Source organism: Equus quagga, chromosome 12, assembly GCF_021613505.1.
Source record: "Equus quagga isolate Etosha38 chromosome 12, UCLA_HA_Equagga_1.0, whole genome shotgun sequence".
Taxonomy (NCBI): Eukaryota; Metazoa; Chordata; class Mammalia; order Perissodactyla; family Equidae; genus Equus; species Equus quagga.
Window position 1 is genome coordinate 31,178,514 of NC_060278.1, and position 122,190 is coordinate 31,300,703.

Below are 122,190 nucleotides of genomic sequence, written 5' to 3' on the forward strand. Positions count from 1 at the left end.
TCTCTTCTCTCCCTCCATCTGTCTCTGTCTCTCTGTATTTCTCTGTTTCTCTCTAGCACTCTCTCTCTCCAACATACACATTTTCCTTGCACACACTCTTGGGCCTCAAAAGTCAAGTCACTGCCCTGGTTTCTTCCACTCAAGACCACCCTTGAGTGGTCAGCATCATGAAGACACAGCTGCCCTTCAACGGCTTCCCTCTGCGATTCACCTGTGCTCCCATCCTTATGAGACAAGTGAGAAGAAGTTAAAAAAGGTCAACGGAATGGTAATCTCTTAGGATCTCCGTTTAAGGCACAGTGCTGTTCACTTCGATATGTGTATTGACAGATAACAGAGGGGATTTTGTCTCCAGAAGGCGTCGCATATGGGCAGCCAGTCTGTATCCAGACAATGGTGTTCTGCTCCTTGCAGGATGAGACCCACCCCAACACAGAAAGCTGCTAATGCCACATGTGAGACAGGAAAGCGGCATGAATCAGCGTCTTGTGGAAGGACACCCTTTCTCCATGACCCTGCCTGGAACAGTACGCGTTACACGGCACATCATAAAAATAATGTCATGTTTACCAAAGAAAATCGTCAGATACAGAAGCAAAAGCACTTTTCAAGGCTCAAAACAAAAATCAAGCTAATGTTTGGATGAATTCCTCTGTGCTTCTAAATGCTCTGTGGAAAGGTTAATGAAGGAGGCCAGGTGGACCTGAGGGGCTGTCTTCAAATCAGCGCATCAGAAGTCAGGGCGGTGTTCCCAGCGGTTTTCAGAGAAGTTGTTGATGGGCATATTTCAAACACCACCCCTGCCCTGACAGGCCAATTACACTCTCACAGAGCCCGCAGCAACAAATCACACACTCCTCGCTCAGCGGCTCGGCTCCTCGCCTCTCTCAGGGCCGCTGGCCCTGCCCTAGCGAGCTGGGAAGGAAATGACACTCTCCCAGACAACCAGGAGGAGCTGGGGACCGACAGATGAGCCCAAACACAAGACGGAAGCGCACAGAAGCAACACGATAAGCGCCACATCTGTCTCCATCAGGTAGAGGACAAAGTGGCCACAATGACGGGAAGCCAAGCCGCTTACAGAGAATTTGCAAGGAGGGTGACAGTGGCACAGTCAAGGGGAGGAGACAGCCACTCGGGAGGGACTCGTGCCTGCTGGAACCAGGGAGTTTCCGAGTGATAAGGAGCATTCGATCTGGGAGAGCAAACAGAAAGACATGGAAGCGAGAGCCGACATTCATCAGAAAACCAGATAAATGAGTGTTTCAAGGCCCAGAAGACATCTTGTTTGTTTGCAGTATTTTAAACAACAAGTAAAGAGCCATTCGTTTCTCCTTCTTTCCGCTCTTTTTCCAACACATGGCTTGCCTGGTGCCCAAACGTCACACTGTGGGGGTGAGACCAGGAATTCGATAAAATGCCTCAGGGAGAATTAGAAACTAGGAAACTTCCGATAATCGAACCAGCGGTTCTGTTCTCCCCAATGACTGAGAATTGCAGCAAATGTGTGAACACGCTACGAGGGAGCCCCGCCACCACCCCCACTCCACCTGCCCCTCCTCCACCTGTTCCACTCCTGCAGCTGAATTCATCTCATCCATGGCTGAGGCGTTTCCTAAAAGTGCAGGTCCTTTATTTAGACTCATATTCCCAGGTGAATTCTTTATTATCACATGAACCACACCCCCTTGAAAACTGGTACTTCAGTAAAGAGAAAGTTGAATAACATTATAATATTTAAGCAATCTTGCAAAAGTCTTCAACATTTGGAGAGATATCTGAGCTCCCCACATATATTGCAAATTTCCTTAGAACAAACACCATATTTTAGGACTCGGATGATCACAATAAATTGATAACAAATCTCATTTTACAGATATGGAAATTGAGACCAAGAGAACCATTTGCTCCTGTTAAAACTTTAATTTGGAGAGAAAAAGAGAGATAATACAGGTCAGTAAATACATTTTTAGAGAATGGTTAAAGATTAACAAGTGTAAAACAAGAAGCTTATTACGAAGCCTGGCAGATGTTAACATGCTATAAACACATGGAGGAGCTCAGAACTACACTGATATTTTAATACATTATGTAATTAATTTTGATCATATTGTGGTCATGGAAAGGAAATTAAGGAGTAACCTAAAATTTACACCAGCTGAGACAGGCAGAATGATGGCTCCCCAAAATAGCCACGTGCTACTCCTCAGATCCTGTGAATGTTAAATTGCACGGCAAAGTGGAGTCAAAGTTGAAGATGGAAGTAAGGTTGCCTTAAATATATACCGTTTTTATTTGTGAAGTGTACCTGAATGAAGCTGGGAAAAAAACCCAAAAAACAACGAAGAAAGGAGCAGGGATAGAGACACGTGCAGCTGGAGCAGAGGGAGCCGAGGGACGCCTCCACAGTGTGCACGTCCGTGCATGTGTGTGGCGTGTGTGTGAGGGAGGGGAGCTGGGGGGGTGCCATACCCCAGGGTGGATCAGGAAAGGCACCGGAAGGAGCCCAAGGTCAAAGACAGCCACTGAACCGCCTCTGCGGACCCTGCAGCTCTGCCCAGCAGCTCGACACCCAACTGATGCAGAACATGGGCCGGAAAATGTTTCTCCCGTCAGTCAGGATCAGCGGTCTCCAAATGGTCGAGATGGTGGGAGAGATTCCTCTTCCTTATCTCTCCTCCTTCCACAAAGAGACTGCCAGAGCCAATCAATTGAACAAAAGATCAGCTATCCCGGCCAGACACTGATTTGCAGAAGGAACTAATGTGCAGATTAAAAACGGACACTGCTGAGGGAGGCATTTTCCACCTGTGATATTTGACGACACTGATAACTACCATAGTAACCCACACCTGCCTTCCGCCTCCCTCGCACCGGTCTTTACAGCTGGTTACTGAGGCCAGGAGGGGAGGACGGGGCCTGCTTTCTGAGGCTCCACAGAAGCATGGTTCCCACACTCCACAGGAAGTCAGCGCTTCCACATTTAAAGTTAAATTGATTTAAGAGATGCTACTCACTATCTAGGAGTGGGAAAATGGTTGCTGTCTTATTTATTAAAAACCATTTTTCAAGGGCCAGCCCAGGGGCTTAGTGCTTAAGTTCCTAAACTCTGCTTTGGCAGCCCAGGGTTTGCCGGTTCGGATCCTGGATGCGGACCTAGCACCACTCATCAAGCCATGCTGTGGCAGTGTCCCACATAAATCAGAGAAAGATGGGCACAGATGTTAGCTCAGGGCCAGTCTTCCTCAGCAAAAAAGAGGAAGATTGGTAACAGATGTTAGCTCAGGGACAGTCTTCCTCACCAAAAAAAACATTGTTTTTCAGGACTTAGATAAATTTACTGAGGAGATGAAACAGCCTCTCACACAGTAAGCAGAAAACCACCAAGTTGGGTGAGTGCTGCTCTTCAGGTCAGGATAAGGGGAGAGCCTCAGTGGGAAATCACAGAGCTGTGTGCACTTGCATCGGGCATGAGCAGGGGTCCCAGGATGGCGGGTGGAGGGGAGGAGGGCAGGGGATGGTGCCCAGAATCTTCTACATGAGTGTATTAAATGCGTGAGGTCAGCACACTGCAGGTGCAGTCGCTTTGTCAAATCGTTTCACTTTCCTAATAGCCCTTCATGACCTCCTTCCCAGCAAGCATCTGAGGGCACCCATGAGCTAGGCCGGATGCTCTGGTTCCTGACAGGTCTCACAAGCTACATGACAGTACAAAATATACCAAATACAGTAAAGTGTTACCGATATGATGATGGAGGTTTGGAGGGACTGTCGATGTTATTACTACAGATTCCACAGATGACAAGGGAATAATATCAGCAACGTTCTGCCAATAAATTTAACAGTTCAGGTGATGTGAACACATTCTTGAAAAACAAAAACTACCGAAGCTTACTCAAGTAGAAATAGATAACCTGAATAACCTTACATCTGTTAAATAAATTTAATTTATAGTTAAAATTCTTCCCACAAAGAAAACTCCAGGCCCATATGACAACTTTAGTGAATTCTACCAAACCTTTAAGGGAGAAATAATAGCAATTCTACACAAACTCCTCCAGAAAATTGAAAAAGAAGGTGGCTTCCAAACTCATTCTCTAAGGCCTGCGTTACGTTAATAGTAAAACGAGACAGAGACAGTACAAGAAAACTACAGACCAATGTCTCTCATGAACACGGACACAAAAATCCTTAAAGTAATAGCAAACCAAACCCAGCAGTGTAAAAAATGACAAAACGCAAAACTGAGTTTAACATTCATAAATCATTAACATAAATCATCATACTAACAAACTACAAAAGAAAAATCACATGATTATCTCAACAAACACTAAAAAAATGCTTGAAGAAAGTCCTACATTCATTCCCGATAAAAACTCTTCGGCACAATTAGCAGAAGGGAAGTTCATCTACTTGATAAAGAACATCTGTGAAACCACAGCTCCCGTCATCATGACACTGAAAGCTCTCTCCTCTCCTTGCTCTGGCCAGTGCAATAAGACAAGGAGATAAATGGCAAGTGACACGATTGCCTTTGCAAAAATCTGACAATCTATTTAAAAAGCTGTTGGAATTAAGATGTGAATTTAGAAAACCTTCAGGATACAAGATAAACGTACTATTCTCTCAGTTTTTATTTGTCTGAGAAAGTCTTTCTGTCTTCTTCACCTCTGCAGGATACATGCCCCAGAAACGAAATTCTAGGTTGGTGGCCTTTCAAGACTTTAAATATTCCACTCTGCTGGCGTCTGGCTTGCACGATTTCTGTGGAAAAGTCTGACGCAACTCTTATCATTGTTGCTCTGTAAAGAAGGGGTATTTTCTCTGGCTTCTGTCAAGACTTTGCCTGTCTTTAGTGCTCTGCAGTTTGAATAGGATGTGCCCATGTGTTGACTTACTAGCATTATCTACTTGGTATTCCCTGAGCTTCCTTGATCTGTGGTTTGGTTTATGTCATTAATTTTGGAAAATTCTCAACTATTATTTCAAATCTCTTTCCTGCTCCATTCTCTCTTCACCTACTGTTCCCATGTGTGTTACACCTTTTTGTAATCATCCCAGAACACTCAAATATTCTGTTCTGCTTTTTTCATCCTTTTTGCTGTTCGCTCCTCAGTTTGAGAAGTATCTGTTGACTTACCTTGAAGCTGTCTTGAGGGATTTGTTCCTTGGCCATGTCCACTCTGCTAAAAGGCTCATCAAAGGGATCCTTCATTTCTGTTATGGTGTTTTGTATTTCTAGTATTTTTTTCTTAGCGTTTCCATCTCTCTGCTTACATTACCCATCGGCTCTTGCGTATTATGCACTTTTTCCATTAGAGTGCTTACCATGTTAATCATAGTTGGTTTACAATCCTGGCGTGATAACCCCAACATCTCTGCCATGTCTGAGTCTATTGTATATTTCAGGAGCCTGTCGATGTGGTGGTCCGGTGAGGGGACAGGAAGTGTCCTGCAGTCCTGTGATTAGGTCTCAGTCCTTCTGTGAGCCTGGGCCCTTGGGCTGGAACCTCCACAAGTGCCTCCCAGTCATTTTTCCCCTTTAGTGAGACAGGAAGGCTCAAGGAGCTGGGGCTGCGTCCCTGCCCTTCCCCACGTCAGAGACGGCTCTGGTGAAGCTTTTCCCTTGGTGAGGAGGTGTCTGTGGTGGAGACAGCTGTGGGCTTAATTCGGAATGGCTACTCTTCCCCTCCCCCAGAACAAACATGAGGGGATTTTCCTCTGGTCTTCATGATGGGAATTCGGTGCTCTAGGAAACACAAGCTACGGAAGTGTGGCGGCCCCTCAGCCTGTGCCTCAATGGGTTTTACTCTCAAGCACACCCACACTCGGCCTCCAGAAGTTCATCAAGTTTCCATCTAAGCGCCCCACGATCCCCGGCCCAGCAGCTTCTGTCTCTCATGAGCTGTTTCTCTGGCTCCACCCGTCTGTGTCCAGCTCTCAGGGCAGCAGTTTGCCCTCTGACCTCAATCCTCTAACAGATCTAAGAAAAGTCATTGATTTCAATTGGTTCATCTTTTTTCAAGTTATGAGGGAAGGAGAAACAACTTCTAAGCTCTTTACAAGTCAGAGCAGAAACGAGAAGTCTCCAGTACAACCACTTTGGAAAACTCCATGGCAGACTCTCAAAAAGTGAAAAATATTCCAACCATATGGTCCAGCCATTCTACTCCTGCGTATGTACCCAAGAGAAACAAAAGTATGTGGATACAAAGACTTATACACAAATGTTCATACCAGCTTTCTTCGTAATAGCCAAAAACTGGAAACAATCTAAATCCCCATCAACAGGGAAAAGGACAAATGTGATATATCCATACAATGAAATACTGCTCAGCAATAAAAAAATGAGTTGTTGATACATGCAAAAAACATGAATTAATCTCGACAATTTTCCTGAGTGAAAGAAGACAAAAATAAGTACATACTGTATAATTGCATCTATATAAAATTCTAGAAAATGCAAATTAATCTCTAGTGACAGAAAGGAGACCAGCGGTTACTGAGGATGCACGGTGTGGAGGGGCGCAGAAAGGGAATGCGAAGAGGCATGAGTAAACTTTTTTGGGTGATAATTGCATTATCTTGATTGTGGTGATAATTTCATGGGTGAATATGTCAAAACTTACCAAATTTTACACTTTATATATGTTCAGTATATTTTATGTCAATTTTATCACAATAAAGCTGTTTTTAAAAAGAGAAAAAAATAAAATGAGCTTCATATAACACTAGAGAAGAATTGGTGATAGAATATATATAATTAATTTTATCAATGAAAAAAAGAATGAAGTTTACCAGTAGGATATTTTTAAACTATTTATTGAGAATCAATCCAGAGCTAGAAGACATCTGTAATGCATACACATTGTAGAAAACACTTTCAGCAAATACCCCAGAAATTATCCACCTAGCCAAATAAATGCTGTTTTCTCCAAAACACAGACTGAGAGAATGAAAACTCTTTTTCTCGTACGTGGCCACTGCTCAACATAATTTTTGGACTGGCTCCTGGATTTGAAATTATCTTCAGTCCCAGTTTATGAGCAACGTAAGAAAACAACTTTTATTGTTTTATGATCACACCTGGTAAGTGAAATCCTTATTACATTTCCCATTTTAAAGCTACGATCTCCAAAATGTATTTGAAAACAACCCAATTTTGACACAGGGAAACACAGTCTTTTTATAGTTTCCTTAGTGACTTTTTTTCAAGAACATTATCTTGGAACAAAATTGGCTTTGAGTTTCTTTCTATGGAGTGTACACACTGACTGAAAATTGAACATTTTTAGAATAATAAAATGACATGTTTATAAGTGGAAAAAATATCTGAAATGAATAAAATATGGTTATGCAATGATAAGCTTGAAACTGATACAATCAAAAGTATTACTATAAATGCCCCCATGTTACCAGCATTCACTTTATCCACCTTAGGAAAAGCATGAACTTTCTCTTTAGAATTTTTTCTAGGACTCTTTTAATTATATAATGTTGGATACACTAAAGGAGTATTGGTAAATGTATTTAAGTTATGAAGTATGAAAATAAGAACACAGACTTCATCCACCATCCAAATTGGGATCTGGACATTGCCAATTCTAGGCTTTCATTGACCCCACCCTCTGCCTCTCACTCCACTCACCACTCCTGGCCCAGAGAACATCATGCTGAATGTGGGGTTTTCATTCCCATGTCCCAAAATATGTGCCCATAATTATATAAGCACAGACTACGATTTATTTACTAGTCCCGGTCGATGTGCGGTTGGGTTGTTTCTGGTTTGGTGCTGTGACCTTGCACATATCCCCAGGCACACATGTGCTAAAAGTTCTTCAGGACAGTGGCTCTCACACAGGACAGCACAATCACACGTGGGAGCTTGTTGAATGCTGATTCTTGCGTCCTATCCTGAGAGATTCCGAGTTAGCAGCTCCAAGGTTGGACTCAGGCGTCTTCATTTTAACAGACACATCAGGTCTCCAGAATCACACTTTAACAAACTATGTTCTAAATATATGCCTAGTAATCGCTGGAGTGGAGGGTATGCACACACCCAGACCTACAAGATTTCCAATTTGCTGTATTATTTTACATTCAAACTAAGTGTTTGTAAAAGTTCCAACAGCTTATATGCCTGACAGACTTTTTCCCAGTCTAATGGTTGCAAAATGCCATTTCATTTTGGCCTTAATTTTCATCTTCTTGATTTCTATATTTACTTAATTATTGGCTACTCAAGTTTTCTCTTTTGTGACATACCTTTTCACATCTGCTGCCCAATCCCCAATTCTCCCACAGACATGTAGAATGTTGTTTTCTCTACTCTCCTGGATAGTAACCCTTTGTGGGTTACACATGTTGCAACTTCAACTTGTGGTTCATCACTTCACCCTTTCTACGGGATTCTATGATGCACATCCTTTAATTTTAATACGGTTGAATGTATCCATCTTTTCTAAGATGGTTAACGCATTTTTGGATAGTTGTTTAATAAACCCAAAGCCATAAAAATATTCTTTTTTAAAAATGTTACTGTTTTTCCTGTAACATTCAAAGCTGGAATTGATTTTCTTTTGGTGTGAGGTAGGGATTCAAATTCATTTTCTTCCATATGGATAAGCAGTAGTCCTAGAACCACTAATAGGCCACTTTCTCCCCACTGGTCTATGATTATATGAGCTGAAATATTTCAAGTTTTCACACGTGTATGAATGTGCCCCACTGATCAATGTGTCCATCCCTGTACCACCCTTGATTTACTACAGCCCTGCCAGGCTTAAGGTGAATCTCTCTCTCCTTTTTCTCCTCTTTTCTCTTCTTGGGCATCTTGTTAACTCTGGCCTGTGCCCTTCCAAATAAACTTAGGAACCAGATTCTCAAGTTTCTCAAAAAATTCTAGGGTGATTTGGATTAGAACTGCATTGAATCTACTTGCCAATATGGGGAGAACTGACATTTTTACAATATTTACTATTCCTTTTAATGAACATAATGGTCTCTCATTTTGTCTTTCTTAATGTCTTTGTTAAAGTTTAAAGTATTTCCATGGATGATTTCAAGCCTCTTTTTATTTTTGTCATATTTTCCTCACTAACTACCTTGTGTGTTTTTATTGCCAGCATAAAATGAGAACTTTTCAGATACTGGGTGATCTATTTCAATGGTTCTCAAATTTAAAAACTATAGAAAGAAATACACCAAAAAGTCACTTCTGCCCAGTTCTTATTTACCACATTTCCCAAACCCCTTACAGTAACCACTTTTAATCGTTTATCTTTCCAAGGTGTTTTTGTGTGTATGTGGTTACCCTCAAAATTTTACTATATATATTTAATAACTTAAAGACTAAAGTTAATCATATTTCAATCCCCTAGCCAAACAAAAATAGAATTTAAACCACTAACTACAATCAGACATAATTTTACAGGGATGTCTGCTGGCACGTTGGCTAGGGGATTGAAACCCTTCTTCGTGACTTTTTCTTCTTACAGTATCTCCTCAAGAAGTTCCATTAGGGAAGGTACACTGGTGAAAACCATTTTTGTTTATACCAAGCTATGTTTATTTCACACTCATTTCTGAAAGAAAGTTTTGCTGAGCACACAATTCTCAAGGGAAGATCCTGACAGCCCAGTGTGGGTAGGTGGAGCCTAAATGACCCCTCACACAGAACCCACACGGGCAAGGGGTGGACACTGCGCTCAGAGTGTGAGAAGAAGTGCTCAGTGGTGGTGACTAAATGCCCAGCAATACAGGGAACAGACGAATTCAGGTACTGAAACCTAATAACTCTAAATTGTGACTGAAATTTCCTAACACATCCAGTTACCTTTTTTTTTTTCAGGGAAAAGTCCTTCTCAGCAGTTTAGGTTGTGCTTGAAACATCCTTTGGGTAACTAAGCCTGCAGTCACAGCTCCACGCTCGCAGTAACAGCATTTTCCATAAGTGCATCCTGAACTTCGGAGTGAAGAGCCTTTCTCCCAGTAAGAACCACCTGTTCAACTTCCAAGTCAGACCTCAGCCACACGTTCTCCACCCTGCTGCCCTGGAACCTCCCTGCAGCCGTCTTCCCCCTGGAAGACTCCGGGCCCCTCGGTTGGTCCCAAGGCAGCCGGTGCACATGGAGAAAACCCGCTAGTGAAACATTCCTCGCCCTGGCACGCTCCCCTCCCACTACGCTCAGTCACGCTGTGTGCGTGGCGTTCCCCTCACTTCTCTTGTCGCCATTTCCTGACGCCTTCAGCAACCTTCAGCCTTCGGATTAGATCTCCTCTCTTTACAGATGCCTCCTCCACCAAACTGTCTGAAGCAGCTCCCCATTACTCTACCACAGCCCATAACCATCAACGGGCACCACCTGTCGAGCAGCGCTCTCAAAGCTCCAAAAAGCTGCTTACTCTACTTTCATTTTGACCAAAGGCTGTGTAAAGAGTTTTAACAAGGGGCCGGCCCCAGGGCCTAGAGGTTAAGTTCGTGCACTCCGCTTCCACAGCCCAGGGTTTCGTTGTTCAGATCCTGGGTGTGGACATGGCACCGCTCATCAGGCCACACTGAGGCAGCGACCCACATGCCACAACTAGAAGGACCTACAGCTAGAATACACAACTATGTACTGGGGGGCTTTGGAGAGAAGAAAAAAGAAGATTGGTAACAGATGTTAGCTCAGGTGCCAATCTAAAAAAATAAAAAAGCTGTTTTAATAAAGTTAATTTGAAACTATACAACACTTACCCGATTTCATTTTCAGCTTCTTCCCACCATACTATGGACTATATACTGTGTTGCACATAGCAACTGAGGTGTTCCCAATTTTTGGAATAATTTCTTTAACCTCTTATTAACGGAAAACAGAAAACCTATGGATAGTAATATGGGAGACACGTCTCAGCAGCATTTTGATGAAATCATAGCAAACAAGTCTTGCCTGCTTGATTCTTTATACCAATTTGTGAACTTTTAAACTTAACTGAGGATTAATTATGAAATTTGCACAACAATATCATGTTTTCGAGGAGTCAGGAAAGGAAGTCAAGTAACCAGTGAAGACTTCCTACCCTCTGGGGACTGAATGTGGCCCCAGTGCCTGTGCAATGCAGGCTGTGACCGCGCAGGCAAGGGACTCCCAGGTGGAGCTTTGATCCCCGATGTGCCCACATCCACCACCACACTCCGTGCATGTGTGTAAGAACACACAGGAAATAAGCAGCTACCACCAACCCTGGTTTGCATCCTCCCATAGAAAATAGAGCCTTACTTTCTGTAACTGCAATTTTTTTTACGTTTCAAACAAGCTTAACTATAATAAGAACAGAATAAGTGTCTTATGAAACTCTGAGGAACTCTGACAAATGCCTGTATTATGTCAAATTGTTAATGCCCTTCAGAAATTCTTCAGCTGGTGATTCAGGAATGGAGAAGCATAATTATGTATCATTTAATTTTAGCATGACAGACAGAAAATACAACACAATTGATCTTTTAAGTCTAAAACAAATTTTTCAGGTGGGCAATGCTATAATTAATTTGTTCAGTTTCTACATCATTGTGATGTTTAGCGGCCATTAACAATGTTTCACAAAGCAAAACAAAAAAAACAAAATAAAACAATAAAAAAGAGACTCCTAATAACATAAAACTTTTACAATAGTAATTACGGAACATGGATTTTTAATGAATTTCATATTGCAATGAAGACATTGAACACTTAAAAACAATTACATCAACACAATAAAAACACTTGCTTCTACACAACACTTATAAATGCATATTTTCCCCCCAAAGAAACTTGTTTTTCACAGATTTAAGCAACAAATCATTTACATAAGATTCTTCAGATTCCAAAATATGTACAGAATTTTTGACTCTACAGAAACTGATGTGCAGTCGCTGAGAAAAAGAGTGTTGCCTTGTCCAACTCAGTGTTGTCGTCTATGAAATTCTCCATCAATACATGTTTTTCAGTAACCACCCATTTTCCTTCCATTATCAAATGAAATTCTGGACATGTCAGCATATAGGACAAAACCACTCCCATCTCCAAATACTATTTCAGATGAGATGACATGTGGCTGATAACGTGACAATGTCAGTCACACATGCGCACAGATGCACATTCACGCAGGCACACACATCCATGCACACGCACACACTCACTATCCCCATCTCCTTCATGACTCCTGAAAACACCACCACCATGGCCACAGCAGCAGCTGGATGGAATCACGTCAGAGGACACGGTAGTCAGCTGTAGCATGTCCTGCTCCTGAGAAGCTATTGGAGCACCACGCAGCCTTCCGTCCTGGTGCAGATGAGTGAGGAGGGTGGCCCCTCCACTTAGCGAGAAAAGGAGAGCAGCTGCTGGCCATGAAGGGCGCTAGTCTGCACAGAACTAAAAGGCCATCACAAACATAGACCTAAAAGCTTCAAATTTTTTTAATCTGGCAGAGATCTGGTTCTTAAGTTTGACTTAGCTATCTGTATACGTTTTTCAATGTTCCTAACAATGATTCTAAGACACCCAGACATTCAAATCACATCACAAAAGGAACCCAAGCCTGTGGCCGTGCAGCTTATCACTCCAAGTCGTCTGTGCTCACGCCTTCAGGGTGTGGGGCAGTAAAGGAGACGTGGCCACCAACAACTGCCCTGAGAACACTCAGGAGAGCAGGGCCTGCCACCTGACGTCCTAACCCGCCTCAGTGACAGGCCTGACTTCGTTCTCAAACAGTGTGGTCGCAGGACTGTCAGACTTTAAAAATACAACAAATTCTTGAGTTTTGAAAATAAAGTTCCTCTAAAACATCTGTTGTTTGTCCCTTAGCTAGCAACCTCAATAGTGCACTATGTCATTACTGGTTTCTCCTGGTCCCGTCTTCCCTTCCAGGCTGTGGAAAGCGTTTCAGAATCATTCTGAACAATTCGGGGTGGAGTTCCTAAGATCAGCTACTGCAGGACCTGAGCAAAAGGAGCTGCTAAGGAGTCACATCCACTAGGGACGCCCCAGCGAAGGAGGGCCTGACACTCTGCTTATACCACCTCTCACTGAATGACACTCCACCAGCTGCCAGCTCCAGCTCCCGTGTCACCCCAGAACAGGAAACACAGAACGGGGGTCGCCCATGATGCTTTTCAACGTTAGCTTCTCGTGCCTCTCTCCAAGAAGCCAGTCTCCAAGCAGACACATTTAAAGAGTAAAACTACGAGGCACAGAGCACTGAGATGCTTTTATCAAAACCCTAACTCAACAAGAAGCATGAACTCACAAACACCAGAAAACAGTGGCTCCTAGGAAGGCGGGAGTGATGGCCCACTCAGACAGTGAGAGGTGTCCCGCTACTGAGACAATAGGTCTTGAAAAGCTCATGGAAGAGCCTTTCACCTTCAGGACACATCTGCTGTGACTGTCTTTCCTGCCTTCTGAATTGAATTCTGTGTTCCAGCTGTTAAGTCAAAGTGCTTTCACTAGGCAAGAGTGAGACTCCCACTCCCAAGTTTTCCAAGTACATTTCTGAGGTAGTACTCATTTACTTGCATTGTTGGCTCTCAAATACCACCTAGGAAGTGAACCCATTTAGAAATATACAAACCAAAGGTGTAGAAAATACATAAGGATTTGTTTTCAGGTAGCAGGGCTTTCTTAAAAAGGTCGAGTCACATTCAATGGATAAATCATTTGAAACTTCTAAAAACTGTTTATAACTATAGCTCTAAACTAAAGTGCTTTAAATTTTGCTTAATATCTTAAATCAGTGATTAGAATAATTATATTTTTTAGAATTTGCTAGTATGAGACCTCAGGAGATTGAAATGATTTTCTATAAAAAGAGCAGAAACTTTTTCTTTTCAAAAGAAACTCTCTGAATGTTGCAAACTCAACATTCCATGCTATTTTTTTTAATTTCTGAAATCCAGGTTAATCTTACGGAACTGTAACAGAACATAGAGTTGAAGTTGAATTACAAGATAGCATGTCCCAAAACTTCATGTGGAAGTAAACATGACATCTTTGACCACTCCTACCTTCAGGAGCCAATGCAAATGCAGCTCTGCAGTCTTCCCAGGCCAAGGTAGACATGTATAATTACTCCAGAAACCAACAGACTACTTACACCTCACAGTAAGTACACAGGTTCACATTTAACTCACACGAATGTAATGCCCTCTGTCATCTGTCAAATGCCAGTAAACATAACACGTGACGTGCTCCAGGGAGGGGCTGCATTTCTACTGACCAGAGGATGCCAACACACACAGGACAACAATAAAAACACGACCACACATTTTTCTTTACATTTCATGCAAGCTGGGTACAATGTGAAAAGAACATATACAAATCACCCTTTTCAGGGTCCAAGTCTCACAAAAATGGCTGATCAATATGAGAAAAGCCTGCACCAGTCACAGGTCCATGGCAAACTACAAGACCTAGGAGCGCCGGCGACGTTACTTCTCTTGTAACAGCGCAGGGATGTTTATGTTCCAGCCAATGGCTTGCCTGTCAAACCCACACGTGAACAGGTTGCACACGGGGTGGTCCTCGCTCCATGCTGAGCAGCACACCATTCTTCTGTGGCCCTATTACCAATCACACAAACCAGAATTAGTGTATTATTCCTGAAGCATGAGAGCTACAAAACCTCAGCCAAATTAACAACTACATCACTCACAGGGACTCAATTGAAAAAAAAATTTAACACACAGTATTAGTCAAAGTGAGCCCAAAATACTAAGCACGGCAAAGGGCTTTCAGGGATGTGCTGGGGGTGGAAAGGCCAGGATGAAGTGAGCAAGGTCAGACCACACAAGGAACTCAGGGAGATCCCACCAAAAGGACTGTATGAGTCTCTGTTTAGAAAATGACCAAGCTTACAGTAAGACAGAAATAATAAGTAACCAACTTGAAATTTCTTAATGAACAAATGAGGCTAGATGATAATGGAGAATAAATTAAATGAAATTCACTCAAAGACCTTGAATATCATTTTAACAAATAGGTTCAAGTAATAAAGGAGACAGAAAAATACATTTGGTGACAAAAAAAGGAGGATAAAATAAATGGCCTTTCAAGTAGATCTCGGCCACCTTCACGGCTTTCAATCAAATCTCAGAATGTTGGAAAAAAGTATTGCAAAAATATTTGCAAAGTTTCTCGTGTGATCTATTTGGCGTAGCCGTGCAGAGATGTAAGCAACTCCTTAGGACACATTCTTATGTTCTAAATCAACATGAGAGCTCTAACACGCTTTCACTGTAGCATCACATAGGAAAGCACGAGGAGCAGGACTAAGACCTGACAGGAATTCAGTAAGTCGAAGAAACACCCAATGTGCTCTGTGCAAACCCTCCCATGAAAAGTGCTGCCCGCACGCCCAAGACAACAGGACAGGCCGCTCACGAGCATGTCGATGGAAGCCCACAACCAAGGCTACACGAGCTATCTTTATCACTTCTTTGTGAAGAACCTAAGAAAAAGAACGAACAACACAGCCACAAAACGCCAGCGAAATCCAGACTCATACAAGAGCTAAAGCTGATGCACACTGAGACAGGGAAAGACCACACGGCACCCAGAAGGTGGGTCAGAACCAGGAGCCAAATGGTGAGGGAGCCGGAAGCCAACTCCAGGCCTGCATGGGCCTTCACCTCATGGAGATTCCCCTGGAGCACAAAGGACGTGGTGCCCTGGGGCACCCACCGGAGAGAGGCTGGTGAACATATCGACTGCCCTCCCGCAGTCACAACATGCACATGGGGAACCTCTGCACTCCTACGAGACAGAGCCCGTACTTTCTGTAAACCCACATCTCACAAACATGCCACACCAAGAACCCCGCTCCCTGCCAGTCCTCTTCACACAAGTCAGAGCTCGCCTCACTCCAACACTTCCGGAAAACGTCACTGACACTTTCCCCAAAGTAAAACCCTTTCCTCCAGCTACTAAGTTTAAAAATAAGTGTGGTTTTCTCTTTTCAAAATCTGGGAAAGAAGTTGAAAGAAGCTAGGACAATACAAAGGGATTTCTAGCTGCGCTTCTGTGACACTGAAAACCATATTTATCTATCTGAGGATATATTACAAGTTCAGAATTAAGTGAAATGTTATTCACTGATCTTAAAAATAAATTTATTTCATGTACCACTTTAGGAGGGAATAAATCCAAGTACAAAATTCTACAATTCCAACAAGCCTGAACGTTTGTAGATTAATTTAAAAAAAAACTGTCTCCATGGAATTAGTGCCACCAAGAACTGCTTACAACTCCCTATTTTCTTGAGGGAAAATATCCTCAAAGTAATGAAGTCATATACACTTGTTCACTTGTTTCAAAATGCACACTTTACACGCTGCCCAGCAACTCTGCCTGACACAAGCAGGCACAACGGAAGAGAGAAGATGTGGCTCAGCTGACGCATGAGGGAAACTCGGCAGTTACCAAACGAAAACATCCCCTGGACACACCGTCACAGCTTTGTGGGGGGGCTGTGGAGCTTTTCTTAGCTACTCTAGTTTCACAAGTAGTTTTCCTATGGTATGAACGAGAATAAAAAGCTCAGCGACTTCCAACAGCACACATGTGAGCCAGGAGAGGGAGGACACAGCCTTGCCCTGAGGACAGGCGCTTTCAGAAAGCTGGTGTTGCTATGCTGGCAGCAAATCCCCGCTACAATCTACCTCCGACACCACCCTGGGCCTGCAGTTCCTGAAGCCCCATCTCCCGCAGAGCCAGCCCATGGCTCATGACCTGCGCCATGAGGCTTTGCAGATGAGATGAGATGGACGCCTACACCAGGGCCAGCAGAGCAGCTGCCACCAGGCAGCAGGGGCAGAGAACACTGGAGGAGTACACTCACTCCTGAAGGGTCGGGGACGGGCTCCTCTAGAAAGGACAGACCGGCCTATCCCTGGCACAGGTGTCACGGTGACACCCAGACAAAGCACAAGGAGGCAAAGGAGAGATTGATAGTGTGGGGGCTCAACTAAGCACAAAGTCTGGAGCACATCGCGTACTCCGAGACTCTCCCTTGGACTTCGATTCACCCAGGGAACCCATCTCACTGGAGGTTCACAGGAGCCCCTCAGAGATCTGATTCAGCAGGTGTGAGCTGGTGCTATGGAGCCCCAATCTTATCAAGTGTCAGGTAACTGACGGGCGGTCCAAACACCACAGAAACACCAACCCAACTCCCCTGCACTGCATCACCTGAGCTGAATGAGGAACAATGCCTAACTCACGAGAAAGCACATCTAACACGGCCTTTTGTTGTCTGGTGACCAGCTGTGGAAAGGTGTCTTTTGGTTGTGGGTGGAGGGCAGTCCCTTCCTTAAGAGCTCCCACAATCCACGACCACGGCGGTCACGTGGCTACCTCACATACTTGTCGTTTGATAAATTCCAGCTTGGACATGTTCAACTGCAAATACCTCAGACTTTGCTTCCCAATATGGCAGCCACCGCACCCATGCAAACGAGCTCCTGAGAAGTGCTAGTGCAACTGAGACGCTGACCACTTGCTTCACGTACGTTTAAACTTAAAAATTGATACTCAGTACAGGTATTGGGAAACGTTTTCAACTTCAAATTCTATGAACTCTAAATACAGATCCAGTATTTCCAATGAAAATCTAGCATCCAAAGACTTAGTAACAAAATGAGAACGTTAAATTGCTAATATTTTTATACCAATTACATGTTGCAATTATATTATTTCGGATATATATGGTTAAATAAAATATACTGTTAAAATTAATTTTTCTCTTTTTTGAAAGTGGCTATTAGAAAACTTAAAACACACAAGTGGCTCACACTGTACTTCAATTAGACAGTGATGACTGAGAAGTGAATTCCAAGCTCTTCCTAAGGCTCTTTGTGAACACACACGTCAACAGCCAGTTACCTGTCGACTGCTGCGGGGTAGCCGTGCTAGCCGCACGCCCGACATATCGAACAATCTCACTTGTCGGTTGTCGTGTGGGAGGGCAATGATTTTTTGGCCAACACATACATTGATCCTGCAAAGTAGAGAGAAAAGTAGGTTATGTACAAAACAGCAAAAAGACGAATTTTTGAGTTTATAGACTATGATGCAGTAGGATATTTCATACTATTCACATTTCATGTCAAACCACATTAGCAAACCATAGGTATTATCTGTCTATGACACTAGAATACAGAGACCAAGTCACTAACACATAACTTACACGTCTCACCTGGTAACTAAAACAGATGCCCTACACCGTTTGGCCATAAATGGCTCCTTCTTATTCTTACAAAGCTCACTACGCCAACCTGATTTTATACTTAAGTTTCAGCATTTACGGAATACTGAACTTGCATTAGAGGATCGGTAAGAAAATATTTTCCCAGGCGTCTAAACCACTTTTCCCAAGGCAATATCAATTAACCACTAAATTTACATGAACAAGACATTAAATCACAATCTACCCTTCCAGATCATGCTGAATGTTTATGTAAGGAGCAGCTTTCTTCACCTGTTGATGGCAGAGTCTGTACGAATTGTGGCAATGGGGGATCTCATGTTCTTTAAATCCCAGACCTTCACAGTGCGGTCATCACTGCCCGAAACGACGTTATCCCCGACGGTGAACACAGCAGAAGTCACGGTGCTACAAGTAAAGGGCACAGGGTCAGAACCTCATCAGCAAGTTCTAGGATATGGACATGAGTCCTCTCCACACTGCATGATGAACGCACGATCTTGTTGCCAGAGACGGACCAGGTGAGTGGAAAGGATGCTGGAGGCGTGGGAACTGACAACTGTCTTCTGGTCTGCTTGCACCTCTCCATGAGTGTGGAGACAAACACACCTAAGTCCCCCAGTAGATTAGAAAATTAGTCTATCCTACCCTATTCTACCTCCGCCAGGCAATGGAGCAAAGAGAAGTTACCAGAATGCATGAATCAGATAGAACCTGCCAAAATTTCTATATATTCGTGCCTGATAGCAGAGAATTTTTTAAAAATCCATCCTGAATGCACCTTTCAATCAGTTTTATCTTAACACTGGAGAAAAGCTTATTCCTACAACTCAACAACAAAAATACAATTAAAAAGCGGGGGGAAGAACTTGAATAGACCATGGCCAACAAACCCATGAAAAGATGTTCAACATTACTAATTATTAGGGAAATGCAAATCAAAACCACATCTCATACCCTCCCACCAATTAGGATGGCTATTATCCAAAAAAGAACAAAAAAAAAACCAAAAAACAAAAAACAAATAACAAGTATTGGTCAGGATATGGAGAAAAGGGACCCTGTGTGCATCGCTGGTGGGAATGCAAATTGGTGTAGCCACTATGGAAAACAGTATGGAGGTTCCTCGACAAATTAAAAATAGAACTACCATATCATCCTGCAACCCCACTTCTGGGTATTTATCCAAAGAAAACAAAAACACTAACTGAAAATACACATGTACCCTCATGTTCATCGCAGCATTATTTGAAACAGCCAAGATATGGAAATAATCTAAGTGTCTGTCAACAGATGAATGAATAAAGATGTGCTGTCTATATATGTGTGCATATATATATACACACACATATAATAAAATATATTTTTCAGCCATAAAAAGAATGAAATCCTGCCATTTGTGACAACATGGATGGACCTGGAGGACAGTATGCTAAACCAGACAGTGTCCCACGAGACACAAAGAGGGACCTAGAGAAAATCGAACCCTACTCGAGGCCATGTGTGACACAGGGAGAAGGGGGAGATGAAGGTAAACCCGGAATGCCAACCCAATGAACTCCCTATTTAAAAAATAAAGAACACATGGAAGAAGGGAACAGTTTAGTGGGTACCAGAGGGGAAGGGGGTTGGGGGGTGGCCATAAGGGGTAAAGGGGCACATTTATATGGTGCCTGACAAATAATAATGCACAACTAAAATTTCACAATGTGACAAACTATCATGACATCAATAAAAAGAAAGGAAGGAAGAACAATGCAAGCTTGACTGGAGGTGAGGTGCCTCAGCAGCCATAACAAGGCGTGAGGAATTTGGCCCTGGGCAAAGCCCCGAGAGTGGAATCATGGCACCCGTGACTCCTCTGTGGACTCTCCTCTTCTGGAGCCAAATTTCAGTTAACATTCTGCTAAATTAATGAAAAGAAGTCTCCAAAAAAGACTGTCTAAGCCTATGTTAATGAAGTGCTGAGAGACATTAGGTTTTTAATAAATCACAATCCTGACAGGTATTGTAGGGCGTCAAAGGGAAGGGCTGGCAGAGGCAGTCCCTCTAAGGGCCCTCCAACTCGGGTCCCACGGGGAAGCGGGTGCAGCACAACCGCTCACTGGAAAAGCTCAGACTCTGCCAAACTCCAGCCAACTCATTTATCTTGTCGCCGAGAGCAGCCAAGCATGTGCTTCCAGCTGACAGTGCGGTACCTTCTCGTCGCACACCACTGCCTGATCTCGAACATTCCACTCCCTCCGTGGGTCTCAATCAACAGAAAGACTGTAATGCTAGCACTCCTCATTAGGACGAACAGCTGTCTACCCAGTCACACAGAGACACAAAACTGTTTTGCATGACAATCTGCAGGAATTTCATGGCTAAGAAAAAAAATATATGATGTGGAAAATGCTGGCCCATGAAATGCTGAAGTCGTGTGCTTTTCTGGCTCCACGTCAGAAACCGGCTGCAGTGCTCCCATTTCCTATTTTCAAGATGCAGCTTCCTACAAAGCAAAGTAATACTTTTACACCTGAAGAACAGGCAGGAAGAGCAAGCCCTCCAGAAGTAGAAACGACAGGAGAGGGGGGCATCCCTTTCCTAAGAACACAGGCTCCATCTTTTCATCTTTCCAGGTACACACGAGTCCACCTTTGGAAAGTCTCCAGGAAGGTATCAGCGTGGCTTCCTCACTCTGGCCACGCACTGCTCAGGGAGGCTGCAGTGTTCAAAGAAAAGCACAAGTTCAACACCTCTGTGGTCCACTGATGCTGACGTGACAAACGGACCAAAGGACTTCCCCACCAGCCAAACCAGAACTCACTCACACGCCTGCACAGAGAACGCTGCACAAGCCTCGTAACACCTGTGTGACTGTGCCCTTTGTGTACAAAGCGATCAGATCGCCGCACTCCTTCCCAACCAACATTGTCAAAACTGATTTTTAAAAACTGAACTTCTAACAGATGAACCAGTCTTCAGGTGCCCAAACAAACTGACAGTCAAGGGTCTGGAGAACAAGTCCTCCACTTGCCTTTCCTATCATGAGCTTTTCAGAATTTAAAGAACTCAGGGCCAGCCTGGTAGCGCAGCAGTTAAGTGCCCACGTTCCGCTTTGGCAGCCCAGGGTTCGCTGGTTCGAATCCCGGGTGCAGACACGGCACCACTTGGCATGCCATGCTGTGGTAGGAGTCCCACATATAAAGTAGAGGGAAGATGGGCACAGATGTTAGCTCAGGGCTAGTCTTCCTCAGCAAAAAGATGAGGGTTGGCAGCAGATGTTAGCTCAGGGCTAATCCTCAAAAACAAAAAAAAAAAGAATTTAAAGAACTCACATCAGCCTGTATTTTAAGATGTCAGATACCTAAATGAGAAACAAAAAAATCATCTCCAAATGAAAGATGTTTCTGAATATTCCTTGATGGCTACTACCCAAAAAGTGGACCCTAAGATAAAGAACACTCAAAGGAAAAGTCAACCTTGTATCACACATGATGCTTTTCCAAGATTTAAAATTCAACTGTTCCCTGGAAAAAAGAGGTTACATACCCTCATATGCAGGGATAAATACTGTTGCCTAGTTACACTACTCTCTAACCTCTCTCTTCAGGAATAACTGAGGGATTTACAGTCTAAATTAGTGACAGGACTGAACCACAGAACTGTTCATTCAACAAAAATTTACTGAGCACCCCCTATGTGCACGTGCGGCTTTGTGTGAGAGAATACGCAACAGAGAGGGTGAAATTGCTCTGTGACGCTCACATTCTCGTGGAGCAGGCAGCAACAGTCCTGGCTCTAAGGAAACGTGGTGCAGTTTTAGGGCACATGGCATAATTCTAACAGCTCAAATGTGCTGACAGTACTTTTACCAAAGCTTCAGAAAAACTACTACAATAACCAGGTTTATTATCGGCCAAAGAGAAGGGTTCCAAAAGTAGCTTTAAGAGTGTATCCAAACAGTACTTTAGTTAACTTGGTTAAATTCTCCTCCTTAGCATTTTATTAACTGAATTAATAAGGATCTTTCCCACAGATCACTCAAAGACGACAGTTCCACACAACCTGAGCTAAAATGAGCAGAGAAGTTCAAATTAAGATTTATACAGTAACTTCATGCTTGCAGAGGGTCAAGACTCTGACTTCCTTTTTGTGAAATCTGGTCACTGTTTCATTCTTATTAAATGATGTAACAGTCACTATAATTAAGTTTTGAATAACTGTAATTACACCAATAACTTTAAAGACATCTAAAAGGAATGAACTCCATTTAAATTAGGTGAGGAATGACCTCCCTCAGGTTTTAATAACCTCACTTTCCAGTCCCTTACCACCTGAGCCCGGGACCATGCCTCGTACATGCTCATCAATTCCACAACAGCCAAAGTCTCAATATCACCACTTGATGAATTTGTGTACAAAAACTGGGAAGTAAGGAATTTCAAAGGTTTCATTTATTTTTTTTAATCTCCCAAAAGGAAAAACTTTTTACATCAGCTTTGAAGGTAACATGGTTCAGATAAGCCCTATTCATGAAAATAATTAGGAAAATTAAAGTCAGAAATCTATCAGGAATTACAAGATTTTTACGTTAGCCAAGTTGAAGAAAGATCGCTGCTGCTTTACCGGATAAGAGAAGATGAGCCACCCCCAGATGCCCCTGGAGCCAGCACACCAGCCCTGGGTCTGCAGCGACCTGTCAAAGGGCCTGGAGGGCAGCTTTTCTTCCCTGGTGAGAGGAGGGAACCTGACGTGTTCCTCGCTCTAGGGTCTGGCTGACTCCACCTGAATGAGGGACAACGAACGAGGGACAACAGGTGCCGCAGGGCGCTTCCAGCCCAAGACTGTGTGCCAATGTGCTTCAGAACCACCTGAGTGTGAGCACACCCATCAGATATGGAACAGGCTACACATAACATGACACGTGTGCAGATATGTATATACATGTGTGAGCGTCCCCAACAGAAGTGGAACAGGCTACACAGAACACGACACGTGCAGATACATATATACGTGTGAGCACGCCCATTGGAAGTGGAACAGGCTACACAGAACACGACACATGTGCTCATACATATACACGTGTGTGAGCGCACCCGTCAGAAGTAGAACAGGCTACAAAGAACAGAACATGTGTGCAGGTATGTATATACATGTGTGAGCATGCCCAACAGAAGTGGAACAGGCTACACAGAACATGACGCTCGTGCACATACATATATACATGAGTGTGCCTGTCAGAAGTGACACAGGCCACACAGAACATGATACATGTACATGCATGTATACATGTGTAAGCATACCCTTCAGAAGTGACATGGGCTACACAGAACATGGCACATGTACATATGTATATAAGTGTGTGAGCACCGTCAGAAGTGACAAGAGCTACACAAAACATGACACGTGCACATACATACATATGTGAGCACACCCTTCAGAAGTTACATGGGCTACACAGAACATGACATGTGTGTGCATATGTACACGTGTGTGAGGGCGCCCATCAGAAATGACATGGGTGCACATACATATATATGTGAGTATGCCCATCAGAAGTGACAGGGGCTACACAGAACATGACATGTGTGCACATACGTATATATGTGTGTGAGGGCACCTGTCAGAAGTGACATGGGCTACAGAGAACATGACACGTGTGCACATAACAAATATATGTATGAGATTGCCCATCAGAAGTGACATGGGCTACAGGACACATGAGGTATGTGCACATACGTACATGTGTGTATAAAATAAAATGATAACCCCTCCCACTGATACAGAAGAGGCTGCTACCTGAGGAATGCTAATTTAAATCAAGTATCTGATTTCCTCAATGAAAGAGACCGAAAAGGGAGGAATCACTGGCACCAGGATGCATCCATGGCATCCACACCTAAGCAGGGAAGACATCTGAAAGTCAAATTTCACTTTCAAAAGTCCAAAATAAATTACTACCACAGCCCTCCAAAACTTTGCATTTCCTTACTCATTTAGGAGAGCCAGCCAAATGAGAGCTTCCTGGTGTTTTCTGGCATGTGTGGAATTCACACGTTCTGTGTGTCTGGTCGTCCGGGGATTGACTTTCAAGGGGCCCCAAGTGGTGCCTCCTGGGCAGGAGCCCCACAGTGCCCGTGGGTGGTGCTCCCCAGTGGGAGCCAGGGCCCAGCAGAAGACCCAACCACAGCAGAGCTGCCCTGGACTGGGGACCACGGGTGCCTCGGCACAGGCAGGCACCTCTCTTTAGCAGACACACGCAGGAGGTTGGCTGTTATGGTAATGGGAGGAGGACATAAGTGCAAAATGCTACAACGGGAAAAGACTTTTCTTTCTTAAGTTTATGAAGCTTTGGCCAGAATATACTTCTTTATGTGTTCTTTAGACTAAGTACAAGCACTCAGCTCTGGTTCTCTGCACTAAGTAACAGCACTCAGCTCTGTGTTCTCTTGATATATTCTGCTTTATGCCCTGGTCCCAAGAAGTTCAAGGCTACTTAGGCACACAGACCATTCTCATAACTATCCGCTTTCACAGGGCCCTATATATATATTCCTGAAATGTATGCTCTTGACTAATTTTGCAAAATGGCCTCTCAGAATACAGAAGAAAATTTCTGAAGTCCACACATTCATGTACTTATAGTTATTGGAACGGCCCTTAGGTTTTCATTCAGGGTTAATTTTTACAGTTATATCAGTTAAAAAGTGTTAGGAGTAATAAATGAGAAGAGGATCTGGTAATTGAAAGCAAAGAGAAACAATCGAAAGCAAAGAGAAACACCAGCACGAAAATAGCAAAAAGAAACAACTGACTTCCAGGGAAGCAAAAACCAACTAAATACCCAGGGCAGAGACAGAGAACTCAAATGCACAGCGTGAGGAGCCACCAGGTGTGGGGGAAACAGCAAGCACCAGGATGCTGAAGGCTTCCATAGCTCCCTCTCTGTACACACACACTTAAAATAGTTCAAGTCTTTTTTTAAAAACTGTCGATCACTGAGAGGCTCTGGAGAAACCACTATGTGGAACATCTTGCTCCCAAGGATGGCAGGGAAATGAAGTGTTCCTCTGCTCTGTCAGCAGCATCAGAACCCTACAGCTCAGATGCCGTGGCTGAGTGCCAGCAAGTGCAGATGCCCATCAGGTGGCACAAGGCCCACCTGGGCTCGGCATGTGCAGGGACCAAGGCACAGACCATGATCACCACCACCTCTCCAAAAACAAGCTCCACCTCTGGCAGCTGCTCCCTTCTCCACCCTGCTCACTGCAGACTGTCATTCAGTGGTTTCTGACAACACCTTGAATCTGGTCCAGACACACCTCCCGTCTGTCTTAACGAGTCTGTAACAATGCAGCTAGGAAGGAAGTTTTTAGTCTGTGTTAATAACCTGATGATTCTTTTTTAGGTCATCTCAATGAACAGTGAAGCAATCGGAGAGCTTGCAACAAAGCTGTTAAGTAGAGTGATTTACACACTGACTTCCTTGAAGTTCTTATTTTTATTAGTTACTGAGCAGTCCTTCTTAAATGAGAAATTTTAAAATGGTAAATGCAGAAATAATAAATCTCCTCTTGCTTTTAAAAATTATACTCTGAATTGGAAACAACTTTAAAACGTATCCTAAGGGAACTGGTTAAGTAGATTACTGTATATCTGAACCACAGGCTAGAAGCAGGGGGAAAGGGAACAGGAAGGCGCTGACACAGGAAGACCTTCAAGACCCCTCTCAGCAAAATGCAACAATACTTGCAGAATGACCTCGCTCAGAGAAAAACCACAACCATGTCTAAGTACATGAGTGTGCAAACGTACACTGTTGTTACTAATGTCTCCTTGCTCATTTCCACGATGACAGGATAAACATCCACTCACTGAGAGAAAAGAAACTTCCAAAACACACCTTAACACAACCACACAGATAGATCACCTCTCTGCCAACTGCTGCCGCCATCCCATTTCTCTGTGAGTCGGGCAGTGCATTAGGCTAACAAAGCTGAGAAAAACCTGAAATGGGCACCATTCTCGGAGCTTACCCTGTTAGTCCATGAGTCCTTAGTGCCTCCCAGCCTTGTTTTATGACAACTTTAGGTATCAACCAACTGTCACCAGGAATTAAAGAAGTCTCTGAACTTTCTCAAAATTGTTTTCAATCCATCTAATTAAAAAGACAGAACCCGACGTCCAGGCTTGTGGGTAAGAGCTGCACAGCTGAGTGGGAGTTTCAAGCTCAGAGGGGGAATCACAGTCTGAGGACACTGAGATGCTACAGCTCCCCTTCTTTCTCCAGCAGAAGTCTCCACCCTGGAAGCACTTCTAGAGACGTCCTCCAGTCCCTGGAAGAAACCAGGCAGTGCAATACCTTTCTCCTCCTCACGGACGAGGGCTTAAAAGCCATCACCGAGAACAACAGATTCACATACCAGAATGTCGGCCTCCGAGGCAGTTTGCTGACAGACTGCTACCACCCTACCACTGGGCATACGCACAGCCGAGGCACCAACCAAGCACAGAATTCAATGCGCCAAATCAACCACCCCCCAGGTAGAAATATCATGATGGCAAAACATTTTTTCCTATTTAAAAACATAAAGAAAGCTTAATGTCATGACAAAATTCAAAGCTATTTTCACCTTCGTTAAGTATATGATCTAGAATTTAGTATTTAGTACTAAATATCTCCTCTGGGTAGTTGGCAATAAAGGCACACGAAAATATCATAACTTTAAGGCAATCATTATAATTTTTAAACTGACTTTTTAAAATTTTGTTTTGGAAGAAAGCATTCAAGTTCACATTTTGGGGGTAAAGTTACAATCATACGAAAAGAATTAAAACAAAAAAGTAAGAAAAAACTTTGCATTCTCCGATATTTTCTCTGTGTTGAGCTAATTTCAGATTTTTCAATACTGGAGTTTATTCATACTTGTAAATACTGTCAGCCGGGCAAGGACTGGAGTCATCAGCTGCCCACAGAGGAAGCTTAATGACCAGTGACAGCCTCAACTGTCAGCCCCTCTTCATAGTAACTCAACCAAAACTAAACTAAACCAAAACAGAACTCCAGGCACTCCACAGGGAAGGCAGTGGTGCTCCGGGGAGGAGTCTGGGACCCTTCCTGAGAGAACCTGAACAGGGGCATCTCTCGTGTCCTTCTCAAAGGACAGTAGTGGAGATTTAACCTAAAAGTTTTGTTACACTGAGAGGCTCTTGCAAACATGTCCCTGTATCCACATCCCAGGCGGCAAGAGCCCAGCTGCAACGAGCCGTGTGCTGAGTCCAACCCCACAGGGTGCGCAGCAATGTGCAGCATGCAGGGAGGGGCACAGTACCACCCAGCAAGACGTCTCCAAAGAGTCAGCTTGCTCATTGAATTGAATGCCAGGTGGAAAACACACAAATGTATAAGGATGTAGCTCACCTCAGATAAAAAGCACTGGATTTCACTTCCAGCTCTGAACAATGAGGACAGAAATACACGAAAAATAAACTGTCAACAGCAGAAAATTCCTGTGACATTCCAAAGTTTTCCAATTAAGCATTTGTTATTTCCAAGAACAGTACACACTACAATTTCTCATTTCTGCTATTAAGAAAAAAATGTATTATATAAAGTACCTAAAATTATTTTTCATATAAATTGGTACACACTGTGGGCCACTAACATCTAATCAAATAACAGCCCCATAGCTATACTGAGTAAATCGTATTATGGTAAAATCCCTACTATAATGAAGAGATTTCATAATACAGAGTGAAAATAAATGTAATACATCAAAGAAGAAATAGGCATATTTGTCCTTTCTAAAAATTTACACTGAAAGCCTTCACAGGAGCTTGCTCTCTGTCCAGAAAAAATAATGGCAGCACAAATTTCAAGGGGATCCATTTCGCTATAGATTTTTATCTTACAGTTAAGCGTTACATGTAAAACTCTACTTTTTCAAAAGAGCATAGAATCCACATAAAAGTACCAGGATAACAGTAAGAGAAAATGAAAAGGGAAAAATACTCTCTCCCAGCTCCTAGAAAAACTGGATTATCAAACCAGGTCAGTAATCTTGAAGCCTATATGGCTACGTCTTGCCTTAAGAAAACCTAACGTACAGAAACTCAAATTAACTGGACAGTTAAGTGAATTACTCACATTATAAAAGATGTTAGATTCTAACATCCTTTACTAACGAATCTGTACTGAGTTCCTGTAAATGAAAACATGCCCTAAAAAAAAAGTTTTCCAAAGTGTGTTTCACATGATGTTCATAGAAAATATGTGGTCACGTCTATTTAAGAAACACTGCCTCTGTGTATAGCAACAATCCACTGAAAAAACACTCCACGTGACTTTTTAGGGTGACACGTGAGTAAAGAATAGCAAAGCTCTTAAGAAGTGCATGCCTGCCTTCTGCTTTTAATGCTAAGAAAAGAATCAGGTTAAAAGGACTCAAGAAAACCACTCTGGAAAACCAAGACCAGGTAACAGTGATGCAGGCAGAGAAAAGAGCTCCCTTCCTCGGTTAGCAGACACTGCACATGACGCTGGAAAGGCAGCCAGGACAGCTCACCCCCGGGCACTGATGGCAGCCCCAGCCCGGGGTGGACGCAGATGGGAGCGCAGCAGCAGGCTTCCTGACGTCCCCAAGGACACCGGTCTGTCAGAGCGACAAGTCTGAAGGGAGGCGGGAGATCCTGGGTCAGTTTTGAGAAACCATACTCAGAACATCACCGCTGAGAGATGAGACTGAACACATACTCAAGACCAGCCACTGCTCCGCTCTCACCGGGAATCAGCTCATGGGTTTGGTTTAATAAACGAGCACCCTTGTGTGGATACACACTTATATCCACTTGCAAAGGGAATGCACTCCATAGGTCTGTCGCATGGGCTCAAATCTATAGAACCCAAGCCAGAGACAAAAAGCAGGAATTACTGACTAAGCAGAGTCCTGAGCTGAAACCCTGTAAAATGTCGCACTTCCTGCTTGTCCAAACTGCAGCAATTTCCAGCAGCTTGCTGCAGATGTGACCCAGACAGACTGCATGGTACTGACAGAGCAGCCTGCAGCACCCCCTGCTGGCCACACAGGGGCCTCTCCACAGCTGTGGCGACAGAGGCTGCCCACAGGCGGTGCTGTGCAGCCATGGCCGTAGGAGTGAGCGAAGGACTCGTGCGTCCAGACACAGCAAGCCAGGCCCAGCCAAGCCCTACTCATGCCCAAAGGCTTAAAAAGAGGTAAAACTTCCTTTCTCTGATACTTACCACAGGAAATTACTCCCAAAGAGAGAACTTTCTGAAACTTATCAACAAAATATGCCAGTTCATCCTAACTCAAGTAAGAAAAGAGAAAACATCAATACAGTGCACAAGAACGTACTTGCACATACCCTGTTTTCATTCAAACGTCACGTGCCCCCACTGTTACTGTGAACACAGCAGGACTCACATCTTAGGAGATCAAATGTGAGAAGTCCCTGGGGACAGACATAACTCCAGGTGACTCCAAGTCACTCCTGGTGCCATCAGAAAAAAGCAAACCTAAGAAACGGCTTCACAGGCCCACATGAGAAATAACAACTCCTTCGTAACAACCAGTTACATTCCTCATAAGTCTCTCTCTCCAAAAAACCACGTTTATGTCTTGTATCCACCAGCTACAAAAATATACCATAAATTAAGCAGATGTTTTAAACACGACACCAGAGTTTCCTACATTTCACAATCAGAGGGAGACAGACGAGAACAACCTATTGCTAAACACTCTTAAAGCTAAAACAGGCACTTCCATCAACTCCCAGTAACATAGAAGAACTCTTATACAAAACAAAAAAATCTTACAATCAAATATGGCAACTGAAAACAGAACGTGACTAACAAGTTCTTTAAATAACCCTAAGAGAGACCACCGTGGAATCACACTAAAGAGCCTAGCCCCACCTAAGACCCAGGCAACCTTCGGGAAGTGACATGATCTCCCTGGGCCTCAGTTTACCTCCACACAACAGGCATGAGGCCATCTGGATTCACTGTGAGGATTAAATGGGCCAGACCGTGTTGTCACTGTGCCTATGCACACCAAGAACTCCATAAAAGTAGCTGTGACAATTCTCTCCTCACTCGGCCTCCCTTTCCAGACATGGCCCCCAGTCCTCCTTGGTTCTCCACCCACAGGTCTTTCCATCCTCCCTCGGTACTTCGGAGGAAGTTCAAGTCAGCACAGCAGAGAGCTTTTTACATCCTGCCTCCTAGAGGCACGTCACGAGGACAGACTGCTCTACTCTCCACGTGAAATCCATCAGTGAGCCAGTTTAGTGAGAAGACAGCTGGCACCTTCTAGGCTGGGGTAGGGAAAGTGCAGGGTGAGTCTGAGACCGACTCCCACGGTGCCAGAAGACAGTGAGCACCCAAAGACGAGAGGGTCATGTCCAAAGAGAGAAGTCCGTGGGGACAGCACACTTGCAGCTGAATCTAGAAACACTTAAGCATCAAAAATAACTATGATGACAAAGGCTTATAACCATCGAAATGAGAAAAGTCTTTGCATTTGTACTAATCCTCAACAATACTAATGAATAAAGTGCCAGCTGATGAGTATAGAAAAATGACAGAATTAGGAAGATCACCCATCTGCAACACTCCACATAATGACTGACTCAGCCAAGGACCATCGATGACGTCAGACCCTTTGCTGGAGGATAGGCTGCTGGAGAATAAGATCTTCACATGTCTCAACGTGTCACTTCACTGATTCCAAAGTGGAAACACACCTCGCCACAGGGAGACCTAGAGACACCACCTGTGGTTCAGGTCAGCCATCCCCAGTAATGGACACCTGCCAGTATGTCTGCTCCACTGGGATGCAAAGCACACAGTGGTGGCTATGAAAGACTTTTGGCAAAAAGGAAACCATGAGAAAAATACAGAATGTCGGATTTTCCACAAGAGACTGCTTTGGATTCTCTACAAAAAAACTGAATGTCATAAAAAATAAAAACAACAAAATGGGTAAAGGACTGTCCTAGATAAAAAGAGACCAAAGAACAAAGTATCTAAATGTACTGAATGAATCCTGATTAAATCCCAGATCTAAAACAAGTATCAAAGACATTTTGTGGACAAGGATAAATTTGAATATGAGCTGGATACCAGATAACATTACACAATTATTAAAAATTTTCTTAGGTGGAAAACGTACCATAGTTATTTAAGAGAATGTCCTTATTCTCAAAAGATGCATGCTAAAGTGTTTAGGGGTGAAGGGTCATGACAAGGGCAACTTCCTTTCAAAGTGCTCAGGCAAAGAGAGCACGTGTGTACAGTGTATACACACAATACATGTGTACATGTATCTATAAAGAGACAAAAGACAAATGTGAAATAAAAACGACTGGTGAGTCTAGGAGAGGGGGAAACGGGGAGTCACTGCACTATTCTGTCAACTTTTACATACTCCTGAAACTTTTCAAAATGAAGAACTTGGGAGAAAAGATGCACAGGCTCAGGAGTAAGGCTGTGCGCGTCGGCATCCTGGCTTGCCTTGAGTATTGGTGACCACAGACAGTTCCCTCCATCCTCTGGGCCCAGACTGACCTCGCCCTAAAAACAGACAAAGAAGAGCTGCTCTCGGCCCACCCACAGCTCCACCCCTGCACAGTGCGCTCTGTCGTCCTCTCTGCACCGTCTAGGCTAGCCTGGTTGGAAGTTGTCCCCTCCACAGCCTCGAGCAGAACAAAGAGGACGAGGCCCACACAGGGGTGGGGCCAGCGGGAGAGCATGAGCCCCCACTGCCCTGTGCTCAGGGAAAACACTGTCGTCACGAACCGCTGGAATCAGGGCTTCTCTGTGATAGGGCTCTGGTTGCCCAAGCTGGTAGAAGAAATGTTCCCTTACGTCGGGATGAAATCATTTCCTACACAGAAGCTCTCAGAGCAGAGCCAGCCGGACACAGAGATCTCAATAGATCTCAATATGTGTCGGCTGCCTCGCACTGTAAACATTTCAGCGGACCGCAGATGCAAGATACTCACTCATTTTCCAATCTCAACCTACTTAAAAACTTTGTCCTAGTTTCATTTTCAGCATTAAATCTAAAACTTAGTATCTAATGCTAAAGAAAAAACAGATGTTTACTACATCACGTGATGGAATGAAGGAAATCCGTATTTTAGAGCAGCCAAATGAGTAAGCATTAAAGTGTTTAGGGAGCACGACTGCATGCAACGCCCTCTCCGGACCTGCAGGAGCTCAAGTAGGACATGTACTGCCGTGTGGGAGGGACAGGGATGGTCTGGAGGGGCAACATGCGGTGACAGTGGTGGCATGAGGAGCAGGTGACAAGATATATTCAGGAGGTATGACTGGCAGGAGTCCTGCTGGTGGGCTAGATGGAGCACAGCAGGAGAGCAGAGAAGTCTGTGGGTCAAGTAACTGGAAAGACAATCAGGTAATTTATCAGGAAGGGCTAGACTGGAAGAACAAGTTTGCGAAAAGAAACAAAGTTCTATTAAGACATGATTATGCCTAAGCTTCCCAAAAGACGGCTAGGCAGATGGAGGTTTAGGGTCAGTGTGTGTTTGTGTGTCTTCTCCCCAAACAGACCCTGCAAATACTTGTACAGTCGGCCCTCTGTATCCACAAATTCCTCATCATCAGATTCAACAGATCATGGATGGAAAATCCACATTTTTGTATTTTCGATCCAAAGTTGACTGAATCTTCGGATGTGGAACCTGCAGACAGGAGGGCCAACTACAATGACTTGCACATCCTTGGATTTTGGTATCTGTGGGGGGTCCTGGACCCCATGCCCCACAGATACTGAGGGACGACTATAATATCAAAACTAGACAAAAACAATCCCAGTGAGAGGACTTGGAAATGGCTACAAACAGCTCCAATCTGGCTCCCTCCACAGATGACATTCACATTACCAGCTCTGCAGTATTTTTCTGGATTCTTCTCTGATTCCTCCTCCCCAACTGCCCCATTCTGTCCCCATCCAATTTCTTGAGAGGACATCAATGACTTCTCTTAATCTCCTCAATTCTTTGAAATCTCCAAAATGAAGCTAAATGTTTAGAAAAGAGTAGCCATTTTCGAAGATAGTAGAGTTGGAAATTAATACTGAAAAGTAAGATAAAAATTAAGTTTTAATATCAACTCACAAAATCTTTTTCATGAATAGTTAAAAAGAGATCACTAAATGACTGCAACTCACTCCGTGTGGCCCTGGAAAACATTCACAGAGTGGATGGAAGGGTCCCTGAAATCCCAGAGACGGAAAGTCGTGTCACGGGAGGAAGTCACCACGAGCCGCTGGGTGGGGTGTGTGCAACAGTGCGTGAGCTCCTGGTCATGCCCTACAACCAAGACGACAAAAACGCAAGATCATCCACCTGCAGATGCACAGTTATAGTGAAGCTTTCTTAAAAACACAAGAATCAAAAAACAGTCTTTATGGGATCCAACGCTGTATTCATTGTAAAGCAAACACAAGGAATCACTTAATAAGAGTATGTGGGGTTCACAGTGGGATGAGTTTTCTCTCAGGAGGAAAGTCCTCTCACTCATGTATTTAAAGGGAGCAGGACAATGAGTATTGAGGGTAACCCACTGCCTGATCCTAACAATTAGAAGCTCGGGCAAATCTCTTTAACAGGCTGCATGTGTGAACAAATTAATTCTCAATTCTTCACTCCCAAAGTAATCTCTAATAATGTAATCGGTGGAGCCCTCAGTAAAATACAATCTTTAACACTCAAAGAGGAAATGCACTTACTGATGATTTGCAAAAACACCTGTGGTGGGCAGAATTCTAAGATGGCCTGGAGACCCCCATCCCTGGTGTACACACCCCGTATGATACCTTCCCTTGACTTTGGGCAGAACCTGCAAATGTGATGAGACATCACTCTGGTAATTACAGTACATTATAACCAAAACAGATTTTGCAAATGTAATTAAAGACCCTAAATCAGATGGCTTTGAGTTAATCAAAAGAGACTGTCCTAACCAGGTGGGCCCTCTGAAAGGGCCCAGGCCTTCCCAGGGGATGGGTTCAAAGCTGCAGAGATGCTCTGCTGCTGGCCTGGAAGAAAGCAAACCAGATGGAGAACTGCCCCTGGAGGGGCCAAGAGGGACTGAGGGCAGCCTCTGGATGCTAAGAGCGCCCCCAGCTGACAGCTGGGAAGAAAATGGGGGACTCAGTCGCACATAAGGAAATGAATCCTCCCAACAATAGTAAGGTAGAGCACTCCACACCTCAGATGAGATGACAGCCCTGGGCAATACTTCATTTCACCTGTGAGACCCTAAGCAGAGGGCCAGAGAGCATGTGCCCGAAACTCCCGACCCACGGAAACCATGAGGTTATAAATTTACGTTATTTAAGATGCTAAGTTCGTGGAAATTTGTTATAAAGCAACGGAAAACTAATATAGCAACCATATTCCAAATAACTACATACTGTATGCTACAATCAAATCCCCTGAAGATAAAATAAAGTTAGCTAACCACAGTTCTATTAATCAGAAAGGATCTCTGAAAATCACAACCTGAGCGCCAGGAGAACTAAAACTAATTCTGGACGAGAGGCAACCTGCAAGGTGAGATACAAGCACATGCACGTAAATCGAAAGCAAACAGCTGGAGGCGCGGATGGCTGAAGTACCTGTCAGCGAGTGGACAAGCTCCGCCGTCTGCACGTCGTACAAGTTCGCCGCTCTGTCCCAGGAGGCTGTCACCACCTGCTGCCCCCCAACCAGCCAGTCAGCAGCTATAACCACTCCCTGGTGGCTCTTAAGGGACGTGAGTGGCACCCGGATGGTAGGACAGTCACTGGACACGTCTCCATCAACATCAGGCTCATCTTTATCTGAGCACTCTACTTCGTCTTCACCACATATCTGCTGCTGAAAGTGAGAGCAAAGGAGAAATTCTCTGGGAATCTGAGTCTTTCTGACACAGCTACACAATCAGACTGTTGTCACTTGTCTTCCTAGGACTTGATCATCATTATGACCAATAGCAGCTCAGTATCTGGCTGATACTCAATGGCTGATACACGACTGATGCTCAATGAATGTTTATCAACTTCATGATGATCTACTTGGCTAAAACCCAGGTCCAAATATAAGAAGAAAAAATTAAGGTCACTATGACATTAAATGAGCTACAGTCCACTTCCACTAACCAATAGAATGGCAAATAAAATGATTTTCAACATTTTAAGCTTTTACCAATTAGTAAATATATAATAAAACTAAACAAATACAACTGAAAAATCAATATTTTAATACAATAAAAAAGATACATTTCAATTCTCAGGAACCTGTTTAAGATATACTTAGAATTCTATTGTTATGAATAATAGGTATGAAAGGTCACTTCATTTTCCTACAATACCAATGAAGCCAAGGATAAAAGAAAAACATAATAGTCAGCCTAGGCTTCAGGTCTTTAAGAAAATACGTTTACCTATTCCTTCAACAAATATTTTATCAGGTGCTTACACAGTGCCAGGCCAGTCACAGAGCATGAAGGAGTGAGACGATCTCTGTCTGACATGTATATACCATGTACAGGCCAGGGGATGAGGGCCCTACTGGGGCCAAAGTCCCCACCTCACGGAGGTTACATGCTAGCAAGGAAGACAGTCCCCAGACATGATCACACACAGACACACAGGCACACATATAAGATGTGTGAGAATATATGCCACATGTACACACACGGTATAGGAATACAGGCCACCCATACACACACACAGTATAGGAATATATGCCACATATACACACACACAGTACAGGAATATGCCACATGCACACACACACATAGTACAGGGATATACATCTCATGTACACACACAAACAGTGTAGGGATATGCCAGATATACACAAAGACACACAGAGTATAGGGATATGCCACATATATACTCATAGTATAGCGATATACATCATATAAATACAAACAGTACAGGAATACACATCACGTGTACACACACATAGTATAGGGACATATGTCACATGTATACACACGTGGTATAGGGATACACGCCACATGTACACACAGTACAGTTGTGTATCAATGACAGCGATACGTTCTGAGAAATGCATCATTAGGTGATCGTGTTGTTGTGTGAACACCATAGAGCGCACTTACACAAAGGTAGATGGTATAACCTACTACATACCTGGGCCATATGGTACTAATCTTATGGGACCACTGTCGTACATGTGGTCCGTTGCTGACAAACACCGTTATGTGGTACATGACTGTATTTCAAATTACACTAAGCACTACAAAGTTAAGTGCAGGGTGCTGAGAGTAACTTGGGTGGTGTGCGACACTGCACAGCATCCACAGGAAAAGCGGTGCGGGGTGGTGTGGAGGGAAGAGGGTCTAGGACAAAGTCTGAGCAGGGACCCTGCAGGGAGGGAGAAGGTGGCAAGGTCAGGGCAGCAAGTGCATGCAGTTTGGGCTGCTGTGGGGAAGTGACACAAACTGAGGCCAGAGGGTCAGCAAAGGGTGCAAGTTTAGAAAGATTAGTCCTGATGTTACATAGAGAAGAGATTGGAGGTGAGCAGCCAGACCTGCGACATGGACACTGGTTAGGAGACTAGTTAGTGACCCGGACTAGAGACAACGGCTAGTGGTTAACAGAACTCTGCCCTTCAGCATGAGGATGGGATCTCTGTTCCCGTGGAGCTAAAAGGCCGCTCAAGGTGAAAGAATCCCTGGCTGCCAACCTGCATCCAGAGGAGAGGAGCAACCCACCCACTAGAAATTCCCGAGGTGGACACCGCAGCTCAGGGCTTTCCTTCAGACAATGCTGGTCCGTGGGCCACGGGGCTTCCCAGCCCCCAAGGCCACTCCTGAGGAGCCTCCTACACCTTTGCTGCCCCTTGGGTGGGCGAGGGGGTCTGCATGACTCCGTGGACAGGTGGAGAAGAGGGGTGCCAGGTGGGGCTGCAGCTCCTGTCCTCCCTCCTCCTAGGGGACTCTCAGCAGAGACCCCCTGGGTGGGTGTTGCAAAAGGGATTATCACACAGACAGAGAAGAGTGGACCCAAGAACTATTTAGGAAGCAGAATCAGCAAGATTTCCTGAAGCAGGTGGAAATGTGGGAGGGGGAGGGTGATAGAAGAAATGTCAAAGATAATCTCAAACTTTCTCACACTTTTGTTCAGTTCCACCCCAGACCTACAACAGTGAACCTAATCAGCTATTTGCAAAGTATCTGGAAGGAAGGAACAAGTGGGCATGCTAAAGAGCGATCTCCTCAGAGGGGAAGCTGGAGGAGGGTTAGGGGAGACCACGTGTGTGGTTTGCGTTTTGGGAACAGTCCAGTGGAGAGACCTTGGGTGCCGGGAGCACGGAAGAGTGGCCTGGAACTCCCATTTTAAAAAGCCCTAGGGGGCCGGCCTGGTGGTATAGCGGTTAAGTTTGCATGCTCCACATCAGCAGCCCAGGGTTTGCCAGTTCACATCATGAGCACAGACCTACACACCACTCATCAAGTCACGCTGTGGCAGGTGTCCCACATATAAAATAGAGGAAGATGGGCACAGATATTAGCTCAGGGCCAATCTTCCTCGGCAAAAAAAGAACAGCAAAAAAAGGAGGATTGGCAGCAAATATTAGCTCAGGGCTAATCTTCAAAAAAAGAGAAAAAGCCCTGGTAATCAGGATCCACGCTGGAAAGGTCAGAATCAGAACATTTACAGCACTCATCTGTCCAAACTACACAAGAATTAAAAGACATTTTAAAATGCAAATGTAGTAAGTCATATTAAAGAATAATTATAAGCTCTTTCAACCCTAATTCAGCAAAGGACAAAGGTGGAAAAGTGAGATTTGTTTATGTATGTTTCTGCCAACAACTTAGTGATAATTAATCTATTTAACTTTAATCATTCTAGTGCCAGAAACATTTTAAGAGAGTGTCCAATAATTGTCAACTTAACCCTCACTAAATATTGACTGAGCACCAGCAGTCCACAGAACCAACAAGCCACTGCATCAGTGTTCTGACGTAGGAAGGGTCACTGGAAGCCACACAGGTAACAATTTCCAATTTTCATTTTCAAATGGAAAAAATTAACACCACTAAATTAAACTAATGACTCAATACCACACAACTAGTACAACACAGTGACTCACTGGGTAATGTGAAGTTGTTTACACTGCACACCAGATATTTCCTCATCAACAGAGCAGATGTCAAGCAAAACTCATTGGTCCAAACTAAAGAGAGAACGTCTGTCTGAACGCTGTACTGATTCAGAATAACAGATCTTAACAGATTGGAGTTTACTTCAAAATCTAGGATTAGAACTGCCATGTAAACCTGAGTGAAGGCTGACCAGCAAAAGTCCAAGAAAGTAAGTGACTTGGCTCTAAGAGCATCGTTGGCGCTGAGAGGTAACTGCAAAGGAGCGTCACCTACTCTTCATTCGGCAAGGCCACACAGAACCCCTCCCTGGCAAAGCTGCTGGAGCCGTTTCAGACTCTGACTATGAGACAGGCTCATCTCTAACTCAGATTGGGCTTTCCCTGGTTAGCCCCCAAAACCTGAGGCAGCAACTATGAAGCAGGAGAAGTCTCTGCATCCAATGCAAGCAAAATCATAAAGAAAATAAAGTCAATTTAATATTCTCAGTAAACTATTTTTTTAATGTAAGTACTGTACATAATCCTTCCTCTCTGACAAAACTAGTGCTATTAAATATTTGAAAAAAAAATCCATACAACGTTAACTCTTCCGAACTTTCTGAGCATTAATTTTCACCCCATCTGTCTGCCCTGTCCTCCATCAGCTCTCATTGTTTTTTTTTTCCCCTGCTTTTTCTCCCCAAATCCTCCCAGTACATAGTTGCATATTTTAGTTTTGGATCCCTCTAGCTGTGGTATGTGGGACGCCACCTCAGCGTAGCCTGACACATGGTGCCATGTCTGCACCCAGGATCCGAACCAGCGAAACCCTGGGCTGCTGAAGCGGAGCGCTCGAACTTAACCACTCAGCCACAGGGCCGGTCCCTCTCATTGTTTCCTGAATGAATATACGTGTTAAATATAGCACATCATAAATGCTTCAGTAATTCCACATGGGAAAAACTTCGTTAAGATACATAACACTCGGGGGCTGGCCCCGTGGCCGAGTGGTTAAGTTCACACGCTCCGCTGCAGGCGGCCCAGTGTTTCGTTGGTTCGAATCCTGGGCGCGGACATGGCACTGCTCATCAAACCAAGCTGAGGCGGCATCCCACATGCCACAAGTGGAAGGACCCACAACGAAGAATATACAACGATGCACTGGGGGGTTTTGGGGAGAAAAAGGAAAACAAAATTTTAAAAAACCTTTAAAAAAAAAAAAGACATAACACGCTCTATTAAAAAAGAACTGTTCAGACTTCTTAACTAAAGAAAACTCATTCTTACTCAACACAGGAATTTATTAATTGCTTAACCCTTCTCCAAATAAAACAATGTTTAAACTATTTAAAAAAAAAGAAAAAGTGAAGAAATATTCTAAGGCAAAAATATCAAAACTAGAAGATTACTATCGTACTCCCAAGAATTATAGCCAAAACGTACACCAAAACCTCATTTTCACTGGACCGTGTAAAATCATCTAGCTTCTCTGCTGATAGAGTACTTCTACCTGTATTAGCAGTGCAGGGAAGGTGCTACCCATCTGTGAAGACTAAACAGCAAAAAGCTGCCCTATAACAGAAACGAGATGGTCACTTCACTCCAAAGGATAATTACGATCTCTGCATGATTACAAATACAGGGTGTGGGGCTGAAGTGGCACAACTGTATCCAATAGTAGAAGACAAACAGTAATTGAAGGATTTATGGTTTAAATCTACAGATGTATTCTTCTTCCCAATATGCAACCTCACCAAGAACATACAATGGAAACGTCTCTTCAATAAATGGTATTGGGAAAACTGGACAGCCACACGCAAAAGAATGAAAGAAGACCATTATCTTACACCATACAGAAAAATCAACTCAACATGATTAAAAACTTGAATGTAAGACCTGAAACCACAAAACTCCTAGAAGAAAATATAAGCAGCACACTCGTCGACATGAGTCTTAGCAGTATCTTTTTGACTATCATGTCTCCTCAAGCAACGGAAACAAAAGAAAAACTAAACAAATCGGACTGTAACAGACTAAACAGCTTCTGCGTGGCAAAGGAAACCATGAACAAAATGAAAAGACAACACACCATCTTTAGAAAATATTTGCAAATCATGTATCTGATCAGGGCTTAATTTCCAAAATGTATAAAGAACTCATACAGCTCAACAACAAAAAAATGAACAACCCACCCAAAAAATGGTCAGAGGCTATGAACAGACATTTTTCTAAAGAAGATTTATAGATGGCCAACAGGCACATGAAAAGATGTCCAACATCACTAATTGTTAGGGAAATGCAAATCAAAGCTATGAGATATCACCTCGCACCCATTAGAATGGCTATAATTAACAAGACAAATAAGCGTTAGGTTGTGGAGAAAAGGGAACCCTCACACACTGCTGATGGGAATGCAAACTGATGGAGCCACTACAGAAAACAGCATGGAGATTTCTCAAAAAATTAAGAATAGAAATACCATATGATCCAGCTATTCCACTACTGGGTATTTATCCAAAGAACATGAAAAACGAATTTAAAAAGATATATGCACCTCTATGTTCATCGCAGCATTTTTCCCAATAGTCAAGACAAGGAAGCAACTCAAATGCCCATCAACAGATGAATGGATAAAGATGTAGTATATGTATACAATGGAATACTACTCAGCCATAAAAAAAAGACAGTATTGTGCCATTTGCAACAACATGGATGGAACTTGAGGATACTTATGCTAAGCAAAATAAGTCAGAGAAAGGCAAATACTGGATGATTTCACTCATAAATGGAAGATACACACATAGATAAGGGGAACAGATTGGTGGTTACCAAGGGGAAAAGGGTGGGGGAAGGGCAAAAGGGGTAAAGGGGCACTCATGTACGGTGGACAAATAAAAACTAGACTATTGGTGGTAAGCATGATGCAGTCTATACAGAAGCTGAAATAGAATGATGTACATCTAAAATTTATACAACGTTATAAATCAATGTGACCTCAATAAAAAAATATATATATACACAGCCTCTTTGGTTACCTACATTAATGATGTCATGCATGCCACTGACTTACATGTTTTTCTTATATGAAAGATAGACAAATTGTCTAAAATCAAATACCTAAAACATTAAGAAATATAATCTAATTATAAAATTTAAAACAATTAATGTTAAATGTTTAGTATTTGTGGAAAGGGAAGTGTAATGAACATATGCATATATAAATAAAGGTATTTCTTCTTAGACCCTGTCTTGGTCTGCTCAGGCTGCCAGAACAAAACACCAACCTCAGGTAGCCATGATCAAGGTGTGGCAGATTCGGTTTGGGTGAGGGCTCTCCTCTGGCCTGTGGACGGACACCTTCTCACTATGTCCCCACATGGCCTTTCCTAGGTGCGTGCAGGGAAAGAAAGCCATAAGAGCTCTCTGGTATCTCTTCTTGTAAGGACACTAATCCTGAGGGATCAGGGCCCCACCCTTATGACCTCATGCAACCTTAATTACTTCCTTAAAGGCCCATCTCCAAATACAGCCACACTGGGGGATTAGGGCTTCAATGTGGGAATCTAGGGGGACACACAAACTTTTAGTCTGTACAATATTACAAATTTATCCTAAAATTCACAAACATCCAGAACCCTACCAACATACCCCATGTCGTGTTTTCAGGGTAAGTAAATGTGCTGCTTACACTAGTGTCGGCAACAGGCTGAGGTGTTGGCAGCTGAACTGCGTATCTCCAAATGTGAGCAGTCTGATCTCCAGAAGCTGAGGAGAGAAATAGGGAGAAAGTTACCCAAAGTACACACCATGCATAAAATATACCTTTCGCGAGGCTCTAAGCATCATCAGACTTTGTAACTTAGTGATCATTAATGAGATGAACATATTTTACTTAGATAGCTATTTCTGAGACTGCATAACGTTACTGAGACCTGAGAAAATATGTAAAATTGAGATCATTACTTTTAAAAATATTCCCCCTTTCATTTTAGGGTAGAAAGTTGCAAAGGTTCAGAGAAAATTTACAAATAGTAGATTTCATTCTCCATATACCTAATCTAAGTAAAGTGAAATATAACTACACTATAACTTATAACTAAAATAGATTCCGAGGTATTTCAGAGAAGCGAGTAACAGACAAACGCATGTTCCCATCCACTCAACATCGAGGAGCCGCACAACCTGCCAGGTGCTCATTAGTATCAAGACCTCATTTTCACCAGCCAAGTCTGCAAGATGATGCCTGGACTTGGAAACAGAAAGACAGAGGGCAGCTGGAGGGCACAGCCAGGCCCACAGAGGTGCCGAGACGGCCACCTCACTCGCCTTTACAAGAGCCCGTCTGAACCCCACCTTCTCCTCGTGGCTGAAGAGCTTCCCAGAGAAGCGGCCACATGCGGATGGCAGTACACATCTCACAGTGTCAAATGAATTTACTGCCTGGCTTACAGTGTCTCTTGGAATCGGCATCAGAGCCAAACTCCATCTACCACTCCTCTCTCCAGTCGTACTACTTCATCCATCTCAGTTTCCATCAGCCCCTCTCTGAGAGGTCTCTTGATTTCCTCACCTCCTTTCCAATCCCTGGTTGTCACTGGTCTCTCCATCTTTCCTCTTCCCAATCACACAAGAAACAGCCAATTTAATAAGGTCTAAACTCCTCGCCTCCTTCACTCCCCAGACATTTATTAAGGTATCAACTAGCAAATGTGGTCGAGGCTGATGACTGTCAAACTGGCCTTCCCACCAGGTTCCACTCGCACGTAAAGCACTCGACTAGCCCTACTTCTGGGCTCTATTCCACAGACAACTAAATCTGGCCCGCAGGCCAAATCCAGGCAGCCACCCATTCTAAAGGCTTACTGCACACAGCCATGGCCACTCATCTGTGCACCTCTCTGCTGCCTCTAACTTAACACAGAGCTGAGTGGTTGTGACACACATCAAGTGACCTTCAAAGATGAAAACATTCACTTCTGATCAGCAGGAAAAAGCTTGCTGACCTCTGGTCTATCCAAACACTTTTCCTTCAAGATTATCAGCAGTGTCCCCAATTTCATAGGAAAAATCCTCACTACAATAATAGAAGTGTGTTTAAAAACACTATATAAAATTACGACAAACCCAAGCTTCCACAGTGTAGAAGAACTACCTAGAAAAGAAAAAAAACACTGGCTCTGCAGATGACCATGATGACGTGAGACTCCTGTTTCTCTCTTTTCTGTATTTTGGGTGCATACAGGATTAGGACTAGGCAGGAATGACAGGGCTTCAGAGAACCGAATTACAGTCCACTGAGAATCGTCACAGCGCAAGCAGGCAGTGGCAATGAAGTGCTTCATAAAAAGACTTCTAGAGGAACAGGAGTCAATTTTAATCTCACAATAAAGTCAAGGTCATCTAACTCTCAATCCACTACAGTTAAAAAAACCAATCTATTCAAAGTATTTTTCTGTATTCATTCCTCACTTAATTCATAAAATGTCTACTAACAACTAACTTTGGTAAAAGGCGTGGATAATCCTGACACTATGTATAGGGAGGGAAAGATTACAGCTGTTTTAAGATTATCAATAACTTCATTCAATAAAGAAAAAAATCAACATACCAGTGAGAGCCAACTGCTCTGATGGATGAAATTTTATAGAATTTACTGCAAAATAAAAAAATTACAAAAACAGGTTTAAATTAACAAAAAAGATATCATCAATATTTATTATAGCTACAACGTGTGATGCAGTTAAACTTCAAAATTAAAAGAACTATACTAATTCAATATTAGATCTTCCCATTCAATTAAACTATGAATAAATGTATAAGTTAAACAGAACAGAGATACAGTAAAAATTATCGCACTGCTCAAACACAGGACACACAGAAAAAGAATATTAACAATCTATTTCTTTTTACAGGTAGGGAAGTTATCTAGATTTAAAAATAAATCAGGACAAAAAAAGAAAACGTGATTACGACAGCAAGCAGAGGCAGCTGGCAGTTGGGGACACTGTTCTTGCCTACCCGCTGGCCATGAGCCCACCCTCCCTGCTCCCCGGCTCTCAGAAACGCAGTGTGTTCCACTCCAGGAGGAGACACCAGGAACTCAGAGCACAGGCCTGCAGCATAATAGGGAAGATGGGGATCAGGCTAGGATAGTCAGGATACCTTCCCAGGCTCCTCTCCAAACGTGGGAGTGAACTGGGTGTTGAAGGCCATGGAGGCAGTGGGACCTGAAGGCCCAGATCCCTCAGAAAAGGTGAGCAGAAGACGTGGGCCTCCAGGCACTGCCAACGAACGCCTGCCCTGGGCACACAGAAGGCAGACTCGAGGGGCAGAGGAGCCAGGGTACAGGAGACAAGGTGGAAGCACAGGGCCTGTGAAGGCGAGCCCTTGAGGACAGCACCCTTGGAAGAAGAGAAGGCCGACACACTGGTGTTTCCAACGCTGAAGCCCCCTCCCATCACCAGGCCTCACTAAACCAAGGCCAGCATGCACACCCCATCTGCTCTGGAGAGACAGCGAATCTCCCCAGATGAGGGGACACCATGCAGGGCCCGCACAAATTTTTCACATGTAATGCCAGGTCATAAAGTAAAAATGACTAGGCAGAAAAAGGTCCCGTGAAGAAAGAGAGTGAGAGAAATGCACAGGGCTGAGGCACGTGCTAGAAGATGGCACACAGAGGTGAATGGAACACGACCTCAGCCTGAGGGACTGAAGACACTCACCATGGAGAAAAGGAAACAGAAACCACAGAAAAGAGGAAAGGAAATGTGTTACCAGCACCTCAGGAAACAGGTTCAGATGACTGGGAACCAAGAAGAAATGGACCAGATAAGCAATCCCACAGGAATCCAAGCACTGAGGTTAGAAGTTGCACTTAAAATAATGGTGCTTCCACTCCACATATACCAGAACAGCTAAATTAGAACCCAGCACACAGAGAGAACATGGACCAACCAGACTCCCCACACTGCTGGCATAATGGAGGGCAAAGGAACACAAGCAGGCACTGTGGAAAATGTCTGCTAGCAAGGAGCACCCCATACAATCCCACCTACAGGGAGTCGCACCCAGAAATGACTATGTGCATACGCATATATATGCCAGATCAAATAGGAACTCGACACCTATAATTATCTCTAATAGAAAACTGGAAAGATCCTAATAAACCGCAGACTATCCCAGTACTGTAGTGCCAGACAGCAAGAGTCACATAGCAAGAATGCCACACAGCAACGCAGCAACGACAAACACAGCACAGACCAATCCCACAGTCAGGACCCAAAGCTGGGAGGTGGCCTCAGGTCTTACCACTGCATAAAAATCTGAGCTGCACACTTGTGATTTGAGAGCTCTTCAGTGTGTATGCCACACTGCAATCAGCAGTTTACAGAGGCAGCAGAGAATGAGCAATCCCAGGCCCCACCAACACCGTGGTACTGGGCTGACCAGGAGTGAGCTGCAAGTCGGCATGAGCACTGGCTGGAGGCCCAGAGGGCACCCGCTCGCCCCCACACTTCACCTTCTCACCCAAGCAAAAACAGGTTCAGTTTCTTGACTAATTAGAGGGATAAAAGAAGATTTTGCATAATGTTATGATAAAAAGGAACTTTCAGAGAATAAGAAAAAACCAGAGAAAATTAAAAACATGACAGCATGAAGGGTTTTTTTCAGCGCATGGGCTGAGAGATGAAGTTCAGGAAATCTCCTAGAAATAAAGAAAAAATATGGTAGAAAATGAAAGAGAAAAAAATAATAAAATAAGAGAAACAGTGTGGGAGTTCAAACATTCTGATAGAAATTCCAAAACACACGACTACTTCCCAGAACTTACATTTCCAGATTGGAAAGTCTCACCCAATGTGCAAAACAATTAAAAAAAAAAAACAAACAGGCCTACAGAAAAAATCCCAAAAGCTTCGAGAGAGATGTGTGATCACCCATGAAGGACCACGGTTGAAAACAGCACTAACCTTTTTAACAAGAATCCCGGAAGCCAAAGAATATGGGACACTATAACACCACCTCCCAATTTCTGAGAGAAAACTATTTCCTACACAGAAGACCATACTCAGCCAAATTACCAAGTATAAAGGTAAAATATACCTTTCAGACATTTAGGGTCTCAAAAAGTTTCCTCTAAGAAACCTTTTATAAGGAAGCCACTGAAAAAGAGAGGCTTCCCTGAAGAGAGAGAAAAATGGGACCCAGAACAGAAAGCAGGCCCCAAGGGAGCAAGGCAGAGTGACACCCCAGGAGGAGACAGGAGGGGACTTGCAGGGCAGCACTGAGGAACCAGGTACCAAAGCCGCCCAGAGGGAGCGGAGGCCCAGAGGACCCGCTGAGTCTGCTCACGTAAAAGGAAGGTCACATGTGCAGCAGAATGTAAGGACAAACCAGGGACACAGATAAATGAGGTGACAAGAAAACAAGGCAACCCTTCTCTTCAGAGAAAACACAACGGGGATTGCAAGTACAGTGCGTAAGTGGGTAGTCACGAACAACGCAGATGTGGCCAAAATTAGTAAACCGGAATGTCCCATTTAAACAAAAATCGTGCTCTAGATACTCGGCAATGACAAGAGAAGAATCTATGTGGCAAGTGAGTAAATCTTCATCTTCCTTAATTGCGTCACTTCTTTGTCTAAAATTCAAAATTAGGAAACAACAGAGTACTATTAGAAAAATGGAAGAAAAAAGCAGACTACTCAGAACTGTTACAAGTGGCTGCCTGGCTGCCTTTCTGGGAAGTGAAAATATAGAGGAGAGATGAGGCAGGAGACTGCTGTTAATTTTTTATACACAATAATAATAATGCCTTATTAATTTTTAGACTATGTGTACGTATTTAATTTTTTAATGTTTTTTAAAGAGTAAATCTGAAGTGAGGAAGCAGAAATAGAGAACACAGCATGCACACATTTAACAAGGTCTGGCTATGTTGCTGAGCACCTATTCCATCCACCCCAGGGACCCAGCAGCGAAGAGACACAGGGTTCAGGGAGACAGTGGGTATAAGCCAGAGAGGAAGAGGCGAGGCGGCACCATGGGGGAGGATGTTCAGTGTGGGGAAGGCGTGAGCTTGCTCACACGCTGAGGGCAACACCCTGGCAAGACAGACACAGGCAGAAGAGACAGGGACACCTGAAGGAGTAATGCCCCAAGAAAGAGAAGAGCCTGGGTCCACAGCCCTGACAGGACAACAGACACATCCTCCACCAATGCCGACAAGAGGACGCTCAGATGATGTCTGTAGGTGGGGGCAGACGTGAGTCCAGAAGTGGGAGACAGACACCATCTCTGAGTTTGTCTACAAAAGTTAAGGCATGGTAGTGGCTGGTGAGGGGCGAGGGAGCCAGAAGGCAGCCTGACAGACAGACTAGAGATGATGCATTCCAGGCGGAAGGAACCACAAAGGGCCGGGAAATGTGAAGTCTGGCAGGAACAGTGGTCCAAGCAGGGGTACAACTGAGGCGGCAGGAAAGAGGTGCTGCATTAACTGCAGGCAAGAAGCCCAGCAAGAGACGCACCGCTCACAAGGCCCAAACGCTGCCCTTGTAGATCACTGCACCAGAAGTCAACCTCTAGAACAATTCAGTTCCAACACTGTCTACGTGTGGCTTTCTATGGAACAGTAAATAAAACCGAGATAACAACTATTTGTGCACTGTTGCGGGAGCTGAGCTTTCCCTTTATGAAGCTCCCACAGCCAGAGGCGCAAGTCTGCCTGTCCGTCTGTGAGAATGCCCAGCTGTCCCGACAGCAGGGTCACCACACCGCCATCAAAGACCCGTCGGCCTCATGACGCTCACCTGAACCCACGTGGCCTGTGTACTTGACGAGGCACCTTCCAGTCTCTATACTCCACAGCAAAGCCGTGTGATCTGCAAGGTCAAAACAAACAAGAGTAACTAAGCTGCCAACAACTTCACAGTCTTTCTAAAAAAAGAAGATAAACATTCTAAAAATGAGAAGTTACATTACCACTAATATCTACTGCAACTCTGATTATACTACACGGTAACTCAACTGACCAAACAAAACATTTCCAAGAGGGGAGAAGGCAGTGACTTGTCTGAGGTCATGGAACTGCAAAATGAAACCAGGCCCTTGATCTGAGGTCACTCTCACTCACTGCCCGACTTCAGACTTGAATACAGATGTCACATACGTCATGGCTTCATTATTTTGTTGAAATACGAAGACTTTTACCACCACAAAATATTCAACTGCAAATAGCAGGTAGAAACGCAAATCCAGGTACAAATTATTTGAGAAAATAAATATTCATTTGGACCTTTCCTCTTATGGGCATAACAATAAAAAGATAAAAAGTAGACTTAATAGGAAAATCTGAAAAATAAATGCCAATTATCCAAATGAGATTTCAGAAATATCAGAAAAGGACTCTTTTATTATTTTTTTAAATTGTTAATTTCCCAAACAATCTGGGGTGCTCATGTATGAACATAGTTTTAAACAGAGAAAGAACTTTCTTCATCATCCCAAGCAGTTTACCATTTCCTGTCTCCACTTTAAAAGGCAGAATCTAGTGAGTAACTTCTCACAAGCTGGAAAAGCCATTTTCAACAAGTGAACACCATTTTTAATTTTAGCAATTCTTATCTGAAGGGGTATTAGGTTAATACCCCTGACAGCTCAGCTGCACCTTAGACAGCTTTCAAAAAGTATCTTTAATGAGAAAGAAAGCGATCTCTCTAACGCCCACCCCATGACTCTCTCAGGCAAATGCAGGCTCACCAGCAGCCCCCCTTCCACCTAAATCCTGGACCGCGTGGCCCTTCCAGAGATCACACAGCACTGCCCTTGGCTGTACCTCACAAGTGGGAAAAAATGGGACACGTATTTTCAAAGCAGATGCACATTAGATTATGAATAACAAGAAAGCCAATCAAAAAAGCACCTAATATGTTTAAAAGACATTCCGCCTTACGTTGCCTCTACCATTCAAACAGGATTCCTTAACACAGCGGGCTGAGTCCCAGAGCCGGTGTTAACTCACTCAGATGTGTCATCACGCTCACGGACTGCACAAGGCCTGACAAAGGCCGTCAGAACTAAGCGGGTCAAGACTAAGAGCTCTGGTTTCAATGACTGCTCGGCCACACATCTGCTTCCAGGATCACTCTGCTCCCAGCATCTGCCCCAGCTGCCAGTCATGCCCAACAAGCGGCAGCTAGTTCTGGACTCACCAGCAGACGCAGTCCCCAGCACCACGGGCTGTGTCCTCGCCACACTGACATCCCAGATGCCGTCCCTGTGACCAATGTACTCCTTCACGAGCTGGCACACGGCCCTCGATGTGGTGGTCTTGAAGCTGGAGACGATCTAAAATCATGATGGGAAGGAAGGAGTATTGTAGACAATTTACTGAGTGAATGTTTTTGAGTTAAAAAAGGTAAAGAAGAAGTTGTCTTGAAAATGCATAAATCATTGAATAGAATATTTAAAACATTAAAGGAACAGAACATAAGCACAAAAATTGGCCCATCCAGCTGGATATCCCAAAAAGGAATGAACACCCTACAAAGGCCTCGGAAGCCGCCCACAGCTCCCCCACACTTCGTATAAGCATGCCCTGCCAGAGAAGAAGGGCCTACTTATAGCTGCAGTCACTCTTCCACAAGTCCAAATCATCAGACAAAATTTCAAAATTCTTTTAAAAAAAAAAAAACAGAGAGCTAGGAGGACATGAAAAAGTCAGGAAGGCATACCCCAAACCCTTAACACTAATTACTTTTATTGTTGGGGGACTTTCATTTTTTTCTGTTTTTGGTAATTTACACCAGCCACATATTATCAGGAAGAAAACAGCCCCAGGTAGGGAGGAATCAAAAGAAGACACTTCTAACAGATGAGGTTTGTCCAACATTGTTTATTGAGCACACAGAGCACCAGCACTGTGCTAGGAGGGGACACAGAGCAGAGTGACAGCAGGCCCTGTCCCCGGGCAGCGCAGTCTCACAGGGACAAGACACGAGAACACACAGGTGCACATGATGGTGAGACATTGTCTAGTACGATACACACAGCAAACAACTCTTACTTTCTCTTCTAGGAAAAACAGAAAGTGCATGAGGAAGACACTAAACACAAAGAATTCTTCCGTTTGGGTTTTAAATTGTTCTCAGACAAAAGAATGGCTTTTCAGCTTGTAAGTCAATCAGAACAATGTAGATTAATCAGAATACTGAAACTGTAAAATCAAGTGAAAAGGAAATATTGGTGGTATTATCAGCTGTTTTAAACACTGATTCAGCAAAGCCCTGAAAATGTATCTAAGAATATGATCACATTAAAATAACAATCCACTGTTACATCCATTTGGGTATGAGCATTCAAATTACTCCTGATATACAGTGAAAGACTGAAACAAGACACTTGATGAAGAGACCGACTCCTTCACCAGTAATAGAAACAGGCTCCATTTGACTTGCTCAAACTTAAAAGGAATTACAAAAGGACCTGCTCAACTGCAAACCCACCATCATCATCTTTTTCTTTTTGAAAGCTTTCATCCTATTCAACCTAGCAAAAGTGTCCCTCCACAACAGAGAAAAGTGCTTCCGCTGGCACAGTGCCATTCCAACATTAAATAACATAACATTTAGGAGAGAGTAAAGTTAACAGGCAAAGCTTTCCCCCCAATAAGTGGTGGTAAATTTCACTTCCAAGCCTCTCGCCATTTCTAACACAGTATTATCATGAAGAGAAATGAACCACTGGGACCACATTTCACCGACCCCATTCGAACGGTTAGAACAGAGGGTCACTGCTGCGGGACTCACGCCAACCGCGTTTCTGGTGGAATTTTGGAAGAAGATAATATGCTGTTTATGAATATTGTAACGAATCATTACATGCGTTGCCTCCAAATGCCCATTACACTTTGACCACCTATTAACTATTTGTTCTTAAAAATGTTGACTTAGTCACAACTGCAAAGAGGCCCAACAAAAGAGACTGAATTACTCAGAGGGAACATTCATGACATAAAAGCAGCAGAATGAAGCAACAAATTGATGCTTACCCTGTCATCTTAATTATCACTTTAACTGAGATACAATCTACAGTGCTTTAAAAAAAGAAAGGGCTTTTTTCACAATGAAAGACACCTATCCTTACAAAAACATGCATGAAACATTTTCACAAGTTCCTTTAAAGAGGTTTGCTGGTTAGACTGCCACGACTCCCACCCAAAAGGCATGGGAGACATGTCCTTAGCCACCAGGCAGGGAAGCCCACTTCAGGTTCACTTCTGCTTTTATTAATGCACTTCGGTTTCCCACTATCTCACCACACACACTACTCGCCTTTCTGGGCTGAGTCAGGAGGGAAGGAATGTTGCATTCAAGCTTACTACCACCTCGTTGTATTCATGCCTAGCTCTACTAGCAGATCATTCTGCTACTAAGAATACATGCAGCACAGATCAGAATATATTCTGGTATCAGATTTCTTCTTCAACTTTCAGATAATGTCTTACATTTTCATTATTATTCTTTAAGATCGGTACACACAGTGCGTACAATGCTGTGAGGATAATTAGTCATACGTTTCTTACAAATTCAGATGAATTTCTAGTATCTAAAATGAGTGAGGCTTCAAATATCTCGAATACACATTTTTTAAAGCAAAGTATTACTGTACATATCCTTTGCCCAAGTCTTATTTTTTACTACTCATGGTAAGGGATAACTTTATATAATCCTTTCATCCTGTACTTCACAAATGCTCAGAAAGTTTTAGAATTCCAAACCATACATTGTATACATAACCTAGAACCACTGGAATAAGTAATGTAATTCAAGATAATATAACAAGCAGTTAAATGAGGAAGAACATAATCTCACACTACATTTTGAATAGAAAGTTTAATGTTATTAAAAACTTCAAAACTAGTAAGTGTAAGCTTGATAATAAGTAACAAAAAATTTTTTTAATTAGCCACTTACATTCTAGAGTTACCAAAGGAAACACAAGAAAATGTTAGCAATATTCAGATTTTTTTTTTAACAACAAAGAATTATCAAAAACTTTCAAATAAGCAGAAACAGCAGTAAGAATGAATCTGGTCTGTCAACTGCAGTTAATCTCACTTTGGATATCATGCTAAATAACTTTAAGCTCAAGGGAACAAACTAGAAAAACAGAAAGCTAACCATAACTCTTTACGACATCATAGCAGATGCACCACAACTTTCAACTTTTCCCTCAGGCTTAGCAAAAGGAATGCATTCATGAAGGTTAGGTAATTAATTTACCTTTTACATATTTAAAACACCCCAGAGTAGAGACCCATACAAAATTACCTTAAAATATTACTTTATAGTAGCACTCCCCCATAGGTAAATTAATTCCCAAATAATTAAATCTTTGCCACTTTAAAGAAAAAGCAAAATACCACGAATGTCCCTACTTGCCTTGGAGGTAGACCTTTACTTCCTGATCATACTTAGAAAATTAGAGAATAGAAGAGGGAATTAAAATGGAACTATGGCTCAGAACATAATTTTCATTGCTTTATACCCATTTCTTAGCTTTCTCCAAATTCAGAGTCTCTATATCAAGCCAAATAACAATACAAAGTGTTATTTCCCCTCAAAAAAGGCAATATATTTCATAATGAATAAGGTATTAAGTTCAGAATTAGGGCAGGTTAGTGTCTAAGTGTCTATACACGTGGTCATTTAACATATCTATGATACTCCCTTTAAAAATCAAATTGTCCTAAACACCAGAAGTTTATCTTTTGCTATTACACATTTCTAATTGGAAAATATGCAACTTGAAGTACACATCTGCACACCTCAAGCACCACATGACCGGCCCGAGTGCCAGCGCCCTGCATACCTTGCTGGTGGAGGCCTTGTAAGTGGTCTTCAGCTTCTGAGAAAGCTGGCTGGTACTGTGACTGGCTGCAGAGACAGAGTCAACAATCAGAGACAATCATATAACCAAAGAGTCACAGAATTTGAGAGCTGGAACAGACTGGAGAGATCAAATTTCACCTTGCATTTCACACAGGAAGAGAGGGAAACCCAAGGGTCCCTCTTGTCCACACTGACATGGAGACAACGGCAGAGTTGGAACAAGAACCCCAGCTCTCTAGTACTTCCTTCTTCCTTCTATACCCCTATCTGAAGTACGTATTTCAAGTACTGTTGACCACAAAAAGCCAATGAATCTGTGTCCTTCATTAAATTCCCAATTACCTCCATACATAATTTTAAGGGCAACCCTTATGAACATTCCATCTTACCTTTTGTTTTGAGTTGGCCCTTACTCAGTTCTGCCCCATCGATTGCTTGTCCTTCAGCAGTTAAACGTTCATTAAGAGTCTCGATTTCTCTACGCACTGGGAATAAAAGATTGTTTTCAAAAGAATAAAATATGTACTTTTTATGTTTAAATATACTCACCACTTTCAAAACTTGAGCACATAAAAATGCAACATATTAGTATTGTCTAAACAAAGCCATGAATAATACTCCAATAAACAAGATCCGTTTATAGAGTTCTCAAAAAACTCAAGACATCATTCCAAAAATGAAAACACTAATGCTCTTCCTATACTGGGAAGACACTCAGCTATCAGAGTTCTCAGCAGGGCTCCTAGATTTCAACCCAGCTCATTTCCTTTGTACTTTATTCTAATACATTTAAAACATTATTCTGATACTGTCCAAAACTCAATGAAATATTTACAGTCTAGCTGAGAACACTGAAATTGGGGGAAAAACATACAACAAAACCTAACTGTTGCTGCATGGCACCACAAGAGCACCAAGTGAAGATCATACAAAACAAAGATTAAAAATTCAAGGAAAGTTATGAAAAATGAATAGGAAGTACAGAATTACAGGGAAAAAGAGAAGAATCAAAAGGAAGAACATCAATCACAAAGAAGAGAACGAGAGGCACACTGAGGGGAGTAAGACTAACAGTGTGAGCACTTTTCTCCGCATCAGGCCCTCTGGAGCAAGCCTGGGAGACTGACGCTGTTATCCTGCTCTCATCCACCCTGCAGGGATGACGAAAGAGACCTGGAGAGGGGAAGGGACTTGTCCAAGGACACAAGATACTGCAGCGACACAGCAGGACCCTGGTGTGGCCATAAATGCACTCGGTGCTAAGGCTAGGAGCCTGCCACTACACCACGTCACCTCCCAGGACTGTCCAAGATCTGTTCAGGCTACAATGAGGCGAAGGGTTTGAGTGAAAGCACAGAACGAGATCAGTTAGAAGGAAGGCTGAGGGCAAAAGGCTCTGAACAGATCCAGTCTAAGCAATTTCTACTATATCTCACAGGCAGTAGGAAGCCAATGAAACCCTAGGCACCACAGTGTAAACTCCAAGCACCTCCAGCATTGGGAATTTGTAATCCCATAGTTTTTCTTCAACAAATTACATGAATTCACGAAACAGAAGACCTTAGATCACAATGGAAATTCAATAATACTTGGGTCGTTACAACTCTGATACTTAAAGAAAACCCTTAAAATCAGATACAGTACATGGTACCTAATTTTTATTTATAAAAACTTCGAATAATTTCTCCCTCTGTAAATTTTCCATGTGGACTTACAAGGAAAATCCAATATTAAAAAATTAAATTTTCCAATAGCAAAGTTAAAATAACATAGGATTACACTCTCTTCACTAGTGATCCAAACACAGACTTGGTTCTAGAGTGAAAAATATTTTAATAATGCAAATATAATTTATTAGTATTCAATGTCTGGAATCAACTTAGATAACAGCATGACAAACCCTAAACACAAACCCTTAAAAATAACAAAAATTGGAAAGTAATGGAGCAGTGAGAGGGGTAAAGAAGGTCAGGTCCATGTCCTAACATTTTACAGTGAAGCATGAATCCATGTGGCCTGAAGTTGACAGAGCTAAAAACAAGTCGATTATTTAAGTTTAAAAAATAATCACGAGAAGAAGCAAAAAATGGAGAAAACGTTTTCCTTTATAGAGTGGGATGGTCAACAGATGGGGTGATGGTAGATACCTTTTCTTTTGATGCTGCTTGATTCTTTAAGCAAAAGAAGGCATGGCTTCTAAAATAAAATTTAAAAAGAAAAACTAAAGCCACAATAATTAAAAATTCTTTTGATTTACCTTTAACTAATAAGTCAAATAGATAATACACATTTTAAGAAATTCTCAAAATACAGTATATTTTAAAGAAAAACATGAAAAGGTGTTTTCTCAATTTACAGTATACTTAGTATAGGAAAAGTTATGAGATGCATTTATTTTTCATAAAATCATAATTTGGATCAGCTAATGGGGTTAGCAAAATACTGCCCATCCCAAAGATAATCTGTGAACATGTGACCTCTGTGGCAAAGGGGCCCTGCAGGTGTGACTGAGGTGAAGGACCTCAATGGGGAGATCACCCTGCATGACCCAGACGGCCCATCTTTCTCACACATCCTTAGGAGCATGTCACAGATGCACTAGGAGGACTCCAGCTGCTGCTGACAGCTTTAAAGATGGAAGAGGGAAGAAACGCTTTGAGCCAAGGAAAGTGGCAGGCTCCAGACACTGGGAAAGCCATTAAGAAGATGGACCTCTGTCCTCCCGCTGCAAGGAACTGAAATCTGCACAATCCAAGCAAGCAGGAGACAAGATTGCCCCTCATGCCTCCAGAAAGGGCACAGCTCTGCCAATACAGTGACTTTAGTCTGGTGAGAGCCCTATCACACTTCTGACCAAGAGCTGCAAGACAGACATTTGTGTTACTCTCAGCAACTACGTTTGTCACAGCAGAATAGAAAACAGGTCAGTGGTGAATGTCTACTCACAAATCTGACTTTCAAAAGATTTCTATGGATACGTGAAAAGTTATAAAAGTTTATTAAGACAAGAGATACTCACATTCTAAGTTTTCAATATAAAGGTTTTCAAATTCTCTTTCTATTTGTCCAAACAGTTCCAGAAGTGTACTGCGAACTGAGGAAGGCAGTTTAGAATCCTGTAAAAAGGAAGATTTTGTTTAAAATGAATGAATGAATGAGAAACTCTGATACCAAGTACCAATATACTTTTTCCAAAGTGAATTATCATTTATCTTAAATTCTTATTTTATATCTTTACGTATTTTATTTCTTATAAAGTCATGTGCTGCATAACGACATTTCGATCAATGACGAACCGAGTATACAATGGTGGTCCCATAAGATTAGTACCACACAGCCTAGGGGTGTAGTAGGCTATACCACCAAGGTTTGTGTCAGTGCACTCTATGATGTTCACACAACGAAATGGTCTAATGATGCATTTCTCAGAACGTATCTGCACTGTTAAGTGATGCATGACTGTACATAAAACACTTAAAGAACTTACAGTTTCAAATTTCTATAGATGAACATAAAATCAAGTTGTATAGATGGTTACCCAGGATAATACGGGATTCAAGAACAAGCACTTCTTCAAAATAACATAACGTTTCCTTTTACAAGGGAGGAAATAAGCCTACCTTATTCAAAAACTTCCTAATTTTTAGAGAAGGAAGACAGTTCCCATAAACGAACTTGTATTCTAAACAGCCTTTAAGTTCTATCATATGGTCTTATAAACTAATTTTAATAAGATATATACTAAGAGAAGATGTGCCTTTATAGAGTTCTCATGTCCAATGTACTTCAAGAAAAATAAAGTGGGTATTTCCTCTAACTGTGAGTAAAACCTAAGATTGTTGTGCTGGGGGAAAAATGAAAAATCTCACCTGTAAGAGCAAAATGTGCATCAGTTAAAGGAAAACATAAACGAGTAAGTTCCCAGGTACACCACAACTTTCACGGTCGTGTGCCTTTGCACACACTGCACATCGCTGGTCCTGTCTAAACCTCATGGGAAGTCAGCGGGAAGCAGCAACATCTTGCTGCATTTTTAGGAATGGTCACACAGGTGAGTGGCGTCCTTGGCACCAACTGTGTTCAAAGCATTTACTTTCCGGACACTGCTAACAGCAGGACACTGATCCAGTCTACGTCCTACTCTCCTGAGAGCATGGCCTGTGGAATGTTTGTATGTGTCCCTCCAAGCACTCAGAGTATTTGCAAACAAAATTCTTAACAAATATTTCTAAAATAACGTTTCAAGACTTAACTTCTGTCAGTGTAACTCTCCAAGTCACTTTTCAAATTTTGTATGCAGCACAAACTTTTTGATGTTTAATGAGTTGCAAATAAAAAAAAAGATATACAATGTTTATTAAATTCCTTCTCAGACTAACTTCCAGGAAAACAAATTTTAAACAAAATGATCTAATGATATAAGCATTTTAGCAATATGTTTTGAAATAATCACAGAATGCTCAAGTAGATTTTACAATCTACTTAAAAATGTATGTGAAGCCACTTGTTTAAAAACTGAATCTGGTGGAATTGATAATATAGCCTCTCAACATCCCTCTAAATTACCAATGAAAAACACACAAAAAAGAAAACTTAAACTAACAATGAAGAGTAAAATAAACCGTCACAGTTAATGTCTAACACGCTGTCGCCTGCCTGAACCCTTGGCACATCCTCTTCTTCTCCAGGCCATATTCTTCCTGCCCCATCCAGTCAGCCCTCCTCACTCAGGTCACTTGTGAGAAGCCTTTCTGACTCCTCCTACCAGGGCCAAATCTCCTCTCACATGTTTCAATTCCTACTCACCGATATGCCCATAATGATTAAGATCCTTATTATTCATCAACTGAAACATTACATTTACTTGAACAGTAAATGCATTTTAATATAAAATGTGACTGTAATGGGAGACAAAGCTCAGATGTCCATATTAACTTCACTTGATAAAATAAAGACAATCAAGAAACAAAAAGTGCAGTAACATGAGAACTGTTTCACTAGAGGGCAGTGAAGCCAAGAGAGAGCTCTGTACAAAGTTCCCTCAACCTCATCGAAGTTCATCGTCCAGCACCATCCAACTTCACAGACCATGAAGTGAGAGGTGTTGACCTTTGAGTATCACTGCAGAAAATTCAAGACAGAAAAGCTACTATGATTCAGTAAAGCTTTTAAATTACCTTGCACTGTATCACGTCAGCCCATACAGGACGCAGGAGGCCTGTTTTCAGGCTATAGTAAGTGCTCTGTGCATACACAGAGCAGCAGTCCTCTGCAACAACAGACCTCCCATCCCCACATGAAGCACTGCTTCCTAAAATACTTTTTTTTCCTCTCCCCAAAGCCCCAGTACATAGTTGTGTATCCCAGTTGCAGGTCATTCTAGTTCTTCTATGTGGGATGCCATCACAGCATGGCTTGATGAGAGGTATGTAGGTCTGCACCCAGGAACTGAACCAAGGAACCCTGGGCTGCCAAAACAAAACTCACAAACTTAACCACTCAGCCACAGGGCTGGCCCCTCCTAAAATACTTTACATTCACAAATCTAAGACATATAAAATTACCATAATAGCTCGCTCACACTACTCTTCACTTTTTTTTGATACTGCTCTGCAACAACTAAGAAAGCATTACTGTAACCTTGTCTAGAAAGTAACGACCTGTTGTTCAACTCAAATCCACCAGAAATCGGCCCTCTGTATTCTTGGATCCCTCCACCTACGCCTACCATGCCAACTGCTTGCATCAAATACCATTGCTACCGTCCTCCTGCTGCGAAACCAGGCAGAGCACCTCATACCAGCCACTCCAGGAAACTGTACTCATCAACAAGTGAGCACCATCAAAGGGACACTGGAGATGCCAAGCTGGGCTGTCTTCCTGGCAGAGTTCTGAATGACCTTCATGAAAGGTAACCCTGAGATGCAATTACCTACTTGTTCTACATCACAATGGAGGACAGGCACACAAAAGGCCAAGAGAAAAAGGCATTTACCTCATATAGGTGTTAACTCTGGAAGATGCTAGCAAAGGAGGTAGTAAAATTTTCACTGCTAGAAATGTAAGTAAATCTAACAATCAAAAAAACGTATCTTAGGGGCCAGCCCCATGGCAGAATGGTTAAGGTCGCACGCTCTGCTGCAGGCGGCTCAGAGTTTCGTCAGTTCGAATCCTGAGCGCAGACATGGCACCGCTCATCGAGCCACACTGAGGCGGTGTCCCACATGCCACAACTAGAAGGACCCACAACTAAAAATACACAACTGTGTATCAGGGGGCTTTGGGGAGAAAAAGGGAAAAAAATAAAATCTTTAAAAAAATGTATCTTAGATGGTTTACCTGCACTGTCCAATATGGTAGCCAATAGCCACATGTGACTATTTAAATATATGTTAATTAAAATTTTTAAAATTCCTCACACTAGCCACATGTGGCTTGTCACTCCCATATCTGATACCACAGATCTAGAACATTCCATCATCACAGAAGTTCCACTGCACAGCTCTTGTTCAAATATTCACTTTCCTAAACATTATGGGCTAACTTGTGTCCCACCAAACTGATATGCCGAAGTCCTAACCCCCAGCAACCCAGAATGTGACTGTATTTGGAGATGAATTAGTTCTAATTGTAAAGGAACGAACACAAATTTATAGGTATTTATATTTCTATATTTATATTGTAATATATACATATACTTAAACAGGTATTAGATATATCTATAATTTATTTTACTATAACATACTTTTATTTAGGTTTCACAATAATATTCTTTTAAAATCTAACACATTTTCATCATAAAGGAACTATATAAAATATTAGCAAAATATCTTGATCAATAAAATACTAGTTCATTTAATCAAAGAGAACATAAAATTATCAGAAAAACATACAATGTAATAAACAGCAGACGACACACTCACCACAGCAGACAGGATAAAGCCAAGGAAAGTCACTACAAGATGTGACTCCAAAAACTCTCCAGGGAACAGAAGGAGATCATTAAAACTATACCTGATTCTCTTCTTGAGACTATCAGACAGAAAACCTAAAACTGCGCTGTCAGCTCACCTATACAAAGAATAAAAACTGTCACACTCACTTTTTTTTATTAAGTATTGTAAAAACATTAACCTGGGAATCGAAGTCTATCTCTGTGTTGTATTTGACAGTTTTAATCAGTTTATGGGGAGAAGAGTTTGTTTTGTTTTTTGGTAAGCCACACTTTTTCTCTGCTTTGGAGACCTATACATACTCAGCTATTTCTGGAACATCACAGTCAGCATCTTCACAAGAAGACACTGACCAAGCACTAACTTACTTGTCCTTCTAACATTTCTCTTGGCAGGCCTGTCCTCTCCTGCTCCGAGCTGTTAGTTCTTCGTATAGAAAGGCTATGAGATTTGCGTTTCTGTTTTGCTTGACGAGCAGTTGAACAACTCCCGCTTTCTGTGGGCATTACTTCCAGAAGGTGATGTCCTGGTCACTCCGGCAATAAGCTAAACAAAAGCAGGAAAACAAGTACTTTACTTCTGATATAGCAAATTGAAATGAAGGAAACATAGTGGGCAATTATTACTTTTAATTCCAAACTTCTTTACTATGGTTAACATTTACTACATAATTTAGAATCTGACAAATTAACATGTTTTAAGGTAGAGACCACACAGCCTTTATTAAAGAGGTAATCTCTTAATCAAATTTCACGAACAAGTTTTAAAAACCAAATAGCAAAGGGCTTAAAATAAAGAACAACTCTCCCTTGACCAGCTTTCCCCAGACTCAGGCTACTCCTCAGAGGGAACAAATTCTATTGCACGTTCTAGACTACAGACTCTAGAGCTGTGTAGACTACAGATTCAATGCTGTCCAAGAGAAACACAATGCAATACACATGTAACAGTAATTTTCTAGTAGCCAAATTAGCTAAAGTAAAAACAGGTAAAATTACTTTTAATGATTTAACTCAATATGGCTAAAATAATGCCACTTTAGTCAATGTAAAAAACACTAATGGGCTATTTCACAGTTGGTACACTTCCATCTGGGGACTTCAGTGTGTATTTCATAGTCACAGCACTTCTCAAGTGGAACTAGCCACATTCCCAGTGCTCAGATGTGATTTGCGGCTGCCATTAGACAGCACAGATGCAGAAGTCATTCAAACCTCTACATAATATAAACATTTTAATTTACCCATTTTGGGACATTATCTATTCATTTCCTGCTATTTTCAATTCCTCCTCCTCAAAGACTATCACTGTAATTAATATAATTTTCAAGTAATGTTTACATGACATTTTCCTTCTTCACCTGCAGACTCACGTTTTAGACGTTACCTGTTTTTTGTTCTTATTGATCCCTCCTTCTCCTAATGTACCTGTTAGTTCGTGTAATTTTAAGTAATATATTTATGTATCTTCCTTCTTCAACTACTGACAGTATCTGTCGATCCTCTCCACCCCACACTTCACTTTGTAAGAAAGGCTACAACTTTCCAACCTTTTCCTGAGTTATCCCCCACAGCCATCCATGTCCCAACTTTTGTGGAGTCATTTGAGAATGATAAATAAGTAAGAGCACAGAGTATGTGCCCTTTTGAGATCTTGAGCTTAATGCTCCTGAGATCCGACCAAGTTATTCCATGTATCCAGTTACTTCCCTTTGATTGCTGGGTAGTACTCCACAGTATGGATATACTACAGTTTGTTTAATCACTCATCTATTGCAAAAAGCTTTGGTTCTTTCCAGATGTTTACTATTACAAATGTAATAATATACAGGTTTTTGCACAAACCTGTTTCCATTTCTTTAGATGAATACCTAAGAGTGAGACTGCTAGGGTATAGGGTAAATGTATATTTAAAGAAAATCTTTACTGAGATATAATTCACACACCACATAAGACACTTCCCACAACCAGCCCTAGACAACCACTAATCTACTTTTTCTATATATAAATTTGCCTGTTTTGGCCATTTCATATAAATGGATTCATAAAATATATGGCCTAGTCTATTGTGACTGGCTTTTTTCACTTGGACAAATTAGCGTGTTTTCAAGGTTCATCCATGTTACAGCATGTATTAGTAATTTATTCCTTTTTATTGCCAAATATTCCATTGTATGGATAGACCACATTTTACTTATCCATTCATAAGCTGACAGACATTTGCTTGTTTCCATTTTTAGGTTATTATGTATAATGCCACTATAAATATTAGCATGCAAATTTCCATGTGCATTTGTTTTCATTTCTCTTTTGTACATACCCGGGTATGGAATTGCTCGGTCATATGGTAACTCTGTTTAACCATGTTTAGTTGTTTTAAGAAACAGTAAAACTATTTTCCAAAATGGCTATAACCTTACATTCCCATGAGCAATGATGGTGTGAGAGAGTCTATTCTCTGCAGCCTCACCAGTTTTTGGTATTGTCACTATTTTTAATTTTAGCTGTTCTGATAAGTGTGTAATACCTTGTCACAGTCTTAATTTGCACTTCCCTGGTGGCTAGTAATATTGAACATCTTTTCACATGCTTACTTGCCATCCATATATCCTCTTCACAAAATGTCTCCTCATGTCTTTTGCTCATTTTCTAATGGGATTGTCTGGGCTTTTACTGTTAAGGTTTGAAAGTTCTTTATAAATTCTTGATCAGATATTTGTCAGATACATGGGTTGCAAATAGTTTCTCCCAGTCTATAACTTGGTTTTTTATCCTAACAGGGTTTTTCACAAAGCAAAACTTAAATTTTGATGAAACCCAACTGATCAATTATTTTTCTTCTATGGATCATACTTTTAGAGTCATGGCTAAGAACTCTTCATCAATCCTAACCCCCAAAATTTTCTCCTATGTTTTCTTCCTTAAATTTTAGTTTTATACATTGTATTTCAATTTATGAGCTATTTCGGGTTGATATTTTTATAAGGTGTGAAGTTTAGATCAAGGTTTTTGGTTTTCTTGCTGATAGCATCCAAATATTTCAGCACCATATGTTGAAGACTATCAATACTACGTTGAATTGAGAAAGTTTGGCAGCTTGGTCAGAAATCAACTGGCTATACTCACGTGGGATTACTTCTTGGCTCTCTATTCTGTTCCAGAGATCTATGTATCTATCCCCTCTGCCAAGAACAGTCTTGATTACTGTGCTATTTTGAAATCAGTTAGTGATTCTTATCACTTACCTCTTTCTCAAAACTGTCTTAGCTATTCTAGTTCCTTTGTCTTCCCATATTAATTTAGAATCATCTTTTCCATATCTACAAAAATCTTGATGGCATTTTGATAGGACCTGTGTTTAATGTGTTCATCACTTTGGAGGGAATTGGTATCTTCACCATGTTAAGCCTTCCAATCTATGAACAGTTTATCTCTGTTTACTTAGATCATCTTTGATTTCTTTCCTCAGTTTTGTAGTTTTCCACATAAAAGTTCTAGATGTCCTCTCAAATTTATACTGAAGTTCATATTTTTATTTTTTGACCTTTATTATATTTTTGTTTCACATTAATTGCTAGTATATAAAAATTCAATTAATTTTTCTGTATTGAGCTTGTATCCTACATTCTTGCTGAACTCATTTATTAGTTCTAGGAGACTTTTTGTAGATTCTATGGCATTCTCTATGTAGATTATTATATCATCTAAAAAAAGGACAGTTTCATTACTTCCTTTCTTATCTGTAGACTTTTATCTCCTTTTCTTACTGATCTGGCTAGAAATTCCAATACTATGTCAGATCAGAATAGTTACAGCAAACATCCTTCCTTTGTTCTGATCTCAAGGTAAAAATATTCAGTCTCTCATCATTAAGTATGATGCTTGCTGTAGGTTCTTTTAAATAGTTTATCTAGTTCAGAAAGTTTCCCTCTATTGTTCATTTTCTGAGTTTCATGAATGAGTTAAATTTTGTCATATTTTTTCTGCATCACTTAATACAATCATGCAGCTTTTCTTTTTTATGCTGCTCACAGGTCAATTACACTGATGATTTTCAAATATTGATCCAACCTTGCATCCATGGAATAAACCTCTCTTGGCCTTGGTACATAAGCCATTCTCTGTTTTCTCATTTTGTTTGTTTTCTTTCTTCTGCCTTCTTGTGGGTTACTTGAACATTTTTTAGAATTTCATTTTGACTTATCTATAGCATAGTTTCTGAATTTCTCCTTTGTATAACTTTTTTAGTGGTCCCTCTAGGTATTACATTATATTTTCACAACTTATCACAGTCTACTGATTATCAACATTGTACCAGTTCATGGTAAAGTACAGAAAACTTATCTTCCTCTATGTCCATTTGCCCTCACCCATTTATAACACAATGATCTTAAATATTTCCTCTTGAGAACCACATAAGACAGTTGTGCTTCAACCTTCAAATATAACTTAGACAAGGAATGTCTACTGAATTTACCAATGTTTGCTCTTTCCATTATTTGTTTTTGTTCTTCCTTCCTGGTGTTCCCACATTCCTTACGTCATTTCCTTTCTGTTTAGAGAACTTCCTCTACCTATTACTTTAGGGTAGGTCTATTGGTGACAAATCATGTGAACAATGTTTTCGCTTGATACAAAATTCTGAGCTGATAGTTTTTTTTCCTTCAGCACTTAAAAAATGTGCAACTTCCTTCTGGCCTCGATGGTTTCTAGTGAGAAATCCACTGTTATTCAAATTATTTTTCCACTACAGACACAGCAACATTTCTCTCTCACTGCTTTTTTGTCTTTAGTTTTCAGAGGTTTGACTATGATGTATCTTAACATGGATTTCTTTGAGTTTATCCCATCTGGGTTTCACTAAGCTTCTAGAATCCGTACGTTTATTGCTTGCCAAATTTAGGAAATATTCAGGCAGTATTTCTTCAAACATATTTTCAGCCCCACTGTCTTCCTCCTCTGTTTCGGGGATTCTGATGAAAAGAATGATACATCTTTTGTTAAAGTCCCACAGGTCCCTGGGGTTCTGTTTATTTTTTTCCAGTCTATTTTCTTTCTGTTATTCAGATTGGGTAATTTCTATTGTTTTATCTTCAAGTTCACTGATTCTTTCCTTTGTCCTCTCAATTCTTTTTTTTCTTTTTTCCTTTTTCTCCCCAAAGCCCCCTGGTACATAGTTGTATATTCTTCATTGTGGGTCCTTCTAGTTGTGGCATGTAGGACGCTGCCTCAGCGTGGTTTGACGAGCAGTGCCATGTCCGCGCCCAGGATTCCAACCAACAAAACACTGGGCCGCCTGCAGCGGAGCACGCTAACTTAACCACTCTGCCACGGGGCCAGGCCCTGTCCTCTGGATTCTGATGCTGCGCCATCCTATGAGTTGTTTCATTTATTGTATTTTTCAGTTCTAAAATTTCCATTTGTTTCTTTTTTATATCCTGGATTTTCTTCCTGAGATTTTCTATTTTTCATTTGTTTCAAGTGTTAGTAACTGCTCACTGAAACAGTTTTATGATGGGTGCTTTAAAACCTTGTCAAATAATCCTAACATCTGCGCCATCTCTGTGTTGCTGTCGCATGGGTTATCTCATTTAAGGACGTAAGATTCTCCCGGTTCTTTAGGTGACAAGGGATTTTCAATTGAAGCCTCAATATTTGGGATATTATCTTATCAGACATGGAATATGATTTAAGCCTTCTATTACAGCAGGCCTCTGTTGACATTGCCCTAGCAGGCAAAGGAGGATGCTACCCTGTTTCTGCCAGGTGGATATGGAAAGTAGAGATGGATGCTAGGGTTCCCCACTCAGCCTCCACTGACCCTGGGTGGAGGTACTCCTCGTTATTGCCAAGTGGGGTGAGAGTTCAGCCTCTCCGTGGGCCTCCACTCATACCACCCTGGTCATGGGTGTCTCTTACTGCATCCTACATGGCCTCATTACCACCGGTGGTGGTGAAATTCCTGAATCTCTACTAGGTTTCCTCTGACACCACCCCAGCAGAAGAGGGAGGGTGTTCTTTGTTACCACTTACTAGAGATGAAAATCCCAGCTCTTCCTCTGGCCTTTTCTGGTACCACTCTAGAGAGAGTGTTGCCTCAAAACAGCTTGTCAACGGTGAAAGTCTAGAGCCCCCAGCAGGCCTTTGACAGTAAGAGTAGGTGTGGAGAGCTGCAGTGTTCTAATGGTTCTGTCTGGTGACCTGTCCTTTTCCTGGTCTTTTGACTAGAGAGCAGGGTTTTCTTGGGGCTTTTTGTCTGAGCTCTTTGGCACTGCTGGCTTGCTGGGCTCTCCAGGTGCAAGGCTGGGATATATGAGGCAAAAAGAAAACCCAGGGAACTCAGATCTTTGACATTTCTCAGGTCCCAATATACCCAGTCAGTCTACTTTCTTCTCTCCATATTTCAGTCTTATATTTGTTTTATATATAACGTCCAGTGTTTTTAGGGGTACTTAGTGAGAGGAATAGTAAAAGCAGATCTACTCCATCTTTCCATAAGTACAAAGCCAAAAACCATCTTTTGTGTCTCAAATTACATATGTGTAGGCCTTGTTTTAAAATGGCAACAAGAAAGTAGGTCTTGCTTTACAACACACTAAAACATTCAAATTGGTCAATTACTTTTCTGTGTTTAAGTTTTAAAATTTGAAATCCATTAAGTTATTAAAATTATTTTCTGTAGCACTAAATAGAGAAAATTAATTCTCGAATCTAAAGAAAGGACACTTAAAAATAGGAATAATTCAGGGCCAGGCTGTTGGCTCAGCGGTTAAGTTCGCACATTCCACTTTGGCAGCCTGGGGTTCACCAGTTCAGATCCCGGGTGCAGACCTATGCACCACTTACCCAAGCCATGCTGTGGCAGGCATCCCACATAGAAAGTGGAAGAAGATGGGTATGGATGTTGGCTCAAAGCCAGTCTTCCTCAGCAAAAAGAGGAGGACTGCCAGCAGATGTTAGCTCACAGCTAATCTTCCTCGGAAAAAAACAGGAATAATTCTTTTTATCTCCAAAATTCTCATTTTTTTAAATCTTTCATTTCCCTCACTTTTTTGTATATTCAATTTGTCAAGGCAAGGCACAAGGCCAACTCAGATTCAAGTGGAGGGCAAAAAGACTTCACCTCTTGCTGGGAGGAAAATGAGAAAGAATTTGTGCCCATCTTTACCCATCACACCTTATTTCACTTACAATTTTTGGTTACATACCGAATAACATTCTGAATCCCTAAAAATATCAGTGAATAGAACTAAACAGTTTTGTCACTTCAAATATTTTGTAGAATAAAATGGATATAAATAATCCATTTAAATTAAACACTCACTCAGAGAAAAATCCACAGAAAAGCACAATGGTTAAGAACATGAGTTTGAGAGTAATAGAAACCTGAGTCCCCCCCCCCCCCAACGCTCTAAAAGTTTGGCTCTTCTTCATCCTGAAGCCTGAGCTTAAATGCTACTTCTTCAAAACACCTTCCATTGACCACTGTTAGATCATTTCATGATCCTTATCCCACTTGTACTTAGATCTTATTTGTGGTTTACTTACTTAATCAAGGTTTCCCCACTATACCATCAATACCAGGAAGCCTGGGACACAGTTATTTGGGTTCACCACTGTATTTATAGGGCCTACCATGTTGCCTCTGTGGGGGATCAGAATTGGCCACCCTAAAATACGTTTCTTCGGCTTCATTATTTTTAAGAACAAAAGACTCTGAAAGAAACTTTGACCTCCCCTACAAGTGCCTAAAAGAATTTAAAATATAAGGGCCTGTTCAAGGAAGGAGTTAATACCCTAAGATAACTACAATGTAATGTAAAATGTGTCTCTCAGGTCACATTGTCTGTAGTTGGCCCATTTACATTCCAATTTCCATGTAAATTGCCTTCCTCCACCTTGAAGCCACACACCACTACCCCCAACAGCCTTCTTTGTCTTTAGCTAAAAACAGTATTTAAGGCGGCAACCTCAACCATTTTGGTGAGTTCCTCAGTTTTCCTGGGTTTCTCCCATGTATACATGTTACAAAGCTTTGTTTGATTTTCTCTTGTTATTCTCTCTCATGTCAATTTAATTCTTAGCCCATCCAGGACGTAGAGAAGGTAGGGTAAATCTTCTTCCTCCCCTACACCTGACATAAATACATCCTTAAATATATGATGAGTATATAAGAATGAATGCTACATCTACCACTGACTAGCTGTGTAACCTTGGTCAACCTACCTAACCACCTTTCTAAGGCTTAATTTGTCCTGCTTAAAGCAGGAACAATTAACAGCATAACAGCACTTATTTCATTAAGTCATTCATCAAACGTTTCTAAGGTGGTAGATGGGCTAAGTACTAAGAATACAGTAGTGAGCAAAAGAGACTTGGTCCCTAGCTCCAGGTTACTTAGAGCTGAGTTGTAAACTAGACATCAAACACACAGTCTCACAGCTTATTACAGAAACTATAAATTCTGATGAGTGCTATTAAAGAGAGAGACAAATATTATGAGATGACCAGATATTAGCTAAAGAGTTAGGAAAGTCATTCTGAGAAAGTGGCATTTAAACTAAGATGAAGAATCAGTAAGGGCTAACCACATGGAAAATGAAGAGAGGGAGTAGGTATTCTAAGAACAGGAATAGCATGTACAAATACCTCGAGCTGGGAATGAGACAGGTTTATCAGAGACAGTAAAAAACTGATAACGTGGCTACAACACAGTAAATGAGAGAGAATGGTGCAAGATAAGTGGGAGAGATGGACTTAGATTCTGTTCTTTCATGTTTAGATTTTATCCTAAAATAAAAAAGGAAGCCACTTAAACATTCTTAAGCAAATAAGTGACACTAGACTTGCATTAAAAATCACTCTGGGGGCTGGCCCTGTGGCTGAGTGGTTAAGCTCGCGTGCTCTGCTGCAGGCAGCCCAGTGTTTCATTGGTTTGAATCCTGGGCGCGGACATGGCACTGCTCATTAAACCACGCTGAGGCGGCATCCCACATACCACAACTAGAAGAACCCACAACGAAGAATATACAACTATGTACCAGGGGGCTTTGGGGAGAAAAAGGGAAAAAAAATAAAATTAAAAAAAAAAAATCACTCTGGGGGCTGGGCCCACAGCCAAGTGGTTAAGTTTGTGCACTCTGCTTTGGCAGCCTGGGATTCACAGGTTTGGATCCTGGGCACAGACCTACACACCACTCATCAAGCCATGCTGAAGTGGCATCCCACATAGAAGAATTAGAACAACTTACAACTAGGATACACAACTATGTACTAGGGCCTTGGGGAGAAAAAAGAAAAAATCACTCTGGCTACTGTCTGAAAAATACATGGAAAGATGAGATGACTGGGAAAGGGGAAGTCAGTTAGGAAGTCACTCAAGTCGTCTAGGCAGTCAATGACGATAGTTAAGATTAAAGGGTAGATGAATGGATTTGGAGGGGGCAGGCAGGTGGGGAAGAAGAGAGCTATCAAGGATAGCCTTCGTTTCTGAGCTAAGAGGCAGGTGAAACAGAGGTCAGATTATTGAGATGAGGTGGCAGATTTGGAGAAGAAATCTAGAACTAAACACTGAACATACTATGTTTGCAATGCCTTTGAATTTCTAAAATACAGGAGGTAGGAGATAAACAAGTCTAGAGATGAAAAGAGAATTGGGCTGTGTTTATAAATCCGGGAGAAGTCTCCATTTAAAGTAAACCCCATCAAGCCTCCAGATCCAATGCCTTACCATGTTACTCTTCTTAGCAAGTAGGAAAAAAAAGTTTCTAAGGCCTATTACTGGTAGAAACAGGCAACATAAAATAAAACTGACAGTCCCTTAAATGATGTATGGAAAAGTTATTTTGACTGAAAAAATGACAACAAATCTTTTTGAGATTTATCTGAAATATCTGAAAATTCTGAGCTATAGAAATCAGAGATGGTTGAACTGTAGGCATAAAGAAAAACTCACAATGGCAAATCTTTGATAAAATTTTATATAAACAGAAAAAGATTATACTGATATTAAACTTGACAAAATTGAATATAACAAATCCACACTGTTAAATAATTAATAGGCTCCCAGTGAAGTGAATTTCAGTAATTTTTAAAATTTTTTTCTTTTTTTGAGGAAGATTAGGCCTGAGCTAACATGTGCTACCAATCCTCGTGGGTTTTTTTTTTTTTTTTTTTTTTTTGAGGAAGACTGGCCCTGAGCTAACATCCATGCCCATCTTCCTCTACTTTATATGTGGGACGCCTACCACAGCATGGCTGACCTGGGATCTGAACCAGTGAACTCCAGGCCACCCAAGTAGAATGTGTGAACTTAACCGCTGCACCACCAGGCTGGCCCCTCAGTAATGTTTTTAATGAAACATTTGGAGACTATTTAACAGTGCCATATACAAAAACTGGCCAACAAATCAAACTGTAATGGAATCTTATCAAGCAATTATATTCCTCATAAAAATACAGGAAGGTGCATATAATTCTTTCTCAGTGACATACACATATTAAATTAACAACTTCATAAAGTATCTCAGTTGTCAAAGTGATTAACACAGCAACTTACCACAGTTACCTTGCAGTTTATACGGTACATCTTGTAAAGGAGAGAAAATATCAAACCCTGTGGGCTGGCCCCAGGGCCGAGTGGTTACGTTTACATGCTCTGCTTCAGCTGGTTCAGATCTTGGGCGTGGACCTACACACCACTCATCAGGCCATGCTGTGGTGGCGTCCCTCATAGAAGAACTAGAAGGACTTACAACTAGGATGCACATCTATGTCCTGGGGCTGTGGGGGGAAAAAACACCCTGTGACAGATGTCCTGATAGGGCCTTAGAGGAAAAAGGAGAGTTTATCTTTAGACACTTAAATCAAGCAAATAAAACAGTAAAGGGCTTCTCTTTCCTCTCCTAAGAACTTCATCAGTAGAAACATTCTGGTAAGCATCAGCTAGAAAGTTAATGCATTCCAAAGAGTGTACAAGTTGGTTACATTAAGTGCAAAACTTGCAATATCAATCTTCCTATCACCTCAAAGTTGTAGGTTTTTGAATCACTGATCTTCTCTCCTAAGTATCACACCACTGGCTTTCCAGACTCTGTATCTTCATTAAGAAACAAACAGTTTCTTCACAACTAATATAAAATCCTCAGCTGCTGCCCTTCACAGAGCCTCATCCCCATGATCCACACGATGTTGTTTTGGGCTTTGCCTGCTTTTGTTTGTCACTTCACGAAACAGTCAGTACACCAGTAATCTTTTCCCTCTGACCAATTTCCACCCAAATATTTACATTTCAAACAATTCTAAATTACAGTCATGTGCCGTATAACAGCATATTGGTCAATACCGGACCACATGCATGATGGTGGTCCTGTCAGATTAGTACTCATAGCCTAGGTGTGCAGTCAGCCCTACGATCTACATTTGGGTAAGTGCACCCCATCATGTTCACACAACAAAAGTGCCTAAAGACGCATTTCTCAGAACACGTTCCCACCATTAAGTGATGCACGACTGTATAAATCTAGAAGAGGTTTTGGTTTCTCCATCAAATGGAGGTTTTTCATACTGAGTGATGTTAGCAACTTTCTGATCTTTTAGTAACTTTCTAAACTCTACAGTCATATCTCAAACATAGTTTCACAATGCCTCTGCCATATACCATGTTATTAACCCCAAAATATTATCTGGTTAATACAAGTTTTGCCTCTTCCCCTAATTTCTTCAGCTATAATTCACCATTCTCTCAAAATTAAATCTGTAGGTTCCTCTAGTTCTAAGCTCTTTTAAATTTGTTCTTCTTCTTTTGTTGCCAATCTATCATAATTTTTTCTTCAAACTTTCTCTAAGGTTTAGTCTTTTCTCTTCATTCACATCCTCCACCTTTTTCTCAGCAGTCTTCACCAGTCCCACCAGCATTTCCTTCCTTTCACACCAGACCCCCAGTGGAGAACAGGCCCTTTGCCCAGGAACTGAAGTGTCTACTGTCTTTACCTCAGGCCATGTGTCAGTGTTAGTATACATCTTATTTAAATGTTTGATAACAAGTTCAGGGTCTTTTCAGGTTGACATCATAGAAAGAGGGGCAAGGAAGTTGGAGGTGTTTGTAAAACGAATATTGAAACGATGTAGCATGGAATCTAAGCTAGACAAGGAGGGAAGAGAGAAAGAACTAATGGAGAGATACTAAGGGCTGGGCAGGTCTACCTGAGGTAGAACTACTACAAAGGGCTGCTGTGTGGCTCAAACAGATCAGTAAAAGAGAGTCACTAACACACACAACATCCCTGTGGGGTGTAGTTCCCAAATATTTAAGAGGCTGCATACTTTAGTAAACTGGTCATAGAACTGTCGATTAGGGGCTGGCCCTGTGGCCCAGGGGTTAAGTTTGCACCCTCTGCTTTGGTGGCCCAGGGTTTAGCTGGTTCGACTCCTGGGCGCAGACGTGGCACTGCTCATCAAGCCACACTGAAGCAGTGCCCCACATAGCACAACTGGAGGGACCCACAACTAAGAATATATAACTGTGTACCGGGGGGCTTTGGGGAGAAAAACGAAAAAAATAAAATCTTTAAAAAAAGGAACAGGTGATTAAACAAATGGCAAGCAATAGGATATACTGGAGTGTATGAGGAAGCCATCTGACATAAACTTCATTCGGGCTTTGTTTTTCCAAAAGGCCCTGATACGTGGCTGTTGAGCATGCACTGTACACCTGCTTTAGGCATCTGCTGTGTCCCAAAGACAAGAACGAATGGCCTTAAGATAAAGGTGCAGCTTCCCCCACACTGGCATTTCCTTAAGGATAAGCATCTCTCTCTAGGCTAGGAATTGATTGCTGCAGCCACCTGTGACCACCCAGCTCACCTGCGACTATCCAGCTCGCTCGAGACAGCAGACCTACTTCCTGCTGTGCCCACTGAGACGGCAGACCTACTACCTGCTGTGTCCATGAATCGCCGTGCTGGCTAGGCAGTCTCGTGACGATTGTAAAAGGGATATTCAATCGGATGTGACACATGCTCTTTGACTGTATATAACCACTACATAGAGCTCCGCTTCTTTGCAGTGCTCCATTACTTTGTGGAAGGACTCTCCCAGGCTATATGGTCCTCAAAGCTCACCCCAACTTTGATTTATAGATTAGTTACGATTATTTGTGTCAACACTCTAAAGAGAAAGAAAACTTCTTGACTCTAAAACTCAGCTACTATAACCACTATGCACTTTCGCCTAAATACAAACTAAAACAGAGGCATGAAACTGCAAAAATAATTATTTTCCCTCAAAATATTAATACTAACACAATATTATAGAGCAGATCACAATATTAAGTGAAGATTTATATGAATACAACTGTCCTGCTTTCTTAAACACATTTTATTTTCAAGAAAGTAAAATAGGGGCTGGCCCAGTGGCCTGGGGCTCACAGGTTCAGATCCCCAGCGCGGACCTACAAACCGCTTGGCAAGCCATGCTGTGACAGCGTCCCACACATAAAAGAGAGGAAGATGGGCACCGATGTTAGCTCAGGGCCAGTCTTCCTCACCAAACAAAAAAGGAAAGTAAGTATAAACAGTCCCCTCCAAAAATCCAACCTCCTTATTCTCCCACTCAAACAAACGGATTTAATAGAAACACCCCTTCCGCCTAACTCACGTGCCCTTGTTACCTCCTGCCACAAGCACATTACCGCCTACATACGAAACATCACCCTAAACTTCAGGTTCGGGGGGATTCGTAAACACTTTTCCTTCAGCAAGAGAAAAACACTTGGTTAGGGAGCGCTTAATTTCAGGAACGTTGATTATGCGCAAAACACTGGTTAAAGGTTAAAGGCCGTGCGTTCAGAAACCTGCCGACTGGAAGCGCGGCCAGTCCTAGAGCCTCCCCGAGAGCGCTGACACGGCAGGCCCGGGCGCTGCGTCCCGACGGAGGGCCGTCCACACCGCCTACCCCGCCGCGTCACTGGCCCCGAGGAGGGCATCGGACGCGCGCTCAGCGGTCGTGTGACCGACAGGGGCCCGGGGGCTCGAGAGCTCGTGCACCGCTGAACTCGGTGCTGAGGCGCACAAGGCACGGGGCGCCGCGGCCAACGGCGAGTCCGCGCGCTGCGCTGGGCGGCCGGGCCCCGCCGGTCCAGATCGGGGGCGGACACGGCACCGCTCGGCGGGACACGGAAGCGGCGGCCCTCGCGGAGAAGCCGGAAGGCCCCGCAGCGGGAATCTGCACTACCGGGGCGGGGGAGGAGGAGGGAAAAGAGGAAGCGACGGCCGTCGGCTGCGGGCCCAGCTGCAGAGACGGCCGGCCGGCGGGTCCAGGCCGCGGGCGCGGGCAGGCGCCACCCAAGCGGCCAGTTCGACCGGCCGCCCACACAGCGACGCCGGGCCGACGCGAAGGCGCGCGGAGCCTCCGCGGCCCAAACCGCGGCGGGAACGCGGCTTCGAGCCCGCGCCCGCGCCCGCCGTGTCCTTGGAGGGCGGACGGACAGGCGGCCCGGCGGCAGGCGCGGCCATCCCCGCCGCGACCGGGACCGGAACCGGCAGCGGAGCGGGGCGCGGGGCGCCGGGCCGGCCACCGGGCAGGTCCGCCCAAGTCAGCGACAGCCCCGGCGGCGGGCGCCTCCCACGCGGGCCCCGGCTCAGGGCGGCCCACCGCGCCCGCACCGGCCTCTGCCCACAGCGCTCGCGGGGTCGGAGGGCGCCGGGGTCGGGGGAGTCCGGGTCTAGGGCGCGGAGCCGGAGGGGGCGGGGCGGGCGCCGCCGCTGCCGCGTGCCCCGGGGCTGCCCGTCCTGGGCGGAGGGTGGCAGCCCGCACTCACCTGTCACGCCGCCGCCGTGCCCGCCACCGCCCACCGGTGCCGCCCGTCGGCTCCCCCACACGGCGCCCGGGCCGGACACACAGACGCAAACCACCGAGTCTCCGCCCTGACGCGGCCCCGCCACCCGGCAGCCAGACGCCCCGAACTTCCGGCGCTGCCGGAAGTCCCGGCCTCGCCTCGCGCCCAGGCCGCCGGGAGTTCCGTCTCTGGTCTCCGCCCCACGCTGCGCCGCCAGAAGTTCCGTCCACAGCCGCCGCGGCACAACCCGGACGAACGGAAGTCCCACCCCGGCCTCCGCCTCACGCCGGCGCCCCGGAAGTCCCGCCCCCTGCCTCTGCGTCACGCCCGGGCCGCCGGAAGTCCCGCCTCGGTCTCCGCCGCGCGCCGGATGTCCTCCCCCGACCGCCCGCGCCTGCGGGGCCCGGGCAACGCGCCGGGAGCCGGTGTCGGCCACGGCTTCCTGACCCCCCCGTGACCGCCAGGCCTCGCCCCGCGGGGTCGGCGCTGCTGCGGTGGGCGCGCGGAGGCAGCGCGGCCCCGGGGCTGAGGGCGCCGCCGCGGGCGCCGGGTACTCACCGCGGCGGGTCCCGCGCGCGTCCATCGGTCCCGGAGACGCGCCGGTCAGGGCGGGTGAGGGAGAGCCCTGCGGCGCGAGCCCGGGCCCGTCGGCACCTCCGGCCTGGCCGGCTTCGGAGCGGGGTGGCCGCGCGCCGCCTCCCCGCGGGTCTGGCAGGGAGGCTCCGGCGCGGGAGCGGCTGGAGAGAGAACTATTAATATTTCAGCTTATCTGCAGAAGATGACTCATGCAGTTTCCCTTCTGGAGCGTTTGCTCGCCATTGGCCAGAAAGGAAAAACAAAATCAGCTGCTCGCTGCAAAAGGGGGGACTCGCGCGGCCCCTGGGCTTCGATCTGGGTTTGCAGAAACGACGGATCGGCTGGAGTCGGCGTGTGAACGACCGTCCTCGGCTTTACCGACGGCTGCAGCTGTCGGTTAAAGCTCACCTAGAGTCAGTCGGAAGCGAGGATGTCTGTTCCTTGTGGGTCAGCGTTGTTACTCCTTCCTTGAAAAATAAAGCGCAGCATTAGAGTTTAAGCAGCACTAATAGGATTGTTGTCCAAAAACTAAATTTAACGTATTTGGGCATCTAAATAACCAAAAAGTATGTAGAATAAAGTCTGAAGTTATTTCTGCATTAAGTATGATAATACAAGCTTATCACTAGAAATAATTCTGTAATATGAGCTAAGAATTTCAAACTTTTGGAGGCCAACATTTGAGTAACAATTGAGCACCTGCTGTGCAGGAGGCACTCTGCTGGCGTGTAGCAGATAGGAAGCTTCGTGAACCACAGTACCGTCTGCAACTAACTCACGTGCTAAATCAGAGCTAGGATGCAGTGGAGCAAAGATTGGATTAAAATCCAGGTGCACATCAAAGCCCACATTCTTTACACTTGCATTCCTTTGGTAGGGCTGCTGTAATAAAATACACAAACTGCGTGGCTTAAACAGTAGAAATTTATTGTCTCACAGGTCTGGAGGCTAGAAGTCCAAGATCAAGGTGTCATCAGGGTTAGTTCCTTCTGAGACCTGAGAGGGAGAATCTATTCCATGCCTCTCAGCTTCTGGTAGTTTGCCAGCAATCTGGCATTCCTTGGCTTGTGGCAGCCATAATTCCAATCTTCACATGGCATTCTCCCTGTGTGTGGGTCTGTCTCTTTACCTGGCATTCTTTTTAGAAGGTCATGCTGGATTAGGGGCCCATCCTACTCCACTATGACTTCATCTTAACTACATCTGTAACAACCCTATTTCCAAATAAGGTCACAACCTGAGGTTCTGGCAGTTAGAATTTCAACAACACATAAACTTTAGGGAACACAATTCAACCCGTAACACACTGGATCCTGAAATAGCTCTCCATGAAATGAAAACACACACATCTAGCCTAAATTGTAAAAGGACTGATTGCCCTCCTGGTATCCAAACACACACTTTCCGTAGGGAGTACCCTTCCTGTAAAACAAGGTCCTATCTTGTGACATGTCTATCCATGCGAAATGCACGTGATTTACCCCCAACAGGAGAGAGAGAAAGCTGAATTGAGTAAGATTCAATTGTGAGCGTGGATCGATAGGTATATGAGGTTTGCTGGGTATTCAATCATATACTTCATCACTGATTACTTTGTGCCTCAAAGTATTCATAGGTATTTATTCTATAGGATTATGAGCTGGCTAACATGTTGCTTCATAATCATTATCGAGTTGTTTTATATATGTGTGTGTTCTATGTGGTTTATATATATATAATCATTTTTTCTTGAGAAACTCCATATTTAGCACTTCATTCAGATCTCTGCTCCGATATCACCACCGTAGAGATGTTTTCCTTGTCACTTATTTTTAAATAGCATGATCCATCACTATCCCTTAACTGTACATTATTTTTCTTCATGTACTTATCACTTCTCGATGTCATTTGTGTGTTTATTGGTTTAGTTTCCCCTACTAGAACGTCAACTCTATAAAAAGCAGCAACTTTTTCGATTTTCTCTGCTGTATTCCCATGACCGAGAAAAGTGCCTGGTACATAGTATGCACTCAAATAATGTTTGTTAAAGGGTAATGAATATTTACCTCTCCTCATAAGTATATAAACTCCTGAATGGCAGAGGTCACATTTGCTAATTCCTTTTACCTACCAAATTTATCTAGCTCTCTACAAGAAGAGAACTAGGAAAAACACAATTGGCTGGAATGTGAATATAATCACCTGAACAACTACTCAGTCTCTTCCTCCTCCAGATACCTGCCCTCACTAGGAGAGGAGGCAATGAATTCATAGTTTCATGGACCAAAGGGTTCAGTCTACACAGGGAAGCTTCACCAGCACTGACGTGCTAACCCGTCACCTGTTCCTCATCCATGACACTGGAACAGGGACTGATTTTCTTACCTCAGAAAACATTATCACAGTCTGTATTGGGTCCCACGCAGTCCCTACTGATGCGGGGTCGGTGAGCCGAGGAGTCGAAAGAAAGATTTCTTGGCCTCTCAAGGTCTGGCAGTGGTGCTGTTTTATTTAGAGAATAGTACAGAATAGCATGGGGACAGGACCCATGGGCGGTGAGAGCTCCTGCTGCTGCCCTGAGTTGACGGTTAGGGCTAAATTTATAAGGCATGGGTACATGACTTATTTTTACTGGAAAAAGAAAAGATGATGTAAAAAGTCATTAAATGATTTCAGTGCAGATGGGGTCTGGTTATTGTGCGGTCATATAACTTTAGATACGAATCTGGCCATATAGATCGGCATGTAGGTGAGGATGCCCTGGGCTTCTCTCCCTGGGGCAGCCCTAATTCACACCATAAAAAAATACACCGGGTCATATAGTTTGGCATGTAGGCCAGGTCACCTTGGGCTTCTCTAGCTGGGGCAGCCTTAATCCACATCACCTACTTGCCATCTTTTCTCTAATTTTGAGTAGAGTTTGTTACTTTGTGTACTATCCATGTGCTAAAAGAAAAAGGATAATTATTTCCATCTCACAGTGAGTGTATGTTTGGTCTTCAAACTATTTTTAGAAATATATTTGGTTGAGATCTAGAAAAGGAGTTTTCATGATTTTAAATAAAGAAACAAATCTGCATTTTTCTCATTATCGTGACACCTAGACTCTGAAAGACTGAGGTAGTTATTTGGGGAAAAAAATGTTGGGAAACTCTGCTTAATGAACAACCAAACATATACTGCAAACCTGTTCCAGACGATGTTAGAAAACTGTCTCTGTTGATGGAAAGTACATACAAATGAAAAATAAAATACTGTGCGTAGCTTTGTACTGGTCTCTGTGCCACATAGCTGATATCCTTTTATTTCTTTATCAATACCACATAACTTGTAACCCAACAGGCATTTACATTATTAAAAATAATAGTGACTAGCTGTTGAGTGAAGTATTGTTATGCATATTTTAGGGAAGAGGAGCTCCAATATATTTAGTAACTAGCCCAAGGTCACAGAGTAAGAGGCTAAGCTGGATCTAACTCCCATCTCTTCTCTTTTCGTTAATATTAACCATTTGGAAAACAAATACTCAAATAGCTCTGGAGTGAATTTTTCTAAAAAGCAGAACAACTTAAAACTCAACAACTATATGAATCTGAATCACATAAATAGGCCTAAGTATACATGATGAACTCCCTCTGTTGTGCACTCTGAATTCTGTATTTTTCCATATCTATCAAGATTATATACAAAGATTTCCTGATAGGGACGTCATTGTCCCCAGTCTGATAACATCTTGCATTTGCATAACTTGGAATCTTCAAAGTAGAGTATTAGAAGGCAAAAACTGTGGTATGTTAATAAGTCCAGAATGATTGGTCACAGTTAATGACATTATAAATCAGAACATTAAAAAAATGTAGTAAGTCACCTCTAAACTTCAGTTTCTTCACATAAATGTGGATAACATTTACTACGTAGAATTATTGTAAGGATAAAATGAAATAATATGTGTAAAACGCTCCTAGCAGAGTATCTAATGCAGGCAAATTTAAACCGGAAGGGAACTTAAAGACCATCTAACCTTTCTCCTATTATAGACGACAGTAATGAGGCCAGGAATTCTAGTCCAACACTACTCAGCAACAAGTAGCAAAGTTCAGGTAGAAACTAAGGTCTTCTGAGTTCAGTGGGCTTTCCACTACACTAGCACTTCTCAAAGAGTTGTCCAGTGGGGACCGGCCCTGTGGCCAAGTGGTTAAGTTTGCGCCCTCCGCTTCTGTGGCCCAGGTCTTCATCAGTTCGGATCCTGGGCGCAGACCTAGCACCGCTCATCACACCATGCTGAGGTGCTGTCCCACCTAGCAGAGCCAGAAGGACCTACAACTAGAATATACAACTATGTACTGGGGGGTTTTGGGGAGAAGAAGAAAAAAAAGCTTGGCAACAGATGTTAGCTCAGGCGCCAACCTTTTAAAAAAAAAAAAAGTGGTCCAGAGACACCTGGGTTCCTGAAAGCCTTCCAGGGGCTCCAAGAGGTCAAAATTAATACTAGAACGCTATTTGCCTTTTTCACTGCATTGATATTTGCGCTGATGGTACAAAAGGAAGCTCCGGGACCAGTAAGGATGGGAGGAAAAAACTACTGGTGCCCTGTTACTAATCAAGGCAGTGCCACCAAACTTTACTAGTAGTCATTGTATTCTTCACCACCATACACTTGCAGTAAAAACTAAAAGATCAGTTTCACTTAACAATGTCCTTGATGAAGCAGTAAAATTATTAATTTTAATAATTTTAACCCTTCAGTATTTATGTAATACTCTGTGTAACAGAATGGGATGTACACATAAAGCACTTCTGCTACACACTGAATTACAACGGTTGTGCTGAGGAAAAGCACCTGTGAAAATATCTGAGTTGCATGCTGAACTAACTTTTTTTATACAATGGTATTTTTCCTGGAAAGAATGACTCACAAAATTAACTAATGTTATTTGTTGCCAATAACAGACTTTGAATAATCATGCAAAAATCTGAATTTTAAAAAAGTTGTATCTGCCACCCAGAGCTTAACAGCTTCTCAATATTTAACGACTTTTTTGATGAGATCAGTGGTGATATCAACAAATGTGATTGATACTGAATAATGAAATGTGTCAACATTTGGAAAATCTGCTTAATTCAGTGTAATGTATTTATCATTATCTTTAAATGAATTAAATATTTTATCACTTTAATATTTCTAATATAGTAAATAGGTGTCAATGAACATAATCCATAACCAATCTATAAATGAAAATTTGGGTGAGTTTATTCTGAGCTGAAATCTTAGGATTATAACCCGGGAGAGTCTTTCCACAAAGGAACAGAGCACTCCAAAGAAGTGGGGGTACACAGGGTGGTTATATACCCTCAAAGAGGGTGTTTCACATATGATTGAAATGTCCCTCCCACAATAGTCACAAGATTGCCCTGTCAGCACAGAGCTTCCTGGAGGGCGTAGCAAGTCCATTGTCCCCAGCTGGGTGGTCACAGGTGAGCACAGCAATCAGTTTCTAGCCTAAGGAAAGATGCTTAATCCTTAAGGAGATGCCAACGTTGGGAGGGGGAGGGAAGTTGCACCTTTATCTCAAGGGCCTTTGCTCTTGCCATAGGGAATCTCTAAAGCAGATATACAATGCAGGCTCAACAGCCATGGTCAGGCCCTTTTGGAAAGCCAAGGTCAGGCCGAACTAGGTTTACACCAAATGGCTTCCTCATATTCTCCAATATATCCTACTACTTGCCATTTTTATTTGTCACTGGGATAGATACAAACAACAATAAGCAAAAGCTCTTTAAGGTCCTCTATAAATTTTAAGAGTGTAAAAGTGTCCTAAAACCAAAGAGTTTGAGAAATGCTGCACTATGCTCTCCTTAGCTAATTCAGCTTCAAATTTGGCACGCAACAGAGGAGGAAATAGCTACTTTATTTGATCTGCATATACATTTCATAATTACTTAAATATTGGAAAATAATTTCACATGGAATCTGAATTAAGATAGTCGTAATGAACTTGCTTTATTAAATTTAAGTAAAAGCCACCTGGACAAGTTTAATTATTTCAATAACTCAAAAAGTTTAACAAAATTTTAAAAATTAAAAAATTGACAAATCTTAACTAATCCTATCCAAGTGCAGAAGGTTCCTTAAACCGCCATTGCTTCAACCTGCTTTGCAAAGCATCGTTCTCGGGACGTCACTGCTTTAGAGTGCGTGGAACTTTCTCACTGGAAACACTTCAAAGATCCCAACTAACATAACGTGAGCGCGAACGCCTGTGTGTCGGTGTGTGTGTCTGTGTGCGTGCACGTCCGGCTCTACCCTCTCGCCGGTCCTCAGACAGCAGGAATTCCTAACGGGAGCGACCTCCTAACGCTCAGCGTCCTAACGTGAGCCCGACGCTCGGCGTCCAGTCTCAGATTAGCGCGCAGAAGGCCATGAGCCCAGACGCGCAGAGAGGGGGCGTCCAGGGACGTCTGACGCGCGCACGTCCCCTGCGCAGCGCTTCGGGCGAGCCGATTGGCTGACGCGGCCAAGGCCGAGGGCGCGATTGGTGGGCGGCCGCACGTCCCGCCCCCCGCCTCTCTACCTCCCTCCGTCAGGCCGCTCCGCAGTCCAGCTCAGCTGCACAAGGGGCTCCGGAGTTTTGACCGGGAGGTGGTCCGGCGGCCCGCGGTCCGGGTGGCAGACCTCGCGTGCACAGGGCGTGGCGCCACCGCGCCACCGTGATGTCAGGCGCGGGCCGGCGCGCGATTGGCCAGCCGGCATGTGGCGCGCTCTGGCGCGGGCGCGGGCGGTTGGGCTGTGGGCCCCTGGGGGCGGGGCGGGGGCGTGGGGGCGGGGCCTGCGGGAGGGGCGGCGGCGGCCGGCGGCCGGCGCTAAAGCTGGAGTGTCCGCGGCGGCGCGGGAGCGCTGCGACGGCCGACGCCTGAGGTACGGAGCGCGGGGCGGCGGGGGCGGCGGCGGCGGCGGCTGCGGCGGGGGGACGCGGGACGGCGGCTGGGAAGCGGCGTGAGGCGTCGGGCCGGGGAGGCGCAGCCGCCCCCCGTCCGTCGCCGGGCCCTCACGGCCTCCCCCGCAGCTTCCCGGGACGGACCAGCCCCGCCGCAGCGATGCCCGAGGTGGACACCGGCCGCCTCGACCCGCAGCAGGTGCAGCTCCTGGCGGAGATGTGCATCCTCATCGACGAGAACGACACCCGCATCGGGGCGGACACCAAGAAGAACTGTCACCTGAACGAGAACATCGAGAAAGGTGCCGCCGCGGCGTCTCGGGCCCGCGGGAGGCGGGCGGGCGGGACGGCAGGACGCAGAGGCGGCAGCGAGCCCCTCGGGTGCTGGGCCCCGCGCGGGGAGGCGGGCGAGGAGCGGCCCGTTTGCCGCTGCGTCACCGGCGTCTGCTGTGCCGGCAGGGCTGCTGCACCGGGCGTTCAGCGTCTTCCTGTTCAACGCCGACAACAAGCTCCTGCTGCAGCAGCGGTCCGACGCTAAGATCACCTTTCCGGGTGAGCGCGCTGGGGGCGGCGGGCGTTCGCCGTGCGCCCGGAGCGGAGCCGCAGGGCCGTCGCGGGCGGGGCGGGGGTCCAGTTCCTCGCGGAAGGGGCGAGGGCGAGGGCGCAGCCCGCGGGGACGGCCGCCTGCGAGCTGTGCCCACCTGTGGACGTGGCTTTAACTCTGTCTTACGTTTTGACCGTCTTGGTAAGAACGCGTTAAAGAATTTATCTACACGTCTTTCCCGAAAGGATTACTGATGGCCATTAGCAATGACTGAGAAACCCTCAAGAATCATTTCTTTTTCCGTTACTTTTAAAACTTAAGGGCCCCGCCCTGTGGCTTAGTGGGTAAGCTGTCGCACTCTGCTCGGGGTTCGCTGGTTCGGATCCTGGTGTGGACCTACACACCGCGTGAAGCCATGCTGAGGCCGCCTGCCTCATGGGACAACTAGGGTACACAACCATGTAGGGGGCTGTGGGGAGAGGAAAAAAGGAGGAAGACTGGCAACAGACCTTAGCCCAGAGCCAATCTTCCTCACCAAAAAGGCTGGGAATCATTACCTGCTCTTTAAAAAAAAGAACTGGATCTTTAGACTGACTTTGAAGAAAAATGATTGTATATGTATATTAACACGTTTCAGGTTGTTTTACCAATACCTGTTGTAGTCATCCGTTAAATAATCCAAGAGAGGTTGAAGAAAATGATGCAATTGGAGTAAGACGAGCAGCGCAGAGGCGTTTAATGGCTGAATTAGGAATTCCCATGGAACAGGTAACCTGCACAATTCTACAAGCTGAAATGTTTAGAAATCTAAACATACATTTAAACATTTTTAATAAAGTTTTAAATTCAACTGTAGGTCTCAGTTTTGTAAGCTCTTGAATTATTAGCCCCTGAAAGCACCTTGAATAAAGATTATTTACCTTTTTTCTTTCTTTTTTGAGGAAGATTAGCCCTGAGCTAACTGCTGCCAGTCCTCCTCTTTTTGCTGAGGAAGACTGGCCCTGAGCTCACATCCGTGCCCATCTTCCTCTACTTTATATGTGGGACTCCTACAACAGCATGGCGTGCCAAGCCGTGCCATGTCCGCACCTGGGATTCAAACCACCAAACCCCGGGCTGCCGAAGTGGAACATGCGCACTTAACTGCTGCACCACTGGGCTGGCCCCTACATTTTTCCTGGAATTGTCCCCTTTAACTAAGACCTGAATAAATAAACTGTCTAGTGTCTACTTAAAATGAAAAATTTTTTTTTCTCCCAAAAAGTAACATTTAGATATGAAGGAGAATCTCACACTTCTAGTTTGAGTGACTGCATTTTTTTTTTAATATCATTATTTCGATGAAGTCAAACTAGTTTTGGTCCTATGGAAAGAAATTTAGACGCTTGAAACTAACTATGTAATAATTATTTCCATATGTCATCAGTAGGAGATTAATATTTTAAAAGGTCTAATTCTAAACCTATAGTTCTGTTCAAGATATTACTGAAATGTAGTGGGTTACTTTGGTCACTTTAGAGGACTTCTTTTGTTGTTGATGGTTTTGTTATTGTTTTATTTTTGTCCTAGGTTCCTCCAGAAGAAATTAATTACCTAACACGAATTCACTACAAAGCTCAATCTGATGGTATCTGGGGAGAACATGAAATTGATTACATTTTGTTTGTGAGGAAGAACGTGACTTTGAATCCAGATCCCAATGAGATTAAAAGCTATTGTTATGTGTCCAAGGAAGAACTAGAAGAGCTTCTGGAAAAGGCAGCCAGTGGTGAGATTAAGATAACTCCGTGGTTTCAAATTATTGCAGAGACTTTTCTCTTTAAATGGTGGGATAACTTAAATCATTTGAATCAGTTTGTTGACCATGAGAAAATACATAGAATGTGAATGTGGAGATGAATGATTAGTAAAGTACTGAAAAACTTCTGTATGTAGTAAACTTAAAATTTTTTTAAATTTTGTTCCCCATTAGAACTCTCATTTGAAACATTGATACAACCAGTATTTATGTGGAAAATACAACCAAATTTTTAATTTTGTATCACACAACCTATATGTGTGCACTGCTATTTGCAAAAGACATTTATGAGAGATTATTGTAAAAGAGAGCAAATAAATTTGTCTAAACACAGATCCTGACAAATTTGAATAAGTGAAGCTCTTCATTTTTGATATGTTGTGATAAACATTTTCAGAACTCTTGTAGAGCACCTTGCTCTTCACTAGGCTCTTTGCTTTCTATATCATTAGCTTTTATCATAGTCTAGAAAAATGTGCAATGGAAGCCATGTGCTTAGCTACGTCAAAGCAGTCCAAATTAACTTTCCATGTTAACATATTAAACTGGTAGAACAGGTTCAAGGGAAATTAAGGTAGCATGTATCCTGATTTCTGTCACTCTGAGTTGCTTTTGTGGTTTAAGCATTCTGGAAGTATCATTTTGACACTTAAAGTCAAACATTGCTTTTAGAAATATTGGCAGATTAAATCTTTTAAATAGTCTTTGCCAATTAGTAAAGTCTGTGTTTTCAAAATTACGATGGACAGACTATTTGTAAAATGAAAATTGGGTTGATTGGGTCATACTTTACAACAGGATTTCTTAACTTTGGCACTGTTGCCATTTGGACTGGATAATTCTTTGTTGTTGGGGTTCATTCTGTGCATTGTAGGATGTTTAGCAGCGTTCCAAGGTTCTACCCGCTGAATGCCATTAGCACCCCTTCCCCATGACACTTGCAATGGCACCAGATGCCACTTGTCTCCTGGAGGGCACAGTTGTCCCTGTGTGAGAACCACTCTTCTACAAAGTCAGGCCATATTGTAGGGGGAAAAAGATTTACAGGCTAATGTTCATGTTAAATAGATTTTGGTTATGGAATATGTGTCTATTAATATTTAAATTGTATCTTGACTAATGGACTTTTTAAAACTCTTGCCGTAGATAGATTTCTCAAATTTGATGTCTTAAGACAGCTATGTTATCCTTGAATGCAGTATAATAAAAAATAATGAAGAAAAAGATAAATTGTTTCTTACAAAGCTAAATATTTTATAAATTCAATAGAAAAATCCATTTCTTGTTAACCCTAAATTAATTTATAATTTCTGGCAAGACTCTGTAGCAAATATTAATTTTATTGAAAAATTAAAAATAAAAAAGATTACTACATTTGAATACTGTTGTCTAATTTGTTAAAATTTTAATACAATAATAGCTTAACCTGCCTATGGTAGTTTAAACAAGGTAAATGCCTTCTGCTGCTGAGACCAGCTAGGCAGCCAGCTGAAGGGGCAGACGGAATTAGTAGACAGGACACAATCTCTATTATTCAATGGGACGGGGACCATTAGCCTCAAGGACTGAGGTGAGGTCCCTTTGATCGCCACATACTTATTTGCAGGCAAAGAAATACAAGCATAGCAAGAACTCATGCCAGCGGGGGTATGGAGGTCAAAGCTCAGCAGTTCTAGTTTTCCTCCCTCCAAGGTACCCCAGCCCTATTTAAGGCCATTCCCTTAGGGAGTATCCTAGGAACAATCAGCAAGTTATGCAGACAGCGTTCCGTTCCTGCAAGGGCCTGGTGTTCCTAAGCCCCTTGCCCTCATGCTCCATGAGATACTCCCTTCTGGCCTTTGATTCGAAAGCACAAACAATCTGGTATAGTACTTTATGAGAATCAGCAGATCACTTATTCTCAGCCACCCATTTGTAACTTATTTTTCCTAAGCTTAAAGCCTAGCAAAAATGTTGTTATGATCTCCTGCAACAGCCATCTAGCTTCAAAATGCATTTATAATATTATTTCTAGTTTGTTAGCTTTCTAGAAAGTTTTAGGCTGAAAGCCACATAAACTAGTTACTCAGTAGCTACAGTGGCTAGTGGAGCCTTAGACCACTGCCTGGCACTTTGTAAGTACTCAGCAAGTGTTGGATATTACTGCTGTTATATTACTAGAATGCCCCTCCAAAACATGTAAGGACAAATACTATTTGACCTGATGAACTCTTTAGAGTCCCTTCATATTTTTTTATAGTCTCCAAAATATGTAACTGTTTGATGCTGGACAAACAATTGACAACTCATTTAAGGCCCAGAGGTGGCCTTCTATAAAATTGTGTAGTCTGTCCCCAAATCTATATTACCCCGAGAACAAGAGCAAAAAAAGAAGATACTGTGTGGGGCTGGCCCCATGGCCTAGTGGTTAAGTTCAGCACGCTCCACTTTGGTGGCCTGGGTTTGGTTTCTGGGTATAGACTTACACCATTCTTCAGTGGCCATGCTGTGGTGATGACCCACCCCATGTAAGATTGGCACAGATGTTAAGGCAAATCTTCCTCAAGCAAAAAAAAAAAAAAAAGGAAGATTGACAACAGATGTTAGCTCAGGGTGAATCTTCCTCAGCAAAAAAAAAAAAAAAAAAGCTATTGTGGGAAGATACATTATTTTCTCACTTGGCCTTAGCAAATGAGGACAGCAAAGATGAAAGGACAAGTCAAGTAGCTCTCTGAAGCTCAGAGGCATATTAGCAGGTCACTGGGGTGTGTGCCTCAGATAATTCTCAGGTGGAAGTTGTCTTTCTGTCTGCTCCCTTGGGGACACTTGCTTGACTGTTCCACTCCCTTGGATGGGTGAGCCCCATCTGTTGGACCTTTACCAGAGTTGGAGACCCCTCTTCCTGTGTAAATTTGTGGATGACCACACTCATCTTCTGGTACCCTGGATCCCTTCTTTTGACAGAGGGGATGTTTTTTAGTATTTTGAGACACCTCTTCCTCACTCCTAAACTGGGTGCTTTTTCAGCCTAAACCTGTACTTGTCACTCGCACAGATTTTACAGAGTGAACTTGAGTATGTATTTGTGCACATTTAAATATCCTGACAAATAACTTTCTACTTTACAATTTTCACACTTAATCTATCATCTACCTGCTTTAGACTCCCAAATTTAAATCTCCACAGAATTCTATTTCATATTCATGTAGCCAGTTGTCCATATGACAACTCTACTTGTATATTTAAATAGGTGTCCCATATTTGGGTTCAAAACCAAGTCCTGACGTGTGCCCCCTCCCCCCACCTGTCCATATCATCCTCATCTCAGCTCACAGCAATTCCCTTCTTCCTGTTGCTCAAACTAAACACTTTGGAGTCACTCTTAATTCCCTTCCTTCTCACCTTATATCCATGAGTCAGTAAATCCTTTGAATAAGCCCAGAATTTCACTGTCCTTTACCTTTCCTACTACTTGGAATTCAGGAGCTCCCTGGATTGCCTCCTGACTGATAGCCTGCTTCCGAACTTGCCTCTCAAGTCTGTTCTCAACACAGTAGCTGGAATGATTGTATCATTTCACTCCTCTGCTCCCAATGTACTGGAAGAAATACACTCCAGGAGCCCAGCAGTCCCCCGTGATGTGCATGGCGCCTCTGATCTCATTTACCCAATTGCTTGCTCTCTGCAGCTCCCTTGCTGTTCCTTGAGCCCGCCAGGCATGCTCCTACCTAAGTCCTTAAACTATTTCTTCTTCCTGGAAAATTCTTTTTCCAGATACATCCATGATTTACATTTTTCAAGACTGCTCAATATTAACCACCTCAGTGATGCCTATGTGGGGAATCAGAATTGACCACCTCAAAATATGTCTCTATGGCTTGATTATTTTTAAGAACAAGAGACTGAAAGAAAAGAAACTTTGACCTTCCCCCTAACTGCCTGAAAGAATTCAAGATAGAAGACCTGTCCCCAGGACAGGCCATCACCATAGACAACTCTGGGTATTGGTAGACTGTGAGGGTCCTTACTAAGCCCATTCTTATCTACCAAACATTTACTTTTCCATTTCCATGTGAATTGCCTTCCTCCCCCTTGAAGTCCCAAATCACTCCCCTCCCCAACACCCTCCTTTGTCTTTAGCTGAAGATGGTATTTAAGATGAGAGCCTCTGCCATTTGGGCGAGTTACTCAGTTTTCCTGAGTCTCTCCCAAGTACACATGTTATAAAGCTTTGTTTGATTTTCTCCTGTTATTCTGTCTCATGTGAATTTAATTCATAGCCCAGCTAGAAGGACCTAGAGTGGGTAGAGGATATGTCTTCCTCCCCAACACCTGATTTGACTATTCTGTGAGCCATTTCTCCTGTACTTTACCCTCCTTTCCTGGTTTCTTTTTCTCTCTCTTAACACCTTCTAATATAGCATGTCATTTACTTACTGTCTTTACAACCAGGATGTGAGCTCCACGAGGGCAGGGTTTCGTTATTTCTTCCAACTTTTTATTTTGAAAAGCTTCAAACCTACAGAAAAATTGCAAGGACAGTACAATGAGCACCCATATACCCTTGGCATAGATTGATGGATTGTGAATAGTTTTCCACACACCTATGTGCTGAAACATTTACAATCTATTGCAGACTTATTGACATTTCACCCTCTATACTTTAGCTTATATTTTCTAAGAGGGCATTCTACATTGCCACAATACAAGTAGCACAAAAAGGAAATTCAACACATACAATAATTTCATCTAAAATACAATTCATATTCAGATTTCCCCAATTTTCTCAACAGTGACTTCTACAAATTCTCTCTTGCCTACTCCTTCCTCTCTCCCTCCCCCAACCGCCTTTAATCGAGGAGTCTGTCAAGGATCACGCCTGCATTGGTCGTGATTCCAGTCCCTTAACCCAAGATAGTTCCCAGCCTCTTTTTGTCTTTCATGTCTCTGACTTTCTAAAGACTCCACACCAGTTATTTTACAAGATGCTCCTTATTTTGATTTATCAGATAGCTTCCCATGATTCGATTTAGATTAAACATTTTTGGCAAGAACATTACATAAGTAACATTGTGTCCTCGGGCCATCACATCTGGGGGCATATAATGACAAAATTGGTGATTTCAGTTAGAGTCCTTGATTAGGATATATCTGGCAGGTTTCTCTAGGATAAAGGTATTTTCCCTTCTGTGTGATGAGTAAGTAATTGTGGAGTGATATTTTGAAATTGTGTGAAAATCCTGTTTCCTAAGAATTTTTTTACGTAAAATTTTAATATTCATTGATGAGTCTTACTAAATCAGTAATTATGATGGTGATTATAACTGGTAATTTAAAAAACTTCCCTATCTTTTTTCCTACATTGATTAATTTACATTCTTCTGTAAAGAAAACTTTTTTCCCTACATTCATTTATTTATTTAAATATCAGTATGGATTCAGGCATACTTTCAAAAATTGTTGCAATTCATTCCCATTATTATTCCTTTTGATGCTCAAACTGTGCCACCTTGGCCAGTGGGTGCCTATTCAAGCAACCTCTGTCCTTTGTTCTTTCTCCTTCAGTTTTAGATCACATCTTTAATTTCAGGCACAATTAGATGTTTCAGGCTCACTTATACTTTCCATGCTTTAGTCCTGGAATCAGCCATTTTTTCAAAGTGGAGGGCAGAGATTTAAATCTCACATGCACACATACACACACACATTGATTTGAGGCAGGGTCATTGCAAAGTTTACTCATCAGAAAAGGGGGGGCCTCAGAGGCTGAGGATTTTACCCCAAGATCCTCTTTCCCCCACTTAATTTCTTAAATTTTATTTGACATTAACTGTAATTATAAACAGCACTGAAGACATCAGTGATAGATGTATACGAAATTCAGGATTTTTATCAGGCCAATAGAATATGAACCCATTTCTTTTCAAAGTTAGGGACAATTCGTCCAGCTCCTTCGGTAAGTATAACTGGGTGATGAGGGGCTATTCCACACCCAGAATATCAGCTTGGATTCCAACTTTGTTTTGAAATCAAGGGACAATACTAATGTATATGGGCTACTTTTATTTTGAATTGTTTTTAAATCTAACAGTAATTTCATTTAATCTGAGCAATGACTTGCCTTAAAGGGCTCCTGATCCTGAGGGAGTTTAGTTACATATAATTTAGGATAGAGAAATGTGAAATCTGGAAAGAGGCTAATTTTTTCTCAAAGTTTCATAAGGATATATATCATGATTTCTAGAGTAACAAGTATAGAAACAGATCTTAGGGGCCGGCCCCGTGGCCGAGTCGTTAAGTTTGTGCGCTCCACTTCAGGGGTCCAGGGTTTCACCAGTTCGAATCCTGGGCAAGGACCTAGCACTACTTGTCAGGCCATGATGAGGCAGCGGCTCACATAGCACAACCAGAGGCACTCACAACTAGAATATACAACTATGTACTGGGGGTGCTTTGGGGAGAAGAAGAAAAAATAGAGTGGCAACAGATGTTAGTGCAGGTGCTAATCTTTAAAAAAAAGAGATCTTACTACTTTCAAATCAGTAGAGGGACTAATGTCAGATCAAAATAATTATTTTGAAAGAAGGCAAGACAAGAGAGAGAGATAAATATATACAAGGACAAATTAAAAGTATAAAATCAGATGGTGCTTTTAAATTCAAGTATTTCAACAATCTGATAATAGTAAGACTGACAGCCAGTGTCTCAAAGAAGTGACAGAGCCAAAAGAAGTGAAATAACATCTTTGAAGTGTTAAAAAAAATCTGCAACGAGGATATTATGTCCATCAAAAACATACTTCAAATATTAATGTATAATAAACACACTTCTGGACATCAAAATCGGAGAATCGGGCACCAGAAGACCCATGCTGACAGAAATGCTACAGTATTTCTTTACTCAAAAAGAAAATTATCCCAGAGGGAAACTTAAACAAAGACAAGAAATAATAATGGAAATATATAAGTATGTGAGCAATTATAAATAAATACAAAATGGTAATAATAATGATCTGTGGGATTTAAAATATATGTAGAAACAAAACGCCTGACAACAATAACAGAAGGTCAGTGGGAGGTCAACAGACAAAGTCTTAGCTTCTTAGCACTGTCTTTGACGTGGTAAAAGAACTGATTCATCACATCTAGAGTCACTATACTAAACTATACCACGTTCTAACTATACTACACTATATAAACCATACTATACTATAACTAAAAGAGTAGTGAAAGTACGTATACTAATAGAGATAGAACTAGCAAATGCAAATTATTGATTAACATAAAGAAGATCAGAAAGGAGAGAAAAGGGATTATAAATCAGGTGGGACAAATAAACACACAATATCACTATTCTTTTTTAAGAAAGAAAGATTCATTTATCTGTCACTTATAATAAATAGACCTTAAGTGTAAGAACATATAATGGAAAAAGATTGGCTATGTAAGTACTAACTAAAACGAAGCTGGTGTACTCACACCTGTCAGAATGGCTATTATCAAAAAGATGAGAAATAACAAATGTTGATGAGGATGTGGAGAAAAAGGAACCCTCATACACTGCTGGTGGGAATGTAAATTAGTGCAACCACCATGGAAAACAGCATGGAGGTTCCTCAAAAAATTAAAAATAGAACTACCATATGGTCCAGCAAATTCACTTATGAGGGGCTGGCTCCGTGGCCGAGTGGTTAAGTTCGCGCGCTCCGCTGCGGCGGCCCAGGGTTCGGATCCTGGCGCGGACATGGCACCGCTCGTCAGGCCACACTGAGGCGGCGTCCCACATCCCACAACTAGAAGGACCTGCAGCTAAGATATACAGCTCTGTACAGGGGGCGTTTGGGACGATAAAGCAGAAAAAAAAAAAAAAAAAAGAAGATTGGCAACAGTTGTTAGCTCAGGTGCCAATCTTTTTTTTTTTTTTTAAAAAAAGACTTACCTTTCTTCCACAAATAAGTATATAATGTGGACAAAACAGATAAAACAAACTGCTCGCTAGTATTGGAAGCAGACAACTTGGCCACGATCGTTGCAGAAAGAGCTGGGGCCCACACCTGCACTCACTTTCTTCCAGAGGACATTTCCAAACCCAGTATGAGTAAAGGGCATAGCAGAGATATAATGTCACTAGTCAGAGGACAGAGCTTGTAGTTGCCAAAGCTGTGGAGATTTAGGGACAGAGTACTCAAGAGGAATGAGCCACAGGCGAGAGCTAAAAATCAGCTGAGAAATTCCCCCTGGGGCCTTAGCTAGTTCCCAGCTGTGTCAGCTCCCAGTGAGATAGCTGCTCTGGGAGAGAACAGCTCCTGGAGTCTGAAACCTGCACAGAGGTCACACCCTGCCTTGACGACGGCTGCACACAGCTGCCCAGCCAGAGTGCAGGGAACTCAGGCGGCACTTAGGAGTAAGGTCTACGCACCAAGAGTAAATGCTGTCCTGTAGGAGGAGGGGCAAAACTGAAATAGACTCACCCTAAAACCCAGCCTCCACACAAGGAAGCTGATCCACTGATAATTTAATTGCCTCAAATAAAATCAAAGCACTTTAGAGATAGATAATATAATCCAGAGCCTCCACAATGTCCAGCACACAATAAAAATTGCTGCAAATGCAAAGAAGCAGGAAAAATTAGCCAAAAAAATTTTTTTAAATAAAGCAGACAATAGAAGTAAAGAAGGACTTCAAAACAACTATGATTAAAAAGGTTAAAAATAAAATGGACAAAATGAATACAGAGGAAATTCCAGTAGGAATTAGAATACATCAAAAAACGAAATGGATATTTTTGAACTGAAAATTACAATAACTTAAAAACTCACTTGATGGATTTAACAACAGATTGGACATAGCAAAAGACACGATTAGTGAACTCAAAAACACGATTTTTCAATACCAATATAAAAATTGATTCATGCAAGGGTCACCATGGAAACTAAAGCCACTCAGTAAAAGATTATTGGATAAAAGGATATATCCACACTCTCAAAATGTCACTCCACAGGTAACTTATTAATTAACAAAGGTAAAAGCTACCTTTGCAATGGAAAGATCTGGTAGATACCTCCTTACTCAAGTGATCAATATTGGCATCACCAATACTGAGACAAGCTCACATTATGTGCTTCTTGATATCATGCAGTGAGAAACACACAACACTCTCATGGTGTTTTACCTGAATTTAGTCATGAAGAAACAATCACAGATTTCTAGGTTGCACACTTTCGACAAGACAAGTGCTTTGGACCTTTCAAAAGTTTCAGTGTCAAACAGGAGACAGATAAAAGCAGAGCTATGGTTCCAGATTAAAGAAGACTAAAAGGACCTCTTGACCAACGCAGTGTGTTGTCCTTGATCACATCCTGGATTGGAAAAGCAAAGCTATACATGACACTTGGGGGATGTTTGAGAAAACTTGTACATGAACAGTGTCTTAGTTAATATTAGTGTATCAACACTAAATTTCTTGAGTGAAATAATGGTAGGATAATGTCCTTGTTCTTAGGAGAAAAATGCTGACATATTTAGGGAAGAAGTATCATGATATCTGATATTGAGTTTCAAATGGTTCAGTAAAATGTGCCTGTATTTGTATACATGTGCACGTGTGGATGTGTATAAAGAGAGGAGGAGAGAGAAAGCAGATATTGCAAAAAGTTGATAAATTGGACTTCGTGAACCTAAGAACTTTTATTCATAAAAAGACACCATTAAGAAATAGAAAAGTCAAATCTCAGACTAGAAGAAGAAATTTAAATTATTTATATATCTAAGGTCTCACATCCAGAATATAGAAAGACCTCTTTCCTAGCAACAAGAAAAAGACAAGCCAATTAAAAACTGGGCAAAAGGCCTGAACAGGCACCATGGTTGGCAGAGTGATGGCCCCCAAAGATGTCCATGCCCTAATCCCCATAGCCTGAGACAATGTTACTTTACATGGCTAGCCAGCAGTCACTCCACAGATGGAATCAAGGCTCCTAGTCAGCTGACCTTAAAATAAGGAGAATAGCCCAGTTATCCCAGTGAGCCCAGTGAAATCACAAGGGTCCTTTAAAGAGGAAGAAGAGGCGGAAGAGGGGGTCACTGTCAGACGTGAAGGTGATATACTGCTCTCAAGGTGATATAAGCTCTCAAGACAGAGGGAGAGGCCACTAGCCAGTGGATGCAGGCAGCCTCTAAAGCTGGAAAAGGCAAGGAAACAGCTTTTCTCTGGAGCCTCCAGAAGGAATGCAGCCCTGCCAGCACCTTGATTTTAGCCCAATAAGACCCATTTTGGCTTCTGAATTCCATAAATATAAGATAATAAATTTGTGTTGTTTTATGCCACTAAATTAGTTTATGGAAATGTGTTACAGCAACAACAGAAAAATAATACAGACATGTAAAAAAGACGCTCACGTTCTGGCGGCCAGTCTGCTATATATGGGGCTTGTAAGGAGCCACTCCATCCTAACAACAAGTGAAAAGCTGAACAAACTGGAAATCAACGACTCTTCTTAGATCCATCAGAGTGGCGAGGTCAGATGGTAAACAGCTGCCCTCAAAACTGGAGAGGCAGAGAGATGGACACAGAGAATCACAACTTTCTGCTGGAGCAGAAAACTCCATGGGAACCAGTGCTGGGTAGGAAGGCCTGAAGTATGATTGAGAAGTTGCTGGAAGCTCAGTGTTGACAGTTCTGAGAGTTAAAAACTCTGGGGACCCAGTCATAAAGGGGCTCACAATATTGTGAGTTTTATCTCCAGGAACTTGACCAGGATCCCGCAGTAAACATCAGAGAAAAACCCTCGTGCTTACAGCAGGAGGATAGGACAAGGAACCATTTTGGAATATGCCAGAGCATTCTGTTCTTGTTAAGAAGGCCTGTCCTCAAGAGAACAGAGACTAACCTATTGGAGTTTGGAAGAGACTTCCCTAGGGAAAGGGAAATACCTAATTCTAGTTGTTTCTAGTCTTCCGTGTGGGAGGAGGGAAGCACCCAGCTTCAGCACACTCTAGTCATCCTGTACCAGCCAAGGAGGTGAAAAAAATGGAGAAACTCATGTGCATTTCAAAGTCTAGAGGCACAGGCTCACTAACAGGCTGAGACCTAATCAGAGGATGATAGAATACTTCCTCTCCACTTCACCACCACATCTCTAGGGCCTATTTACTGGAGTTCCTTTTACCCAGTATATCATGTCTGGCTGTCAACAAAAAATTACAAGCCATACTAAAAGGCAAAAACACTATTAGAAGAGACAGAGCAATCTTCAGAGCCACACGTAGCAGAGATGTTGGAATTACCAGATCAGGAATTTAAGAAAACAATGATTAACAAGCCAAGGGCTCTAATGTATAAAGTGGACAGCACGCAAAAACAGATGGGCAATGTAAGCAGAGAGACAGAAATCCTAAGAAAGAACCAAAAAGACATGCCTGAGGTGAAAAACATTGTAATGGAAGTGAAGAATGACTTTGACGGGCTAATTAGTAAACTGAATACACCTGAGGAAAGAATCTCCAAACTCGAGGTTATAACAGGAGACAACTCCAAACCTGAAAAGCAAGAAGAAAAAAGACTGAAAAAAAAAAAAAAAAAAGAACAGAATATCCAAGAGTTGTGGAATAAGTACAAGAGATGTGACATACATGTACTGGGAATACCCGAAGGAGAAGAAAGAGAGAAAGGAACAGAAGAAATATTTGAGAATTTCCCCAAATTAATATCAGACACCAAACCACAGACCCAGGAATCTCAGAGAATACCAGGCAGGATAAATGCCCCAACTCTGCCCCCCTGCCCCACCCGAAAAAAGAACCCCTACCTCTGGGCATATCCTTTTCCAACTCCAGAAAATCAAAGATATAGAAAATATCCTGAAAGAAGCCAGAGGAAAAGACATACTTTACTACAGAAGAATAAAGAAAAGAATACATCTGACTTCTCTTCACAAATCAAGCAAGCAAGAAGAGACCAGAGTGAAATATTTAAAGTGTTGTGAGAAAACTCTACCAATCTAAGATTCTTTGTCCAGAGAAATTATCCTTCAAAAGTGAAGGAGAAACAAAGACTTCCTCAGACAAAACTTGAGATCAGAAACTTGGATCTACACAAAGAAAGGAAGATCGTCAGAGAAGGAATAAGGGGAGGTAAAATAAAAACTTTTAATTTTCTTATTCTTAATTGACTGACATAACAACTTGTTCAAAATAATAATAGCAACAATGCACTTGATTATGTAGACTATGTAGAGGTGAACTGAACAACAGCAATGATTCAAGGGACAAGAGGGAGGACATAGGAATATTTTGTTTTCACAAGGTGTTTGTACTACCTGAGAAGGGGTCAATGTTATTAGAAAGTGGACTTGGATTAGTTGTATGTTGCAAACTCTAGGGCAACCACTGAAAAAAGTTTAAAAAGTAGCACAACTGATATGCTAAGAAAGAAGAGAAAATGGAATAATATGAACTACTCAATTATAAGCACAAAAAGCAGGAAAAAAGTGGAAGACAGAAACGAAAACAAAGAACAGGGGCAATGAAAAGAAAACAGTAAGGAATAGGGTGGACATCAGTTCAACTCTATTGACAATCACTTTGAGTGTCACTGGTCTCAGTGAACCAATTAAAAGACAGAGATTGGGGCTGGCCCCGTGGCTGAGTGGTTAAGTTCTCGTGCTCCGCTGCAGGCGGCCCAGTGTTTCGTTGGTTTGAATCCTGGGCGCGGACATGGCACTGCTCATCAAAACACGCTGAGGCAGCGTCCCACATACCACAACTGGAAGGACCCACAACGAAGAATATACAACTATGTACCAGGGGGCTTTGGGGAGAAAAAGAAAAAAAAATTTTAAGTAAAAAAAAAAGACAGAGATTGTCAGAGGGATAAAAAAACAAGACCCAACTAAATACTGTCTACACGAAACCCACTTTCAATATAAGGATACACATAGATTCACCGTAAAGAGACGGAGAAAGACATATCATGCTGACACCAATCAAAAGAAAGCGAGTCTAGTCATATTAGTTTCAGACAGAGCAAATTTCAGAGCAAGGGAAGTTGGTAAAATATAAAATAGACAATTAAACAGAGCAAAACTTTATATTTTCAAGGATTTTTTAAATAGGAGCTTTTTGCCCCTAGAGCCTCTGAAAAGGGGCAAAAAAGGAACTGTCCTCATTTAGAAGTGTCCCTCCCCCTCCAGGGACACCTGTCCAAGGTGAAAGGGCAGTTGAGACATATGATAGTGTCTGTTGAAATAGGAGCTATGATGCAGAAGAGATACCCAGATAGGAAAATTCCTAAATAAAAATAGGCTTAACGGAAGGACTGAACCTGCTCATGGTAGGCTGAGTAAGGCCAAGATGTCCTGATCTTTTCATCCAGAACGAACAGTCCATTCCAAGAATTCATACTGGATAGAGCTCAGCTTAGACGGAGCCCAAGGGAGCCTACACGAGGTTTGGAAATATCACTTGGAGGAAGATGTTACTTATAGGTTAAAATTAAAACTGAAGAAACTCTAGTTCATGTTCACCAACACTCTTCATAAAACTGAAACAGCTCAAAAATCCCTCAAGAATAGATTTGATAATCAAATGCCATTTTCTTCACACAACACATTTCTTCACCTCTGAATTATTTATTGATGCTTTTATATCATTTTCTAAGGTAATCACATCTTTGAAATTATAAAGTAAGAACTCTTGGTAGCTTAAGGATATTAAGTTTTATCTGTAATATGTTATCAAGATAAAACATTTATGATTTCTCTTTTTCTTAGTCACTACTTTCCTGACACACAGAAGGACTGTTTGAGTGTATTTCAATCTACCACTTTTTGTGTATAGATTTCTGCTCTTAGTGTCATACCTAGAAAGACTTTTCCTTCTAGAATATCATGTAACTCTTCACTCATCTATTTTTTCTAGTACTTTCATGGTTTCATTTTTTTCAATGAAATCTTAAATTCATATGGATGTCTCTAATCTGACATTAGAAGGATATGACTTTGTTCCTTTCCAAAAAACTAGCTGTTTAGTCCATCAATGCTTGAATAATTCTCTTTTCCATATCTCTTTGAAAGGCACCTTAATCATATACTAAAATGTTACACAGTAGAACATAATTCACCCCAGGTTTAAAAACTGAAAGCGTAAAGAAAAGTGTAGTTGTGTCAAAATATCCAATTTGTGAAACAAGCCATCGAATAACTGAAGATGATTTGTTAACATTCCGTGGTACCTGGAAATGTGGGATTTGTCCAGCTGTGAAAAATGCATAATGGCCTGAGAGATTCAGGGGCTGAATACAAACTTTGAAAGGAAATGTAGAGCGTGAGCAAGCAGATATCCAAAGAGACCTCTCTTCCAAAGGGCTTTTGTATCACCATCTTCACCAGTTTCTGCAGAACCTGTTACAACAAATCTTTTTAGGGCACATGGCCATACTCCCAAGCACAGATCAGTAAAGGTTCACCATGTACTTTTTAACTACTGCAAGAATTTTTTTGGCCAACATTAAAAGAATGAGAATGTTTTGAAAATTCTTATTTTTGCTCCAAGAATCAACTAATATTCTAAAGACTGTAATTAGATCTATTTTGTGCCTGTTTCTTATGTTCTGTTATTATTTCCACACTCAGATGCCAGCAGCACATTGAGTTGGTCATTATAGTTTTCACATTGCAATATTGGGTTAAGCAACATCTATTACTCTTACTTTCAAAACATTGAGAGCTATTATTGCAAATTAGTGTGTGTGTTTGTGTGATATTCTCCTCAAAAGAAAATAAAATTTTATTTTTTTAAATGCCAATGTGATTGAGAATGTAATTAAATAAAATTCATAGAATAATTTTGGAATACCTGCCATCTTTGAACACTGATTCCTGCCACCTGTACATATCTTATTTTGCCCCATTCATTTTTTTTAAAGATTTTATTTTTTTTCCTTTTTCTCCCCAAAGTCCCCCAGTACATAGTTGTATATTCTTCGTTGTGGGTCCTTCTAGTTGTGGCATGTGGGATGCTGCCTCAGCGTGGTTTGATGAGCAGTGCCATGTCCACGCCCAGGATTCGAACCAACGAAACACCGGGTTGCCTGCAGCGGAGCGCATGAACTTAACCACTCGGCCACTGGGCCAGCCCCTCATTTTTTCTTATTACATTTTCTTCTAGTAGAACATGCACATCTAATCTTAAATACATTTCCAAAGCACAATATATCATTTGAGTCAGTTATGAATGGGATATTTTTTCCATTATGTTTCAGTAAATATTATTATTAATATACATTTAGTATTTTTGTAAAATATGACAATGATGAATAAAAGCTTATCAAACCTGTGACTCACTTAGAAGGAATTGATGTCTCCATAAGACTTATCCCCTTGAGTTCAGCCAAGACGTTGTAATCTCCAGAAATGAGCACTTCACAGTGAATCCGCCCACCTCATCCCCACACACAGTTAGTGCTGGTGCGGAGGGAGGAGGACCAGGACAGCCATGCAGCCCCTAAGCCTCTTCTACTCTTGCAAAATGGCAAAATGGTTAAAATGGCAAAAACCATTACTGGGGTTGACAGTTATTACCCTCCCTTGAATCTTCTTTCTTTGATCATCTCTCATCTGACTCCTCATTAATGTGAAGAAGTATCTTTCTCTAAGTACCACTCATGAAAATAAGATGCCATGAATAATCGTAAAAAAAAGAGTGAGTGGGCGAACTTGAAGACCAACCCACTATGGGATACCTAGACATGATAAGCAAAAAACTATGAATAGCAACCAGATATTTTAAATACAGAACATATAAGAGAACATACAAGAGAGTAAGAAGGGCCTCCAAAAAGTGAAAATTGAAAATGAAGACAAGCTTCGTCTGAAATGTGGGTGTTTCATGTTGGAGTCCCATTAACAAAGGGGCTGGGATTTTAGGACCATGATTTCTTAGACAGAAGAGAACTGAACAGGATGTTGGAATTGAGATTCTTACCCAAATCCAGGATCGAAAACAAGGCTGCTCCTTCCCTGGGAAGGTGAACTAGGAAAATATCTGACAACCACAAAGGGAAAATGAAGTGAAATTGGTGGGAAATTTTAAAAGACATCTGAAGTTTTGTCTCCACATGTCTTACATCTTCACATGCATGTAGAACTCAAAGTTACACTCCACTGTGGTTCAGAAAACCCCAATTCAAGAAATAAAGCCAAAAAATAAAAACGAAAAAAGGCAACGGGTACTTGGCAGAAATAAACACAAAACCTCCATCTTTAATACAGATTGCTTAGAATTCTGATAAATAAAGCATAATAATAATAATAATAATAACGGCTTCACGATTCAAAGCTACAAAATTCGGGAGAATGTAAACTACAATGAGACAGGTCCATATAAGACCAACAAGAATTTCCTAACGTGATTTTATGATAAAGACTCTAAAACTAAGTAATTAAAAAAACGCAACATAAAATGATCAAAAACATGAGAAAAAATTAAGATCCTATAAAAAAGAGACCAAGCAGATTTGAAAAAGAAATGAACAGGATGTACTGGGTTGAAGGTTGTCCTCCCAAAATTCATGTCCACCCAGAACCTCAGAAGGTGACTTTAATTGTAAATAAGGTTTTTGCTCATATAATTAGTTACACTTAGGTCATAATGGATTAGGGTGGGCCAGTGTCCTTATAAGAAGGCCATGTGAAGACACAAAGAGGGAAGAAAGCTACGTGACAACGGAGGCAGAGATTGCAGTGAGCAGCTGCAAGCCAAGGAAGGCCAAGGACCGTCAGCAGCACCAGATGCTGGGAGGGAGGCCAGAAGGGATTCTCCTCAGAGCCTCCAAAAGCCACCCACCTGCTGACACCTGGAGTTTGGACTTCCAGACTCCACAACAGTGAGAGAATCAATGTCTGTTCTTTTAAGTCACCAAGTTCGTGGTAATTTGTTACAGCAGCACTGGGAAACTAACACAGAGAACTTAGAAGCTTTTATACCTATATCTATATAGACAGATTAGAATTGATTAAGCTCCAGTTTAAACAGCAGAAGAGAAATTAGTGAACTGGAAGCCATACATGTGTAAAAACCCCCAAACTCTTTTTTTTTTTTTTGAGGGAGATTAGCTCTGAGCTAACATCTGCCAGTCCTCCTCTTTTTGCTGAGGAAGACTGGCCCTGAGCTAACACTCGTGCCCATCTTCCTCTGCTTTATATGTGGGACGCCTACCACAGCATGGTGGGTGTGCCAAGCGGTGCCATGTCCGCACCTGGGATCCGAACTGGCGAACCCCGGGCTGCTGAGAAGTGGAACGTGTGCACTTACCCGCTGCGCCACTGGGCCGGCCCCCAAAACCCCAAATTCTTTACAGGGAAATAAAGAGAAAGAAAATATGATAGTGAGATAAATAAAAGAATGAAGTGAGATGGTCTAACACACATCTAACAGAAAGACAGGGAGAAGACACGGGAGGAAACTGGGGAGAAGCAATATGCAAAGAGATCATGGATATCCCTCTGGTTTGCTCTACTCTCTCACCTCTTCCATGTCTTTTCTCAAACATCTCCTTCTCTATCTGACAGTCCTTGAGTACCCTATTTACAAGTATTTATTAGTAATGAGGGATGTAGACTGCTGTTTCTGTATAAATAAGTAGGAAACAAGAACAAGAACACTGTGGCTGGGGCCAAGAGTGGCCATCCCAAAACCACGTCGGGGGCGGGAAGCAAAGTCCCCCTTTCAGCTGGTTTTCTTGGAGCTAGTTATTTTGTAGGGCATGGGAGGGGCAGGTAAGATTACAAGGTGTTTGCTGGTTCTGGGTTGTTGATTCTGTTCAAGGTTAGTTCTGCTTGGGGATCATTAGGGTGAAATGTTGGTTAAGGCTTCGGAGAGCAGGTTGGGGTTAGGATTGGAAGAAATGGGTCGCTAAGAGCCCTGTGACCAGATTAGGCAAGGAGCTGCCTGGATGAAGGGAGGAGCTGATTAAGTTGTGGGAATGGGTTCGTTTTGAGAAGCAATGCTCTACCTAGTTTCCAAGAGGTGAGCGTGACCCAAAGGTCTGAGATAGTGAGACTACGGAGGAAAATCTTTAGTGCTCTTTCCTCTGCAGAGGGGATCCCCATGGTCCACCTCTCGATTCCTAAACACAGCAACTCAACTGCTGGAATCCGCTCATGCGGGGCCGCACATGTGGGAACGCATCATGCTGTGTTCTCCCAGTGACACCCATCACTGCAACTCAGAACAGAGGGATAGGTCTGAATAGCCTGTGCTCTGAAATGTTCCAGAAGCGAGAGATTATGAAATATCTTTACTCACCTTCCTGTTCAGCCTGGATTAGTAAGAGGGAGGGCCAAAACCGAAGGGAAGAAAAGGACTTTTTTTTTTAAGAGATGCACTTTTTTTTCATCAGATGCAACAGAAACTAAAGAAAAAGGCATGTTTGAAACTGAGAAGAATCAGCCAGCAGGGATTGTGATTGCACTGGTTTCTGATTATACAAATTAACAGGCTGTCAAATGCAGCTTTGCCCCAGTTTGGCTGAGGCCCTAGGGCAATAGAGAGAAACCTCTCCACATCCAGAGGAAGGAGCTAGGCTGATTCCACACTGTGAAAACACCAGTTTTGCCCAATTAAGTATTTGCCATATCCGGGTAGTCAGAGGGAAAAGTCCCCAGGAGGTTGGAGAACCATCCTTAGTGTGCCCTGGGTCCAGCCTGACTTGGGGGACAATGGGGATCCCTTCAGCTTAGACTTAGTGGGAGGGGGTTTAAGCCCCCTGGAGGGTTTTCCTGGGTGTTACCTGGGGCATGACAAGAGTGCCCACTTGTGGCCACCTCAGAACCTCCCACTGGACGCCCTGGAGAGGTGAAGTGGCCTCAGTGGGAGGGGCTGGAGGACATGCCCCTGTTGTCAGACGTTCCTCCCAGTACCCTTGAAGAATCCCATAAGGTGTTGCTCAGGTGAGTGGACCACCCACTTGCTTCCAGCCCAACTCACTCTGCTCTAGGCTCCTGCTTCTCCTTAGGGTCCCAGGTCAGCCCTTTCCCCTGCCTAGCTTGGCACTGGCCTCCCTTGCTGAGGATGCTCTTAGCTTGTTCAAGGGTACCAGCTGCCTCCCACTCAGCTCACCTCTCATCTCACCTGTACCCAACCCCACTGCTCAGCCCAGCCCTGAGGTAAAGTCAGGGGTCATGGTGCAAGGTTCCAGGAGAGGTGCAGAAGGCCCCTCTCCTCCTTGACCGGCTGGCAGTCATTTTTTTCCCCCAGTTTTATTGAGATATAATTGGCATTTAACATTGTATTAGTTTAAGATATACAACATAATGATCTGATGTATGTGTATATTGTGAAACGATCACCACAGTAAGTCTAGTTAACATCCATCACTACTCATAGTTACCTATTTTTTTTTCTTGAGATGACAATGTTTAAGCTCTATTCTCTTAGCAACTTTCAAATATGCAATACAGTATTACTAACTATAGTCATTATGCTGTAGGTGAGATCCCCAGGACCTATTTATTTTGTAACTGGAGGTTTGTACCTTTGACCACCTTCACCCACTGTGCCCACCTCTCAACCCCGCCTCTGGCAACCACCAATCTGTTCTCTGTAGCTTTGAGTGTAGTTTTTTAGATTCCACCTACAAGAGAGATCATAGAGTATTTGTCTTTTTCTGTCTGGCTTATTTCACTTAGCATAATGCCCTCAAGGTCCATCCATGTTGTTGCAAATGGCATAATTTCCTTCTTTTCTATGTCTGAATAATATTCCATTTCAAATATATCACATTTTCTTTATCCACTCATCTGTCAATGGACACTTAGATTGTTTCTATACCTGCCTATTGTGAATAAAGCTGCAATGAACATGGAAGTGCAAATAGTTCTTCGAGATACCATTTTCATTTGCTTGGTTTATATACCCAGAAGTGGAATTGTTGGATCATACGATAGTTCCATTTTAAATTTTTTGAGGAACCTCACTCACCATAGTGACTGCAGCAATTTACATTCCCACAGTGCACAAGGGTTCCTTTTCTCCACATCCTTGCCAACACTTGTTATTTCTGGTCTTTCTGACAATACCCATTCTAACACATATGAGGCAATGTCTCTGTGGTTTTGATTGGCATTCCCCTGATGATTAATGATGTTGAGCTTCTTTTCATGTACCTGTTGGCCATCTGTATGTCTTCTTTGCAAAAATATCTATTCAGATCCTCTGCCCATTTTTAAATCAGATTGTTTTTTGGCTACTATTAGCTATCATTTCTTTATGACCTAAACTGAGCTGAATGTGTCAACTTTTCTGGATTTCTATGGTAATATATGTCTTCTCTTTATTATATAAAGGTGTATATTTGGTCAAATGTGTTGTTCAAATTCTCAGTAGTCTTATTTTTTTATCCTCTTGATTTGCACGTCTCTGAAAGAAATGAGTTAAATCTTTTACTATAATTATGAAATTATAAAATTTTCTTATATTGTAAACAGTTTCTCACACATGTTCAGCTCAACGTCATTTCTGATATAGGAGAACTCCGGAGACATGTCACTCCTCAAGGGTTCAGCTGAGGATGGCTGGCACATGCACATGAAGGGAAGAGCCAACTAAAGGATCAGAGGGAACGGTGCCCGGCACTCCTGCAGACTGCCTCCTGCCACTAGCCAGAATGGAAAGTGTCATGGTTCGTGCGGCAATGGGGAGATATTCAGAAGTGTCTAGCCTCAGTAGAATAATTAGTCTAGATTTAGGACTGCTTTAGTCTCACCTAACATCCTAAAAGCAATACCTGAAAGGATCAAACTTTCCAAACCATTCAACCACATCCCAGCTATAATCAAGTGAGAAATGTGTGCAGTCCAGTATCAGAATCCCAGTCATTTCATGCATAATCTTAGTTAATTTGATGCCAATCCATGAGGTAAAAACATAAATGTCATCACTCCCCTTGACTTCTGAAGATCAGTATGTATTTTTGTTAACCTGCCAATATTTGAGAATGTCTCAACCCAAAGAGAAGACAAACACATGTGCAGATGCACATGTACACACATGGCCAAAAGATATAAAAAGACACTCAGGCCCAGAAGTGGTCTTGGCATTCTATATTTTGATTTCAGAAATATTTGGCATACAGTGAACCCTAATCTGTAGGAATGGTGAGTGCATATATTTTTGTTTTCCAGTTACTCTCATTTTGGTCAAGGCTATTTTGTTTTTGCATTTTCCATCACTGCTTTCTTTTGGCAACTGGCCATAACCCATGTTCTCTCATTTCCTTCCTCATTATCCTAAGACAAATATTCCCCTCTTAACTGATACTGGGTATGTTAGGCCGCAAGCCCAGCTGGGCTAAGGTGGCAGGATATCGCACCGAGAGACCAAAGAAATGACCCGGAGACTGTGAACGAGACATACAGGTTTACTGGGTCCTACTTACAGGAGTGTCCAGTGGCAGCTGGCTGGACAGAAGTGTGCACCTGCAACCGCCCCCTGAGAGAAGTTTGCTTAAGTAAGCAGAGAAACAAAGGCTGCATGCTTGCCATAGGGCTGTCCTTGGTACGACCAGTGTTCCCAGGAACAGTAGCTCACATGGAGGGGCTCTGTCTTCCTGTAAGACTCGATGTTCTTCTCGTGGGATAAGGGGGGATCCAGGCTGGCCAGGCCCAGATCGTTACAAATCCCAGCAGCTGGGCTCCCTGCCCAGCAGGAAGCCAGAAGGACACATGGTTGCAATGGGCCTGGGGGCTTTTGCTGAGCAAGCAAGGCCCAGGCCCTACAGGGTAGCATTAGAATCTTGCATTTCTCTCATTCTCACATATTGCCTACAATGCTTCTTGGAACAAGACAAAGTTAAACATAAATAGAAAAAATAAAAGGAGATACAGACTGTGGTAATGATGAATGAAGTCCACAGAGGTGGGTTGTTTTTTTCTCACTTCTGTAGAGATGAGAACTTTATCCTTTTTATTCTCTACTTGTCAGCTTTCCAGTGTCAGAGATTTCCAAAACCCTTTGGTTTATGAGTCTGATTTACAGGGGTTTACTGATTGACAATAAACCTGCAGGACAATAAAAAGCAGAACAAGAACATGCCCTAAATTTCCAACGTAACTAAGAAGTGTACCCTAAATGATTAGCGTTTCTCCATATACGTTACACTACTTTGTGTAATTTGTGATATTCACAATGAAGGGACATGGCTATATGTTCTCTTTCATTGTTCATTTATTGGCAAATTTAGGGACAGTACCCACTGCTGACTAACCCTGTTTGCAGGTATGTCCGCCTAGGTCACCTTGATGAGTTCCAGACACTGCGGCTGGAGGAGAGTTGCACCATCACTGATGAGAATGATCAGGTCACTGGATACAAAACAAAGAGGAACTGCCACCTGATTGAAAAATTGAAAAGGGTAAGGCGGAAAGAGGTTCTTGTCTGTGTTCAGGATCTGTCACATCGGCTATTCCCAAACTTGCCAAGTGCACCGAGGAAGCATGTGAGAAAATGTCACTGAGCAGCAGACAGTTTACGTGTGTGGTGCTTCTCCCTTCATACAGCTTTGAAGAAAAGTCAGGACCATTATACCCTGACTGTGAGCTCTGTCCGTGTCAAGGGTCACCACAAGGCCAGAGCCTGAGAGGTCACTTGGCCCCACCAGGTTCTCCCTCTGCCCACCTGGTCAGCCCGTCACCGCAACAACTGTGGGTCCTGAGGCCCAGGTTTACACTTGGTCGGTTGGGTCCAAATCCTAGACCTGTGTTCCTGGTATGGATGCTCAGTTCTTTACCCTCCAGTTTCGTTTTTTATAAATAGGGGAAATAATAGTGCTGCCCTCAAAGTGAGGCCATGAGTACCAGATGAACAGACAAAGCGTATAGCACCTGGAGTATAATGCAACGAAGCCAAGGTGAGATGCTGCTGCTGTTCAAGTCCTGAGCTGAGTGAGAGAATGCGACGGGGCAGAGGGGACAGCTTCCATAGACTTCACATGCACAGCGGCTGTGTTTTAACCAACACACACCCACTCTGTAGGGCTGTTACACTGACACTTCAGCGTCATCCTGTTCAACCTGCAAGACCAGCTCCTCATACAGCAGAGATCTGACTATGTACATGTTTCCCGGTGAAGCTTGTCAGATGAAACCTAAAAGCCTGCTGACTTCTGACCTGTCCTGTGGGAGCACACGGAGGGTTGACTAGTCAGCAAACCCACCCAAAGCTCTCTCAGGAAATCTCAGTCCCACTCCAACAGACAATGGAAGGACACCACATTACCAGCATTGACAAACTGGAATTTTTTCAGGGAAGTGAGGAGACCCATTTGTCTCAGAAATGCAAATTTGGGGGCAGTGAAAAGATTTTGTAGTTCAAAGGAATTGAGACTTTAATGTGAATAATATTTGACCAAGATTTGAAAAGTTGAATTGATAATAAGGTGATAATTCAGAATTAAATCTATTTTATCCACTAAATGGGGATTAGGAAGGGAATTATCCTGTTTAGTTAAAAAAATTTCCAATAAAGTAGGCACTTTATCCATGCTTTCCAGGGTATTTCATTGGCTCCTGCTCTGGTCACTCCCTAAGCAATCCCGAAGATTGCTCTGGAAGAAAAAGATGCCTTGGGAGTGAGTAGGGCAGCCGTGAGACATCTGCAGGCTGGGCCGGGAATCCCTATGGAACAGGTACCCTGCATCTTGTCTTCTAAATCTTTCTACACAACTGTGTTAGTTACTCAAATTCTTACCTCCAATCAAAACTCCAGGAAAGAAAATAAACTTTGGGTGCAAATTTAGAAAATTGTGTGTGGATTTCTATGATGCATTCTCTGTTTTTACAACATGAGGATAGGTGAAAGCTAAGAATCTGAACATTGGTTGTTACTTAATAAGTGATGCTGAGTTAGATAAGAATCAGAGGTAGAGCCTTCTCATGAAACCTATGAAAACCCGATTCACAATCTATGAACACAGAAATCCCTTACATGGTATTTACAGATAAAATACGACTTTTGTTTATGAAATCAGGATGTATGTGCCCCACAGAAATATGCTTATCAGTTACTTATAGCACTTTTCATATTTCAATTGTGTCCATATAATTATCCCATTGGGTGCACAACAAAATGAATTTTCAAGGCTATAAAACTGTGCTTTCTTTAATTTGGTCTCCCCAGTGAAAAATGAGTGAGTGGCACTCAGTGGATGCACTGTATATATTTTTTGAATGAAAAAAAGAATGAATTTGAATTCTCTCTCCAACGTATTTTCCTTGTGTTTGAATTAACACAGATCAACTTTTGTCACAGCTTTCCATAAAGGATATAATTTTTATGACCCGAATTTACCACAAGAGTCCATTGAATAATGTCTGGCGGGACCATAAAATTGGCTATCTTCTGTTTGTGAGGAAAAACCTTATGGTGAACCTAGACACCAGGGGGGTCCAACATTACTGCTACATGACCTGGAAGGAGATGGGGGTCCTCCTGGACAGGGCAGCCTAGGAACAGGAGGAGGTCACCCCGTGGATTAAGACCATCACAAAGGGCTTTCTGTTCAAGTGGTGGGGTCATTTACTGGACGTCTCCCCATTTGTGGAGCCTGACAAAATTCACAAGAGAGAAGCTGTGGGAGGGGACTGTCCGAAGTAAGGGGTCACCCAACCCCATGATCTCAGCTCCTATTTCAGATTAAAACAGCACACATGCTGATGAAGGTGCACTACAGAAATCTAGTCATAAAATTTCTTTAATCACTTAGATTTAGCTTAAGAATCTCCTTCACAATTATACTCGAGAGCTCCCTTGTTTTCATCCATCTCTTAAAATGCTTCAGCTGCTTTCTATAGAAAACGTCATTTTTGTCCTAAAACTTTCCCTCTAGTGGCTTCACCATTCCTCATTAGCTGGGTGCAGACACGAGCTCACACAGGTACGGCAGCTCTTCACGTGGCCTCTCTACTGGGTCCTTGATCATTTGTCCTTGGAGAATTTCATCCTTTAGGAAGATATGTTGCATGATGATGACATATAAGAAAAAAAATTAAATGTCTGTTAGTATTAACTGAGGAAATTAATCTCATCAAAATACTGACTTAGACTAGAAATAAATGCTTGCTAGCATACAAACATATAATCATTTTAAAAATAAAATTGTTTAATTTCCTTAAAGAGGTGAATCTTTTTATTGAAATGTTATCATAGTTACATATTAACCTGTTTTTACTGCCCATTTCACAAGATCTATACTCATAATCTTCATTATCAAAAATGTATTAAAATGCAAAAACTTGAATAATAAGAAATCTTGAAAAAGAGGTATTGTAATTCACTGATTTTCTAAGTAAATCCTAATGAGGAAACCACTTTTACTAAGTGCTTGTTAAATTCTTTGCCATGTATAAATATATTTGATCATTTTCCTGAAAATAAATAAAAATCAGATGGAAATTGCTTACTCCTTCTTTGAGGATTCCCTGGTCTTTGGTCTTGGGGTCATCATTCATGAAACGAATCCACAGGGTAGAGTTTCAAGATGGAGTTGACCGGGTTGAGTGGATGAATTCCAGCACTGGAATTTCAGGATCTCTTCTTCTCTGTTCTTTCCCTTGTTCTGCTGTAGTGTCTGGGCAAAAAAACTTTATCCTGCTGGAATTCACCGGAAGAACCTAGAAGTGTTTACTGGCCCATCATTTCTAATATTTCCACGCTGATCCCAAACCTTAGTTTTTATACCAACAACCTCCCTACACATCTGTTGAGAAGTACCAATTTAACATGTCTTTCACCCTTGTGGGGAAAAGCTCTTTTTCAAAGGGACATTAATAATGTTTAGAGTTTCAAAGACCATGGTTAGTACGTTTTAGCTTCCAGCACTGTACACAAAGCTATTTCACACTGGTAGAAACGGGGTCAACTTTGGATCATTTTACTTAGTGACATGACCACAAATGGAAGGAAACTAGAGAAGCATAATGGCATGCAAAAAAAAAAAAAAAATAGAGTTTCTGGTTGTGAATGGCTTCCTCTCACACTAAACTTTAGAAATGACAGAACAGACAGTACAAATAAAATCAAATACATCAGCATTCTTGCAAATGAAAGGAATTCTCAGAGAAAAGCAAAAGAATGAAGGAGAGGCATCTTTGTAAAATATAGCTGGTACTTTTCCAACAATAAAGACATTCTGAAATTGGAAGAGCCACCTAGTATCCAGCAGGAGGAGGAGGAAAAAACCTGAAGAAATTTACAACGAAATTTCAGAACCTCAATTAGAAAAGACAAAATCCTAAGAGGATTAAAAAACAGAAAGATATAAAAACACACCTACATATATGTCTATAATATGTACCTATATACTTTATGTAGCTATAAAATATAAGAAAATAAATATAACAATATAAACATGAGAATATAAATATAAGATACTATAACACAGCACTTCTGTGGTCCTCCACTTCCCCTGCCCAAGAAATGTATAACTTATAGTAAGGGAAAATTAGACAAATTCAAATCAAGGAGCAGCTACAAAATACCTGGCTTGTACCTTTCAAAAATGTCAATATCATGAAAAGCAAAGAAAAACTGAGGAAAGTTACAGACCGAAGGAGACCAAGCATCATGACAGCTGACTGCAACACATCATCTACTGCTTCTTTTGCTCTAATGGACATTGTTGAATAATTTGTAAAATCTGAATAACTTCTGTAGATTAGACAATAGTACTTCATCAACGTTAATTTCCTGATTCCAATAAGTTCCGTCTGGTTATGGAAGAAAATGTATTTAGTTTTAGAAAATACACACTGAAGTATTTAGGGATAGGGGGCCATCGTGCCTGCAACTCTCTCAACGGTTCAGGAAAAAGACGTAAACACACGGTGTGTTTTAAATTATGAGTACACACAGATCTAAGCTAACAGATATGAACAGCACTATAAAACACTCTTTCAGAGAAAACACGCTGAATAACACTGAGTCTAGAGGAAGCAGAAAACCTGTAACATTGGCATTATAAGCTTTATATTCAGGAAAGACACTGAGGTGAGGTTTATACCCAGGAAAGACACTGAAGGGCATGTTGACATAGCTGTCACTCTGAAAGTGCAGCGTGTGGGCAACAAGGCTTCTAGAAAGAACACTGGAAATATGGAAAAGGGAACAGAGAGGTACAGGAATGAAGGCAAAGGCAAATGATTAGAAGCACTACCTCTGGGGGCCGTTTTCAAAAACTCCCTCTAGTGGAAGGAATTGGCAGTCAGGTCTGAGCACTGCAAGTCTCACAGAGGAGCACAGTGGCCACCAGGACTTGGCCCAACAGCTCTAGTGGAAGGACGGAAGGTCTTACCTGCGGCTCAATCACCTACCTGGGCCTAGCCCTGCCTGGCTGGCTTCACACTCTGGGAGCCTCCTTCTGCCTGGGTAGCACCGGCTCCTTTCCCAGGTCCTGTACACAGCTCCATGGCGACTGCAGGCTCAACGCGGAGAAGGTCCAACACGCTCACTCCTACTTAAAATGGGTGTCCTAAACACTCAGGAGACTCTCCTTGTTAATGGTGCCTTCCTTTGTTTAATTTTCTCTGCCTGCTCCTAGAAACCTGAAATTATCTTTTGTTTTGTTTTCCTTCTCTCCCTTGTTCCAATCTCTCACTCTGATCTCTCCCAAGATGTAAGGAAAAAAAAATTAAAGAATCTTATTAATTCACTCAACAACTTACACATAACTTAAAATATACCCTGAAAACTATTTCTCTGGCTAATGTTCTCCCAGTAGAACACCTCTCGGAGTGTGCGTATCTTTTTTTTAATGTGGTAAAATATACATACCATAAAATCTACCATTTTAAGTATACATTCAGTGGCATTAAGAACATTCATCTTGTTGTGCAAACCTGACCATTATCCATATCCAGAACTGTTCCATCATCCCAAACTGAACTCTGTACGCATTAAACAATAACTTTCCAATTCCTCCTTACCCTAGTCCCTGGTAACCATTGTTTTACTTTCTGTCTCTACGAATTTGACTGTTCTAGGGACCTCATAAAGGGGGATCATGCAATAGTTGTCCTTTTGTGCCTGGCTTACTCCACTTAGCATAATGTCTTCCAGGTTTATCCATGTTTTAGCACGTGTCAAAAGTTAATTCTTTTTAAGGGTAAATAATATTTGATTGTATGTATGTACCATTGTGTGTATCCATTCATCTATCAATGGACATTTGGTTGTTTCCACCTTTTGGCTATTGTGAATATATGCTGCTATGGCTATATATCTGTTCAAGTTTCTGCTTTAAATTCTTTTGTATATATACTGAGAAGTGGAAGTACCAGATCCTATGATAATTGTTTAATTTTTTGAGGAACTGTCTTACTGTCTTTCACAGTGGCTGCACCACTTTATATTCCCATCAGCAATGAACAACAGTTCCAGTTTCTCCATCCTCACCAACATCTGCTTTTTTTCCTAAATAATACTCATATTAATGGATGTGAGGTGGTATCTCACTATGGTTTTCATTTGCATTTCCCTAGTGACTAGGTGATGTTGAGCATCTTTCCATTTATTTATTGGCTATTTGTATGTCTCTTTGGAGAAATATCTATATATAAGTCCTTTGCCCATTTTTGAATTGGGTTGCTTGGTTTTTACTGTTGAGTTTTAGGAATTCTTTATGTATTCTGGATACGAATCCCTTAGCAGATATGTGATTTGCAAATATATTCTCCCATTCTGTGGGTTGCCTTTTTACTCTGTTGATGGTGTCTTTAGGTGTAAAAGTTTTAAATTTTGATAAAGTTCAATTTTTCAAATTTTCTTTTATTGCCTGGGCTTTTGGTCTCATACCCAAGAAATCATTGCTAAATCCAATGTCCTGAAGATTTTCTTCTATGTTTTCTTCTAGGAATTTTATAGTTTTAGCTCTTATGTTTAGGTCTGATCCATTTTGAGTTAATTTTAATATATGCTGTAAGAAAGGGTTCCAATTTCATTCTTTTCCATGTGGATACCCAGTTTCCCCAAAACCATCTCTTGTCCTTTCTCCAAACGTCCTTTCTCCATTGAATGGTCTTGGGATCCTTCTTGAAAGTAATTTGGCCATATATGTGACGGTTTATCTGGGTCTCTATCCTATTCCATCGGTATATGTAATTGTCTCTAAGGCAGTAAGTAGCACACTCCTTGATCCCTGTAGCATGGCACTAAGTTTTGAAGTCAGAAAGTGTTAAGTCCTCCAGTTTCATTCTTCTTTTCCAAGATTACTTTACCTATTTGGGTCCCTTAAGATTCCATAGAATTTTAGTATGGATTTTTTTTTTTTTTAAGATTTTATTTTTTCCTTTTTCTCCCAAAGCCCCCTCGGGTACATAGTTGTGTATTTTAATTGTGTGTCCTTCTAGTTGTGGCATGTGGGACGCTGCCTCAGCGTGGCTTGATGAGCAGTGCCATGTCTGCACCCAGGATTTGAACCGGCAAAACCCTGGGCTGCCGAAGCAGAGCGTGCAACTTAACCACTCGGCCATGGGGCCGGCCCTCTAGGATGGATTTTCTTATTTCTACAAAAAACATCATTGGCATTTTAATGTGGGATGCATTGAATCTATAGACTACTTTGGGTGGTACTGGCATCTTAACAGTATTAAATCTTTCCATGCTTGAACACAGGATGTCTTTACATTTATTTGTCTTTAAATTTATTTCAGCAATGTCTTGTAGTTTTCAATGTACAAGTGTTTTCCTTCCTTGGTTAATTGCTAAATATTTTATTATTTTAGATCCTATTGTAAGTGGAATTATTTTCTTAATTTGCTTTTTGGACTGTTCATTGTTAGTGCATAGAAATGTAATTGAAACTGATTTTTGTGTCTTGATTTTGTATTCTTCAACTTTGCTGAGTTCATTTATTCTTGTTTTTTTCTTTTTGGTATAAAATATTTAGAGTTCTCCAAAGGTAATTTTACTTTGTCCTTCTCAATTTGTCTATCTTTTATTTCCCTTCCTTGTCTAACTGCTCTAGCTAAGCCTTTCAGAACTACGTTAAATAGAAGTGGCAAGAGTGGGCATGCTTGCCTTCCTCCTGCTCTTAAAAGGAAAAGCTTTCAGTCTTTCACCCTTGAGTATGATGTTTACTATAGGGTTTTCAAGTTGCCTTTACTGTGTTGTAGTTTCTTTCTAGTCCTAGTTTGAGTCCTTTTATCATAATTGGAGGTTGAATTTTGTCAAATGCTTTTTCTGCATTGATTGAGATAAACATGAGGTTTTCATCCTTCATTCTGTAAATGTGATGCATTACATTGATTGATTTTTGTATGTTGACTCATCATTGCCTTCCAGGAATCTGTCATGGTGAATAATCCTTTTAATATGCTGCTGAATTCTGTTGGCTAGTATTTTGTTGAGGATTTCTGCATTAGTATTTATAAGGGATATTGGTTTGTAGGTTTTTTTTCTTGTAGTGTCATTGTATGGCTTTGATTTGAGGGCAATGCTGGCCTCACAGAGTAAGTTATGAAGTGTACCCTCCTCTTCATTTTTTTGGGGAAGTTTGAGATGGTTGGTGTTAGTTGTTCGTTAAATGTTTGGCAGAATTCACCAGTGAAGCCACCTGGTCCAGGGCTTTTCTTTGTTGGGAGGTTTTTTTTTTAAATTGTGGAAAAAATACATAACATTAAATTTACCATCTTAACCATTTTTAAGTGTCCAATTAGGTGGTATTAAGTATATTCACATTGCTGTTGAAGAGATCTCTAGAACTTTTTCATCTTGTAAAACTGAAACTCTATACTATTAAACACTTTCTCCCTCTCCCCAGCCCTTGGAAACTACCTTATAACTTTCTGTCTCTATGATTTTGACTACTTTAAATACTTCAAAGTGGAATCACATAGCATTTGTCCTTATGTGACTGCCTTATTTCACTTAGCTTGTCCTTAACGTTCAATCACATTGCAGCATGTAACAGAATTTCCTTTTTTAAGGCTGGATATTATTCCAATGTACGCATTTACTACATTTTCTTTATTCGTTCCTCCATCCATAGACATTGCTTCTACCTTGTGGTTATTGTGAATAATTGTGCAATGAACATGAAGGTACAGACACCTCTTCAAGATCCCACCTTGAATTCTTTTAGATATATACCTGGAAGTAGTAGTGCTGAATCATGTAGTAATTCTATTTTTAAAGTTTTGAGGAACGTCTATACTATTTTCTACAGTGGCTGCACCATTTTACATTCCCACCAACAGTGCCAAAGGATTCCAATTTCTCCCCATCCTCACTAACACTTTTCTGTTTTTTTTTTTAACTGAGGTCATAATAGTTTATAACATTGAGAAATTTCAGTTGTACTTTGTCAGTCACCATACATATATGCCCCTTTACCCTTATACCCACCCCCCAACCCCCTTCCCCTCTGGTAACAACTAATCTGTTCTCTTTGTCCATTTGTTTATCTTCCACACATGAGTGAAATCATGTGGTATTTATCTTCCTCTGTGTGGCTTATTTTGCTTAACATAATACCCTCAAGGTCCATCCATGTTGTTACAAATGGGATGATTCTGTCTTTTTTATGGCTGAGTAGCATTCCATTGTGTGTGTGTGTGTGTGTGTGTGTCTGTACACACCACATCATCTTCATCCATTCATCAGTTGATGGGCAGTTCGGTTGCTTCCACATATTGGCTATTGTGAATAGTGTCACAATGAACATAGAGGTGCATAAGTCTCTTTGAATTGTTGATTTCAAGTTCTTTAGATAAATACCCAGTAGTGGGATACCTGGACCATATAGCATTTCTATTTTTAACTTTTTGAGAAATCTCCATACTGTTTTTCATAGTGGCTGCACCTGTTTGCATTCCCACCAGTAGGGTATGAGGGTTCTCTTTTCTCCACATCCTCTCCAATATATATTTTTTTATCTTGGTAATTATAGCCATTCTAATGGGTGTAAGGTCATATCTCATTGTAGTTTTGATTTGCATTTCCCTAACGATTAGTGATGTTGAATATGTTCCCACGTGCCTATTGGCCATTTGTATATCTTCTTTGGAAAAATGTGTGTTCGTATTCTCTGCCCATTTTTTTAATCAGGTTTTTTTGTTGTTGAGTTATGTGTGATCTTTATCTATTTTGGAAAACTCCTTGTTGGACATATGATTTGCAAATATTTTCTCCCAGTTGGTGGGTTGTCTTTTCATTTTGTTCCTGGTTTCCTTTGCCTTACAGAAGCTCTTTAGTCTGATGAAGTCCCACTTGTTTGTTTTTTCTTTTGTTTCCCTTGCCCAAGTGGACATGGTATTCAAAAAGATGTGGCTAAGACCAATGTCAGAGTGTACTATTGGGCCAGCCTGGTGGTGCAGTGGTTAAGTTTGCACGTTCCACTTCAGCAGCCCGGGGTTCACCGATTTGGATCCCAAATGTGGACATGGCACCGCTTGGCAAGCCACGCTGTGGTAGGCGACCCACATATAAACTGGAGGAAGACGGGTACAGATGTTAGCTCAGGGCCAGTATTACTCAGCAAAAAGAGGAGGATTAGCAGCTCAAAAGGAGCTCAAAAGGAGATGTTAGCTCAAGGTCTGATCTTCCTCAAAAAAAAAAAAAAAACCCAGTGTACTGCCTATATTTTCTTGTAGGAGTTTTACGGTTTCATGTCTTACCCTCAAGTCTTTGATCCATTTTGAGTAAATTTTTGTGTATGGTGTAAGGTAACGGTCTACTTTCATTCTTTTGCATATGGCTGTCCAGTTTTCCCAACATCATTTATTGGACAGACTTTCCTTTCTCCATTGTGTGTTCTTGGCTCCTTTGTCGAAGATTAGCTGCCCATAGATGTGTGGTTTATTACTGGGCTTTCAATTCTGTTGCATTGATCTGTGTGCCTTTTTTTGTACCAGTACCATGCTGTTTTCATTACTATCGCTTTCTAGCATATTTTGAAGCCAGGGACTGTGACGCCTCCAGCTTTGTTCTTTTTTCTCAGGATTGCTTTAGTGATTTGGGTCTTTTGTTGTTTCATATTAATTTTAGGATTCCTTGTTCTATTTCCATGAAGAATGTCACTGCGGTTCTGATTGGGATTGTCTCGAACCTGTAGACTGCTTTAGGTAGTAGGGACAATTTAACTATGTTTATTCTTTCATTTCTTTATGTCATTGATTTCTTTCAACAATGTTTTATAATTTTCATTGTATACATCTTTCACCTCCTTGGTTAAATTTATTCCTAGATACTTTATTCTTTTTGCTGCGAAGGTAAATAGGATTATATTCTTGAGTTTTCTTTCTGTTAGTGCATTATTAGAGTACAGAAATACAACTGATTTTTGTAAGTTGATTTGGTACCCTGCCACTTTGCTGTAGTTGTTATTTTTAATAGTTTTCTGACGGATTCTTTAGGGTTTTCTATATATAGAATCATGTCATGTACAAACAGCGAGAGTTTCACTTCTTCCTTGCCAATATGGATATCTTTCATTTCTTTTTCTTGTGCAATTGCTCTGGACAAAATCTCCAGTACTATGTTGAATAGGAGTGGTGAAGGTGGGCACCCTTGTCTTCTTCCTGTTCTCAGAGGGATGGCTCTCAGCTTTTCCCCACTGAGTATGACATTGGCAGTGGGTTTGTCATATATGGCCTTTATTATTTTGAGGTATTTTCCTTTCATACACGTTTTATTGAGTTATCATAAATACATGTTTGATCTTGTCAAATGCTTTCTCTGCATCTATTGAGACGATCATGATTTTCATTCCTCACTTTGTTAATGTGGTGTATCATATTGATTGATTTGTGGATGTTAAACTATCCCTGTGTCCCTGGTATAAATCCCACTTGATCATGGTGTATGATCCTTTTAATGTATTGTTGTATTTGGTTTGCCAATATTTTCTTGAAGATTCTTTGCATCTATGTTCATCAGTGATATTCCTTCTTTGTATTGTCCTTGTCTGGCTTTGGGATCAGGGTGACATGGCCTTGTAGAATGTGTTAGGTAGTCTTCCGTCTTCTTCAACTTTTTGGAATAGTTTGAGAAAGATAGGTACTAAATCTTCTTTGAATGTTTGATAGAATTCTCCAGAGAAGCCATCTGGTACTGGACTTTCAGTTATTGGAAGGTTTTTGATTATTGTTTCAATCTCTTTACTTGTGATTAGTCTACTCAGATTCTCTATGTCTTCTTGGTTCAGTTTTGAGAAGCTGTATGAGTCTTAGAATTTATCCATTTCTTCTAGACTTTCCAATTTGTTTGCATATAACTTTTCATAGTATTCTCTCATAATTCTTTGTATTTCTGTATCTGTTGTAATTTCTCCTCTTTCATTTCTAATTTATTCGAACCTTCTTTTTTTTTAGTGAGTCTGGTTAAGGGTTTGTCTTCTCAAGATGTTTATATTATCAAAGAACCAGCTATTAGTTTCATTGATCCTTTTTATTGACTTTTCTGGTTTCTATTTCATTTATTTCTGCTCTAATTTTTATTATTTCCCTCCTTCTGCTTACTTTGGGCTTTGTTTGTTCTTTCCTAGTTCTATTAGGTGTAGTTTAAGATTACTTATTTGAGATTTCTCTTGTTTAAGGTGGGCCTGTATTGCTACGAATTTCCCTCTTAAGACAGCTTTTGCTGCATCCCATATGAGTTGATATGGTGTATTTTCATTTTCATTTGTCTTCAGATATTTTCTTATTTCTTCTTAAATTTCTTCATTGATCCATTGGTTGTTTAGTCACCACATATTTGTGACTGTTTCAGCTTTTTTTTTGTAGTTGATTTCTAGTTTCATAACATGATGTTCGGAAAAGCTGCTTGATATGACTTCAATCTTCTTAAACTTACTGAGGCTTGCCTTGTTTCCCAACATATGGTCTATCTTTGACGATGTTCTATGTGCACTTGAAGAATATGTATTCTCCTGATTTTGAATGGAGTGTTCTCTATATACATCTATTAAGTCCATCTGGTCTAGTTTTTCATTTAATTCCAGTATTTCCTTGTTTACTTTCAGTATGGATGAACTATCCACTGATGTATGTTGGGTGTTGAGGTCCCCTACTATCGCTGTGTTGCTGTTAATTTCTCCTTTTAGGTGTGTTAATAGTTGCTTTATGTACTCTGGTGCTCCTGTGTTATGTGCACATATATCCATAAACGTTATGTCCTCTTGGTGGAATCTCCCTTTTATCATTATACACTGCCCCTCATCTCTCATTGTCTACTTTATCTTGAAGTCTATTTTGTGTGATAAGTACAGCAAGACCTGCTTTCTTTTATTTGCTATTAGCTTGGAGTATCATCTTCCATCCCTTCACTCTGAGCCTGTGTTTATCTTTAGACCTGAGATGTGTTTCCTGGAGGCAGCATATTGTTGGGTCTTATTTTTTAATCCATCCAGCCACTCTGGGTCTTTTGATTGGAGAATTCAATCCATTTACATGTAGAGTGATCATTGATATATGAAGGCTTAATACTGCCATTTTATCACTTGTTTCTGGTTGTTCTTTATTTCCCTTGTTTCTCATCCTGTGTATTTCTGACTGCCAGTTCAGTTTGGTGTTTCTCTATGATGGTTTTCTGAGTTTCTTATTATTTGTGTCTTTGTTCTGATTTTTTGTTTAGTGGTTACTATGTTTGTATAAAAGATCTAGTAGATGAAATAGTCCACTTTGATACCCTCTTATTTCTTTAGTCTAAGCAGGTTCCCTTCCTTTCCTCTTGGCCATCTAAGTTATTGTTGTCACATCTTACTCCGTTTTGTCTTGTGAGTTTGTGATTAAAATGAAGTGATTATAGTTATTTTTGATGCTGCCTTTCCTTCATCTTCAATGTTATAATAGTTTGCTAACCTCTTCTGATAGACATAGTTTTCTGATTTTGTCTGTCAGTATCTCCTTGCTCAAGGCTTTGTAAACTCTTTTTTTCAGGGATGAGGGCATTTTGATGGTTTCTTATGGGTAGTTTTGCTAGATAGAGTATTCTTGGCTGAAAGGTTTTGTCTTTCAGAATTTTGAATATATCACTTCACTCTCTCCTAGCCTGTAGGGTTTCTGCCGAAAATCTGCTGAAAGCCTGATGGGGTTCCTTTGTAGGTTATTTTTTTCTGCCTTCATCCTTAATATTTCTTCTTTGTCATTGACTTTTGCCAGTTTTACTAATATACGCCTTGGAGAAAGTCTTTTTACATTGATGTAATTAGGAGTTCTATTAGCTTCATTTATATGTAATTCCAGTGCCTCCTCTAGGTTTGAGAAGTTCTCAGCTATTATTTCTTTGAACAACCTCTCTGCTCTTTTCTCTTTCTGGAATACTTATAATCCTTGTTACAATTCTTAACTCAGTCAGATATTTCTCAGAGAATTTCTTCAGTTCTTTTTAGTCCTCCATCTGCAGCATTTATATATTTCTGTCCTCTAAATTACTGCTTTTGTCCTCCATACTATCTGTTTTTCAAGGACTCTAGATTTTTCTTTACCTTATTCATTGTTTTCATCTCCAACATTTGTTTTTTTAGTTTCAATTTCTTTTGTGAAGAATTCCCTCTGTTCATTTTTATTCCTGAGGTCACTAAACTGTCTGAGTTTTCTTGTAAGTTGTTGAGTTTCTTTATAATTATTTTGAATTCTCTGTCATTTAAGATTGTAAATTTCTGTGACTTGAGGATTGATTTCTGGGTACTTGCCATTTTCCTTCTGTTCTGGAGCTTTAATATACTTCTTCCTGCCTTTTGATGGTGTGGACTTTTGCTGTCACATAGTGGTAGCATCTGTTTGCAGATTCTACCTTCCAACACTGGGGTGGCAGGGCAGGAGCTGTGTTTTCTGAGCCACCTGCAAACCCTGGCAGATGTGCCTGCCTGTTGGAAGCTTTGCCGATGGCCCGTCTGTGTTTGCCTGCTGGCTGCTGCTGCTTTACATATGTATGTGCAGGCGTTCTGGCAGGGTTCCCCTGCTCTGGCTGACTAGCCGAGCTGGTCTACCTAGAGGAAGGGGTGCTTTCTTTCAAGTGCGTGATCCCGCACATCCCCATGCCACACTATCTGCCTAAGCGGGCTGCTTGGCTTGGTGTGGATGCCCCAGTGATTGCTTAGCTGCCTCATTGGGGAGCATTTCCATGGCCTGGAAGGTGTCCAAGAACACAAACATTCCCACAGAGGGCTACCTTTCCCCACCTTCTCCTCGCATGGTTGTGTGCCAGCTGCTGTGCAAGGTCCTGTGCCCTAAATTGCTGCCACTCAGGAGATTCCTTTATCTCCTTGCACTACCTCCCAGCGGGGGTCCAGCACCCTCACCTTCAAATATAGAGCAGTGTGGATCTCTCACATGTCTACTGTGTTACGTGAACGT

General features: G+C 42.0%; 2 protein-coding genes and 1 pseudogene across 4 annotated transcripts; 2 read left to right on the forward strand and 1 right to left on the reverse strand.

Moving 5' to 3' along the window:
* Positions 1–11,418: 11,418 nt before the first annotated feature.
* On the reverse strand, positions 11,419–78,033 carry WDR37 (WD repeat domain 37). Of its 3 annotated transcripts, none has more exons than XM_046678458.1 (14): positions 75,596–78,033; positions 60,571–60,748; positions 56,269–56,365; positions 53,639–53,734; positions 53,230–53,294; positions 49,569–49,704; positions 48,168–48,239; positions 43,964–44,008; positions 42,044–42,120; positions 34,875–35,112; positions 33,423–33,564; positions 18,496–18,630; positions 17,901–18,015; positions 11,419–14,581 (listed from the first exon to the last, which is right to left on the reverse strand). In XM_046678458.1, exons 2-14 carry the CDS (start codon positions 60,706–60,708, stop codon positions 14,450–14,452), a joined length of 1,488 nt encoding a protein of 495 aa, XP_046534414.1. In that variant the 5' UTR covers positions 60,709–60,748; positions 75,596–78,033; the 3' UTR covers positions 11,419–14,449. The 3 variants fall into 3 exon arrangements, with proteins under 3 accessions (XP_046534414.1, XP_046534412.1, XP_046534413.1); XM_046678456.1 differs by having other exon boundaries at positions 34,875–35,115; positions 75,596–78,032; XM_046678457.1 differs by lacking the exon at positions 75,596–78,033 and adding an exon at positions 75,020–75,149 and having other exon boundaries at positions 34,875–35,115.
* Positions 78,034–82,223: 4,190 nt separating this feature from the next.
* LOC124249049 (isopentenyl-diphosphate Delta-isomerase 1) lies at positions 82,224–86,087 on the forward strand. Its single transcript, XM_046679808.1, has 5 exons — positions 82,224–82,508; positions 82,657–82,829; positions 82,987–83,079; positions 83,709–83,839; positions 84,641–86,087. The coding sequence occupies exons 1-5, from the start codon at positions 82,342–82,344 to the stop codon at positions 84,956–84,958; spliced, it is 882 nt and encodes a 293-aa protein (XP_046535764.1). The 5' UTR covers positions 82,224–82,341; the 3' UTR covers positions 84,959–86,087.
* A 17,645-nt stretch (positions 86,088–103,732) lies between these two features.
* On the forward strand, positions 103,733–109,495 carry LOC124248146 (isopentenyl-diphosphate delta-isomerase 2-like; annotated as a pseudogene).
* The last annotated feature ends 12,695 nt before the right edge of the window (positions 109,496–122,190 follow it).

Excerpts from the sequence above, each read along its gene's own strand:
- LOC124249049 (XM_046679808.1), top strand. The coding sequence starts at position 82,342 with ATGTGGCGCGCTCTGGCGCGGGCGCGGGCGGTTGGGCTGTGGGCCCCT. Across the intron at positions 82,509-82,656 it reads TGCGACGGCCGACGCCTGAG|CTTCCCGGGACGGACCAGCC; the intron begins GTACGGAGCGCG and ends CCTCCCCCGCAG. Across the intron at positions 83,080-83,708 it reads CGCTAAGATCACCTTTCCGG|GTTGTTTTACCAATACCTGT; the intron begins GTGAGCGCGCTG and ends AACACGTTTCAG.
- WDR37 (XM_046678456.1), bottom strand. The coding sequence starts at position 60,708 with ATGCCCACAGAAAGCGGGAGTTGTTCAACTGCTCGTCAAGCAAAACAG. Across the intron at positions 53,295-53,638 it reads GGGCCAACTCAAAACAAAAG|CCAGTCACAGTACCAGCCAG; the intron begins GTAAGATGGAAT and ends CTGTCTCTGCAG. Across the intron at positions 33,565-34,874 it reads GCTTGTCCACTCGCTGACAG|GGCATGACCAGGAGCTCACG; the intron begins GTACTTCAGCCA and ends TCTTGGTTGTAG.